Source organism: Microtus oregoni, unplaced genomic scaffold (assembly GCF_018167655.1).
Source record: "Microtus oregoni isolate MIOR12 unplaced genomic scaffold, Mior012 000025F_ref0000491, whole genome shotgun sequence".
Lineage (NCBI taxonomy): Eukaryota > Metazoa > Chordata > Mammalia > Rodentia > Cricetidae > Microtus > Microtus oregoni.
Genome location: NW_024543084.1, coordinates 26,446,817 through 26,590,995, shown reverse-complemented (window position 1 = coordinate 26,590,995; position 144,179 = coordinate 26,446,817). Strand labels below are relative to the sequence as shown.

Here is a 144,179-nt window from a genome sequence, read left to right as displayed (position 1 = left end):
AAGAATGCTGGCTGTGGACTCTGGGTGCCAAGAAGCTCTGCCCTCAGTGCAATACCATCACAGCACCAGGATCTACTTGTATGTAACATGAGGGCCTGCTTGTTGGGATTTCTGTCCTGCCCAGTACCCCACAGCTGGCAAGCCCCAAATAAAATCACACAGAAATCTCCATAAGTTATAAAACTGATTGGCCCATTAGCTCAGGTTTCTTGCCAACTCTTATAAGTTATATTAACCCATTATTCTTACATACGTTAGCCACATGGCTCAGTACCTTTCTCATAGGGGCAGCTTATATCTTGCCTCCTCGGTGGTCTGGGCAGAACTGCAGGAAGAGCTTCCTTCTTCCCAGAATACTCCTGTTCTCATCGTCCCACCTCTACTTCCTGTCTGGTTGACCCGCCTATACTTTCTGCCTGGCCAATCAGCGTTTATTCAAAATATAATTGACAGAATACAGACAATTCTCCCACACCACTTGTAAGTTAGCCATCCCTGCAGGCCTTGCCTGGAGCAACCCCACCTGCTCCAGCCTCTGTAACAATGAACCCCTTTCCCTTTGTACATAATTGCACACAGGTTCCCAGTGTACATACATGCACATATACACCCAAACACACATATAAGACTCTGGAGCCAAAGTGGAGCAGCCCTTCCTGCTTGCTCCTTCTGAACTTGGGGACAATGCCTCTTTTGTCTCTGTTTTTAGTGTGGGACAGGATGATAGGGATGGGGCGTAGCAGGACAAGCCTCTGAGATCTGTCTCCTAGACTGACTGACAGTCATGCAAACACCAGACAGAAGCACATATAATATAGTGTATGTTTACAATGTTGTATATAAATTGGACACTTTGCCCTACATGGAAAAAAAAGAGCCTAAAAAATTCCACACTAATCAGTTAACAGAACACATGAAATCTTTAGAACAAAAAGAAAAAATCTTACGAGGACTAGACAGCAGGAAATAATCAAATTGAGAGCTCAAATCAATAAAATAGAAACAAAGAAAACAATACAAAGAATAAATGAGACAAAGAGTTGGTTCTTTGAGAAAAATCAACAAAATAGACAAACTAAGCAGAAGGCAAAGAAAGAATATCCAAAGTAACAAAATCATAAATGAAAAGGGGGACATAACAACAGACGTGGAGGAAATTCAGAAAATTGTCAGGTCATACTTCGAAAACCTGTACTCCACAAAACTGGAAAACTTAAAGGAAATAGAAACAGTCATCAAAAGTCTTCTAACCAAAAAAAGCCCATGACCAGATGGTTTCTGTATGAATTCTACAGAATTCTAGAATTTTCAAAAAACTAATAGTCCTCAAACTGTTCCATACAATAGAAACAGAAGTAACATTGCCAAATTCTTTTTAGGAGACTACAATTGCCCTAATATCCAAACCATGCAAAAACATTATTAAGAAAGAGAGTTACAGACCAATCTCACTTATGAACATTGATACAAAAATGCTCAATAAAATACTGGCAAACTGAATCCAAGAACACATAAGAAATATCATTCCCTATGACCAAGTAGACTTCATCCCAGAGATCAATTCACCATGAAAAAAAAAACATGATCCTCTCATTAGATGCTGAAAAGACCTTTGACAAAATACAACATTCCTTCTTGGAGAGAGCAGGGATACAAGGAACATGCCTTAAATCTTTGAAGAAAGGAATTGAAGAAGACACCAGAAAGTAGAAAGATCTCCCATGCTTTGGGGAAGGTAGAATTAACATAGTAAAAATGGTAATCTTACCAAAAACAATCTACAGATTCAATGCAATGCCCAACAAATTCCCAGCAAAATTCTTCACAGACATCAAAAAAAGGTACTCAACTTCATATGGAAAAGCAAAAAACCCGGGATATCCAAAATGATCCTGTACAATAAAGGAACTTCTAGAGGCATCACAATCCCTGACTTCAAACTCTACTATGGAGCTACAGTACTGAAAACAGTCTGGTATTGGCATAAAAACAGACAGGAGGACCAATGGAACCAAATTGAAGGCCCAGATATGAATCCACATACTTTAGAACACCTGATTTTGACAAAAAAAGCAAAAAATCAAATGGAAAAAAGAAAACATATTTAACAAATGGTGCTGGCATAACTGCATATCACCATGTAGAAGAATGAAAATGGACCTATATCACCATGCACAAAACTCAAGTCCAAGTGGAGAGCTCAACATAAAGTTAACCTTATAGAAGAGAAAGTGAGAAATACACTTGAACACATTGGCACTGGAGACCACTTCCTAAATATAAACCCAGTAGCACAGACACTGAGAGAAACAATTAATAAATGGGACCTCCTGTAACTGAAAAGCTTCTGTAAAGCAAAAGACCAAACAACAGCCTACAGAATGGGAAAAGGTCTTAACTAATGCCACATCAGACAGAGGTCTAATCTCCAAAATATACAAAGAACTCAAGAAATTGGTAATCAAAAAAACAAATAATCCAATAAAAAAAATGGAGAGCTAAACAGAAAACTCTCAACAGATGAATCTACAATGGCTGAAAGACACTTAAGGAAATGTTCAACATCATTAGGTATCAGAGAAATGCAAATCAAAAGAACTCTGAAAAAAAAAAGAACTCTGAGATTGCATCTTATACCTGTAAGAGTGAACAAGATCAAAAACACTGATGACAGCTTATGCTGGAGAGAATGTCGAGGAAAGGGAAAACTCCTGCATTGCTGGTGGGAGTGAAAACTGGTACAGCCCCTTTTGATATCAGTATGGTGATTTCACAAAAAATTAGGAAACAACCTTCCTCAAGACACCACAATACCACTTTTGGGTATATACCCAAAGAATAATCAATCACTCCACAAGGACATGTGCTCAAGTATGTTCATAGCAACATTATTCATCATAGCCAGAACCTGGAAATGACTTAAATGCCCCTCAATCAAAGAGTAGATAAAGAAGATGCGGTACATGTATACAATGGAATACTACTCAGCAGTAAAAAACTAAGAGATCTTGAAATTTGCATGCAAATGTTTGGAAGTAGAAAAATCCATCCTGAGTGAGGTAACCCAGACACAGAAAGACAAACATAATATGTGTTCCCTCATAAGTGTCTTTTAGACATCAAGTAAATAAAATCCAGTCTACTATTCCCAATCCCAGAACCTAGACAACAAAGAGGATCCTAAGAGAGACACATGGGTCTAATCTACATGGAAAGTAGAAAAGGTCAAGATCTCCTGAGTAAATTGAGAGCATGGGGATCACAGGATAGGGTAAAAGCAGAGGGAGGAGGAAGGGAGAGGAGTGGAGAAAAATATAAAGCTCAATAAAAAAACAAAAAATGGGTAAATTAAGATATAAGAGTTAAGAAGTCAGAGCAAAAAAGGTCAAACAGTGCTGGAATTAATATAGTTTCTGTGTGATTATTTGGGTTTTGGTGACCAAGAAACCAAAAAGGAGGCTCTGTTTAAAATGAGAAAAGTGGTCAAGACCATGATGGGGATACCCACTGAAACAGCTACCTGAGCTAATGGGAGCTCATCAACTCTGGCATGACAGGGAGGGAAACAGCACAGGTCCAAACTAAGCCCTCTGAATGTGGGCGACAGTTGTATGGGTTGGGTCAGACTGTTGGGCCACTGGAATTAAGACCAGAATTTACCCTACTGCTTGTATTGGGGTTTGAAAACCCATTTTTGGATGGGATAGCTTGTTCAGTCTAGATATAGTGGGGAGGGCCTTGATCCTGCTTCAAAGCAATGTGCTAGACTTTGTAGACTTCAGGTGGAAAGGCTTACTTATGAGGAGTTGATGCAGGGATAGAAATAGGGGAGAGGTGGAGAGAGCAGGAGGAGGGGAGGGAGTGGGAAGTGGGACTTGTATTTAAATTGAAAGAAAGAAAGAAAGAAAGAAAGAAAGAAAGAAGGAAGGAAGGAAGAAAGAAAGAAAGAAAGAAAGAAAGAAAAGGTTAGGTTTAATTATCTCCAATAGTTGAATGGCAATGCCATGTCTTAGTAAGTGTGATAGGCTTTATGAGGAAGACTATTCCACCCCTATATGTTCTTATTTTCTTTGTTTCTCTTTGGTTTTGGAATTTGAAGTTCTGGGCATTGAACCTAGGGGTTTGTGCACATTCTGGCATGCATCCTTCCTATAATCTCTACCCTTGGAATGTTTTTCCTTTAGTATTTGTTAAGGACATTGGGGTCTGATAAAACATGGCTTAACACTACAAAGCACAATCTTTAGAAAATTTTGTGCATGATGAGGAGAGTTGAACAAATGGCATCATTCTGTATTCCAAAGTATTAGCTGCATCTCTACAGAGTCTAGAGAGACTCTGTGACAGTGGAAGGAGTTTGTTCTTTGAGCAACTGTCATCACAGAGGTTTTGGTACCTAACTTGCCATGGGCAACCACACTAGGTAGTGAATCCAAATAAATTTCTTCCCTTAAGAGGTAACATGAAAAGAGTTGGTATTATGGTAATACATGTAAGGTTCTTGTATCACGTTATGGTGAATTTTGTTATTCTTTGCATTTATAGTGATGAGGACTGGCTGAGAGCTCCCATATGAGTTACTTAAGCTTTACCACTGAGCCACAATCCTACTTGGTAGTGGTACAAATCCCCTTCCTTAGTCATGGGGGATGCTAAGAAGATCCAATAAGCTTCTCTTGGAACAAAGACAAAATTCAAATCAGCCACAAAATAGTATCTCTGTAACTTGTCGTTTGGGATATTGATTTAGATTAAGACGCCACCTTCTCTGTCTGATAGTATTCAGGTCATAGGTATTTGTACAACAATTTATTAAAAGTACTTCTTTTTGCTTTTGAAATATAAAGGGAATGGAAATTAAGAGTTCTTCATATATTTGTTGTATATAAAACAATATTCACATGAAGACTATCTAGAATTGGTGTCAAAGTATACGTGGCTAAAAAAAACTTTAGCCTTGGCATTTAATAGTCATATTTTCTACAGTTGTTTATAGCACCTTTTGTCTTTTGCTTTATTAGTGAAGAGAACTAAACGGAAGATTTCAATCGGGTAAGAGTGTATGGGTTTGAAAATACACTGAGTATCTGGAGAATATAAACTTTGGAAACTGACACTGTACTTTCCTCTTTATTTCTTCTTTAATCACAAGCCGAGTAATTACTTGTAGAGCACACAATTTTGAAATTACTGATTACACCCAGTTATAATATGAAAGACTGTTATGAATCCATGGCTAGAGAGATGGTTCAGTAGGTAAAGTGCTTGCCATGCATGAGTGATAATGGGAGTTTGGATGCCCAGAATTCACATGAGGCCTGATGGTCTTGTGTGCATCTGTCATTTTGGGAGCTTCCAGTGAGATGGGAAGGACACAGAGAATCCCCAGGAGTTTACTGAATAGTTAGTTGAGCATTTGCTTTCTAAACAAGAGACCCAGCTACACTTACACCCTGGCATGCATGTATGTACTTGAAATCACACACGCATGCAAGTGCACTGCATACATCATACACATTTATTTAAAATATTAGCTTTCAGGTCATTATCAGGTCAGTAATATGCCTGGGTCAAGTTATCTGCTGGCAAGGGTGTGAATTACAAGGCCGGGTTTAAGACCCTCCCAGGCTCTGCTGAAGTTTCCTTAAGAATGGGCTTATGGACATGATTCTGTACATAGGCAAACAGCTCTCGCCAAGAGTTCCACAACAGTGGTGAAAATCAAGGTAGGTGGAAGGTTGCAGAACAAATTGGTTCTTCCAGAGCTTACCAACTTCAAGCGCTGACCTTTGGAGCCGTGAGCTATAGTTCAGATGGAGTGGAGCTGAGGGGACAGTGTTGCTCCCCAGTGTTCTGTAAAGACTCAGCATCATACAGAAGTGTTTGCTGAGCATTAGAATGGCCATGCGACAGTTTCATCACAAACCTGTGAATCAAAACCAGCTTTAAAGCACTAAAAGATGGTGACTCTGAGAGGCCTGCCTCTTCAGTGCTTAGAGGTAGAGATCAGTTTCATGTTCTACCAAACTACCCATCGGGAGAGAACATGACACTCAATGAAATGCCTAAAATGTTTCATGGTTTTCTTGGGTTCCTTTGAGGGATTTGTTAATTTCTTCCAATTTTTGTTTGTCTTCTCTTCCATTTTTTAAGGGACTTTTTCACTTCCTCTTAAAAGGCCACCATCATTTTCATAAAGTTAAGTTTCAAGTCGTTTACTTCTGCTTCTTCCAGGTTAGACTGATCAAGTCTTCCTGTTGTGTGTCCACTGGGTTCTGGTGTTACCTTGTTGAATTTTACATTGTGGAGGAATTGTTGCATTGACACCTACCCATCTCTTCCTTCAAATGAGGCCAGCAGTGTCTTTGCTTCTTGGTCCAACACTTACTGTAGCTGTCTGAGTATTTGGGAGTTTTTCTTGGTCTGCTCTGTACTGTCAATGTCTGTCTCAGAAAGCCTCTGAGGTCTCTGCTCTCTTGGTCTTCTCTGCTGGTTTGCTCTCTTGATGTTCTCTCTTAATCCCCTAAGTGTTGTAGCATGCTTTTGATCTGCTCAGTATTATAGCAAGCTCTCAGCCCTTAGGCGGGGTGTGGTTAGTAGCTTGGGAGGTCCAGTGGATGCATTTGGGTTTGGGGGGAACCTAGCCACTGGAAACTCACTGCTGGCTGGCTAGAAAAGCTGAGGGAGTTGGGTAAGGGCCCCTGGGTTTTGTCCCACTGGGAAGGTAGAAAAGAGTAGGGCATCCAGCCTTGTGTCTGTTCTTTCACCTCTTAGGTCCCCTCAGTATGGAAGCAAGCTGAGTTTCAGAGTTCCATGGCCCCTAAAATGTTTCTTAATACTAAAGAGACCATAGTGCTCTAGGGCTATGGGAAGAAGAATGAGTTAGGAGCACTGAGTGCATTGAGCACATAAACCCAAAGCTTTCAGTTACTTCAGTCCTCAGAACAAAGTGTGTTCCTTCTTGTGTGTGTATGTGTATGTGTATGTGTATGTGTATGTGTATGTGTGTGTTTTGTGTGTTCATTAATTTCCGCCTTCATGTTCAGTTCTACCTACTAATTTGGCTTTGCTATGTTCCTGTTTCTCTATGGCTCTAATATGCATCATTAAGTTATTTGAGATGTTTCTTGTTGTTTTTAATATAGGTACTAATAGCTATTGATTGCTTTTTGAATATGATGCTAACTGTATACCAAGATCAAGCATTTTTGCATTGATCAATTTTAGAAAATTTTATAATTTTTTTCTTAAATCTTGTGTGTTGCGGGAGGTCCTCCCACTCCTCCAGCCTATCACCGCTGAGGTACCAGCCCACTGGGGCGTGGTTTCTCTCCCTTTAAAAAAGCGGCCACTTCCCTCTTCTCTCTCTCTTCACTTCCTGCTCCGCCTGCGACTAGACTCCTTTCCTGGTTGCGAAGAGGGCTGTTGCCTGGGACAGTGATCTGTAAGTTTTTTCCCCTTTAAATAAATACCACCCTAATAATCATAACCCCGAATTGGTGTGGCATTGTTTGTGACTTACGCCTTCATTTTGGCGCCCAACATTTGGTTTTAGAACCTCTCCTTTCCCCACTCGCAGCCGCGAGTTCGGCTTGGCGGCCCCAAGTTCGGCTTGGCGGCTGCGGGCTTGGCGGGTGCAAGTTCAGCTTGGCGGCCGCGGGCTTGGCGGGCTCTAGTTCGGCTTGGCGGGAGCCCTCCCCTTCCACAGCCGCCAGCGGCCTTGGACTCCCCACGTGGATTTAAACTCCACAGGCCCGCGTAGTCTCTGGCCGCGTGGTTTGCTCTTTTCTGAGTCATTTTTAAATCTCCCTTGCAAGTACAGCTCTTAAGTGGCACGAACCAGACCACGTGGTTGCTGAAAGCTGCAACCCCTCAGGGTGACTTGTTCCGTCTCAGGAATTGATTTAATTAGATTTATTTTGTTGAGAAACTTGCATTTTCCAGTTTTTAACATCTACTAAGGCACTGAAACAGGACCATGTTTTCACCGCGACTCTGCAACAGCGCCACCTGCTGGATAATAGGTAATATTGCAGTTTTTGTTTCTAACGCAAATTTTACTGCTTTGTTTTCACTAATACAATGGATTAGTAAATTTATATTTACTAATACAATGAATTACATCATACAAGGTTTATATGATTATGGGGATACCTTAATTTGCTTGTTACTAGCCTTCAGTTTTCTTTTCCATATTCTATCATTAAGGAAGAATATGGCACTCCTAAGAATGATAGAATCTTTACGAACTAATAATGAACAACTAATTGACAGGATTAAAATTATTGAAAATCAGAGGTTATCTGAACAAGTGGATACTATGACAGACAAAATTGATTCCATATCCAAGGGTATTAGAAAGTTACCTGAAAGGGTTCAGGCTGTTGAATTTGACGTTCAGACTTTATCACAAAGTTTTGATAAGGTAACAGACAGAATGTACCTCCAAGATGGGAATCTACATGATATACAAGAAAAGTTTAAGGAGGACATGTTATCTTTGAAGGAAAAAATTAAAGCTTTGGAATCACAGGTGCAGAATGGGGACCAAAAAATTGATACCTCAGTGAAATCACTGGAAATATATACAGGTCAGGAGATTCAGGATTTAAGAGAGACAATGATAAAAAGATTTGAAAAGATTGGGGAAATTATTGCAGCTGGTGAACAGAGTAAGGAGGCACAAGGACAGGATACAAGGCCTCCACCAGCTATTAGAACTGGCTTACCCAGGGTTCTAGCGACATACCCTATACTTAATTCTGAAAAAGCATCAACTTCTAAAGGCTCAAAGGGAGTCAGAGAAGCTAGATGGACGCCAATAGCAATGAATGATCTGAAAGAAATTAAGCAAGCTGTTGTTAATTTTGGCTTGCACAATGCATATGTAAAGGAAATGATAAGGACTTGGGCTTCTAATGCTAGAGCTACTCCCCATGATTTCCATCAGTTAGTGTCTGCAGTTTTAGATAATGGACCTTCCTTGATGTTCGGAATTTATTTCAGAGAAGAATCCAAACATATGGAACAGCAAGGAAGAGCAAAAGGTATTGAGGTTTCCCAAGATCAAATTCTTGGTGCAGGAGAATATGCTGATCCACAGGTCCAAGCTCTTTATGACGATGAAGTACTGTGTCTATGTCACCAAGCAGCTTTAAATGCTTGGAATAGGATACAAGATCCAGCAAAAAGGGTTGAATCATATACCAGAATTAGGCAGGGACAGAGAGAACCCTTTATTGACTTTTTGCAAAGATTAATTAAGGCTCTGGACATAGGGGTAACAGACCCAGAAGCTAGACGAATACTTCTTGAATCTCTAGCTTTTGAGAATGCAAACATAAAATGCAAAAAGATAATTGGGCCTTTAAAGTCTAGATCAGCACCTATGGATGAATGGATTCAGCATACGATGAATGTTGAGACATTTAGCTATAATGATGAATCTTGGGTAGGAGAAGCAATTTCCAAAGCAATGAGGAGACATCAAACTGCCAGGTGTTTTAATTGTGGTAAATTAGGACATTTGCAAAGGAATTGCAGGCAAAGAATTTCTAGGAATAATATCTCTTCTGGGAATGACAAAAATAGGAGACCTCAGCCTTCAGGTATATGTAGGAGATGCGGTAAAGGCAGGCATTGGTCCAACGAATGTAGGTCAACAACAGATAGACGGGGCAATCCGATATCATCGGGAAACTCCTTGGGGGGCCTCTCGCAGGCCCCCAAGCCAACAGTGGCCCAGTCATTCCCAGTCACAGTGGAGAACGTGCCTCACCAAGAAAATTAAAAGCTCCAATTTCTGCTGTAAAAAGTAATACTGGTCTAAATGAAGAATTACGTGTGGAGGATGAGTCAAAAAACCCAATAGGACAGAGTAAACGTATATTTTGGCAGACTTCTATTAATGATCAAAGACCAAAGCTAAGAGTCTGTATAAATGGCACTTTTATTGAAGGCTTATTAGACACAGGTGCGGATGTAAGTATCATTACCCCAGAATCTTGGCATCCGAATTGGCCTCTTCAAGAGGTAGATGTTCAGTTCCTAGGAATTGGAACCCTATCTCGTGTAAAACAAAGCACAAGATGGGTTGAATGCATAGGGCCCGAAGGGCAAATAGGAAGACTAAGGCCATATATAGCCAATATTGCCATAAATTTATGGGGCCGTGACCTGCTACAGCAATGGAATACCCAGATTAACATTCCTGTATTTCCAGGAACTCATAATTCTGGGAAGGATATGATGAGGTATTATGGAAAAAGGTCACCAGCCATTCAGGCTGTACAAGAACATACAGCAAATACCAAACCTTTAGAGGTACCAACAGCCCTACCTTTAAAATGGCTAACTGAGAAGCCAATATGGACCAAACAATGGCCTCTAGCTGAAGATAAACTACAGGCATTGGAACAGCTGGTGCAAGAGCAACTAGATGCTCACCATATTGAAGAATCAACCAGCCCTTGGAATTCTCCTGTGTTTGTTGTAAAAAAGAAATCTGGTAAATGGAGAATGGTGACAGATCTAAGAGCTGTCAACAAAGTAATTCAACCTATGGGCCCACTACAATCTGGAATTCCTTTGCCTTCTCTGTTACCAAAAGGATGGCCTCTTATAGTTATTGATTTGAAAGATTGTTTTTTCACTATACCATTACAAGAAAAGGATAGAGAAAAATTTGCCTTCACAGTGCCTACTTACAATAATTCTCAGCCTAATAGGAGATATCAATGGACTGTCCTCCCACAGGGTATGCTCAATAGTCCTACACTGTGCCAATATTTTGTAAGTAAGCCATTGGAAATAATTCGTAAACAATTCCCCAAGTCCATCATTTATCATTACATGGATGACATCTTATTATCTGATTCAAATAAAGATACTTTAGAAAGGATGTTTGAAGAAGTAAAGAAAGTCTTGCCTAGGTGGGGATTACAAATTGCCCCTGAAAAGATTCAAAGAGGAAATTCTATTAATTACCTAGGTTACAGAATAGGGTTAGAGAAAATTAAAACGCAAAAGGCACAAATTAGGAGAGACCGGTTAAAGACTCTTAATGACTTCCAAAGATTGTTAGGAGACATTTCCAGTCTACGACCAGCTGTTGGGATAACACCTGATCTAATAGTTCATTTAAACAAAACCTTAGATGGTGATAAAGATTTGAATAGTCCAAGAGAACTGACAGCTGAAGCAGAAAAGGAACTGACAATGATTGAGGAAAAATTACAGGAGGCACACGTGGATAGGGTGAACCCAAATCTTAGCTGCATCCTAGTCATATTGCCTTCCAGAATTTCTCCTACAGGGATTCTAATGCAGAGGGAAGATATTATTTTAGAGTGGATATTTATACCTAATAAACCAAGTAAAAAATTAAAAACTTATGTGGAAAAGGTCTCTGAATTAATTATAAAAGGTAAGCTGAGACTTCGTCAACTAGCAGGTATAGACCCAGCAGAAATTATAGTGCCTTTTACTACTGAAGAAATAAAAAAGTTATGGGAAGACAATGAACCGTGGCAAAGAGCTTGTGCTAACTTTTTGGGAGAAATTAATAGCAACTATCCCAAAAGTGATAGACTTAATCTCATAAAAAGAACTTCTTGGATTCTTCCTAGAATTGTACGTGATGCTCCAATAACTGGAGCCCGTACGTTCTATACTGATGCAAATAAATCAGGGAAAGCAGGTTACAAGTCAGATGAATTGAGTAAGGTGGAACAAAGCCCTTATAATTCTGTCCAGAAGGCAGAATTATATGCCATTCTTATGGTGCTAAGGGATTTTAAAGAACCTCTTAATATAGTTACAGATTCACAATATGCAGAAAGAGTTATCTTGCATATTGAAACCGCTGAATTTATACCAGATGACACAGAGTTGACTTCATTGTTTATCCAGGTACAAGACATAATCAGGAACAGGCTTTGTCCGATGTACATAACACACATCCGATCCCATACAGGTCTGCCTGGTCCTCTAGCCCAAGGCAATGCTGAGATTGATCAATTATTGATTGGAAGTGTGTTGCAGGCCTCGGAATTTCATAAGAAGCATCATGTCAATAGTAAAGGCCTAAAGAAAGAATTTTCCATTACTTGGCAACAAGCTAAGGACATTATAAAGAGATGCCCTACTTGTTCTTTCTATAATCAAACACCGTTGCCTGCAGGGAGTAACCCAAAGGGTACTAAGAGAAATGAAATCTGGCAGATGGATGTGTTCCACTTTATGGAATTTGGTAAATTAAAATATGTACACCACACCATAGACACGTATTCAGGTTTTCAATGGGCTACAGCCCTGAGCTCAGAAAAGGCTGATTCAGTAATCACACATTTATTGGAAGTTATGGCCATCATGGGTATACCTGCGCAAATAAAGACAGATAATGGTCCAGCATATGTATCTAAGAAAATGAAACGCTTTTTTGATTATTATAATATAAAACACATTACAGGTATACCAAATAATCCTACAGGTCAGGCAGTTATAGAAAGATCAAATCGTACTATAAAGGATATGCTGAACAAACAGAAAGGGACTGAAAATACCCCCAGAAATAGATTACATAATGCTTTATTAACCTTGAATTTTCTTAACGCTAATGAGAAAGGAACGACAGCAGCAGAAAGACATTGGATAATGGAAAAGTCTGCTGAACTAAATCAACCGATTTATTTCAAAGATGTGCTGACCTCTCAGTGGAAGCCAGGAGATGTGCTACGTTGGGGAAGGGGTTTTGCTCTTGTTTCCACAGGAGAAGAAAAATTGTGGATACCATCAAAATTAATAAAGTTTCGATTTGAAGAGGAGAAACCTCTTGGAAAGGAGAAATGACAACTCATCCACAATGATGATATTCATACAGGTGGTAAGAAAAACATAGAATGGGGGCAGGGTTCTGTTCTTATCTCCACAGGAAAACACTCATCTTTGAGAAATTCAAGGGACCCTGGATGTTTGGATACTGACAGATGGAAAAATACCTGCCCAATAGGAAATATGAAGACAACTGAATGGATTGTGTAAGTAATATTAAACCATATTTCTAAATTTTTATAAAGCTGGTTTTGAAGTTGGACTTTGGCTCAGTCCCTCTCCAATTCCAAGCCTGTTAGTAAGAGAAAAACCCAGAGTTTCTGGAGTTTCTGTCTCATGTCAAGAGCCATGATATGGGACAGAAAGAAATATGAGTTTAGAAAACATCTTTGCTTTTCTTCATATCTATCATACTTTTCATTGAATATATCTATCATGTCTTTCATTGAATATATATATATATGTTTATATATGTCTATATGATTAATGTTTAAGTTTTTCATAATGAACAATGAGTTTTTCCTGAAGTGACATTTGAAGTTTCCAGGAAGAAGATGGGGCCCCATAACAACAACTCCACCTGGTTGATATGACGTCATGATACTGATAGCGCTACTACAAGACCTGCTTTTGGTACCAGCTGCACAAGACAGTTCCAACTTGGTTAGCTAAAATGGTGCACATCTTATACAACATTTTGGCCAGACCTGCACAAAATACTCAGAGACTATTGGCAATTTTAAAAGACATTGATTTTGAAATTTAACCATCATTTCACTTTCACAGGATCCCCCAGAAAGAACGTCGCCCCCATGACAGCTGGAAGTAATTCTAGAGGACGACGTCCCCTTTCCTAGTAAAACTTGCCCTTGGGTTTAGGGACATCATTTAGGGGTTGATTATAATTAGTACACGATTGAGGGTTGGGGGAGGAATTTTATACGCTCAGGGATCATTTTAAAAAAAAAAAAAAAAAAAAAAAAAAAAAGAGGGATGATGGGATAATAGATTTGTAATTGTGAGTTACTGTTTTTAGACAAATACATTGGTATAGATTCTTGTATATTGATACAAAGTTAAATTATATTGACTATTGTACGCATGCATGTTTCTACCTCTGTTTAAAACATTTTTTTATGTATTGACATATATTGTATTGATATATATATATATATATTGTATATATTTACCATATTGCAGTGTACATTTCTACCTCTGATTAAGATACTTATATAATGATTGTGTATTGATATATATTTGCCTACTGCAATGTATATTTGTACATTGTTTATATTTGGAGGTCATTGTCCTCATTTGTTTCACAGTCGTTTATTGTCTTAGTCTTTAAGTTAGATAGATATTGAGAATTATATAGACTAATAGTCATCTAAGTTTGTCATTTATAATAGACTAATCAGGTTCTTTAGATATATAGAGATTATACTCAGTATAGATAGATAATCTTCAACTTCTTCAAAGAGCTGTAGAAAATGGCCTTTAATCTAACTCAGAGTTTTGTGGTAGTGAGACACAATTGCTCCTGGCAACACCACTCTATTCCCGAGAGAATGTTGAGCACCAAAGACACTCCACCTGGAGCCTTTCTTTTTGGCAGAACTGGCGTTTGGGCAAAGAAATGCCCATACCTCAACAACTGACAAAGATACAGAGCATGCATCAATGGATAAAACAGGACTGTCATATCCTGCCAAGACAGGGTAAGATAGTTTTGAAAAGTTGCTTGCCTTAGAAAATGGTATGTCAGTTATGTTAGGCCTTAGCCAAAGTTGGTTGCTTCAACGCTGCTAATGTGACTTTGGGTGATTGCCCAGGTAGCTAGTTGTCTCTGTAATTTGTTGCATGTTTTGGAAGTTGTTTTACTGAACTTCCTAATTACCCAGGTAACATTATTTCCCTTCTCAGATCTTCGATGGGGTTGAAGACTATATAAATGTAGTTACTTTCTCTCATGACTTGGCCAAGTTATTTATTATACAAGACCTAAGCTAGTTAGAATAGGATATTTGTACTTATTGTATATAATTTCATAGTAGGTTTAGAACTCTCTTATTTAAACAAAAGGGGGAGGTGTTGCGGGAGGTCCTCCCACTCCTCCAGCCTATCACCGCTGAGGTACCAGCCCACTGGGGCGTGGTTTCTCTCCCTTTAAAAAAGCGGCCACTTCCCTCTTCTCTCTCTCTTCACTTCCTGCTCCGCCTGCGACTAGACTCCTTTCCTGGTTGCGAAGAGGGCTGTTGCCTGGGACAGTGATCTGTAAGTTTTTTCCCCTTTAAATAAATACCACCCTAATAATCATAACCCCGAATTGGTGTGGCATTGTTTGTGACTTACGCCTTCACTTGTGATAGATAATTTATTTCTCAAAGACAGAGACATCTGAGTTAAATGACATACCATCAAATTGACCTAACTGACATCTATAGAACATCCTATCCAAATACTTCATAATATAAATTCTTCTTAGCAATGCCTGGAATATACACAAACTTATGGAGACTGAACAACACACTAGTATATGTGTTGTTTTAATCAGGATGTAAATTATTTCCCTGTCTTCTACATGAGAAAAGGTTATAAGGAAACCATTCACTAATCATAGTTAACCATTGAAGCACAAATTAATTTTTTTGTAAATGCCTAATGTAAGATATATTAGGAAATCAAAAAGAAAGAATTAAGAGCATTTGGTAAATGGTTTTCATGTGAATTTTAATTATTACTCTAAAAATATTCCACAGTGATTCTGTACCTGTGGAGCAGGCGAAACCTGTATCTCAAACATCTGCATCTGTACAGACCAGAAATGGTAAGACTAAGCCTTTTAAAGATTGTATATTTTCTGCATATGTGTATGCATCACCACATGTGGGCTTGGTGCCTGTGGAGGTCAGAAGATGGGGTTGGACGCTTGCAACTGGTGATTGTGAGCCACTGTGTGGTGGCTGCAAACTGGGCCTGGATTTTCTTTAAGACAAGCTGTGCTCTTAACTGCTGAGCCATCTCTCCAGTCCCAGGTAAAAGTTTGAAAATGACAAATGCTAAGTGGTTTTAGCACTAAATAAAAATAAAAATGTAAACAGTTCAAATAGGGAGTTAAGGAAACCCCATAAAAATTGCAGTTAAATTGATTCTTTGTCTTTTTGAATGCAGTAAGCCTGCATTTTTGAAGGCAGAATTACTTAAGAAAAATTTCAGATCTGAAAAGATACTATCTAAAAAAATGTTGGTGTTTTTCATTTTAGTGACTGTTATCTTGGTAAAAATAAGGAAAAAAAAACCCTATTACACAATATTGGTTTCTTATAGTCACACAGTAACAAGTTGACTTTTTATAAAAAACAGATATTTCTTTTAGCTTTTAATAATAAACATACTGTATTGTGTATGCATAACATTAATCAGATACCATCTCTAAAATACTATTTGTTACAACCCAAAGGTGCAATATTTAATCATTTTTATTTTTTATGCCTAATAAAATGATTTAATCATTTGAATGAAATATACAGGAATCGTTGGTGTCTTTTTTTGTGGAGAACAACAGTATGAGGAAAGAGTTAGTGAGATCATAATTTTTACATGTAGCCATATAAATTTATCCAAGTCAGATAATACTCTCACAAACACTGTTGCCCTGCTCCTTCTCTGCTTCTCTTTCACTAAGAGATGCACTTCAGGGTACATAACTATTGTGGGAGGGATCTTTCCCATTGTTCTGTTCATGAGAAGCAGTGAAAGCTAATCAAGATCATCCTTTATACTACATGTAAGACAGGGACCAGAGCTAGATCCAAAGAATTTATTTATCTTCCCCAGATGTGAACAGCCTAGCTGCCTTTTCCCAGACAGGTTTTGATTTAACTGAACAATTTTTCTTATTTTTTTATTGATTGATTTTAGTGAGCTATACATTTTTCTCTGCTCCTCTTCCTTTATCTCCCCTCCCCTTCAACCCTTTCCCATGGTCCCCATGCTCCCAATTTACTCAGGAGATCTTGTCTTTTTCTACTTCCTATGTAGATTAGATCCATGTATCCTGCTCTTTGGCTCCTCACTGTTGTCTAGGTTCTCTGGGATTGTGTTAACTGAATAAGTTTAACTCAGTATTTGGAGAAGCTTGTTTCTTTACAAATTGAAAACACTTACTGAGCCTTCTATGGACACAATTAGTGCAGAGCTAAGTCACAGCTACTACCACAGAAACATGATGTTTCTTTGATACAGTCAGGCTTTGACACGGATACTGGTAAGCATATCACTTTCTGTTGGTCTGAATGTGGTCAGCTAGGATCATGTCCACTGTGTATAGTAGTTTAATTTATGGATTTAGATTCAATAAATTGATGTTTTTTTCTTGTACTGAAAATATGCAAAAAGTATAAGAAAGTGCTAACTGTCTATTCATGAATATTCTCTGAGGAATACGCTATAGGAGGGCTTCACGCAATCCATATCAAGAAATCACCAGTCTTGTCATTTTACTGCAATAGTTTTCTATGCTTGGTGTAAAATATGTTTTTCTTTCTCTCTAAATGCTGACGTCCATAATCTTTGTGGGATCTGTGTATCAGGGTGATTGTGGCCTCATGAAATAAATTTGACAATGTTCCTTTTGTTTCTATTTTGTGGAATAATTTAAGGACCATTGGCGTTAATTCTTCTTTAAAGTCTGATGAAACTCCGCACTGAAACTGTCTGGCCTGGTTTTCTCTGGTTGGGAGACTTCTGATGGCTGCTACGATTTTATTAGGGGTTAGAGGTCTGTTTAAATTGTTTATCTGATCTTTATTTAACTTTGAGAAGTGGTACTTATCAACAAAACTATCTTTCCTTCTGATTTTTCCGATTTCTTGGCATACATGTTCCTAAAGTATGTCTCCTTATGATTATCTGGATTTCTTTGATATCTAGTGTTACGTCCTCCTTTTTGCTTCCCATTTTGTTCATCCAAATATTTTCTCTCCATTATTTAGTAAGTTTGGATAAGTTTGTGTCTGTCTAACTTGTGATTTTCTCAAAGAATAAATTCTTTGTTTCATTGTTCACTTTGTTTCTATTTCATTGATTCCAGGCCCCAGTTTATAATTTCTTGAAGTCTACTCCTCTTGGGTGTACTTCTTTTTGTTCTAGAGCTTTCAGGTGTGCTGTTCAGTTATGAGATTTCCCCAATTTTAGGCAGGCACGCATTCAGTGCTATGCACTTTCCTCTCAGCACCATTTTACTGTGTCCTATAAGTGTATGCTGCACATTCATTTCATTGTGTTCTACAAAGTTTTAATATCTTTCAATTACTTATGCTTTGACCAATTTTTATCATTCATTACAGAGTTGTTAAGTTTCCATGGTTTTTTAAGCCTTTTATTTTTTCCGTTATTGTTGATATCCAGGTTTAATCCATGGTAATGTGATAGGGTGATTTCAATTTGCTTCAACCTGTTGAGATTTGTTTTGTGTCCATGATTGTGATGAACTTTGGAGAAAGATGCATGAATGCTTATTAAAAAGTATATTCTTTTTTGTTTGGTGTAGTGTTCCATAAATATCACTTAGATCCATTGGTTTGTTGGGTCTGTTAGCTTCAATGTTTCTCTATTTACTTTTTTGTTTGGATGACCTGTCCATTGGTGATATTGAAGTATTTACTCACTCTCAGTGTTTGTGGGTTAATATGCAATTTAAGCTGTAGCAATGCTTCTTTTACAAAGTTGAAGGCCTCACATTTTGGGTGTAGAGATTAAGAATTGAAATGTCTTCTTGGTAGATTTTCCCTTTTATGAGTGTGTAGTGTCCATATCTATATTCTTTAATTTATTTTGGATTGAAGTCTATTTTGTTAGATATTAAAATGGTTACACTAGCTACCTTCTTAGGTTTATTTGATTTAAATACCTTTTTCCAACCTTTTATGCTGAGGCAACATCTATCCTTAATGTTGAAGTGCGTTTCCTGGATGCAACAGAACAATGGATCATGTCTTTGAATTCATTCTGTTAATCTGGTTTTTTTTATCATGCAATTGAGAACATTGATATTGGGAGATGGTGATTGCTGTCATTTTTTGGTGGTGGTGGTGATGTGTGTCTTTGAGTGTGAATGTGTATGTGTGGGTATGCTTTCCTTCTTTTGGTTTTGCTCTATGAGATTATTTATTCTCTGTGTTTTCATGGGTGTAGTTAACCTCTATAGTTTGGGGTTTTCCTCTTAGCACTTTATGTAGGACTGGATTTATAAATAGATATTGTCTTTATCATAAAAATCTTATTTTCTCCATCTAATGAAATTTTTGCTGATGATATTAGTCTGGGCTAGTATCTGTTGTCTCTTAAGGTACAGGGCATCTGTCCAGGCCTTCTGGATTTTAGAGACTCCTTTAAGAATTCAGGTTTCTACCCTTATGTCTTACTTGGCTTCTGCAGTTTGTAATGTTTGTTCTTTGTTCTGTATTTTTAGTGTTTTGATTATTATATGGCAATCTATATGGTATTCTGTATGCTTTTTGTACCTTTATAAGCCTATCCTTATTATTAGGAAATTTTCTTTTATAATTTTTGAACATATTTTCTGGGATTCTTCTCCTTCCTCTATTGCTACTGTTCTAAGGCTTAGTGTCCCATATTTCTCAGATGCATAGTTTAAATATATTAGGTTTAATATTGTCCGTGACTAATCTGTCCATTTCTTACATTGTGTCTTTAATGCCTGAGCTTCTCTCTTTTATCTCTAGTATTTTGTTGAAAGTTTCTATTTGAATTCCTAAAATTTTCATTATGTATTGTATCATTATGTTTATGTGTTGCTTCTATTTCCATTTTTAGGTCTTGAACAGTTCTATTTTTCCCTTCAACTATTTGGCTTTTTGTATTTCTTCCTCACTTTATTTAGGGGATTTATTCTTGTCTTCCAATTGTTTGTTTGTATTTTCATGGATTTTGTTTTCTTTAATTTTTAGGAAACAACTTTTTATTTAAGCAATCTTTTCTCATTTTACATAGCTATCCCAGTCCCCATTCCCTTTCCTCCTCCCACTCTCCCACGCCATCCTCCACTCTACCCCTATCCACTCCTGAGAGATGATAAAGCTTTCCATGGGGAATCAACAACATCTGACACATCAGTTTGAAGTAGGACTAAGGCCTTCCCCACTATATCTAGACTGAGCAAGACATCACTCTAAAAAGAATGGGCTCCAAATAGCCAATTCAAGCACTAGTAATAAATCCTTGTCCCACTGCCAGTGACCGCACAGATTGCCCAAGCCACACAACTGTCATCCACATTCAGAGGGCCTAGTTTGGTCTTGAGCAGATTCCCTGCTTTCAGTCCAGAGTCAGTGAGCTCCCACTAGCTCAGGTCATTTATTTCCTCTTTAAGAACCTCTATTGTCTTCACATGGCTTCTTGGAAGGTCGTTATCTTGTGCTTCAGTTATGCTGGAATAAGAAGTACCTGATATGGTAGGATAGCTGTGTTCTAGTGGGGATGTATTGTGCTGACTGTTATTGATTATGTTCTTATGCTAGCTAGTGTCTAGATATCTGGGTTTGGGATAATTATAAGTCTAGGTGCTGACTTCTGGGTTTGCCTTAGTTAAGTGGGTATTATGGAGGGTTTTGGTTTTGTTACTTCTCTAGATTTTGCTAAGGTGTGATAGTTGCACATTGCCTGTTTTACTGGCCTACTCAGCTACTGTGTTCACAGGAAATGGCTACAGGTGTTGGAGGCTGGGATGCAATGATGACTTGTTGGGAGGAAGGTTAGGAAGAGACAGTCAGTGAGTTCCATAAGAGACATGGGCAGGGAGGAAGTGAGGTTGTAGCTGGTGATGTATTGATGCTCTAGGCAACAGACTGAGGGACTGGGTCTAGAGGAACACACTCTCTGTGTGGCAGCCTACCTGGTTTTCAGGTAGATATGGTTTGTGTCTGAACAGGAGGTAGCTGCTAAAGTTGGAGGCTGGTGAACAATGAATGGGGGAGGGATGTTAGGAGTGGATGGTCTATGGGATCCACAGAAGATGTTGACAGTGGGGTGGGAGAGAGACTGGAGCTAGTTCTCTTATAGCACTGAGAATAAGACTGAACGATTTGGTCTGGGAGAACAGAGGGGGCAGAAAAGATCTGCAGGTGGCTTACCTGATCATTAAAAAATATATTTTTCATTTATGTTTAGAATTTGGCAACAATATTCATCAGAGGTTTTTATGCAGGTAAGAATATATAAATTAAAAATACAGTGAGATACCTTTGTATGGTGGATGGCACCAAAGGAGGAAACACACTGATGTCCACTGTCCTCCACGCACACACACGGGCAAACGCACACACACACACACACACACACACACAGAGAGAGAGAGAGAGAGAGAGAGAGAGAGAGAGAGAGAGAGAGAGAGAGAGAGAGGTGAAAGCAATTTGAATCCCTTAATGGGATCTCTATAGCAGGTATGTTTTTGGTACCTGATATTATTCATTACCCAGGTATAGACAATGTATAGGGCATGAAGTGCCCAGTCTTCAGCAGAGTTAGATATTGCAGAAGACCCAGAAGATACAGAACCTTCTGTCTTGTTTTAGGCAATGGATTTATTTCAGTTCAGGTAGCAAATTAAGGGAATTGTCAGTTCCAACTTTAAGACAGGCAATTTGTATAGGCAAAAATCAATACAATGGCAATTAGTTTCTCTCTCTCTTTCTCTCTGTGTCTCTCTGTGTCTCGCTGTGTGTGTGTGTGTGTGTGTGTGTGTGTGTGTGTGTGTGTGTGTGTGTGTTCGCGTGTGACATATGTCTGTGTGCAGGCTTGGAAGAAAAAGGAGGTTATAGGTCTCTTGTCCTATCATTCTCTATCTTATCCACTTGATACAAGGTCTCTCATGAATGTGGACCTAGGCTTGCAGCCAACAGGTCCCCATGATGCCCCTGTCTCTGCCACCCACAGTACTGGGGCTGCAAGTGCATGACCAGTTTTGTATGTGTGTGATGCAGATTCACAATCTGGTCACTGTGTGTGGGCAGCAAGCACTCTGATTTTCTGACCCATCTCCTAAGCTACTGACTTTTTCCTTTTAAACTGGAACTTGAGTGAGTCTTGGTTGAATGTTTGATAGACTGAGATAAGTTAAGTCCACAAAGACAACTGAAAGCTTTAAAACATAGGTTGACTTTAAATTACATAAATGCAGAAATGTCACTTAATTATGTAAGTAACAGATCTCTCTCCAGAGCTGTTCAAATGACCAAATCCTCCCGTTGTTGCATGTTTTTATCTCAAAGGTTCTCAGACAAGTCTGATCTTCCTTGGTTTATGACAAACGAGAGTGCTATTACGGTAAAATTTTGTGAAATTCATTTTCTTATGAATTGTGTTAAAATGCAGTAGTATCCCCCTATCCATGTTTCCTAGGGATACTGGTCAAAGGACACCATTCTGTAGGTCCGAAACTTCCTTTCACTAACTTTCAAGTAAGCAGGTAGTGGTGACCGATTAAGAGAATGGCCTCGAAACATATTGTGAGTTCTCCCACAATAGAAGGTGTTTGATGTTTGACCAAGGATTGTTGGCAGAAACAAGTGCACATTAGAGTGATTTTAAAGCATCACTCTGACAATCCACCTATATACTCTCGAGTGCTTCCAGGAAGTAATTTCAGCAAGCCAGGAACCTCCCAGTTGCCTTTACTTTTTGCATAAATGCAGTAGGTTTTATGTTCCTTGGATGTTCCTGTTCTCTGATCATATATGAGAGCATCTCCTCTATTTTTGTGTTTGGTCGGTATTTAGACAAACCAGAAGCTGTGGAAATTTAGACACATGCAAACTATTCATCTCAGTTTGCATTGTGTTCATGTCCAACTCCACTGAGGACGTGTTCACAACTCCTCATCTAGCTAAACAATGTGATTTCCCATCAGCTACCAGTCTTGGAACAGACAATTCGTACCATACAGCAACATTTTAAATTTTTATTTTTTGTTTTTCATTTAAAAATAGTATAAACTTACATTCTAAGATTTAAAATAGAAGGTTTTTATTGAAATACCTAACATTTATATTAAAACTTTTTCATAACCATGAGCTCCTAGAGGTGTATGTAACCTGGAGCGCTAGGGTTTATGTGAATCATAAGTTGCGTTTTAATAATTTTGACTGTGAACAATGGAGAAATGGGTTTCTCAGGCAGTTTCACAGTACTATGATATGGACGACACTGGTAATTAAATCAGTGCTTATTTTTAAAAGAAGAATGTGAATGGAAATTAATGTGCATTTTTACTTCCCAACCATGGAAGAGAAAGACTGATGAAAGTGGGACTATTAACATTAATAATCAATCATCTTACACAGGATTTAGATGTTTTAAAACATAATGAATTAACTTTAGCCCAACCACGGCAAGTCCAAGATTCTTATTTCATGATTGTCTCATATTTAGGCCAGCATAAATATTTTTACTTCTTAATGATGTCCTAGTAATTTGTGAATAGGTAAATGTATTTTCAAATATTTCATTGCTATAATTAGATGCAACTATTTATGTGTCAGTACCCAGTGAATACTAAAGAATGAAGTGGTTTTGAAGATATTCCCCTTACAACAAAAATAGTTAATTTCAGAACCAAAGCAAGAAAGTTAATCCTCTACCTTTCCATTGCAGCAAATACATCAAAGGGCAGAAATAGTAAACTACAGCCCCGAATGTGTCCAAGAGAAAACTTCATCTCCGTTTTCCCAGCTTTCTAACAAGGAAGAGAGAATGGTAAAGAAGAGATTTCAAAACTCTTTAAGAAGACATCATAAAGTTGATTGTCTTTGTAGCGAACCACTACAAAATAGCTCTGAAGGACAAATACCCATGAAGGTAATTTCCATGAATTCCAAAACTAATATACTTGCTTGTCAGGGGAAAAATGCATCTGCGTGCTTATGTCTGAAGATGGTTTCAGAAGAAAGGGGTCCAGCCTCAAACAGATCCTGAACCACCTTCACCCACTCACTCCCAGTAATACCTTCCAGTCACCTTCTAAGTTAGACTATGGAAAAAAAGGTCAGAAAGCGAACATACTTATAACTTAAGTCAGGAGAACTCATCAAAATATAGAGAGTAAATAATAAAGAATCCAGGATGAATTTACAATCAACATGAAAATAATCAACATGTTTGCATGCTTTAGCTTTATTTATTTTGTGTATATGAATGTTTTCTTGCATTCTGTATGTGCACCATGTGTGTGCTACCCATGGAGGGCATAGATGGCATTTGATGCCTGGAATCTGAATGACAATTGGTTGTTAGCTACTGTGTGGATGCTGTGAATTGAACCTAGTCTTCTGCAAGAGCAAAAACTATTCTAAACTGCTGATCCACCTCTCCAGCCTCCAGAACAAATATGTTTGATATGCAAATGAGTAGAGTATAAGCCAAGATATCGTAAGTAAGAATAAAGCCAGTCTTGAGATGTTTGCTAACTTCATGGGACCCAGGCATTATCAACCTGCCAGTTTTACTTACTGAAATCCAGAGAACTAGATAAGTAACAGTCCTTTTCTTTTTTAACACCCCACTCAAAATCAAAATCAAGACAAGAGACAGCTATTTTGCAGACCTCACTTATACGAAATACTCATTTCCACTGCCACTAGGTAATTGCCTTGAAGAGTCTAACATCAATATTAGGAGAGAAAAGGGTAAAATTAGATGGCATAATTACACCTAAGGAAACCATTATTCACTGCAACTCTAATATGGACAGAAATCACACCCAAATGCTCTTTCTTTTAAGCCCAATTCAATTTGGTTTCCAAATTGACATTAACTATTTTATGTGTGGTTGTCTGAATGAAAATAGCCCTGACAGACTCATAGGAAGGGGCACTATTAGGAGGTGCGTTGGAATAATTGTGATCTCGTTAGAGGAAGTGTGTCACTGGCAGCGGGTTTTGAGGTTTAAGAAGCTCTAGTCAGGACCAGTGTCTTTTTCTCCTCCTACTGCCTGCAAATCCAGATGTAGAAGTCTCAGCCCATTCTCCAGGAGCAAGTCTGACTGAGTGATCCTATGCTTCCTGCCAAGACAACAATGGACTAAACCTCTGAACCTCTTAAACAGCCCCAATTAAATATTTTCCTTTATAAAAGCTACCATGGCCATGGTGTCTCATCACAACAATAACACCCTAACCAAGAGAATCTGTGGCCAAATTCAGTAATATTGTTCAAGGGAGGACTTGTCAGGGAGATAGATCTCAAGTCCTATTGATAAGAAAGGAAACCAGAAACAGCATCTGAGCCAAGGATATCTCAGGTAAGATAGAATGGATAATCTATCTGTTGGCAGGCATGTTGTCCTCAGTCTCTGATAAATGAAGAAGGAAAGTTTAGAACAGATGTAGGTTGTTTGAAGACTCTACCATGAAGCTCGTGTGATGCCTCAGTGGGTCAGAGCACTTACTGCTCATGGAGAGAACCCATGTTCTGTTTCCAGCACCCATGTCAGGTGACTCATAACTGCCCGGAAATCCAGGTGCGGAGAATGCAACACCTCAGGCCTCCATCTAGACACATTTACTCATCTGTGCATACCATACACATCATTTTTAAATCAATCTTAAAAATGCAAGTGAATATTGAAGACATATTTTTGCTTAATTTTCACCTTTACAACCAAATTTGATATTTATTTCAAAATTCCAAATATTTAAATTAAGATTTTTTTTATTTTAAGCAAAAAGTTCTATAGCATAGCAACATTTGATGATCATGAACTAATATAATTTCTAGTAACTTCAAGGTAAATTTTATTTTCAGAAAAATCTTTAGTTTCAAGGTCAATATCTTTTCCTGAATAGACTTTCTGCAGTCATGTGTCCAATCTCCTGAAAAGATGAAGGTGTGTCAACTTTGAGACATGATAATTCATGATAGTTGAAGTTATAAGCAATTTGATCTGATGGCCAGTGGGTTAGAGTTGAGGAAGAGGAATTCCTTCCTGGTGCCTTACATCTATAGTTTTATGTTGTGAGAAACTCTTACTAAGTTCATAGAGCTACTTATACTTTGTACTTCTAATTGTCTTAATTGTTTTAAGTCAGTAATTGTCTTAATTGTTTTAAGTCATTTTTCAACATTTCAGATAGATTGGGGTAAAATCTCTTAACGCAAAGATTGCTTTGCTATGATAAAAAAATCATCTAAGTCATTTTTTTTCAAACTGAATGTCTACTTAGATGTGTTTGACGCAATTCCAGTAGGTTTTGTTTGTTGGCTTGTGTTTGGCTTCTATTCCAGACCAGTATGAATTATTCTGACTTCTGAGAACCACATGTGAATAACAAAGCATATGTAGGGATATTTAACTGTTCAACAGCAATTTGTTTCTATTTTGACTTTGATCATAACTTCATAATTTGGAAAGATTAAATCATTTCGAAGACAAGCGCTCCTAATTAAAAACAACAAGAATGAAGTGGTTTTGAAGATATTCCCCTTACAACAAAAATAGTTAATTTCAGAACCAAAGCAAGAAAGTTAATCCTCTACCTTTCCATTGCAGCAAATACATCAAAGGGCAGAAATAGTAAACTACAACCCCGAATGTGTCCATGAGAAAACTTCATCTCCGTTTTCCCAGCTTTCTAACAAGGAAGAGAGAATGGTAAAGAAGAGATTTCAAAACTTTTTAAGAAGACATCATAAAGTTGATTGTCTTTGTAGCGAACCACTACAAAATAGCTCTGAAGGACAAATACCCATGAAGGTAATTTCCATGAATTCCAAAACTAATATACTTGCTTGTCAGGGGAAAAATGCATCTGCGTGCTTATGTCTGAAGATGGTTTCAGAAGAAAGGGGTCCAGCCTCAAACAGATCCTGAACCACCTTCACCCACTCACTCCCAGTAATACCTTCCAGTCACCTTCTAAGTTAGACTATGGAAATAAAAGGTCAGAAAGCGAACATACTTATAACTTAAGTCAGGAGAACTCATCAAAATATAGAGAGTAAATAATAAAGAATCCAGGATGAATTTACAATCAACATGAAAATAATCAACATGTTTGCATGCTTTAGCTTTATTTATTTTGTGTATATGAATGTTTTCTTGCATTCTGTATGTGCACCATGTGTGTGCTACCCATGGAGGGCATAGATGGCATTTGATGCCTGGAATCTGAATGACAATTGGTTGTTAGCTACTGTGTGGATGCTGTGAATTGAACCTAGTCTTCTGCAAGAGCAAAAACTATTCTAAACTGCTGATCCACCTCTCCAGCCTCCAGAACAAATATGTTTGATATGCAAATGAGTAGAGTATAAGCCAAGATATCGTAAGTAAGAATAAAGCCAGTCTTGAGATGTTTGCTAACTTCATGGGACCCAGGCATTATCAACCTGCCAGTTTTACTTACTGAAATCCAGAGAACTAGATAAGTAACAGTCCTTTTCTTTTTTAACACCCCACTCAAAATCAAAATCAAGACAAGAGACAGCTATTTTGCAGACCTCACTTATACGAAATACTCATTTCCACTGCCACTAGGTAATTGCCTTGAAGAGTCTAACATCAATATTAGGAGAGAAAAGGGTAAAATTAGATGGCATAATTACACCTAAGGAAACCATTATTCACTGCAACTCTAATATGGACAGAAATCACACCCAAATGCTCTTTCTTTTAAGCCCAATTCAATTTGGTTTCCAAATTGACATTAACTATTTTATGTGTGGTTGTCTGAATGAAAATAGCCCTGACAGACTCATAGGAAGGGGCACTATTAGGAGGTGTGTTGGAATAATTGTGATCTCGTTAGAGGAAGTGTGTCACTGGCAGCGGGTTTTGAGGTTTAAGAAGCTCTAGTCAGGACCAGTGTCTTTTTCTCCTCCTACTGCCTGCAAATCCAGATGTAGAAGTCTCAGCCCATTCTCCAGGAGCAAGTCTGACTGAGTGATCCTATGCTTCCTGCCAAGACAACAATGGACTAAACCTCTGAACCTCTTAAACAGCCCCAATTAAATATTTTCCTTTATAAAAGCTACCATGGCCATGGTGTCTCATCACAACAATAACACCCTAACCAAGAGAATCTGTGGCCAAATTCAGTAATATTGTTCAAGGGAGGACTTGTCAGGGAGATAGATCTCAAGTCCTATTGATAAGAAAGGAAACCAGAAACAGCATCTGAGCCAAGGATATCTCAGGTAAGATAGAATGGATAATCTATCTGTTGGCAGGCATGTTGTCCTCAGTCTCTGATAAATGAAGAAGGAAAGTTTAGAACAGATGTAGGTTGTTTGAAGACTCTACCATGAAGCTCATGTGATGCCTCAGTGGGTCAGAGCACTTACTGCTCATGGAGAGAACCCATGTTCTGTTTCCAGCACCCATGTCAGGTGACTCATAACTGCCCGGAAATCCAGGTGCGGAGAATGCAACACCTCAGGCCTCCATCTAGACACATTTACTCATCTGTGCATACCATACACATCATTTTTAAATCAATCTTAAAAATGCAAGTGAATATTGAAGACATATTTTTGCTTAATTTTCACCTTTACAACCAAATTTGATATTTATCTCAAAATTCCAAATATTTAAATTAAGATTTTTTTATTTTAAGCAAAAAGTTCTATAGCATAGCAACATTTGATGATCATGAACTAATATAATTTCTAGTAACTTCAAGGTAAATTTTATTTTCAGAAAAATCTTTAGTTTCAAGGTCAATATCTTTTCCTGAATAGACTTTCTGCAGTCATGTGTCCAATCTCCTGAAAAGATGAAGGTGTGTCAACTTTGAGACATGATAATTCATGATAGTTGAAGTTATAAGCAATTTGATCTGATGGCCAGTGGGTTAGAGTTGAGGAAGAGGAGTTCCTTCCTGGTGCCTTACATCTGTAGTTTTATGTTGTGAGAAACTCTTACTAAGTTCATAGAGCTACTTATACTTTGTACTTCTAATTGTCTTAATTGTTTTAAGTAAGTAATTGTCTTAATTGTTTTAAGTCATTTTTCAACATTTCAGATAGATTGGGGTAAAATCTCTTAACGCAAAGATTGCTTTGCTATGATAAAAAAATCATCTAAGTCATTTTTTTTCAAACTGAATGTCTACTTAGATGTGTTTGACGCAATTCCAGTAGGTTTTGTTTGTTGGCTTGTGTTTGGCTTCTATTCCAGACCAGTATGAATTATTCTGACTTCTGAGAACCACATGTGAATAACAAAGCATATGTAGGGATATTTAACTGTTCAACAGCAATTTGTTTCTATTTTGACTTTGATCATAACTTCATAATTTGGAAAGATTAAATCATTTCGAAGACAAGCGCTCCTAACTAAAAACAACAACCGAATGTTTGTCAATGAAATAAAAAAAACTAATCATCCACCTTCTCCTCTGCAGAATGTATCTCCAGCAACAAAAGTACATAATATAGAATCTGTACCTTCAGGACTTCCTCCTGAGGAAAAGAGTGACCACGTGCTGATGGGGAAAAAATCTACACAGCGTGTCAGCCCCATCAAAAAAGTAACAAAAACAAGGACAGATGGTGGGCTTTCTGAGAAAAACAAAGTTAACGTTGTCCTTGTGGAAGAGCCACTGCCTAGTACCTCCAAAGGAAAAACACACTACACGGTAATCCCCACTACTTTGAAAAGTGCTGATCTATGTAAATAAACATAAATATTTAGAAAACAGTTTGCGATCATGCCCGTGTAGCAAGACAACACTATTAACTTGTTTCTTGGGGCTTGTGACTTCCCAAGCTATGGGTTTGGGGCCTGGTTTACAGTACCAGGCATGAATTCCCACCTATGAAACAGGCCTCAGACCCAATTGAAAACTGGTTGATTACATGCACCCTTCACCTTTGGGCCACATTCACACCAACGTGTAGTTTTAGTGTCTTGGTTGAACAGCATGTGGCTTTAGTTGCCTGACCTTAGAACCAGCTTCACTGTTCTCTTCTCTGATTTTGCATCTTGGGCAGCAGCTGCTGGTTTAATTACTATGGCTCTGAGTGTAACTTGAAATCACATATGGTGACATCCCCAGGATTGGTCTTCGTACTTGGGATTAGTTTGGCTTTGCAAAGTCTTGTGTGCTTCTATGGGGATGTTAAAATTCTCTCTTCCATTTCTGAGAAGAATGCAACTGCAATTCCAATGGGAATTGCATTGAATCTCTAGATTGCTTCTGGTTAAAAAAACCAAAAACAAACAAACAAACAAAAAAAACTACTTCTCACAATATTGAATTTTCCCAATCCATGTCCATAAGAGGTGTGTGCAAATTCTGGTATGTTCCTTGATTTTTTCCTTAGTTGTATTACACTTTAATAAACATTTGACATATTTTCCTAGATAAGTTTTTGAAACTATTTTGAATGGGAATGTTCCCGTGAACTCTTTCTCAGCACGCTTGTCATTGTACATAAAATGCTACCCCTTTTCTATTTCATTATTTATTGTATTAGTATCCTCTTTATATTACTGTAGTTTATCTTTTCTCCATCTTTTCTGCGATTTTAATATTGAGTACTGCTGGCTTCACAGAATTTGGAAGGGCTTCTGCTGGACCTGGTTTTTGTTGTTTTAATAACTTAAGGACTGATGGTAAATCTTTGAGAGTGTGGTGGGACTCTGGGCCTGGACTTTTTATGGTCAGAACAATTTTTATTAGACTTTCAAATTTTCTCATAAGTTATGTGTTTGTTTAGGTTGTTGATCTCATTTTGAATTAAGTTTTTGGTAGTTTGTATGAAGCTGGAAATTGGTTCATTTCATTGAGGTTTTTCGACTTAATAGAGGACAGACTTTAAAAAATAATTTTGAGCACCTAATTTCATCGTTATTTTTATGTGTATTGGTCTTTGCTTGTATGTGTGTCTGTGCATCATGACCATACAGTACCCATGGAGGCCAGAAGAGGACACTGAATCCCCTAGGAGTGAAGTCACAGTCTACTGCTGTGAGCCAGCATGCAGGTACTAGATACTGAACCCCAGATCTGCTGGAAGAGCATCCAGTACTCTAACCTTCTGAGCCATCTCACCCTCTCCAGAGCAAAAGCTTTGAAAGCATTCTTCTGTTATGTTTTGATTTTTTTTGGTGTGTATTGTAACATTCACTTCTTTCCTTCTTTTAGTTTGTTGGGTATAGGTCTGTGGATTTATCTTCTAAAAGAACCAGCTCTTAGATTCATTGCTTCTTCTTATCATTTTATTTATGTTTCATTACTCTCTGGGCAAGTGGGCTTCCTTCTTAGGTTGTGTCTGATGTCAGATTCTAGCCTGCCTTAGATAGGGCCAATGGCAGAGCTGTGAGGCCAGAGCTAGGCCAGGGAAAGATGGTGCATGAGCTGCTTGACAGGACCTTCACCAGGCAAAGCCAATGAGAGCCATGGTTTGGAGCTATGCCTATGGTTTGGATATGGCAGATGAGGGAGGTGAGAGTAAAGGAGGACTCATGAGCTAAAGTCAGAGCCGGAGGTTTTAGTGTTAGTCTTTGGATGCTGAGATGGCAACTGCGGGCATGGGCATGGCTATTTCCACTTCTTAAAGCTAGGCCAGTAATTGTGAGCAGCTAAACATTTATGCGGACATGTAATTAGTAAATGATTATTAGTGCGTATTTTTCTGTATCAATATCTGGTGACTACTAAGAGAAAAAGGAGTTGTTTTACGATGAGCACCCTAAATAAAAAAAATGAGTATATAATGAAGCAAATGTGTATTCTACCTTTCCTATCCGCAGAAAATAACTCAGCGTGAAGAAGAAACTAACCACGACAGTGAATACACTTCTGCCTTTTCCCGGCCTCACATTGACAACACAGAAGAAGAAAAATGGGCCCGGATAGTTTCAGCACAGTATTCATTTCTAAACCAGTACCTCAGAGAAAGGCTAAAGGAGAAGATGAGAGAAGGTACTTTAAGCTCTGAATCGGATTCTTCTGATGAAGAACCAGTACATAGTACCTCTGGAGGAAGAACACACTCAGCGGTAAGGAGTTCCTGCTAATTTAAAACATTCAGTATTTCATTATGAGGGGAAAGATGAATGTAGAAGGTCTCTCTGTGGTGCTGCAGAGATGTCAAGACGAAAGAACGCAGCTTTAAACGCGTCCTTGCACCTCCTGTTCTCTTAGTTCCAGGAATGTGCTTGTTAGACATCTCCCCAACTTCCCATGCAAGTAATTCATGCCATGAAAATAGCAAACCTTTAGACTATCACGGTTTAAACACAAAAGAGAATTCTGATTCACTGATACAAAAATAAATGGTAATGTCCACAAGGCAAGGAGGGTGGGAACTGGGAGTCATTACAGTTGCAATAATATTTGATGTAAGTAAACCAAAGCAAAAGAAATTGGAAACCTGATATTAGACATAGACCTAAATGTACTAAATCCAAAGTCCAATCATTTATGCACTTCCAAAGAACTTTTTATTTAATTGCAATAAAAGACACCTTATCTCAGTAAAGATACATGCATGAGAATAATTGAAATCCCATTTATTTCTCTAACTTGTTTTTACTTTAAATGTTTCAGAAATTAGTCTAGGTTTCATTTCTGTTTTAGGTCATTGAGAATTTCACAGAACGCGTTTGGATCACATTCACCCCACAGCTCCTCACAGATCACATCCCCTTCCCTACTCACCTAATTCTGTGTCTTCCGGTTTTTCTCGAAATTCCATCGAGTCAGATTTGTGTTGCCACCTACCGGAACGTGGTCCACCTACCAGGGACTACAAAGACCCTCACAGAAAACCACTTCTCCCTCTCCTTGCAGCAGTGATTGCCAGTAGCTCCTCAGCAGGGGCGGGACTTCAGGCCGGCCTCACCTCTTCATGCTGGGCCTTTCTCTGACTTGTGATCACACAGGCCTTGCACACGCTGCTGTAGAGTTATTCGTTCAACTGCCCTGTTTGCCCAAAAAACACTGCTTTCTTGTCATCCACCTTATATGGCTCTGAAAGTCTTTCTGGCACCTCTTCTGCAATGATGCCTGAGCAGGTGTGAGACAGGTGTTTCATTTAGGGCTGAACATTCTGCGGAGAACAGCTGTAGGTCTCTGTCAATCACCGTCTACTGCAAAAGGAAGCTTCTCTGATGAGGGTTAATAGGGGCAGTTATCTATGGGCTTAATAACATAGATAGGAGCCAGTTTAACACTGACCTCTATGTGTATTCCAAATGAATATGCACACCTACATTTTCAAACCTTATATCTACAAATGAAAGAAAACTTACAATATTGTCTTTTGGGTCTGGGTTACCTCACTTGAAATGACTGTCACAACCTTCAACCATTTACCTGTGGATTTTATGACCCAATTTTCTTATCAACTGGATAAAATTCCATTGTGTAAATACACCACATTTTTATTCTCTATTCATCAGTTGGTGAACATCCAGGTTGTTTTCATTTTTCTGACAAGTGGGAATAAGACAGCAGTGAACATGGATGAGAAAGTATCACTGTAGAAGGAACTAGCAGACTCATTGGGTAGATGCCTAAGGACTGGAATAGCAGGATCATGTGGTTGATTTATTTGTAGGTTCACAAGGAACATCTGACTAATTTCCATCGTTGGCTACACCATTTCGCACTCTCACCAGGAGTGAACACCTATTCCTCTTTCCCAACATCCAAGTCAGCAATTTTTGTCATTTTAGGAACCTTATCCATTCTGACTGGGATAAGATGAAATCTCAAAGTAGTTTTAATTTGTATTGTTCTGCTGGCTAAGGATGCTAAACATTTAAAAAATTTTATTGGACTTTTGGCTTTCCCCTTTGGAAGCTATTTCTTTAGTTCCATGCTTCACTTTTTTACAAATTGGTTTGCTTCTTTCCTTGGTGCTTATGTATTTATTTGTTAGTTTTTTTTCCTTTTTCACTATTTTTATTGATTCTTATTGAGCTCTACATTTTTCTCTGGTCACTGCCCTGCCTCTCCTCTTCACCTTTAACCCTTTCCTAAGGTCCCCATGATCCCAATTTACTCAGGAGATCTTGTCTTTTTCTACTTCCCATGTAGATTAGATCTATGTAAGTCCTTCTTAGTGTCCTCATTGTTGTCTAAGTTCTCTGGTATTGTGGGTTGCAGGCTGATTTTCTTTGCTTTATGTTTAAAAACCACCTATGAGTGAGTACATGTGATAATTGTCTTTCTGTGTCTGGGTTACCTCACTTAAAATAATGTTTTCTAGCTCCATCCATTTTCCTGCAAAATTCAAGATGTTATTTTTTTTCTGCTGTGTAGTACTCCATTGTGTAAATGTACCACATTTTCCTTATTCATTCTTTGGTTGAGGGCCATTTAGGTTATTTAAATGTTCTGGCTATGACAAACAAAGCTGATATAAACATATTTGAGCACATATCCTTGTGGCACAATTGAGCATCCTTTGGATATATAGTAATATATATATATATATATATATATATATATATATATATATAGTTCTTGAGGAAGGTTGTTTGCTAATTTTCTTAGAAATCGTCACACTAACATCCAAAGGGGTTGTCCCAGCTTGCATTCCCACCAGCGATGCAGGAGTGTTCCCTTTTCCCTACAACCTCTCCAGCAGAAGTTGTCATCAGTGTTGTTGATCTTGGCCATTCTTACAGATGTAACATGGAATCTCAGAGTTGTTTTGATTTGCGTTTCTCTGATGACTGAGGATATTGAACATTTCCTTTAGTGTCTTTTAGCCATTTTAGATTCATTTGTTGAGAGTTCTCTGTTTAGGTCTGTACTTCATTTTTTTTTTGAATTATGTGTTCTTCTGACGACCAATTTCTTAAGTTCTTTCTATATTTCAGAGATCATGCTTCTGCCTGATGTGAGGTTAGTGAAGATTTTTCCCATCTGTAGGCTGTAGTTTTGTCTTGTTGACCTTGTCCTTTGCTTTGCAGATTTTTAGTTTCAGGAGGTCCCATTTATCAATTGTTTCTCTCAGTGTCTGTGCTGCTGGGGTTATATTTAGGAACTCCTGTAACAATGTGTTCAAGTGTACTTCCCACTTTCTCTTCTATAAGGTTCAGTGTGACTGGCTTTATGTTGAGGTCTTTGATCCATTTGGACTTGAGTTTTGTGGATGGTGATAAATACAGGTCTATTTTCATTTCCTACATATTGATATCCAGTTTTGGCAGCACCATTTGTTATATATGCTTTATTTTTCCCATGAGATACTTTTTGATTCTTTGTCAAAAACAGATATTCGAAGGAGTGTGGATCTTCTATTCAGTTCCATTAGTCCACCTGTCCACCAATACCAGACTGTTTTCAGTACTGTAGCTCTGTAGTAGAGTTTGAAGTCAGAGATTGTTATGCCTCCAGAAGTTCTTTTGTTGTACAGGATTGTTTTGGCTATCCTGGGTTTTTTGCTTTTCCATATGAAGTTGAGTACTCCTCTTTCGAGGTTTGTGAAGAATTTTGCTGGGATTTTGATGGGCATTGCATTGATTCTGTAGAGTACTTTTAGTAAAATTGGTATTTTTACTATATTAATTCTTCCCACCCAAGAGCATGGGAGGTCTTTCTACTTTCTGGTGTCTTCTCCAATTTCTTTCTTCAAAGATTTCAAATTCTTGTCATACAAGTCCTCCACTTGTTTGGTTAGAGTTACTCTGAATATTACATGCTATTTGTGGCTACTGTGAAGGGTGTTGTTTCTCTGACTTCTTTCCCAGCTCTTTTATCATCTGTGTACAGGAGGGCTACTGTTTTTTTTTTAAAAATTAATCTTGTATCCTGCTATGTTACAGAATGTGTTTATGAGTTGTAGAAATCCTTGGTAGATTTTTGAGATCACCTATGTAAACTATCATATCATCAGCAAACAGTGAGAGTTTGACTTCTTCTTTTCCGATTTGTATCCCCTTGATTTCCTTTACGTGTCTTACTGCTCTAGCTAGGACCTTAAGAACTATATTGACTAGATATGGAGAGAGTGGACAACCTTGTCTTGTTCCTGATTTCAGTGGAATCGCTGGGAGTTTCTCTCCATTTAGTTTGATGTTGGCTGTTGGCTTTCTGTATATTGCCTTTATTATGTTTAGGTATGTTCCTTGTATCCCTGCTCTCTCCAAGACCTTTATCATGAAGGAATGTTGCATTTTGTCAAAAGCTTCTGTGGCATCAAATGAGATGATCATGTGGCTTTTATTTATTCAGATTGTTTATATGGAGGATTATGTTGACAGATTTTAATATGTTAACCATCCCTGCATCTCTGGGATGAAGCCGACTTGATCAAGGTGGATGATGGTTCTGATGTGTTCTTGGATTTGATTTGCCAGTATTTTGTTTAGTATTTTTGTATCAATGTTCATGCGTGAGATTGGTCTATAATTCTCTTTCTTGTAATGTCTTTCTGTGGTTTGGGTATCAGGGTAATTGTAGCCTCATAAAAAGAGTTCAGCAGTGTTCCTTCTGTTTCTATTTGTGGAATAATTTGAGGAGTATTAGTAGTAGTTCTTCTTTGAAAGTCTTGTAGAATTCTGAGCTGAAACCATCTGATCCTGGGCTTTTTTTGGTTGGGAGATTTTTGATGACTGTTTCTATTTCTTCAGTAGTTATAGGTCTCTTTAATTTGCTTATCTGGTCTTTATTTAATTTTGGTAAGTGATATTTATCCAGAAAGTTTTCCATTTCCCGTAAGTTTTCCAATTTTGTGGAGTGCAGGTTTTAGAAATATGACCTGATGATACTCTGTATTTCCTAAGTGTCTTTTGCTAACTATCCCTTTTCATTTCTGATTTTGTTAATTTGGATATTCTCTCTCTAACTTTTGGTTAGTTTGGATAAAGGTTTGTCTATTTTGTTGATTTTCTCAAAGAACTAACTCTTTGTCTCATTGATTCTTTGTATTGCTTTCTTTATTTTTATTTTGTTGATTTCAGCTCTCAATTTGATCATTTCCTGCCATCTAGTTCTCTTAGGTGAGTTTGTTTCTTTTTGTTCTAAAGTTTTCAAATGTTCTCTTAGTGTAGGATTTTTTTCAGCTTCTTTACGTAGGCATTTATTGCTATGAACTTTTCTCTTAACACTGCTTTATTTTGTCCTATAAATTTGGGTATGTTGTGTGGTCATTTTCATTGAATTTTAGGAAGTCTTTTATTTCTCCTTTTATTTCTCCCTTGATCCATTGATGATTCAGGCGAGCATTGTTTAATTTCCATATGTTTGTGGGTTTTCTGGAATTAGTATTGCTGTTGACTTCTAGTATTAAACCATGGAGATCTGATAAGGTACATCGGGTTATTCCATTGTTTTGTATTTGTTGAGATTTGTTTTGTTGCCAAGTATGTAGTCAATTTTTGAGACGGTTCCATGAGGTGCTGAGAAGAAGGTATATTCTTTTGTGTTTGGATGGAATATTCTATACATGTCTGTTCAGTCCATTTGAATCCTAACATAAAAAATAAGTTAGTTCTCTTATTTCTCTGTTCATTTTTTGTCTGACTGACATGTCCAGTGGTGAGAGGAGAGTGTTGAAGTCTCCCACTATTAGTGTGTGGGGTTTAATGTATGATTTAAGCTTTAGAAGTGTTTCATTTACATATGATGGTGTCTTTATATTTGGGGCATAGATGTTCAATATTGAGACTGCCTCTTAATCAATTTTTCCTGTTAGTAATATGAAATGACCTTCTATGTCTCTTTAGATTGATTTTAGCTTGAAGTTTATTTTGTTAGATATTAGCATAGTTACACCCACTTGTTTCTTAGGTCCATTTGATTTGTATATTTTTCCCAACCCTTTACTCTGAGACAATGTCTGTCTTTGTGGTTGAGATGTTTTTCTATATGCAGAAGCAGGATGGATTTTGTTTTCATATTTAAACTGTTAGCCTGTGCCTTTTTATAGGTGAGTTGAGTTATTTACATTGGGGGATATTAATGACCAGTGATTGCTATCTCCTGTTAATTTAGTTTTCATTGTTGATGTTGTTAATTTGTGTGTTTTTCCCTCCTTTCCTTGGGATTTGCAGCTCTTAAACCATCAATTGTCTTTGTTTTTGTTGGTATGGCCAACTTCCGGGGGTTAGAGTTTTCCTCCTAGTATTTTGTGTAGGGCAAGGTTTGTAGATAGTTACTGGTGAAATCTAGTTTTGTCATGGAATATCTTGTTTAGTCTTTCTATTGTGATTGAAAGTTTTTCTGGGTATTGTAGTCTGGGCTGGCATCTATGGTCTCTTAATGTCTGCATAATGATTGACTACAACCTTCTGGCTTTCATTGTCTCCAATGAGAAGTCAGGTGTAATTCTGATAAGTCTGCCTTTATATGTTACTTGGCCTTTTTACTTTGCATCGCTTAATATTCTTTCTTTAATCTGTATGTTTTATGTTTTGATTATTATGTGGCGAGAGGGCTTTTTTTTATCTAGTCTATTTGTTGTTCTGTAAGCTTCTTGGATCTTCATAGGTATATCTTTCTTTAGGTTGGGAAATTTTCTTCTATAATTTTGTTAAATATATTTTCTGTGCTTTTGAATTGAACTTATTCTCCCTCTTCTATACCTATTATTCTTAGATTTGACCTTTTCATGGTGCCCCATATTTCCTGGATATTTTGCATATTTCCTAGATATTTTGTGTTAAGCTTTTGTGAAATTTAATGCTTTCTTTAACTGATCAGTCTATTTCCTCTATTGTATTTTCAGTACTTGAGATTCTCTCTTCTATCTCTTGTATTCTGCTGTTCATGCTTGCAATTGTGGTTCCTGATCGTTTTCTCATGACTTCTGTTTTTATAATTTCCTTGGCTTGTGTTTAATTTATTGCCTCAATTTCAGTCTTCAAGTCCTGAATAATTTCTTTCATATGTTTTATTTCTTTTTCTTGATTTTCTTTAAGGGATTTGCTTATGTCTTCCATTTTTTTTGTTTGTCTTTTCCTCCATTTCTTTAAGGGAATTTCTTATTTCCTCTTTAAGAGTTTCAAACATTCTCTTGAAGTTCTTTTTAGGTCAATTTCTTCTGCTTCATCTATATTAGGTTGTTCAGGTCTCGCTGTTGTAGAGTTTTTAGGTTTTACTGGTGTTGTGTTGCTCTTTGTGGTGTTGCATGTGTTCTTACCTTTTCTACTCATCTTTTCCTCTAATAGGTGTGGTTGGGGCTATCTGAGATTTTGTTGATTAATCTTCTAGAGGCCAGTGAATCCAAAACTCAGATGTTTTTTTCTTGTGGTACAGTCAATGCCACAGTTCTAATTACCCCATTGGTTACTCTGTGTTCCTGGAGATAGCTCAGCACTACTGTACTTTGCCCTGTTCCCTTGGAGTTTACTGTCTCAGGACTACTTTGGCCTAGGTTACTGGCTTTGACCTGTTTCTGTAAATCCTGGTCTATATCACTTCCTGCAGAAGTCCAGCAAAGGTCTCTGGTTCCAGTCTACTGACTCAGAGTTCCCAGGCTTGGGTGTGCCTGGCTCTGGCTTATTCCCTCACAGGTCTCAAACTCATACTTGGACCCACAAAGATTCTAGGCTCCTGCCTATTCCCTCTGATGTCCCAGACTAATGCCTGGACCCACAGAGGTCCTGGCTCAGGCCTACTCCTTCTGAGGTCCCAGACTCATGCCTGGCTCCACAGAGTAGTTTCCTGCCTACTCCCTCAGAGTTCTCAGATGCACACCCAGACTGGCAGAGGTCCTGGCTCAGGCCTAGTTCCTGGGAGGTCCTAGACTCATTTTCAGACCCACAGGGGTCCTGGCTTAGGTCAACTCCCTTGAAAGTCCAAGATTCATGTCTGGATCCTCAGCAGTCTCTGTCTCTGGCTCACTCGCTCAGCAGTTATGCTCCTGTACCTGTTCTAGTGGAGTTCACTGTCTCTGGACCAGGTTGCTAGCTCAATCCTACCTAGCCTGCCACTGTCCCAAGACTGGGTGTGCTCCTGGCTTCTGCTCCCACAAAGCTTGCTTCCTCAGGCCCACTCCATCCTAGGTAGCCAGTTCAGTCCTACTCCTGTGGAGCTTGTTTTCTCAATCCTGCTCAGGCCCCAAAGTGGAGTTCCTTGTCTCAGGCCTACTTTGGCCTAGGTTACTGACTTTGACCTGTTTCTGTAAATCCTGGTCTGGATCCACTCCTGCGGTGGTCCCTGAGTTGGAGTTGGTCCTGCAAAGGTCTCTGGTTCCAGTCTACAGCCTTGGAGTTCCCAGGCCCGGGTGAGCCCTGAACTGCAGAGGACCTGGCTCAGGCTTACTCCCTTAAAGGTCCTAGACTTCTGTTAGTTCTTTTTATATTCTCGACAGCAGTCTTCTGGTAAATGTTCTGTAGGTTGCCTCTTTTTTTTTTTTTTTTACCAATTATGGTTTCTTTTGCTATACAGAAACTTTTCTGTTTCATGTGTTCCCATTTCTCAGTCATTGGTCTTAATGCTTGTACTATCAGGGTCTTGTTCAAAAAATCCTTTCCAGTGCCCATAAATGCAAGTATATTCCCTATTCTTTTTTTTCTACCAAATTCAGGATACCAGATGTTCTACTTAATTTTTTATGTTTATTTTTTATGTTTATTTTTGTGTTACATTCCTGGCTATTCTGTAGCTCCCTTTGTAGACTAGGCTGTCTCAGACTCAATGAGATCCTCCTGCCTCAACCTCCCAAGTGCTGGAATTAAAGGAGTGTACCACTACTTCCTGGACCAGAACTTATATTAAGGTCCTTCTTAAGTATAGGTTTGAGTTTTGTTCACAGTGAAATGATAGAATCAGGTTTTATTCTTCTACATGTAACTTCCTTATTTGACCAGTACCATTTGTTGAAGATACTGTCTTTATAAAGTGTGTTGTTGTTCTCTTTGTCAAAAATCAGGTAGCTGTGTAAGTGTAGGTTATGTATACACACACACACACAAACACATACACACACATTTTTAGTTATCTTCAGTGTATCTTGCAAATATACCTTCTGGAGATCATATGTGTTTTGCAATTAAAGCTATCATTCTCTCATGTCATGATTGAGTTGTGTCTTACAAGTTATTTGGGTGCCTCAGAGTTCACAGAAGAACGTGAAGACATTGCCCTTTACTGCTCCCTAATGCTTGTCTGCCTAATATTGTGCTCCGTTATCATTTTTCTTCATGATAGTAAATAGTGTCTGGTAAATATCACTGAAACACTGGATGTTTCATAGGCTCTCACCGAAGACAAATTATTTCAGCTGTTAATGATAGCTGAATAATTTGTGGGTAGCTGAGCATAGATACAGATACCTTTTACTGTTAATTACCAATTGCTTTCTGCTTTCTCTGTGTCAATAACTATTATCTTGAAAAGTTATAGTCATTTTAAAACACAAGCACCCTAAATAAAGAAAAACCCTAAACTAAGAAAAAGCAAATCAGATTTATCTTCCATCTTCTCATCAGCAGAACCTGTTCCAAAAACCAGAATTAAGGAATGAATATGAGAGAGAATACCCCCGATCAGAACATCCCTTTGCAAAAATGACTGACGTAGAGCAGTGGGCCCATATGAGTGCAGTTCAATACGCCTACATTGGCAAACTCCTCAGGAAAGATTTTAAGAAGAAAATGAAGAAAATGTTCGAAAATCCTGAAAGTACCATCTGTTCTAACAAAGTGCCAATTCCTGATAAGCCTAAAGTGAGAACACACTTAAAGGTAATTCTGTTCCCTCTGATCTGAAAAATTGCATAGTTGAGTGTGTAAGAAACAAAACATCTGAATTGACCATCTCTGCAGTAGGGTAGAGGTTTTCCAAACAATAGCAAAACCCAAATCATGAAAATAACTTGCATTTTGTCCATGGTCCCAGTCCCAGGAATATACTATCCTGTCATTATTTAACATTTAAGAAAAAAATAAAGTAGACTCTGTAAATCACAAACTAAAAATCAAACATGCTTTTAACACCATATAAAAATTCATGCAATAATACTGAAAGTAAATCATAGTAAAAATAAAGGCCCAGGAGTCATTACAGTTGACATGAAAAGAACCAACATGGTGTCTCTGCAAGTGATAATAGAAAAAGCACATTGTAAGGAATCAGTGATTAGCCAGTAGATACTTGATAAAGTCTAGTAAACAAAAAGCACCCAGGCTTCCATGGTCATGTGACTGACATGAAAATGGCACCATAGTTTTTTTTTACTGTTGACTTGCCTACTTGAATAGTTGAATACTTTGGCTTGTTTCTCCCTTGCCTTTATATTAAATATTTCAGAGTTTGTAGAAGCTTGCATCTTAAAAGTATAAGTTTATTGATTTTTATAAACATTTACCTTCTTCAATCCATATGTATTCATCTTTACAAACAAGTACCTTTCACTATGTGTATATTGACTCAGTTGTGCCTCAGATTTCAAGTACCAAACTGAAGACGTTGACTTTTACTACTTCCTGATTCTTACCTGCCCATCACTCTGTTCTGTTAGCTGTTTTCTCCATCCAAGTAAATAGCACTATGACACTGAAGAGTAACTTTATTTGGGAAAGTTTCTCCATCAAATTCCCTGTAGGCAAGTGTGTGGGACATTTTCTTGCTTAATGATTGGTTTGTGAGGGCCCAGTTCAGGATGGACAGTGATACCTCTGGACATACAGACCTGGGTTGTATCTGAAAACAGACTGAGAAAGTCATGAGGACCTACCCAGTAAGCAGCTAATGTTCCATGGCTCCTCCTTGAGTTCCTACTTTGAGTTTTTGTCCTGACATCTCTCAGTGGATTGTGGCCTGGGATATCGGAGTGAAATAATTCATTTCCTCCCATGTTGCTTTTGATCATGATTTTTATCACAGCAACAGAAAGAAAACCGAGAACTCCAATGAGCCATGACCCCAGTCTCATCTTGCAGCTTTTTTTTTTTTTGGGAAAAACTAGATATTAAAAATGAAAATATTTCACACACATATTTTTTTATACACACTGTTCAAAATCCAGTACCAAAAGAGGCATGTGGCCCCAAGGGGATATATGTAGTTATTTATATACCCTGAATTAGCCATCAAAATTCCAGATTTCTTCAACAAGCTGGATTAGAACTGAATCCAGTGTGTTTTGAGCCATGTCATTGAATTGATCCATGCAAAAGGTTTCCCTTATATCTGAGTCACACCTGTTCATTGGATTGTTAAAGATCCAATTTTTGATTTATTCTTAATTAATATTTTTTTCAAATAAAAATATAAATACATTTTTATTTCATTTCCCCCAACTCCTCCCATACACTCCCCTTGCTCTTAAACTTATGACTTTTTTCTTTATAATGTTAAACACACACACACACACACACACACAGATACACACTCCTAAATGTATGAGTACACCCTTTTCAACCAGTATAATATTACATGTATTATATGATCTCAGGATGGACCTCCAGTATTAGATAATTCCTTGTGGGAGACATGTCTCTGGGGAAGACCATCTCTCCATCCCTCAGTAGTCCCCTTTGTCCATAGTTTTTTATATATAGGTGAGGCTCCATGACTTAGTGTGTCTATTGGTGTCATCTTTGTTCAGGTCATGTTTAGGTGGCCATGTTGATAAGACTAGATGATTGTAGCTACTTTGGTCTTCCTAGGAGACACAATCTCAAGCAAATGTCATCTGCTCTCTCTCTAAAAGTAACTAAATGAAATGTGCACGTGACCTGGTCAATTTATCACTCTACATGCAATTCATATCAGCCATATCTGAATTTTCCTTCATAAAGCATTGTATGTTTGTTCAACTCTAATATTTTGATAATATTTATCTAGAAATATTTTGTAAGGCATAAAATCTTTACACATAAACTATTTTTTTAAATGGCTGAAGAGATAGCTCAGAATGTAAATCCCTTACTATTCTATCAAGAGGACTTGAATTTAGTTCTCAGAACTCATACAGTAACATACAACCACCTGCATTTACAATTCCAAGGGATCTAATTCCTGATACAGGTCTCTAAGAGATCAGCACACACATGATGCACGTTCAAATTATTGGGCACACAAGTACATAAACAAATTAAACTAAACATACACTCTCAGAATCTAGTAATTTTTCATGAAATCTTAAACTGTCTTTACATTTGAGGTAAACTTTATCCTGAAAAATTTACTTTGTCTCACTTGTATAATGTCCCCTAATGATGAATGTATGATAAGTTTAGGCCTCCTGATTATGTGATTGTCATTATGAACAATGTGTCTGTAGTAACCAGCACGTTAGGATAAGTTAAAAAGAGGTCATTCTCCAGGATGCCATTGTAGTGCTATTACCATTCACACTCATGCCAAGTTTATAGATTTGGTTCTGCCCCAGTTTCTAATTGTCTCTAGTGCCTGTACTGAGAGATAAAATCAACACTTAGCCAGGGATCCCTGCAGAAAGAGACCTAAGGAAACACACACTCCTTATACACATATACATGTGCAGTCATAAGAATTGTTAAATGGAGTTATTTTATAACAGGGCAACAATGACCCAACTAGACATCAAAGGTGAAAAATACAAAGTTTATTGTTCAAGAGTAGATTTGTAATGTTAAAAATCATTCAATTTACTATTTTAGGCAAATTTAATATACAATAAAATATATTATTTTAAGTTAATACTGAGTAAGTTTGTTGGATCATGGTTATACTTCTACTCCAGGCTAAGGTAAATCATTTTCAATGTCTGACTATAGCCTAGTGATTTGAATAGCCAAACATATGAAAAAACAAAAGTGTTAAAAATGAGCTCTCTACTTTCCCAATCTGTTCCCTATACCTGCAAGGACAAAGCTACTTTGAAAAAGCATCCCCAAACACCAACAACAACAACAACAATAATAACAACCGTAAATTTGTGAAGAAAGCCAAGCAAACTAATCTCCTTTTTCTCATCAGCAGAAAATGACTGATAGAGAAGATGCACAAGTGCATTCAAGACTTCCTCCCGTCAAGAGGAAGGAGCACATAAAGGAGCAAGCTGATTGTTGTTGCACACGATGGAAGGAATTCTTCAGAAATGATATAAGAGAAATACTGAGGGAGGAATTGGCTGTAGAGCGTGCAAAGATGAGAAAACTTTGCAGAAAGGATGTGAGGGAGGAATTGGCTGAAGAGCATGCAAAGATGTGGAAACTTTTCAGAAAGGAGGTAGAGGAAATTATGGGTCTACTCAGGAATGAATTAAGCCAAATATGTATGGAGCAGGTGACTCTGCTGAAGGAGCAGGCAAAGGAGATACAACAGGAGCCCCAGAATCTGCAGTACTTAAGGCTGAAGGACCTCTTCAGAAGGGACCTAAAAGAGATGTTTTATGAAGAGATTAAAAAGTCCAAAATGATCATTGGTCCTAAAGAAGAGCCACTATTTGGCCCCTCTAAAGGAACTACAGATTTCCAGGTAGGTCCCCTCACTGGGAAGGACTGTGCTTGATTGACAGGGGAAAGATGCATCTGCATGCCTGATTCTGCAGTGCTGCAGACAGTTCCCTATCTGGAATCCACCCTTGTTAATGTCCCGGCCCCTCATGTTCTCAATCCCAAGAATCCAGTGGCAGGTAATCCTCTGTGGTTCCAGTGTGAATGAGTATAAACTCTAACAATCAGGAAGTAAACGTTCTATTAATACAAATGAGCACAATTCTTGAAATAGTAAATAAATAAAGAAAAATATCAAACCAGAGAGTAGTTACTGTTGACAGGAAAAAAACAGACCTGTTAGATAATATGCCATGGTAAGAGTATAAACAAAAGTACAATTAGAAATTATGTAATAAATGCATGCTGATGTCTAAGAAGAGAAAGGACATTGTTTTATATATTTCAAAGATATAAAACACATGACTCAAGTAAAACAACCCTGTATGTCAACAGGTATAGACAGACTATAGAGTTGCATTAGAGCTATTTCTTCTCTCTTATTTCAGCCTTCTGTGTGTATTTGCATCCATAATTATAGGTTTATCATACATTCCAAATTCTTAAATTATTTGCCTTTTCCATGTTAGGCCACCTCCTCTTCTAATGCACTGATAGAGTGCTCTGTAGTAAACCCTCTGGGTGTCTTAATTTTAGGCAATGTCATTTCTTTCATTCTCTGAAACTTGTCTGCTGTTGTTTTGCTCTGTCATGTGCTATTTTCTCCGATCCATTCGATAGTGCAGAAACAGTGAAGTTGGGAGTGTCAGAGACCAGCTTCAACAAAAATGCCATTTACCAGGGTAGGATTATAGGGATCAGAAAAATAGAGAATGATGACATGAGTAAAAATAATAAAACTGAAAACATAGGATAGTACTGGGAGTTCAAGTCAATACTCAAATCACCCACACTTAATTTCCATTTGCTTAAATACCCAACCCAAAGGGGAAGAATAAGATGGAAAAGTGTATTAACATGATACAAGGAAATGAACATACTAGTTGAAGGTTGTGGGCTATGGTCTTAGTTAAACATTCTGTTGCTAGGACAAGTCAAATAATACTCACACCCTAGAACAAAACATTCTGTAGCCAAACCACTCCTTGAGTGGAATCCATTATTTTTTCCGTAAGGGAGTAGGAAGCTAGTAGTACCCTTAGACTTTTGTTTGGGATAGAAACATATCTATTTCCCTATTCCTGAAATATAAGGTCTGTTTATTAGTCATACCTGTTGACAATAACCTTGGGAAAGCATAACTCTCAGATCTAAATCCAGGTGGGATCCTTGTTTGAGATAGAAACAGACAATAACCTTAAAGGAACAGATTTAAGTTCCAACTCTCTGACCTTTGTTCAAGGTAGAAATAAGCTCACATTTTTTGGGCCTCCCCAATTCCTCCCTTTTTAATAACTTTTATAGAGCATGAACTTCTGCTACAGGACAGATGGTTGTGTCTGCCTTAGGTGAATGTTTCCCATTTTCCAGACTTACATATCTTGGGTACATGCATTCCAATTATGCATGTCTATGTCTTAGGCACCTGGAGGTGGGGAAGTATCATAGTCTTCTCTTACTGCTGACCTCTGTAAGCACAGGATTAAGTGAGAGTGTGCCTCTGAGCTCTGTGTCCCTGAGCCAAGTTTCTGTCAAGAGAGGTCATTCATCAATTAGAAAATGGCAAGCAAGCAGATAATACTTTATGCTACACATACTTCTATGGCTACTATATCTCCTAATTAAAGGAATGGAGAATCACCAGGATTGGGAATGCCCTTTTCAACTGGTCTATGATTTTTCTTAAAAGTTTTTAGCTCTACCAAAATTTAAATCGGTCTTATCAAACATGTCAAATCCCAAAACTTATTAGGAATGTCTAAACTTTTTCTAAGCATTAACATCTTATAGTGAGCTCAAGCAGTTAAAACATTAACAGGTCAGTACCATAATTCTAGTGTGGAAATTAACAATCAACATAAGTTGTCAAATCACAATTCTCTTGCATCTATTCTAACCTTTCTGTGATGAATGAAACTCTATTTGCAATGCTGCCTTTAAGTACTTGTCCCAGTCTTTGAGCAACAGTAAAAACCCTTAGGCTACCCTCCGCAGCTCTGAAGAGGGACTTCAGTCACTCCTTTGTCTCCATAATGAGTCTGATTCCCCAGAGGGGAAAATTGAGGTCTCAGTTCTCAGGTCCTTTATTTCAACAGCAGATTGAACATCCCATGCTGGCAACCCAAATTCTGTGTCCCAAAGTATAAGCCTGTGTTCATGGAACGACTCTGAGGTAAACAGGACTCAGTAGTTCTGGAAGTTTGTAAAGCAAGTCATCAAAAGGCTGGGAATCACCGTCACCACGATCTTCCTTCCCTTAACCTGCAGCATGGTGGTATGAGGAAGTCAGGATCACAGGTTCAGGAACCTCTTTCCACTTCTCCTGTGGCATCATCAGTGGCTGAAATGTCATCAGGGCTGGCCTACTTCTACTGTATATGCATACATCTCATCAAGCTTTATTTTCTTCCCTTGAAAAAAATCACAGACATATCCTTGACCCCAAATTAATACAGGGTTGGGTCATTTTCATAATCCAGTGCAAGGGTCTCTCCACCTTGCTTTAGCAAAGATGACCTTTGTGCCATCATGCCAAAATTTATCCACAGCAAACCGCTTCAACAAGTTTAGAGTAAAAAGCTGTATGGTTTAAGACATTTTGTGGTGACTGAGTGTATAATTCCTCCTTATTTATTTTTTTGAGGTTATTTTGTAAGGGTATGCTAATTTCATGCCTTCTCAGAGACATCATTTGTTTAGCAGCTATCGTTAGTTGCCTGAGAAAACTAGACTTACTATTCCCCCTTAAGAATTTTCCTGATGGATATATTTTTTCTGTTAATTTATTTATTAAAGATTTTTGTCAGTGATCCTGATGGATATTTTAAATAAGGTCTCAACCACTGGATTTTTTTTTTAAGTTTGTAAGCTATCAGAAAGATAAATCCAAGTTTCAAGTCTGCCTACCCAAAAGGTTTTAACTTCCTCCTTTACGTTTTCACAGACTTGATTGGGCCTGGAGCTGCAGTTTCCTGAGACTCCTTTTTTGCAGCTTGGCTGTGAGGCCAGGAGCAGGGATCTAGGCTCGCAGCTGAAGCTTGGCTGCTTAGTAGGGTGCAAGCCATGTTCTCCATAGTTTGGCCATGTCCTGCTGGGGGCTTGGGACCAGAAGGCTGGTCCCTCATTGTCTGCTGTGACAGGGCAGGATATAGGTTATGTTTAGTGATCCTGAAACAGTCTGACTGACTGGCAAATTAAGCTCAGGTTCTCAAGTGCCTGCCATTGTATTGGTTCTGAGATTGCCACATGAGACCAAAAGTTTAGGTGGGCATAGCTATGCTGTTTCCATTATCTCTGCCTTTATATTTAAATCTTGTAATTAGAAAATTAGGAGAATTTCTGAATTCTCTCCTCTGTTAAAAAGTCATAGATCCCCATATTGAACTCGAGTTGGAAGAGGCAAGTCCAGTCTCAAAATGAAGGTAAAACTGCTGCCCAGTCGCCCCGGCCTGACTCCTGCCATTGCCACCGCTGCTGGCGGGGGCCGGGGAGGGGGCATGATCCAAAGGAACCTTACAGTTGAGGAAACTGTTTATTGGTGGTCTGAGCTTTGAAACCACAGATGATAGCTTAAGAGAACATTTTGAGAAATGGGGCACACTTACAGACTGTGTGGTAATGAGAGATGCCCAAACAAAACGTTCCGGGGGCTTTGGTTTTGTGACCTACTCTTGTGTTGAAGAGGTGGATGCTGCAATGTGTGCTCGGCCACACAAAGTTGATGGGCGTGTGGTGGAACCAAAGAGAGCTGTTTTTAGAGAGGATTCTGTAAAGCCTGGTGCCCATTTAACAGTGAAGAAAATCTTTGTTGGTGGTAGGAAAAAGGACACAGAAGAGTATAACCTGAAAGACTACTTTGGAAAGTATGGCAAGATTGAAACCATAGAAGTTATGGAAGACAGGCAGAGTGGGAAAAAGAGAGGATTTGCTTTTGTGACTTTTGATGACCATGACACAGTTGATAAAATTGTTGTTCAGAAATACCACACTATTAATGGGCATAGTTGTGAAGTGAAAAAGGCCCTTTTGAAACAAGAGATGCAGTCTGCTGGATCACAGAGAGGCCCTGGAGGTGGATCCGGCAATTTTATGGGTCGTGGAGGGAACTTTGGAGGTGGTGGAGGTAATTTTGGTCGTGGTGGAAACTTTGGTGGAAGAGGAGGCTGCGGTGGTGGAGGTGGTGGCAGCAGAGGTAGTTATGGAGGTGGTGATGGTGGATATAATGGATTTGGAGGTGATGGTGGCAACTATGGTGGTGGTCCTGGTCACAGCAGTAGAGGAGGCTATGGTGGTGGTGGACCAGGCTATGGAAACCAAGGTGGTGGATATGATGGTGGTGCAGGAGGAGGAATGACAGTTACAATGAAGGAGGAAGTTTTGGTGGAGGTAACTATGGTGGTGGGAACTATAATGACTTTGGAAATTATAGTGGACAACAGCAATCAAATTATGGACCCATGAGAGGGGGCAGTTTTTGTGGAAGAAGCTCAGGCAGTCTCTATGGTGGTGGCTATGGATCAGGTGGTGGAAGTGGTGGATATGGTAGCAGACAGTTTTCAAAACTAACAGAAAAGGGCTACAGTTCTAAGCAGGAGAGAGAGCGAGGAGTTGTCAGGAAAGCTGAAGGTTACTTTGAGACAGTCGTCCTAAATGCATTAGAGGAACTGTAAAAATCTCCAGCCATCCCTTAAAGTACCAGTTGGGAACTAAGCTATATGATTTTAATCTTTCTCTGCAGACAGAGAGAACAGGTTCCTGAATCAACCCCAATGCTTAGAAAGAGGACCATTCACCAGAATGGAACCTTTGAAATTAGGGTTTTATTCTATCATTGATTTCCCTGTCACAAGAGGACAGTAGACTGCATTAGAACTTGTTGTAGCACGGCTAGACCATGTATGTGCACAACACGTTCACAATGTATAGTTTGAAATAAAAAATCTTCATTGTTCTTGTTGTTTGCTCTCCTTTGGACAGAGGGTTCTATTTGCTTGACCTTCCTTCCTAGCTTTTTAAAAATGTTTCACGCTGATACTAGACTACTTTTGAAGAATATACTTGATATTTCTTACATAGCCATTTCTGTTGTTGGTTGGTTTCTGCCTCTGTACAATAGATGTTTTTAACTTTATTCATTAATTATTGTCCCCAAAGCTTTATTAGCATCTGCTTCTCCTTTTCCCTAGAAACAGCTGAATTCATATAATTGTGTGTCTCTTGCTCTTGACACACTAAATATCTCAGCTCCTACTGTCTGTGATCTCAAGTCAAATCTAATATCTACAATTAGAAATCATATATGACTTTACCCCTTAAAACACAAGTTATAGACCTTGAGAAAGTAAAAAGTGTTCAATACTTAACAGGTAAAACTCTTCACATATGCCTATTTTTGAGAAAAAAATCCTGTAAGCATGCTAAAATTTAAAAAAATCAGTTACAGTTATTAAAATGAAGTAAAAATACTATCTAATACTTTAAGAATCATTTCCTTGGGGCTAGAGAGATGGTTCAGCAGTTAAGAGCATTGTCAGCTCTTCCAAAGGTCCAGAGTTCAATTCCCAGCAACCACATGGTGGCTCACAACCATCTTTAATGAGGTCTTGTGCCCTTTTCTGGCCTGCAGGCATACACGCAGACAGAATATTGTATACATGATAAATAAATAAATATTTTTAAAAAGAATCATTTTCTTCCATTTACATGTATAGTTTAAGATAGAAAATCATTAATTTGAAATATATTAATTATTAATTTGAGGAAGAGAATTATTGTTTATTAAACACTCTTGGGTATAGCAAGTTCTTTGAGGAAATACGCATGCAAGGTCAAACCTTTAGTTGTGAGACTTGTTTTTACATGCTACATCTTATCTAATTCGTGTTTGTGGATATGTGACACATCATGACATAAGTATTCCAATCAACACTGACAAAAATCATGGGCTTATGATTTATAGTCAGTTCTAGGAGAAAGTGATTTGTTTTCAGTTCCTAGTGATAACCTAATGATTTGAGACAAAATGGTCATATGTGAGGAAGTTTAACTGTTAAGTATTGAACAATTTTTACTTTCTCGGGGTCTATAACTTGTGACTTGTAAAGATAATTTGAAAAATAAGCACCTAGAGATAAGAAAAATTCTTCTAGGAAACCAAACAAATGAACCCTCCACCTTCCCTCCTGCAGAGAACTGCTCCGGAATGCAAAAAAAAGAAAAATTATAAAGGAGCCCATGACAGTGCCCCTTCACATTCAGGAAAGCCCTTGGTGGAAACAGATGAGGAAAGTGTGGATGGCCAGAATGAGTCCCACTCTATGCCTCTAAAGGATCTCATCAAAGAAGATTTAAAAGAAAGTTGGTGTGAAATTCTTGAAAAATATAAATACGATACATGTATGAAGAAAGAACTACCTCATATCTTTAAAAGAAGAAAACAGCTAAGGGTAATCACCTTGAATTTTATTTTACTTTTTTTATTGATTGTTATTAAGCTCTACATTTTTCTATGCTCCCCTCTTTAAGGGTTTCTATCATATTCATAGAGTTATATTTAATGTCGCTTTCTTCTGCCTTTTCTGAGTTAGGATGTTCAGGTCTTCCTATCATGTGACCACTGTGATCTGGTGTTACCATGTTGTGTTTTAGGCTGTTGAATGTATTCTTGTATTGGAGCCTACCCCTTTCTCCTTCCAGTTGGTGCAGGCAGTTTGCTTGCCTCTTGCTCCAGTCCTTACAGTTGGTGTCTGTGTCTCAGGGATCCTTTCTTGACTGATCATTGCAGTTGCTCTCTGTATCTTAGGGAGCTGCTCTTGGTTGGCTCCATGTAGTTGCTTTCTGTATCTCAGGATGCCGCTGAGTTCTCTGGGAATGGGTGAGTTTGGGAATGGCGTGGAACTTGTAGAGTACAGTGTCTGATCAATGGTGGGGTGTTGGACCAGCATGCCTGCAGGTGGCTTACCTGCTGGCCTCCTAGGGAAGCTGAGGTAGGTGGAAGAGGGGTTCGGGGTTTAGCCCCGGGTTCTAGGACCTACAGACTGGCTGTCCAGCAGGGAGCTGGTCATTCACCTCTTGGTCTGCTCTGTGCAGCTGTATTCGGTGCCTCAAAGATCCTCTGAGTTCACAGGAGATAGATGGGTTTGGGGGTCCAGTGGGACATTTAGATGGCAGGGTCTGTCTGATTGATGGGGGATTTGGAGCAGCCTACCTGCAGGAAACTTTCCTGTTGGCCTGCTAGTGAAGTTGTGGCAGATGGGGGAGCATCCTGGGCTTTTGCCCTATGGCCTAGGGCCTCCGGACTGGGCTGTCCAGCCGGGGAGCAGTTCACTAAACTTTTGGTACGTTTTGTGTCTCAGGGATCCTCTGAGGTCACAGGGGATAGCTAGTGATGCAGTAAGTAGCAAAACATGTATGAATATATTTAACTTTTTCTTCATCCAAACACTGTAATATGTAATGTCAGAGTCATTTTGAAAACAATCCACCTCCTCTTATTCAGAAAATATCTACAGAACAAAAACTAAAGAAGAAATATGACAGCAAGTTCCTATACTCAGAGCAACCTGTTACCAAGACAGTGAAAAAAGTAGAACATGAACACGATGCATTGCAGTATGTACATCTTATGGAAGTCATTAAAAAAGATTTAAAAGTGGGAACTCATAAAGTTCTTGGAAAATATAAAACTAATGTTTGCCCCAAGGAAGAAGCTCTACCCCCTGTCTCTAAGAAAAAAACAAGAACAAAGGTAAATCTAATTTTAACAATCAGGTAAATCTAATTTAAAAAATCAGTATATTTTGTTTAAGGACAAACACACATCTGCAAGCCCATGTCTGCAGTGCTACAGAATGTTTAGACAATAGGACCCAACTTTGTACATGTCCCTCACGTCAAATGACATGCCTCCTCCAACAAGGCCACTCCTCTGAATACTTTACCAAAAGTATCCCAACAACCATGGAGCAGGCTTTCAAAAATCTGACCCTGTAGGACCCATTCCCATCAGACCACAGTTGTTCCTTTCCACACGTCAGGTCAGTATTATCATGAAAGTTCTATGCAATGTGTTCACTGGAACTAGACCACGAAAGACTGCACTCTATGCAGATAGACCTCACAGGTTTATATATAACCCTGCAACATATGTAGTCTATAGTGTGTCTATTTGTTTTGCTTTTAGTTTAATTGGTGTTTTATCCTTTATTATTTTTACTAAAGTTTGTCTGTTGCCAATTATGGAATTTCACACAAAAGGCTTGCATCCACTGTCAAGGCTTAATATTTTTAGATAGAATGAGGTAGTATGTTTTACATGAGAAGTACTTTGTCAGGGTTAAAACCATGTCATTCACTTTTGAAAGAATTAACAAATATGTTAACAAAATCCAAATGAAATATGTTCATTTAAATCAACACTGACTGGGTTAGGTTGGTTGGATCAAGTTTCTCTCCCAGTCTAAGCTAAGCTTTAAGTTATTTGCATTTACTACTGATAGTCAGTGATTTTTGAGTAGCTAAATACATAAAGAAATTTCTGTTAAGTATTATGTAGTTTCTTATTTTTTATGTGCCCGTATCTTGTAAAATGTAAAGAAAGAAACATTTTTGAAAGCAAGTGCAGCACAACACAGAGCCCATGAGTGTGAATCAGAGGAACCTCCATTGTCTCAGCCGTGGAAAACAACTCAGAAACGAGAAGTGGAGAAGAACTCCAATGTTGAGTGTGCTTCTCTGCCATCAGGGCCTTCTGTGACAGCAGATGAGGTGACACTAGGTGAGCAGAGTGCACAACAGTGTAAGCACCCTAAAAAGTACATCAGAAAAGACTTAAAGGAGACGCTTTGTGAACAGTTTGGAAACTCTGAATTTATTATCATCCTAAGGAGAGCAGTGTTCATGCAGGTGATTCCGACCATGTTGGAAAACACAGTATTTTACTGTGAGATAGGAGATGCTCTGTATGGCTGTCTTTTCAAGATTGTGGATTGTTCCAACAAAAAGAACCTAGCCTTGAAAATGTTCTTGCATCTTTCTTATATTCTTCATCACAGAAACCCACTGGCCAGTCATCTTCTGAGATCCAAGTGAAAAGGACTGGACTGTGAGAGCAACAGCCCAGGAAGTAAACACGCTTTAGATTAGAAAGACAATTTTAAACTAATATGGAATTTTTATGGTGATACGGAAAGAAAATGATAAAGGTTTTCAATATAATGACTATGGAGAAGTTAACTATGATGATGGAGAAGCACATGAAAGGAACCAATATCTTTGATAAACAAATGATTAGAATATAAACTCCAATATCACTAGTTGCAAAAGAATATTAGATATGCCAGTATTTCTAAGCCAAAGGGCTATAGTTTCCATTCTTCAAAGAAACAATTCATGTGTCTGAAATAAAACAGATATCACTTTTCTGCTGCTAAACACACTGAAAACCAGCTAACACAATTGCGGTATAAAGTCACAGACCTGAGGTAGAAAATATCAGTCCTCCACCATATGCTAACAAATTACCAAACAGAAGTCTGCATAAAGAAATATGGGAGCCTAGGCAGTTTGAATGCTCACCTTTTGAGACCTGGATAGAGGTGGGCAGTCCTTGGGCTTCCCACAGGTCAGGGAACCCTGATTGCTCTTCGAGCAGATGAGGGAGGGGGACTTGATCGGGGGGAGGGGGAGGGAAATGGGAAGCGGTTGTGGGGACGAGGCAGAAATCCTTAATAAATAAATAAATTTAAAAAAGAAAAAAATAAATAAAAGTAAAAAAAAAACAAAAAAAAAACAAAAAAAAAAAGAAATACAGTCAAACAAGTTTTACAATGACAGACATGTTACTGGATGATCCTTGGCTTTGGAGAAAAAGAAAGTTTACATGCCAAGGAGGGGCTGTTGATCATGGTTTTCTCTTTATAATTTTCATTCTGAACTGTTAATAAACAAACCCAAATACATATATGGGCCAGTAACACAGCTCAGAGAATTAGAACACTTGCCTTGAAAACCTAATGACCCGAGGTCCATCCCAGGAAGCAATATAAGTTGAAAGTGTCTGACATATATAATTCCAGCACCTCCAAATCCAGCTGGAGGCTGAGAGCATAGAACAGCTCTGAAACTCACAAGCCAGTCACACTGGAATACACTGAGCAGTAAAACAGAGAGAGACCCTGCTTCATCCAGGGAAGGGGGAGCCAACGCCTGAAAGTTGTTCTCTGCTCTTCACACACACAGCAGAATAGCACACACAAGCACACACACACACACACACACACACACACACACACATGCATGCCCACCCCCAGTGACACATGTCTTCCAACACATTCACACCTCCTAATCTTTTCAAAATAGTTCCACCCAATGAGACCAAGCATTCAAATGTTTGAATGTATTGGGTTTTGTTTCATTCAAATCACCATAGTGGTGCTGGAAAAGGCCACTGCTCATACATGCAACAGGTCTTGATTAAGGAGTGAGAGGAGGGTAGGTGTCTCCAGAATCCATGCTTGCAGCTCAGCAACTCCCCACTGCCATGAGTAGAGGCATGCCTTGTTCATGCACCTTTGTTCGTGCATGTTCAGGTCACCTTCACTGGTTTTTCCCAAGGTCACAATGAACAACTGGCAACGGCCCTGGGGAAAAGACTATTGCAGTGCAGAAGTGAGAGGTTCCTTTCATTGCTGAAGCTCCTCATTGTCATATCCCTTTAATCGGCTGGGATCTAAAATCCAGGTCACAATATTTGGAGAGGACACATTTTGTCCTCTTCTTTTTATGTCTTCCTGTTATACAGAAGATGGTGATTTTGGGTAGTAAAGAGCAGAGGAAGAAAGGCAAAAGGTTGAGCAGGTTCCCTTTTGGGGTTTCTAAAAACCCGGAGCCTTTTACTCAAAGAGAGGAAGTAGGGGTTACAGGAGATCAGTGGGTATAATGTTAAAATTAGACTGAGCAATAAAGATTTGGGGACTGAATTCAAAACTGCAACATTAACTGACAAGTGTTAAAATGAATAAAATTGTAAACAATTTAATGAGAAGTAACTTCTCAATATTTCTTTAAAGGTTGAAGAAAAGAAGTCAGAGCATCTCTATAGACCCCACTTTAGCTCGTTTGAGCATAGAATTGCTGCACTGAGGGCTACTGCACACATTGAACCAGCTTCTGCTGCCTGTGCTGGTTATTCAGGTAACGGGTGGCATGGACAAGACTTTCATGGCTGAACTGACGCTCCCACTTGATACTGACACAGATCTGGTTTCTGCCCTTCTCATTGTTGTTGACTGATAACATGGTGAGACACTAAATTCTACATGGGTGGTCTGCAGAATATTACCAAGAAACTTCCAGTAGAAAGAATGATCCAGGATACATCAGCCCACAAACAGTGGTTTAAAATATATTAATTTTGTCTTAGAAAACTAATTCTCTTTGGTGCTAATATTTATGATTAATAAATTTCATGCTTCGCATAGGGCTACATAGACTTTACCAGGTACCAGAAAACAACTTATTCTTTAATTCCCATATATATTTAAAAAATACCACATGAAATACCAAAGTCAGTTCAGTCCACCAAAACTGACCAAGTCATATTAGTTGGCTCTTGGTTGCCTCCTATTCTAAAATGAGAACTGTTTTCTCTCTCAGTGATAACTTTGTGTTTCTGAGTGGCTAAGCATATACACAGATACATAATTGTTAAATACTAGTCAGTGTCTGCCTTTTCTGTGGCCATACACTGACTTTTGAGGATAACATCATCTTAGAAACAGTCACTCCAAAATAAGCAGCATATGAGGGGGAAAAAAACAACAAAAGGAACTTTCACTTCACACACCTACTTAGACACGATGATTTGATGATCCCATATAAGATGCTACCAATGATGAGACTGATGATGCTGCCCATCACCATCCTGATGATGCCACCAACATTCCTGATGACACTGCTAATAATTCTTCCTTTTCTTTATAGGTGATGCTGCAGTTGATCAACAGTACCTTGAAGCAATCAAGTTAATATCTATGGTGAAATTGAAATGAAATTTATGCCCTGGCAATGCTGACATGCATGGGCAGCCCAGATATGGCAGTTCTGTTGAACTTGTCCATATTGAGTTTCATGATCTAAGATGATGAGGATGGCTTCTTACCAGATCTCTCCCTCAATATCTGTATTAGAAAGAACTGAAAAACATATAGAAATTTTAAAGGGAAATATATTTCCCAAGAGGACACCATCTTTATTGAACTCTGCACACAAATTGTTAATGGTTTTCAATTAAAATATACTTTGCAAAAATTTTAAACTGTTTCTTCACATTAGATAAACTGACACTGTGACTACTCCATGCAGCTCAAGGCATCCGGAAGAGCTCAGAGCAGAAAAAGTAGTAGACTGAATATGACCAGTAGATTGGAACTGGCTGTGAGAGAAGCAGAGGAGAGAGGGGGAGAGAGAGAAAGAGAAAGAGAGAGAGAGAAAGAGAGAGAGAGAGAGAGAGAGAGAGAGAGAGAGAGAGAACAGGGTTATAAGGGGAATGAGAAGTCTGTGAACTGGAAGTAGTTTAGGGTAGGATAGAAAGTGAGAATGGCTTTTACATTCTGAATTGTGTAGCAGGTCCCTGTGATACTAAAGGACCCTGGAGGCCAGTGTGAGCTGTGGTGTGCTAATGGGGAGCACAGGGAGCCATTTGTCCTTCCAGCTGGTCATAAGTGAAAGTGACCCACATTGGAGCACCGGACTGAGCTCCCAAGGTCCAAATGAGGAGCAGAAGGAGGGAGAACATGAGCAAAGAAGTCAGGACTGCAAGCTGTGACAGTGGGGCTGATCTAATGGGAGCTCACCAAGGCCAGGGGGACTGGGACTGATGGAGCATTTGATCAAACCGGACTCTCTGAACATGGCGGACAATGAGGGCTGACTGAGAAGCCAAGGACAATGGCACTGGGTTTTGATTCTACGGCATGTACTGGCTTTGTGGGAGCCTAGTCTGTTTGGATGTTCACCTTCCTAGACCTGGATGTAGTGGGGCGGACTTTGTACTTCCCACAGGGCAGGGAACCCTGACTGCTCTTTGGACTGGAGAGGGTAGAGGTGGGGGAGTGGGGGGAGGGGGGAGGGAAATGGGTGGAGGGGAGAAGGTGGAAATTTTTAATAAAAAAGGAAAATAAAATATTATCCTGTTTGAAGCAAAAAAAGTAATATGTGGATAAATTGGGTGTTGATGGCCCACACTTTTAATCCCAACACTTGGCAAGCAGAAGCAGACAGATCTTAGGGAGTTTGAAGTTAGCCTTGTCTACAGAGCAAGTTACTGAATAGCCAGGACTGTTAACCAGATAAACCATGTCTCAAAAAAAAAACAAAAAAACAAAAAAGAAAAAAAAGAATGAATGAGAGAGGGGGGGGAGGGAGAGAGAGAGAAGTGTATAAGAAAGTATGGGAAATTTAAAGTCAGAATAATAAACCAATAAATCAATCTGCTTAAATACAGGGCTGTAAAAATGACACAAAATTATCTGCACAAAGCTGAGTGATGGTGACACATGTCTTTAATCCCAGGACTCAGTAGGCAGAGGCAGGTGGATCTCTATGAGTTCGAGTTGGGTCTACAGAGCTAGTGACAGTACATCCAGGGTTACACAGTGAAACCTTGTCATGAAAAAAAAATTATCTGCACAAAATCTAATGGCATGGTAACCATCCAAGGTACATTTGTCATGGCATATCATTCAATTTTTCACACACAAAGAATAATTATTAACTTAATGTCATTCAAGATTACATAGCCTCAAATTGAAAATTAGATATTAAAGACTGAAAATGAGTATGGAAAGGAAGGTAAGACATGGAACAATAAAGTGATTTATGAATGAAACTTAACTGTGGACTTAAAAAGGTCTCACAAGAATCAATTTGTCAACAGAATTAATTAGGTCATACCCTCAAGGAATGTGATCTAATATTCAAGTAAGTAACATCAATGATGTAGTTGCTTGACCATTTTTTTTTCATTTTTTGAGAATGAGAATTTTTAGATAAAGGAATGAGCACTTTCATTCTCTGGTAACTGTCTGCTTCAAAATCCGTGGAGACTATACAAACTTTTAACTACATATATGGCATAAACTAAGGAGAATCCTTGTAGACTTTCACAATGTCAAAACTCTCATTCATAAGGTGATCCCCATTAGTTAGCTGGTAAACTACTATAATGTTCCAAAAATCGCATGTTCTCCAATTAGCAAATTGGATGGGGTTTACTTCAGCATCAGTACTTTTGAGGAAATATAACTTAGTATATATTATTCAGTGTGTCTGGTTTGAAAGTTTCCAGGCATATATCTACTCTTTTTGTTTAAGATTTACTGTTTTTGTTTTATGTACATGGTGTTTTACCTGTGTGTGCTCTGTGTCAGAGGTCAGAAGAAAGGGCAGATTCCTCAAGATTATCCTTAAGCTGCTAGAAACTAAATTAAGGCCGTCTGCAAGAAAAGCAAGGGCTCTTGACCGCTAAATCTTCTCTCTAGCCTCTAAAGGCATATCTTTAATTATCCCCTCTGTCCTCCTTTTAGACTCATAGCCAAAAATATTAATTAGTTATGTCATTAGCATTTGCCATTGAGATCAGTAGGAATCTCACATTTTTGCTCAATGCATCCCTGGAAATTGACTTTGATAAAAACTTATTTAGCATGTAAAGGCCCAGAGTTTAATCCCTAACTCAGGAAAAAAACTAAATTATTATGGAATAATTTGGGTTGCAAAATGTAATAAAATTGTTCTAATTACATAGGTGGAAACACAAGATTTGGAATAGCACTCACTGGTGCCATGTGGTCAACACTGACAGATTTGGGACATTTATCCAGGTCTTCTAATATATCCACAGGAGAAGTTGTGTGGGATGGGAGAATTGAAAACACGTTTTCATTAATGTCATGTAGAAGTTAGCTCAATTTGGAAAATAACCAGGCTAGCCAAAAGATAAGACAATTATATTTTTATTTATTATAAGGGGAAAACTCACAAAACAGGAATGAGATGTCCAAGCTCAGCTGTGAGGGAACTACAGAGAAAGAGCACCTGGGCCATGTGCCCATTTTTCAGCAGGTCCCAGTAAGCCATACCCTAACTTGGTCCCACCTCTTGAAGATAATTGGTTAACAAAGCTTCCCCATCACCACCCACTTTTGTCTAAACAAGAGTGATCCAAACCCAAAGCAAAACTATAAACAATAGGCACAGATATCAAGTATAAAATTAGAACCAACATAAACAATATTAAGCAAGGAACACAGCACAAATGTTTTGATAAACATTCTATTCCAAAAAATCTAAGTCTTGATAAGCTTGGCTAACTCATAAGATGAAGGTAACTACGACTATCTAATCTTCAACATCATCAAAGGCCTAAGAAGGGAGATAATATTACTTGTTAAGCAGTATATGATGGAGACAATTTGCTACCTGAGCAGTCACCCAAAGTCTCATTTGCAATGTTGAAGCAACCATTTTTGGCTAAGGCCTGGTGTAACTGACAGACCATTTTCAGAGGCAGGTAATTTTTCAGAATTTTCTTACCATGTCTTGGCAAGGTTTAGCAGTCCTTTTCCTTGAGTCCTGCTTATTCAGTCTGGATAGCATAAACTTTGTCAGTGGTTGAGGCATGGACAGTTCCTTGCCCAAAGGCCAATTGTGCCAAGAAAAAAAAAAACTCTGAGTGGAGTGTCTTCGGTGCTCAATATTCTCTTGGGAATAGATTGGTGCTGTCAGGAGAAATCATGTCTTATGTCAGCAGAAGCCTTAGTTAATTAAATGCCATGTTCTACACATCCTTGACATAGTTGAAGATTACCTAACTAGGCAGAATATAATCTCTATGTCTCTAAAGAACCTAATTAATCTGACTATATGTATAACAAACATGAACAACTATTAAACTATAATATTTAATACCTGTATAAATTAAACACTAAAAGTTTGTGTATGAATATTAAATAATCTGTAAACAAATGTGCAATAAATTAGGACAATGACCTCAAAATGTAAATAATGTGTGAGTATCTTGATCAGAGGTAAGAATAATAGATAATGCAATATAAAATATATCCTGAAAGTTGTATCAATATACAAAGTGTTCTAAACAGAGGTAGAAACATGCATGTATACAACTTTACAGAATAACTTTGCATAGGTGTACAAATATTGTAAACAGAAATAACAAATATAATTTGAACTAGTTTCAATATACAAAAAACTATACCAATATAAGTTATTCATAAATAATATCTCACAAGTATTCACTCTATTACCCACTATTATTATCCCTTTTTTTATATCTCTGAACCTACATAGTTTCTATCCCAACCCTCTACCTGATACAAGTAATAATCAACAACCCCTAAACGGTGTTCCCAACCCTGAGTATAAACATTTTTGGGAAAGAGGATGTCATCCTCTAGAATTGCTTCCCACTGTCATGGGGTGATGTTCTCTTTATGGGATCCTGCAAAAGTAAAGTAATGGCTACTTTCCAGATCAATGTCTAGTATAGTTGCTAACAATTTCTGAGCAGTCAATAGGGTTTTTTTCCCCAAAGTTCTTATTTGGAGTTCTGGCCAAAACATCATGAGTAGTTGTACCATTTCAGCAGCTGGTACCCAAAAACTGGTCTTGTAGCAATGCTATCAGCATCATGATGTCACCTCAACCAGGTGGAGTTGTTGCTGTGGGGCCGCATTTTCCTTCTGGAAACATCAAAGATTATTTCAGGAAAAGTATCTGTAGGAAACTCTATTGTTCATCATGGAAAACTTAAACATTATTCATATAGACATACATTCAATGAAGAATACAATATAGACAAAATAGACATGGAGAAAGTAAAATTTTTCCTAACGTCTTCCTTCTGTTTGATACCAGATGGCCCCTGATATGAGACAGAAACTCTGAATGTTCCTTTTAACAATGTGTTTGTTTAGAAAAGTACAGAGCCATTGTCTGTAACAGGAGCAAACAGGCTGCTTATTGTCCCAGCCACCCCGCTAGCTTACACCCGAAATAATCACACAAAAACTGTATTTATTTAAACACTGCCTGGCCCATTAGTTCTAGCCTCTTGTTGGCTAACTCTCACATCTTGATTCAACCCATGTCTAATAATCTGTATGTCACCACAAGGTCATGGCTTACCGGGAAAGATTCAAAATGTCTGAATCTGGCAGTTCCATGGTGTTTCTCTCTCTGCCCTCCTTTCTTCCTCCCAGAATTCAGTTCTGTCTTCTCTGCCTACCTAAGAGCTGCCCTATCAAAAGGTCAAGGCGGTTTCTTTATTCAACCAATGAAAGCAACACATAGACAGAAGAACCTCATATACCAATTGTTCAACTCCAAAGCCAGCTTGCTCGCTCTCTCTCTCTCCCTCTCCATATACATATGTGTGTGTGTATACATATATATGTATATATAAATGTATATGTTTTGATCACCTGTCATCATAAGTCATATTCCTTATTGTTGTTGATCCTTAATGGATAGTTATTTTTCCTTCTGTCAGCATCCAAACAACCAGGCTCTCTTGAATTTTTGAAGATGTGAATATTCTTATAAATACAAGACTAGAACCCTGCCCCAACCCTATACAGTTTCCTTCCCAGCTGTATGGTTGCCACATCGTAGATGAGCTGCCATTTCTCTTTCTCAAGAGGTTTCTCTTTTTCAAAGCAAATCTTTAATGATTTTGATGGTATCCATAGTTTTCCTTCTCCTGTGGAAACAAGAGCAAAACCCATTCACCAACATGCACATCTCCTAGTTTCCATTGTGAGGTCAACACATCCTTGAAATACACTGGATATTCAATTCAGAAGGTTTTTTCCATTATCCAATGTCTCCCTGTTGCTGTTGTTTCTTTCTCATTAGCATTATGAAAATTCAAGGTCAAAGTATTATGTAATCTATTTCTGGGGTTATTTTTCATCCCTTTTTTTAGTTTAGCATATCCTTTATAGTTCAATTTGACCTTTCTATAACTGCCTGACCTGTAGGATTATTTGCTATACTGTAATATGCTTTATATTATAATAAACAGAAAACCATTTAATTTTCTTAGATATATATGCTGGACCATTGCCTGTAGAAGGAGCTGCAGGCAGGCCTGCTTTTCGTTCCACCCAGCTCCCACATGGTTAGCTTCACACCCGAAATAACAACACACAAATTGTATTCTTTTAGACACTGCCTGGCCCATTATATCTAGCCTCTTATTGGCTAGTTCTCACATCTTGATTAACCCATTTCTAATAATCTGTATAGCACCACGAGGTGGTGGCTTACCAGGAAAGATTCAGCATGTCTGACCTGGTGGCTGGCTCCATAGTGTCTGACCTCACTTCCCTTCTTCCCAGCATTCTATTCTGTCTACTCCACCCACCTATGTTCTGAACCATCAGGCCAAGCAGTTTCTTTATTAATTAACCAATGAAAGCAACAGATAGACATATGACTTTCACACATCAACTGCCTGTCTTTATTTGTGCAGGAATGCCCATGATGGCCATAACTTCTGGCAACTGCTTCCATTTCTCTAATCTTCCAGGTTTTTACCCCATATCTGTGTCCTGATCTTTATTTATTAAGATTAATTAGATTAATGTTTCACTCTCCCCGTCTTTTAGGAGGAGGTGTTAAATTTTCTCAAAGGCATTTTCTACATTTAATGAAATGATTGTGTGGTCTTTGTCTTTCAGTCTGTTTTGTTGTAGATTAAGTTTGCTGAACCATCATTTCATCTCTGGGATGTATCAAACCACCTTGCTCATGGTGGATAATGTTTTTGATGTGTTCTTGGATTTGGTTTGCAATTATTCTATTGAAAGTTTTTATGCTCATGGGAGATAATGGTCTATTGTTTTCTTTTTATTGGGTCTTTTGTGGATTTGGTACCATAGCAGTAGTGACTTAATAAAAAATTCAAGAAATGTTACTCTGTTTCTACAATTTGAGGATTATTGGTGTTCTTTTAAGGTATGATATAATTCTGACTTAAATCAATCTGGCCCTAGGCTTTTCAAATTAAGTTTTTCATTACTGATTTTACCTCTGTAGGGGCTTGGAAGCTATTTAAATTGTTTTTATCTCATCTAGATTTAACATTAGTAAACAATACAAACATCAAAAATTTATACTTCCTAGGTTTACCAGCTTTCTGGAATACAGATTTTTAAATAATATCCTTGTGATTCTCTGAATTCCCACTGTTGTCTGCTGTAAAAACTTCTTTTTCATTTTTAATTCTATTAATTTGGATTTTCCCTCAATGTCTCTTGGTTAATTTGGGTAAGGTGATGGACCAGTCTGACTCCATATTAAGATTAGCAGCCATCTTGTTATAAGATATCTTAGTTAAAGTTTCTATTGCTGTGAAAAGGCACCATAACCACAGCAACTCTTTAAGGGAAACATTTAATTGGAGTTGGCTTACATTTCAGAGGTTTGGTCCATTATCATCACAGCCAGAAGTATGGAAGCCTGCAGGCAGACATGGTGCTGGAGAGGTAACTGAGAGCTCCACAAAATGAATGCTTGCCAAATATAATAGGTAACCATGATTTTGGAAAAAAATAAACATGTATTTGTTCTTAAGGCATTGACTAAGAAATAAGTCTGCTGCCTACAAGGACTTAGTTCCTCCTAGAGTGACCCTCATTCTTTATCCTCCCACAAAAATCAGAATACTGACAATAAATAATAATATACTCCATAACATACTAAATAGAGTATGGCCACTTAACTATAAAAATACATTTATTAAATGGCCTGGTTCTAAACCATGATAGTATTGGAGATAGTTAAAGTTTCACTTATGTATATATCTTCTTTTCCTCAGTTTCCCCATTTTGTGTGCAGTGTTTCTTGCAGTCCTGACTTCAGGATATCTTCTCAAGTGGGAAAGGCTGTCTGTTGTTTTGATTGCATTCCATGCCCAGGCAGTGAAACAGGTAAGCATATGTCTCAGTGATAAATTCTTCATGTTGATTCTATACTCCAGCCCACAAGTAGGATCTTCAAGGAGCAGTAAAATCTCTTATCTGAATCATCTGATTTGTGTGATCAGTAATTATATCTCTTGAAAGAGGTTACCGAAATTGTTAATCTCTATTTTTTTTACCCATTTGACAATCAAGGTGCACAGTATTTTCTCACAGAGACCTAAACAGTACTGTGTGTTTTCTTATTCTCATGGGATTTTACACACAGCTACTGTCTTAGTTACTTTTCTGTCACTGTGTTAAGGCAACATGACCAAGACAACTTACGAAATAATTCATTTGATTTTGGGCTCACAGTTCCAGAGGGTTAGAGTCCATAACTATTATAGTCTGGAGCATGGCAGGAAGCAAGCAGGCATTGCGCTAGAGCAGTAGCTGTTATCTTACATCTTTATCCACGAGCCCAAGGCAGAGAGCTAACCGGGAATGGCACGGACTTTTAAAACCCCAAAGCCCATTTCTGGTGACATGTCTCCTTCTTTAAAAAGGCCACACTTCCTAATCCTTCCCAAACAGTTCCACCAACTGGTAACCAAACATCCAAATTCATAAACCTACAGGGGCCCTTCTCACTCAAACCATTCGAATCATTAGGTCTTTTCCCTGGTAAAATGGCAACATACCTTGATTATGCTGTTTTCTCAAGAAATTATTGACCATTGAGTTCATTAACCTACATGGCATTTGCATATACATGTAGTGAAATTGATATGTGCCGTATCTGCTTAACATGTTAACCCCTTCCGCTGAGACAAGCAGAGCCCCCCCCCCCTTTTTAGCCTGCTGTCTCTCTTCCCGTCCCTCTTCTGAGAGGTGGGATGGCTGAGGACATGTGGGGACCCTGATCTCAGACCACTTTCCAGCATCCTGTGCCTGCTCCATCACTACAAATGACCAAATAGCAATAAGTCTCATATTGTAAATTGTAGACAGAAGATAGATGGGCACAGAACAACATCCATCTGCAATTCGCTTCATCAACTGCCAAGTGCTGACCATTGGGAAAAACTGCCTCTCATCTAAACTGAAGAATCACTGGAATCAACAGCCTAGCTGCTCAGGTCAAAGTCTAAGAGACACCGAACAGTTCCATACCATAAACCCTGGACAGGAGCAAAGTGACCAGCTACCCTCCAGGATGTGAACAGCATCTAGCTTTCTCAAGTCTGCCCCCCAGATGACACCCACAAATAAGCAGGAAGCAGTCTTAAGAATCTGCCATCTGAATTCTCTTAACCTGCCATGCCTAACCCCTGTCTTTTTAGCATAAGAGAAAGATGGAGATGTTATTATTTCACTGACTTTCCCTGTCACCTGGGTACCCTGTCCCTTTAAGAGAGAAGCTTCACCCACTCCCAACCCCTCCCTTCCGCTCAGGCAAGTGGACCCCCCCCCCATTTCCAGACTGCTGTCTCTCTTCCCATCCCTCTTCTGAGAGGTACCTACTGCCCCTCTCCCTTCTCCCACCTTCTCCCCTTTCCTCTTCCCCTCCATAACACACTAAATAAACTCTACCCAAAAAGAAAAATTAACATGTTAAAACATAAACCCCAAAGTGAGACTATTAAGATATGGGGCTTTTTAGTACTGATAGTGTGATGATCTCTCCAAATTCAGTAATAGAATTATTGCCTATATAATTCCTTCAGTCTCTTAGGAAGGGCGTTTTTGTCACTTTATACCATGTGAGGACATAGACATATGTACTGTCCATGAAGTAGGTAGACAGAATTCAGAAGCTTAAGAATCATCTAAAGCTGTGTGGTTCTGGTGCGGGAAAATTGTCTGTATTCTGTCAATCATGTTTTAAATAAACGCTGATTGGCCAGGCAGGAAGTAGAAATGATGTAATGAGAACAGGAGAATTCTGGGAAGGAGGAAGTTGATTCCTCCCACTCCTGCCCAGACCACAGAAGCAGCAGAATGTAATCTGCCCCACTGAAAAAAGGTACTGAGCCACATGGCTAACATAGATCAGAAAAATGGGTTAATCAAGATGTGAGAGTTAGCCAGTGAGAGGCTAGAGCTAATGGGCCAATCAGCTTATAATTTATGGAGACCTATGTGTGATTTTCTTTGGGGCTAAACAGTTGCGGGGTACCAGGCAGGACAAAACCCCAACAACAAACAAGCCAGCGTTCATGTTACATGGTTCAACTGGACAGTTTACAGAACTGCGAATAGTATTTTTTTTACTTTTATTATTTAGTCAATGTTACTTTATTACAGCATCCTTTATATTCTAAGAGACAACATATGTTTGCCTTCTTCCAAAATACTAAAAGGTTCATCAATATGTAAATGCATTGTTTCCTCCACAATAAGATGATTGGCTTTATAAATTGTTAATAATCGTGTCAACCAATCCAAATTATAACAAAACAGAGTGATCTATAACAACAAAGTGAGATATTTTTCACTTTCTCCAAAATATTTACTTGAAATGTACTGTGAATAAGAGAAATGCTAAAACGGTATTGGTGCTCATTTTCCTCTCTGCATCAGATACGGATCGATGCACACAGTGTCCAGATAATCGGCATGCCAACTAGGAGCAAAAGAACTGTCTCCATAAAAGAGTGACATTTCTGGCTTATGGGGACCCTGTTCTCTGTACTAAAGGCTCTTGTTCTTGTGGTGTTTAAGGAGCACTAAGACACTCCTACTGTGAAAGGACTCTCAGCTGTGTTCTGTTAATCTCCCTATTATTTACTTTCTCTATTTCCTGATCTACATTGAACATCCCGGCATGGTCACCTGTATCCTTAGGGTACTGTTTCTGAAGTCCTGTTTACTGTGGTTCTTTTCACTGTGTTGGCCAAAACTATTACTGTAGGTGTGATTTCCCATCTCTTACACAGGAAGGAAGATGAGGGACATGCTTATGTCAAGAGCTCTGAAATGTATCGCTTCCTTCTGTGTGCTGATCCAACTTAGCACCTGTGGGATATTGTTAGGAACACCTCCTCCTTTTTTGACACAAATGTACATCCTCAACATGGCCACATCTTTATTCTGTGCAACAATGGCTTAGTCACTGCCTTCTGCAGAATTCTCAGATACTGGGGCTCTCTGGCCCTAGGAAGTTTCTTCACTGTGGCTTTTTTTTTTTTTTTTGCCAGAAACCTGTCTGACACCTTCAGTGAAACCCAGTCCCTGACCTTCATCATGCTGGTGTTCTGTAGTGTCTGGGTGACCTTCCTCCCTGTCTACCACATTACCAAGGGGAAGGTCACAGTGACTGTGGAGGATTCTCCATAATGCTGTCTAGTGCAGGGCTGCTAGTGTGCATATTTTTCCCAAATGCCACATTCTTTTGCTAACATAGGTAAAAATTGTCTTCAAAAGTTCAAAGTTTAAACACATTCATGAATTCTAATGGTCATTTTAAAAGTTAATTCATATGTGACCTTGCTACTGAAGTTGAAAACATCACTGGACTATTATTTTTAAAAAGGTCATAATTTACTATTCATTTCTGTTGGGCAAAAATTATCTCAGGGCCTGTACCTCGAGGCCTGTAGGATGGAGAAAAGCCTGGCTTGAGTTTGAAGAATAGTCTCAAAGCTACTGAGTGGGGATGAGGCAGCAAAATCTAGATAGATGCCCCTCCAGCCAGAGGGAGGGCTTGGCTGTCTCTCATTGGCTGGAGGTACCCACATCACAGGATGTCCTGTGGCTGCAGATCTGATTGTCCTGAGTTGTGGGGCTACTGAACAGGCAGATAACACATTCACCTTTCCCTGGGGAATAAGGCTAAGGAGGCCTGGCACATTTCCATGGAGAGATCACTCTCAGGTCTTCTCTGATGGTATTTGTGTGGTTGTCTAAAGGCTGTTATCAATCTGATTGTCTGTGTTCACTCCAATTCTTCTGTTGTCTGTCAGTAGACTCATAAAGGATTAATATGGGCTAGTTAGATAATAGAAAGGGGGTTGATAAACAGGTAGGATGGAAACTATTTCACAGTAGTGGGTAATTTAGCAAGGCCCTCAAGTTAGGAGCACCTTTGAAGGGACCATCTAGTTACCAGAGTCTATAAATCCTACTGAACGAGCACAGCATACAAGAAAAAAATGATATCAGTTAAATTGTGCAGGTCATGGAGCAGCTATGAAATTCATGAAGAAATGGGGACATGGTTGGAAAACTGACAGCTGGGAGAAAATGATTGTTAAAGTAATCTCATTTGATACATTTGCATTTTAGTATACTAGAGACCAAAACCTGGTGAGGACAAATAATGCAGCTCTACCACTACTTGGCTTATGCCAAAAGGACTCTATATCCTGGTCTACAGACACTTGCTCAGCCATGTTCATTGCTGCCCTATTCATAATAGGTAGGAAGCAGAAACAACCAAATGCCTTTCAATTGCTGAGTAGATAATGAAAAGGTGATACATAAAGCACAACGGAAATTCTGCTCAGCCATAAAGAAAACAACAACGTGAAATCTGCAGTAAAATAATTGGAAGTAGAAAACAAACTGAGTGAGAACCCAGGGATGAAAAGGCCACATCTTTTATTTTATGCCAATAGGTGTTTTATCTGCATGTACATCTGAACACCAAATGTCTGCCTGGTGTCACAGAGGCCAGAAGAGGGTGTTAGAGCCCCTGGAATTGAAGTTTATACACTCTGTGGGTCCTGGGAAATGAGCCTGAGTCCTCTGGAAGACAGGTCAGTTTTTGTAATCTTTAAGCCATCTTTCCAGTGTTGGAGTTTTTTTTTTTTTTTGGTTTTTTTTGGTTTTTTTTGGATTTTTAGAGACAGGGTTTCTCCGTAGCTTTTGGTTCCTGTCCTGGAACTAGCTCTTGTAGACTATTAAACCTCAGTCTTGCTTCATTTTAACTCAGTCTAAATTCTTTTCTACAGCAAAGTGTGTGTGTGTGTGTGTGTGTGTGTGTGTGAGCAAAGTGTGTGTGTGTGTGTGTGTGTGTGTGTGTGTGTTTCTGGCTTCACCTGAATGGAGCAAAGTGTGTGTGTGTGTGTGTGTGTGTGTGTGTGTGTGTGTGTGTGTGTGTGTGTTTCTGGCTTCACCTGAATGGAGATCTCTGAAAAGGCCCCTCGAGCAGGTGGTAAACAGCTCCCGCTTCCCCCGAAAATCCATTGGTTCACTTAAGTAAAGGGTGGTCTCTGTAGGACACTAAGTCCAGGACTTCCTGTGCCCATTCACGACTTCATCTCCAGGAAGCAGGACGGTCCACTGAGTACTAGCAGACGCCCATCTTCCTTTTTCCTTGCGTCATGAGAGTCGCAGGATTGCAGGTCGCTGCCCCTGAGTTAGCAGGGACCGCTCTGCCTCTGGAGCTGTGGGATGGCCAACCTTGGCAGCGGGGGCCGCGGCCGGGGGCTGCCCGGCGAGCTGTCGGAGCAGGCGCAGCGGCGGCCGGGGCGGAAGTCCCTCACCCGCCATCTTCCTTTCTAGTGACGCCCTCGGTGCGGATCTGCCCTGACACAGAGGGAGTCAGGGTGGCTCGACCTCCGCAGCCATGTAACCCCCTTCCCGCAGGAACGGTTTTGATGCCGAGGCTCGCACGGGTGCCGACTTGGTGTCCCATGTCCCGAGTGCCGGCGAGCCGGGCGGAAGTCCCTCTCCCGCCGTCGCGGGGCCGTCCCGTCAGCTGAGGGAGCCGGGGCGCCCGAGCCTCAGCGGCGGTGCGGGGCGAGCCGCTGTGTGGCCGCTGGAGGCCAGAGCGCAGGCATGGTGAGCGCCGAGTGGCAGGCGGGCAGGACTACGGGAGCTCCCGGGGTGACGGGCCCCCGGCTCTGGGGGAGGGGACCCGCGGGTGCCCCGCGTCCTGAGAAGCCCTGCGGGTCCTAGAAGCAGCGTCTGAAATCCACGAGTTTGCTCTCCCCCTCCCTCTCAATCCAAGTGCTTGGGCCTCAGCATCCCTAAATGTCTCGGTATTTACTGCTCGGCAGACTCGTTCATACACGTAGCTGGGACCGGAGTGGAAGAGGGAAATCGAGGCCCTCCATGACGCGGTGAACGTTTTTGCCTTAGAACTGCTTGTGGACATTATTTAAAGTAGGATGAAGTAGGTGGGACATGACTTTTATTTCAAGCGAGTATTGGCAATAGCGGAGAAGCCTCAGGTATAATCTGTGCAAGCATCTCGGGGGTTGAGCAGAAAAGGCGTTTTGGTTTTTAGGGACGGACAACATTTTTTTAAGACGACGGGACTGTAGCAACTTCAGCTCTGAAATCGTTTCCCCTGAGGTCAGACTCTCCTTAGAATAAGTTAAGGGTCCCGGTTCTAGCTCACGATGAGGGTGAATAAGAAAGTGACGAGATTGGGAAAAACGAGAGAAATTTGGAAACATTACATTACAGAAGTATTTTGTAATTACCGATGAGGTTGTTTTGAAACAAAAGTGGGTCTCTGGGTAGTTTGTATCCTGCTGAATAATAGGTTAAAAAATGGATAGATGTTTTAAGTGTCATTATCTAAGAACAGGAGATAATGGTCCTGAAGAAAAGAGAAGGCACTGTGAGAGGAATGGCCTGTAGTCGGTGCTGTTTCCCGGAAAAGGAATGGGAGGAAGGAAAATAACGTATGTGGAGATCCCCAAATGTCTTAGCCACTCAGAGTTTCTCTACTCAGTGTCTGGAGTGATGAGACCACAAAAGCTCAAGGGGATCCTGAGCATAAAATGAAAGCTCTAGCGTGTTCGATGCCTGTGGGCAGGTAGGGCACAGACATCTTTGTGGTACACGCGGACAGCAGGTAAAACTTGGACCACTCATGTCAGTTGTGATCAGATGTATCATGAGCAGTGCCTGTGTGGTGAGATGGTTCCCCTGTGAACTGTAAGTGAAACAGGCTTCCTGCTTCCTAACCAGGAAGTTTATAGCATTTGAAGCTGTAAGCTCCCTTAGCGGGACTCTTGTGGTATGTTTTGTTGTTTTGTTTTTAATGTGTCCCATAGGTTTTGTGTTTCCACTTTGGTTTAGTTCCAGGAATTTTGACTTCTTTCTTGATTTCCTCTTTAGCCTATTCACCCTTCAATAATGAGTTATTTAGTCTCTGAGTTTGGGTACACATTAAAGATTTTCTTACTCTTGATTTTAAGTTTTATTGCGTCGTGGTCTGGTAGGATACATGAGGTTATTTCAGTCGTTCAGAATTTGTTGAGATTTGTTTTGTGCCCCAGGATATAGTCTATTTTGGGGAAGTTCCCATGGGCTGCTGAGTGGAATATATATTCATTGATAGTTGGGCAGAATATTCTATAGATATCTGTTACATTCATTTGGTGTATAACTCTAACTCCTGATTCTGATGTTTCTATTTCTTGTCCAGATAACCTGTCTATTGGAGACCGTGGGACATTAGCCACCTAATAGTATTGGATTAGTGTTAATCTGTCTTTAATTCCAATAGTATGCTTTTTTTGATATATTTACTATATATGTATGAGTATCTTGCCAACATGTATGCACCACATGTTTGTCTGATGCCTGTGGAGGTCAGAAGAAGGCATTCCTTGAAACCATAGGTCCCCTGCGACTAGAGTTACGGGTGATTGTGAGCCACCATGCAGGTTCTGGAACCAGCCTCTGGTCTGCTTTTTATAAAATTAGGAGCATCAGAGCCTTCACATATGCTCAGGATTGTAATGTCATTTTGACTCATTGTTCCCTGTTAATCAACTATGTGTGCTCTTTAGAAGCCTGCATCTTTCCTCGCCAAACTGTAGTTTTCTCTTACCTAACTCCTACAAAGAGGATCGTCTCCCTCCACAAGTCAGGGTGCTTTGGGTTGGGGAATTCTGCTTCTCCTGCTTTGTTTTTCTCCATACTCTCTTAAGCCCACCAAGTTTGCATTTTCTGGGCTATCACCTACAACCACTCACTTTCATCTGTTGCCTGTTTTCATCCTGTACAAAATCAAACTGGGGCTAACTTTCCCTGCCCTCCTATCTTAAAGCCTAACCCAATATCCATAGGTTTAAATGTCTCCATCCATTTATTACAGTCTAAAACTCAAAACTGGACTGTGATCTCAAAATATTGAAGTTGTTTTTTTCCTATTTCAATGAATAGCTTGATACCTGCTTATAAAAAGGGGAAATGCAATGCATGTTTCCAAACGTCAGTTTTTCTTTTATTCTATATTAAAGAGATTGTGGTTAATACCATTGTTGTTAAATGCCTGCTATGTGATAAACCAAATTTTTGTTTTCATTTGAGCCAGCTAAATACTGTTAGTTTTTCCGTGATCCGTGTGTGTGTGTGTGTGTGTGTGTGTGTGTGCGCATGCAGGTGCACTCTTGCACATACAGTTGTGTTTAGAAATCAGATGACAGTCTTTGTTGTTCACTACTGTATATGCCAGCTTAGCTGGCCCACCAGCTTCCAGGGATTCTCCTATCTCTACATACCATCTTGCCATAGGAGTTCTTAGAACTTTGACACTGAACTATAAGGTTCTTTCCTTTGATTTTATTATAACTATGCCTTGATTCTTCCTGTTTCCAGTAAGAAAATATTTAACTTAGTTTTGATTTCACAGGATTCCACGGTGAAATTATAAATATGCCTTACCATGTCTGGCTTTACTTGAGTTCTGGGAGTTCAAACTCAGGCTTATTTACACAGCAAGTGCTTTATATATTGAGCCATCGCCTAGACCTTCCCACTATCTATTCTTTTTATTATTGTTGTTATTTTTTATAATATATCCCTATCAGTTTCCCTTCCCTCCACTCCTTCAAGCCTCTCCCCACATCTTCTCTCCCCCAGATCCCTTTTCTCCTCCATTTCCCTTCAGGAAAAAGCAGGCCTTTCAGAGATATCAGCCAACACAACATAGCAAGATGAAATAAAACTAGGCACAAACTTTCATATCAAGGCTGTTTGAGGCAACCCAGGAGGAGAAAAGGAGTCCCCAAAACAAGCTCCCACTGTTATGAGTCCCACAAAAACACCAAGCTAACAACCATAACATTTATGCAGAATACCTAGTGCAGACCCATGCAAGCTCATGTGATTGCCACTGTGAGCCCTCAGATCTGCTTAGTTGATTCTGTGGGTCATGTTCTCCTGGTGTCTTCACCCCTCTGGCTCCTGAAGTCTTTCCTTCCCCACCCAATTTCCGCCTAATGTTTGACTGTAGGTCTCTGCATCTGTTCCCATCAGCTGGAGAGAAAGCCTCATGACAATTGGGCTAGGAACCAATGATCTATTCTTAACCAGTTTGTTAATGTTACCTTGAATAATGGGGTATGTTAATTATCTTTGCATTACTATACAATGTATCTAAGAAAAGCAATTGAAGGTTTTTGTAATGATTAGTCTTCTTGTTGATATAATTTGGAATCACCTAGGAAACACACCCTGGGTATGTCCATGAAAGTGTTTGCAGAAAGGTAACTGAGGAGGGAATACCCACTCTGAATCTAGGTAGTACCTATCTTACTTTCTTTTTGTGTTGTTATGATAAGTGACAAATGCAATTTAAGACAGGAAAGGTTTAATTCACAGTTCAAAACATAATTCATCCTGATAGGGAAGCAAAGGGAACAGGAACTTGAAGCATCTGAAGTCAGAAGAAGAAAGTAATGAATGCATGCTAGTGTTCAGCTACCCTTCTCCATTTTATACAGTCAAGAATCCCATGGCCAGGGGATAACCTCACCCACAGTTAAAATGGATTATCTCACATCACTTAGCATAGTCAAGATAAATCTCTTCAGGTGTATCCAGATGCCCATCTGCCTGGTTATTCATCACCAACCATTACACATAACCATGGTCTGAGATGCCAGACAAATAAAAGAGGGAAAAGGAATAATTCAAGTGTAAACCAACATTCCCTGCTCTATTTCCTGTTCTTCCCTGATGTGGAGTCCATGCTGCATGATCCTGTCCCCAGTGTCCGCCCCCAACCCCACGATAGATGCTCTCAAGACATGATTCAAAATAAATCTTTGATGAATTACTATTTAGTCACATGATGAGAAAAGTAACTTATACTTTTTAACAGGCTTATTTTATGGCAGGGTTCAGATAATTCATTCTTGTCACAGCTTTAGATCTACAATGAGGCAGAACATTTATGGCAACTAGTATTGGATGAGGTCACTCACTCTCATAATCTATTCTTAAAATATATGATTTTAAAGCAGCTGCTTGTTAACTCATGTCTGCACTAGTAGTAGTATTGGGGAATGATAAAGGCCTGGTCACCAGTAGAAAGTGTAATCTCCAGCAACATACTTGGTATTTTGTGATTGTTGTGCTTTACCAAGAATTCAAAGCTGATGTGAGAATTCTTGTGTCGGAGAGTACAGTTATGAATGTAAAAATAAGAATGTGATGGTCAGGATATGTATTGAACATTTAGAGAACACTCACAGATTTTCAATGTTGTGTGTCTCATCTTTTCTTCTGGAAATGTCTTGGCTACTTTAGGGCTCTGTGACCTTTGAAGATGTGGCTGTAAACTTCACTGTGGAGGAGTGGGCTTTACTAGATCCTTCCCAAAAGAAGCTGCACAGAGATGTGATGGAGGAAACCTTCAGGAACCTGGCTGCCATAGGTATAAATGAGGTCATACTCATTCTTTACTTAGTCAATCAGATTATAAGTCTTGCTCAAAAATGTTGCTCCATGATTTGGAATATGGAAAGGGCAAATTTGGTGGCTATATCAGTCATGGTCATGGTATACATAGAATCTAGTATTTTTTCCATTATAAGTAAGTAAATCAGATTTCCCTGGGTCTGTATTCTAGGAAAAACACAAGAAGACCAGCACATAGACAATGACCACAGATATTCCAGAAGAAATCAAAGGTAATTTTGCCAGCTCATGATAACATGTCTCATAATCTGGAAATGGCCAGTAGTTTTTAAAATCATCAGCTTCTTTGGCTAGTTCTCCTGATTGCTTTAAGGTGATGTAATCTAAAGCATTTATCTCCAAAAGTACATATAGGATTAGAAGTATTTACAGTATTGCCGTGATGATGCAAGTAAGAGGTACTTTCTAATTGTTTTGTACATACAAACTTTTGTCCAAACAACAAAGTTAATAAAAAATAGTGTTTGTACCTTCCTTGAGACTTTGAATATGGAGTATATAAAAAAATATAAAAAAATTTTATGCTTACTCTGGGAATGAACAATCTTCATGATATATATGAAAAAAATTAGATAAAGAATGGTTTTTACTTAAGCATTTTGCATAAAGAATAATCAAGTACATTTACCTGTGATATAGAAGCAAATATGATCATTCATGCCCTCATTCCCAGCTATTAGGAGTCTGAAGGAGTGCCGAATTTGAAGGTAGCCCATGCATCATAGCAAGAAATTGACCTTAAAACTAAATAAGACCTAGACTTTCATTGTTTCCAAAATAATTAGCCTATGAGAGGTATTAAGAAGTCCCATATGATTGGGCTAGGAAAATGACTCATCAGGTAAAGGTATTCACTACCAAGCCTGATGACCCAAGTGCAATCACTGACACCTATATAGTAGAAGAAGAGAATCAACTCTTACAAGCTGTCCTCTGACTTTCTTATGCACACCATAGCATGTGCACATACAAATAGTAAATAAATGTTAACACAAAAAGAAACCCTATATAAATACAGTGTCTTGATATTACCTGTCTCTACATTCTGTAGAATCTTCAGTCATATTCAGAAATTCTCAGGAATTCTGCTGATAGGGAATTTATAACTTTATTGGTATACTTTCCTTTTTTTTTTAACAGAAATGAAGATGTAGAAAGACTGTTGGAACATAACAAAGATAGTGAATGTGAAGATATCTTCAGACAGATTCCCAACACCATTGTGAACAGGAAAATTTCTCATAGAACAATAATTTGTGAAAGTCATGTGTATGAAGACAACATGCTCATTGGTCATTCATCTCTTAATGTGTCTATGCCTCTTCAGACTACACACAAACCTCATCAATATGAGCTATGTGGAGAGAGACTCTTTAAGATTGGGGAATGTGAGAAAGCCTTCATTTATCCAGAATGCTTTCTGAAGGGTGACGACACTGACACTGAACAGAGCTCCTATGAATTTAACCAGTGTGAGAAAATCTTCAAAAGTAATGGCTGCATTCAAATACGTGTGAATAATGAAACTAGAGAAGAAATATGTATGGATAAGCAGCATTATAATGCCTTTACTTATCCTGATTTTCTTCAGTATGTTGAAAAGATCCACACTGGAAAGAAACCCTATGTATGTAAACAATGTGGGAAAACCTTTTCTTTTTTGAGTAACATTAGAAGACATGAACGAACTCACACTGGAGAGAAGCCATACAAATGTAATATATGTGATAAAACCTTCACTTGTTTAACTAACTTTCAAGAACATGAAAGAACTCACACTGGAGAGAAACCCTATTTATGTACACAATGTGGGAAATCCTTTTCTTTTCTGAGTAACATTCGAAGACATGAACGTACTCATACTGGAGAGAAACCATACAGATGCAATCTATGTGGTAAGGCTTTCAGTTACTTGACTAACTTTCAAGACCATGAAAGAACTCACACTGGAGAAAAACCTTATGTGTGTACACAATGTGGGAAGGCTTTTACTTACTACTATTCTTTTCAGACACATAAACGATGTCACACTGGAGAGAAACCCTATGTCTGTAAGCAGTGTGGGAAAGCCTTCAGTTATTACAATTCTATTCAGACACATAAACGATGTCACACTGGAGAAAAGCCCTATGTATGCAAGCTGTGTGGGAAAGCCTTTACCACTCTCAGTTCTCTTCGATATCACGAGAGGATTCACAGTGGTGAGAAGCCCCATGTATGTTTGCAATGTGGAAAAGGTTTCAATTCTTCCAGTACCCTTCGAATACACGAAAGGACTCACACTGGAGAGAAACCCTATAAATGTAAGCAGTGTGGGAAAGTCTTTAGTGTTGACAGTTCCCTTCGATACCATGAGAGGATTCATAGTGGGGAGAAACCCTATGTATGTAAGCAGTGTGGAAAAGCCTTCACTCGGCACACCTCCCTTCGATGCCATGAAAGGATTCACTGTGGGGAAAAACCCTATGTATGTAAGCAGTGTGGAAAAGGTTTTATTTCTTCCAGTAACTTCCGAAAACATGAATCAACTCATTCTGGGGAGAAACTCTGTGTATGTAAACAATGTGGTAAAGCCTTTACCGATCATAGTTCACTTCGAAGGCATGAAAGAATTCACAGTGGGGAAAAACCCTATGTATGTAAGCATTGTGGAAAAGGTTTCTCTTCTTTGAGTGGTTGTCAAAGACATGAACAAATTCACACTGGTGAGAAACCCTATGTCTGTAAGAATTGTGGGAAAGCCTTCACTAATCCCAGTGCCCTTCGAAATCATGAAAGGATTCACAGTGGTGAAAAGCCCTATGTATGTGAGCAGTGTGGGAAGGGTTTTATTTCTTTTAGTAAGTTTAGAATACATGAACGAATTCATACTGGAGAGAAACCATATAAGTGTAAACTATGTGTGAAAGCCTTTACTGGTCATAGTTCCCTTCGACGTCATGAAAGGATTCATAGTGGAGAGAAACCTTTTGTGTGTAAACAGTGTGGGAAATCCTTTTATACTTTAAGTGATTGTCAAAGACATGAACAAATTCACACTGGCGAGAAACCTTACATTTGCAAGCAATGTGGGAAAGCCTTTACTCGTTCCAGCTCCCTTAAAATACATGAGAAGACTCACACTAGAAGGAAATCCTAAGTGTAGAACATGGGAAATTATTCTTAACATGGCAATGCATAGGGCAGAGAACAAGTGTCATGTTGTCTGAAGAAATGCCTTTAGTCATGTTGGCTGTATTCACAGACATGCTACTACATACTATAGTGAGAAATCATAAATGGATGTGCAGATGTCTTCAGTTGGTGGACCTCTGAAAATTTACCCAGTATCCAAACTTGTATAACAAAGTTATCAGCTATGAAACAGTTTTCAGGATTTTGTGAAAGTTCCTTATGTAATAGAATTAATTTTTTTAAGATTCTTATGAATAAGTTTGAGAAAGAATATTGTATTAATTGGTCAATAATTGATAAAATAAGTCTCTGGAATGTTTACTTCTATTTTTTATTCTGTAAATAATTTTTCAGATGACTTCATCTCTAACGTTTCTTTAAGCAGTGAGTCAGGAATTTAAAAGGTAGTCTCTTTTTAGCCAAGTCATGTATATTTTCATATTGGATCCATACGTAACACAATGTGTTTCTAAGTTGTTTTAGAGTAATGTTAATGAACTGTTGAAATGAAGTGTATTTGTAGAACTTCTCTATTGAGATCATGTAGCAGCTTCTTTGATGTTTTTTGTCTTGTTTTATTTTGTTAGGGTTTTAGGGTTTTTTGTTTTTATTTTTTGGAACAAGGTTTCTCTGTGTAGCCCTAACTGTCTTAGAACTCTTTAGACCAGGCTAGCATCTAACTCAGAGATCTACCTGCCTCTGCCTCCCCAATGTTGGTATTAAAGGCATGCACCACCATGCCTGGCTCTTGATATTTCTACTGTATCTTTTCTATTCTTATTTTGGCTCACAGTCCATTATGGCAGAGAAGTCATTAAGTAGAAGAGTGTCTGTCATTGTGCACACAGAAGTGAAGAGTGTGCCTTATTAGGGATCAGTTGAAGATACAAGAAGGACACACATTCTCAGTGACCTGCTTCTGCCAGCTATGCCATACCTCGTCCTTTTCACCACTCCCAGTTACTCTTTTGACTAGGGGAAAGCTCTGGTACTCGAGTCGTTTCTGGAAATGACACAGCATAGTTGTGCTATTTTACTGTAACATCTCAGTGCAGCCCAGTTGTTTACTTCTCAGGTAATTTAACTTTGTGTTTTATATTTTCATATGTGTTTTCTTGAAAACTTTGCACATTAGAGTTCTCAACCCTCATTTGGTTGCTGAGTATGCGTTTCCTGTCATTTTCAAGCATTCTTTACATACCATCACATAACTAGAAATATACAAAACCATGCTGGGCTTATCTAAGCATTTATGTATATATTCACATTAAAAATTAAACTGCTACAAATGCTGTCATAGTTTATGAGAAAAATGGGTTGTGAACCTTGGAATGTTTACCAAGTGGGAAGAACTGTTAAGGACCATGAGTGATGACGGGTAACAGGCAATCTGGAAAGCCATTGTCATAAAGTCACAAAGGCGTCCTCATCATCACATTTCCATACTCAGTAGCTCCTCAGCCCTGTGTCAAGGGGTGAAACGTGGATGTCAACACTGAGGCACTCATTACATGCTACTACACTCTCGTAAAAGTAAACCTGCTGTCCTGGTCTGTCACCTGGGTACCCTGTCCCTTTAAGAGACAAGCCTGGCCCACTCCCAATCTCCCTCCTCCTCCAGCTCTCCTCTCTCTGTCTGCCCTTCTGGAGAGGCAGCTTCGGCCTCTCTCCCTTCCCTTTGTTTCTCTTTCTTCTCTTCCGTTCCCCCTTCTCCCCCTTCCTCCATAACTACTTACTCATACTGTTCCCAACACCCCAGCTCTCTCTGCATGGCATATCTGTTTGTCTCCCGCCTGCCATGGCCTCAGGTCACCCAGCCTTGGGTCACCCACAGTGCAGCCTTGTGAGAGTGACTGCTATTGTTTTATATGTATATGTATATTGTTTTTTATGTATATAGCACAGGATTTATGCCATACTAATTGTTTTATTTCCTATGCTATGTGAGTTTATGTTTCCATTTGGGATTATGGAACCTAAGGTCTCTAATTCTTTCTTAGTACTGTCAGGTTTATGTTTCCTGTGATTAGGGGACTTGAAACATACAATGTATGTCATTCTGCTACTGTATACAATATACAATGACTGGTGCTGATTTATTTTAATAGCATGCAGGATTCAGAAAATTTCTCATTACCTCTCACTAGTACCCAATTATCATTTAAAAAGAAAACAGCTGAAAAGAGCAACATGAAAGAGAACTGACTAGAACATCTGGAAGTCCCAATTTCTCAGAACCTCAATTTATTCACAAATTCCTAAGGAAAATCCAATAACCCCCATGTCTCAAATAGAATTGTGTTCATTGCCTTGTCTTATTTGCAGAATAACTTGGAATAGAGGGCAGAGAGCTGAATCCAGAGAGTCCAAGTTGGGGGCCCACACTAAGCATGAAAGGGAGAGCAATGGTGTTCCTTTTAGAGGTTTTTGGGCAGCTGTTCTCCCCTGCACATGGCCTCCAGCTGCTCAGAACAGTCAGAAATGCTACAGAGCCCCACAAAACAGGAGATCCACATTTGAGTTTGATGTCTTCTCTGAGCTGGTCACCCTGGCTTCAGGCCACTATTTTCTGAAGCACCTTTAGGTTGTGCAATGGGTGGAGTCACGCTTTACCTTCAGTAGATTAGTGGGGTCTGTGGGCTGGGTGTATAGCTCAACAATAGTGTCCCTAATTAGCATGGTCAGGAACCTGCATTCAATCTTAGGAAATGATGTTTATAGAGGTCCTTAGGCATTTGGAGTTTATGAATTTGATAGCCTGCTTAGGGAAAAACCAGGAAGTGTGGTGAGGTGAAGTATTTCTCAGGAAGGACAAAAATTTCCACATTGGAAAGCAGGAACAGTGTGCCGTTGCAAGGTCCCAAGCCCCCCAAAATGGCAGTGCCACTGAGAGTGTCCTAAAGGACAGTCTGGGTTCAGCTCAAGCTTACACTCGTAAAATTTTTCTTCATTTCTTGAATGACCTCTGAGAGCTTATTGTAGTTTACTGGCTTGAGGGCAGCCTTACACAGACCTGCCAGAAGCCAAGTCCAAAATCGGTCCCTCGTTAAAATTCTACCTGGGGTGTTATAATCCCAGTGTGGTTCCTGCTCGGGGACCACCTCTGTCCTCGGAGCATGTGTTGCATGTGTTTGGTGAACTTAGTCTGCATGTAGTCTGGCCTGCTCCCAAACTCACCTGCACTATTCAGGAAGTAGGTTATTAGGATCATATAGATATCATGAAAGGTGAGATTATAAGACTGGGTAATATATTGGAATTGCTTTATGAAAGAGGTAGAATTAGACATATAGGACCCCAGTTTTTGTTCTATATGGGAGAGCGCTGAGAGGGAGAAAGGAACATGTATCATAATCAATTGATCTACGCCAGACACCTCTTGCAATGAGAAAACTGCAACTGACTTAGCTTGGTCACGGTTGGGTTCCATAGCAGCACATGAGCGTGTGAGAGGAGGGGTAAAGGTGGGTGCCAGAGCAGGGTGGCTGCTGCAGCCAGGCACCTGAGAGGAGGAGTGATCCAGCATGGCTGACGGAGCAGTTAGTGGGAAGAGAGCTGAAGAGCAAGCAGAGGGGGGTGGTGAGGCAGGGGGAAGTAAAGAAGCAGAAGTATCTGTCTATTGAGGTCAGGAAGGTGTGGTTCCTTAGCAGGGACCAGAGCAGTAGTTGAAAGAATAGAGGTAGGAGCTGGAGGGATGGCTATAGGAGCTAAAGGAACAGGAGAAGGGGCTGAATCTGGAAAAATCCCACACTAATGAATTAACAGAACATTTGAAAACTTTAGAACAAAAAGAAGCAAACTCACCTAAGAGAACTAGATGGCAGGAAATAAATTGAGAGCCGAAATCAACAAAATAGAAACAAAGAAAAACAATACAAAGAATCAATGAGACAAAGAGTTTGTTCTTCAATAAAATCAACAAAATAGACAAACCTTTATCCAACCTAACCAAAAGGCAGAGAGAGAATATCCAAATTAACAAAATCAGAAATGTAAAGGGGGACATAACAACAGACATGGAGGAAATACAGAGGATCATCAGGTTATATTTTGAAAACCTGTACTCAACCTTCATCAGGCGATGAAAGGAGACAGAGACAGAGTCCCACATTGGAGCACTGGACTGAAACCCCAAGGTCCAAATCAGGAGCAGAGGAGAAAGAGCACGAGCAAGGAACTCAGGACCGCGAAGGGTGCACCCACACACTGAGAGAATGGGGATGTTCTATCGGGAACTCACCAAGGCCAGCAGGCCCGGGTCTGAAAAAGCATGGGATAAAACCGGACTCGCTGAACATAGCAGACAATGAGGACTGCTGAGAAGTCAAGAATAATGGCACTGGGTTTTGATCCTACTACACATACTGGCTTTGTGGGAGCCTAAGCTGTTTGGATGTTCACCTTACTAGACCTGGAAGGAGGTGAGTGGTCCTTGGACTCCCCACAGGGCAGGGAACCCTGACTGCTCTTCGGGCTGATGAGGGAGGGGGAGTTGATTGGGGGATGGGGAGGGAAATGGGAGGTGGTGGCGGGGAAGAGACAGAAATCTTTAATAAATAAATAAATAAATAAATAAAACCTGTACTCCACAAAATTGGAAAACTTAAAGGAAATTAACAACTTTCTGGATAAATATCACTTAACAAAATTAAATCAAGACCAGATAAGCAAATTAAAAAGACCTATAACTGCTGAAGATCTAGAAACAGTCATAAAAAGTCTCCCAACCATAAAAAGCCCAGGACCAAATGGTTTTGGCTTAAAATTCTACAAGACTTTTAAAGAAGAACTAATACCAATACCCCTCAAATTATTCCACACAATAGAAACAGAGAACATTGCCAAACTCTTTTTATGAGGCTACAATTATCCTGATTCCCAAACCACAGAAAGACATTACTAAGAAAGAGAATTACAGATCAATCTCATTCAGGAACATGGATGCAAAAATACTCAACAAAGTACTAGCAAATAGAATCCAAGAACACATCAGAACCATCATCCACCATGACCAAGTTGGCTTCATCCCACAGATGCAGGGATGGTTCAACATATGAAAATCTGTCATGTAATCCACCATATAAACAAGCTAAAAATAAAAACCACATGATCATCTCATTAGATGCCAAAAAAAGCATTTGACAAAATACTACATCCCTTCATGATAAAGGTCTTAGAGCAGGGATACAAGGAACATACCTAAACATAATTAGGCAATATACAGCAAGCCAACAGCCAACATCACACTAAATGGAGAGAAACTCCCACTGATTCCACTGAAATCAGGAATAAGACAAGGTTGTCCACTCTCTCCATATCTAGTCAATATAGTTCTTGAGGTTCTAGCTAGACCAATAAGACACCAAAGGGAGATCAAGGGGATAAAAATTAGAAAAGAAGTCAAACTCTCACTGTTTGCTGATGCTATGATAGTTTACATAAGTGATCCCAAAAATTCTACCAAGGAACTTCTACAACTCATAAACACTTTCAGCAATGTAGCAGGATACAAGACTAACTCAAAAAAATCAGTAGCCCTCCTGTACACAGATGATAAAAGGACTGGGGAAGAAATTAGAGAATCAACACTCTTCACAACAGACACAAATAGCATAAAATATCTTGGAGTAACTCTAATCAAACAAGTGGATGACTTGTATGTCAAGAACTTTAAATCTTTAAAAAAGAAATTGAGGAAGACACCAGGAAGTGGAAAGATCTCCCATGCTCTAGGTAGGCAGAATTAACATAGTAAAAATGACAATCTTACCAAAAGCAATATACAGATTCAATGCAATGCCCATCAAAATGCCAGCAAAATTAATCACAGACCTCGAAAGAACAGTACTCAACATCATATGGAAAAGCAAAAAACCCAGGATAGCCAAAACAATCCTGTACAATAAAAGAATATCTGGAGGCATCCCGGACTTTAAACACTACTACAGAGCTACAGTACTGAAAACAACCTAGTATTGGCATAAGAACAAACAGGAGGACCAATGGAACTGAATAGAAGACCCGGATATCAATCCACAGATCTTCGAACACCTGATCTTTGATAAAGAAGCAAAAAATATCAAATGGAAAAAAGAAAGCATATATAACAAATGGTGCTGGTAAAATTGGATATCAACATGTAGAAGAATGGAAATAGACCCATATCTATCACTATGCACAAAACTCAAGTCCAAATGAATCAAAGACCTCAACATAAAGCCAGCCACACTGAACGTTATAGAAGAGAAAGTGGGAAGTACACTTGAATACATTGGCACAGGGAACCACTTCCTAAATATAACCCCAGAAGCACAGACACTAAGAGAAACTATTAATAAATGGGACCTCCTGAAACTGAAAATCTTCTATAAAGCAAAAGACACGGTCAACAAGACAAAATGATAGCCTACAGAATGGGGAAAGATCTTCACTAACCCCACATCAGACAGAGGTCTGATCTCCAAAATATACAGAGAACTCAAGAAATTGGACACCAAAAGAACATAATCCAATTTTAAAAAATGGAGTATAGACCTAAACAGAGGACTCTCAAGAGAGGAATCTAAAATGGCTGAAAGACACTTAAGGCAATGTTCAACATCCTTAGTTATCAGAGAAATGCAAGTCAAAACAATTCGAGATTCCATCTTACACCTGTAAGAATTTCCAAGATCAAAAACACTGATGACAACTTATACTGGAGATGTTGTGGGGAAAATGAAACACTTCTGCATTGCTGATGGGAATACAAGCTGGTACAACCACTTTAAATATCAGTGTGGTGATTTCTCAGAAAATTAGGAAACAACTTTCCTCAAGACCCAGTAATACCACTTCTGGGTATATATCCAAAGGATGCTCAATTGTTCCACAAGGACATGTGCTCAACTATGTTCAGAGCAGCTTTGTTTGTCATAGCCAGAACCTGGAAACAACCTAAATGCCCTTCGACTGAAGAATGGATAAGGAAAATGTTTACACAATGGAGTACTACACAGTAGAAAAAATAACATCTTGAATTTTGCAGGGAAATGGATGGAGCTAGAAAACATCATTTTAAGTGAGGTAACCCAGACATAGAAAGACAATTATCACATGTACTCACTCATAGGTTGTTTGTAAACATAAAGCAAAGAAAGCCAACCTACAAACCACAATCCCAGAGAACTTAGACAACAATGTGGACACTAAGAGAGACTTATATAGATATAATCTACATGGGAAATAGAAAGTATAAAAAGACAAGCTCTCCTGAGTAAATTGGGAGCAAGGGAACCTTGGGGGAGGAGTGAAGGAGGGAGGGAAAAGGCAGGGAGGGGAGCAGAGAAAAATGTAGAGCTCAATAAATATCAATAAAATATAAAATGAAAGAAAGAATAAAACAATGAAACACTGAAATGCTAGGATAGTAAAATAAAATAAGATTTTTCTCAGTTTTTACTTGGAACAATAAAAAAGAATCTATCTAAAATTTTAAATTAAAAAACAAAAATAAAAATAGAACCTTTTCAAAATGGCTCCTGGCTGTAACATTCAGGACTTGCTGAAAGATAAAGTGTATATTTTCTCAAGATCTAGCTTTTGTATCATGGTGGTTTTAATGAGAATGACCCCACAGTCTTATATCCTTGAATACTTTGTCCCCAGTTGGTAGAACTGCATGGGAAGGATTAGGAGTTATAGCCTTGTTAGAGGGCATATGTCACCAGGGTGTGCTTTAAGGTTTTAAAAAACCCACACCATTCTCAGCGTGTTCTCTCTCTCTCTCTGTCTCTCTCTGTCTCTCTCTCTCTCTCTCTCTCTCTCTCTCTCTCTCTCTCTCTCTCTGTGTGTGTGTGTGTGTGTGTGTGTGTGTGTGTGTCTGCTTGTCTGTCTTCCTTCTCTCCCTTCTTCCTATCTATGGATAAGGATGCAAGCTCCCAGCTGCCATTCTAGCACCATGCCTGCATGTGAGCTGCATACTCCCCACCATGATAGTCATGCACTACCCTCTAAAACTATAATTTCAATAAACTGTTTCTTCTATAAACTGTCTTGGCCATGGTATCCTAGCACAGCAATAGAAAAGTAACAAAGACATGTGTAGACACAAGGTCACCTGTATAGCTTCTTGATACTGCTTTCCATACTGACCAATGGTTCTTTTAGCTTTACCCCTTGGAGGAAAATATCCTCTTCCACTAACCAAAGTACCAGATGTCAGGAGCTAGGGCATGCCATTTCTTTTGCTTTGTTTCTCTACCTACTCTCTTATATTTTTGGTTGTGAGCCTAGCCTTTAACAGCTGAGCCATCTCTCCAGCCCTCTACCTACACTCATATGTCAAAAGATGCTTGACTATAATTTATCAAAAAACACCCAAGCTTCATTTTTTATAATTTCATATATTAATTTAATTATTTTTCATGGAAATGGGAAATCCATGTATATTTCCACTTATTGCTTGTCCCTGAATAGGGTATTGTTATACAATGCTTGTTAATTGATATTTGTTTATATGTGGGTTTATTTTTTTTTTTTACAATATTCTGTCTGTGTGTATGTCTGCAGCCCAGAAGAGGGCACCAGACCTCATTACAGGTGGTTGTGAGCCACCATGTGGGTTTATTAAAGACCTTTCCCATGTTCTGTTTGCTAGCCTCAATAGAATGGAGCAGTGACTTTTATTTTGATTGGGTCTCATAGCCCAGCTTGCCTTGGAACTTCCTACAAGATGATGCCAGCATTAATCCTTCTGCCTCTACTTCCCAAGTGCTGGAATTACAGCTTGTAACTCCAGGCATAACTAATAATAGACTTTCAATTGCGTGTGTATATTAGAAAAGCTATCAACTTGTTCCAAAAAGTTTAAACATTATTAGACATCTTTTTTTTTTTTTGAAATAGGGTTTCTCTGTAACTTTGGAGCCTGTCCAGGAACTAGTTCTTATTGACCAGGCTGTCCTCAAACTCACAGGGATTCATCTGCCTCTGTTTCCCAAGTGCTGGGATTAAAGGCATTTGCCACCACCGCCTGGCTGCATTAATTTTTAATCATTGTGTGTTCATAAACCTTTCACTGTTTCTGAATTTTTTTCTTCTCTCACATTCAGTTATGCAACTCCTTTTGGACTGAATTAAGAAGTTTTGATCTATCTTTATCATTTGAAGCTAATCTCCGTAGTGTATCTGGTCAGGTATGTCCAGCCCCTTCGGGTGGTACAGAAACTTGCTAACATTCAGATGCAATTAAATCAACAGCAATGAAATGAACACCATATTATTAGCATAAACTTGAACACCATCTCTCTTCACAGGTTGGTGGGGTCCAGTGGCATACCAGGCTGTAGGCCACAGAAAATGTGGGTCTCTGTTCTCAAGCTTTTCTAACAAAGTCTCAGGACACCTGCTGAAAACTCTCCTGTACACGCTAAGTCTTGGGACTTTCTAATAGTAGTTGTATCATCAGGCCTAACATAGGAAGCAGTTGAAGTGACCCAGCAGCACATTTGTTGATCTCATACATCCAGGGTTGCCCAGCTCCAGTCTAGCTTCAGAATTGCACTGTGAAAAGAGTTAAGCATAAATGGAGGGTGAAAGTGTGATGACCACTACTTATATTTGGGGAAACCAGCATTGTATGAACGTGTTCCTGGTCAAATGCACATATCAAGTGCTTGAATCTCCCCATCCTTCCTGGAAATGTGTGGCGTGTTTTAGGAGTCTGTAACCTTTGAGGTTATAGCTGTGAACTTCACCCTCAATGAATGGGCTTTGCTGTATTCCTCCCAAAAGAAGCTCCACAAATATCTGATGCAAGAAATCATCAGAAACCTGAGTGGTCTGGGGGAGAGTGAGGGATTCCTCTGTCTAATCAATGAGAGGACAAGCATTTCAGCTGCACAATGCAAGTCCATGATCTGAAAAGTGAAAGGACAAATGCTGTGAATGCATCATGCTCTGTCCTGTGCTGCCAGTAAACTAAAGTGCAATTCCTCTAATGCTGTACTTATTCAAAGAGATTTTCCTGGTCTGCATTTTAAGAAAAAGGCAAGACACAAAAATCTTAGAGATGATTATCAAAATTCAATGAGGAATCTATCACATTTAAGACTGCAAGCAAACAATGTGAGTATCAGGGAACTTCAGAGAAATTATATAAATGTAAGGAGTGTGAAAGATCCTTCATTTCTCCCCAGTGCTTCGTGAAGCATGTGAATAACTCAAAATGGAGAGAAACTGTAAGAATGTCAGCAATGTGGGAAAGTCTTCAGTAGATACAGTTGCTATAATTTCAGCCAAACCAACATGGCTGACACTTCTGGGTTCTAGGGCCATGCATTGCAGAAAAGTCCATTGCAGAAGTGTCTAATGGCCCCAGGGATCTTAAAGGACCCTGCCTGACCCACGTGCAGCATGGTTGCACCACCTACATCGGACACAACTGCATGAACACTTGCACGAATGCATGAGCTCCGTCAGCTGTATATGATGTCACCAAATCATCCCTCTGTATCATGTGCTAGGCAGCCCTTTTAAATGCTGGATGCACCATCTTAATGCTCTCTCTCCGCACACCGATCTTACCAGGCCTGTACATGTCCCCCTTCTAGTAAACTCCTAAGCAGGTTTGTTGTGTGTTCTGTGTTTTCTTTTCACTCACAGGTAACATCAACAATTATGTTCAAAGTCATACAAAAATTCACAATGGAGAGAAATCACATGTATGCAAGCAGTGTGGGAAATGCTTTTTTACTTTTGCAGATATTCAGAGACATACAATCGATCATGCGCCATGGAAATAAACAGTTTGTGTGTAAGATACATGGTAAAGGTTTTCACTATTCCAGTTCATTTGTGATCCATGAAGGAATTCACACTAGGAGGAAGTTTTATGCATGTAAGCAATTTGATAAAGCTTTTACTTATCCTAGTAGCTTTTATCGCCATGAAAAGATACATAATGGAATGAATCCCTAAAACATAGACAATGTGGGAAAACCTTCACTTAGTTCTGTATCCTTCCACATCATGAAAGGGATCACAGTGGAGAGAAACCATATGAATGTAAACAAGTTACACAAGTGTTTTTCAAAATTGTTTTAAGTCATGAACAAATTCACACTGGATTGGATAAAAGAATGATGCATGTACAACATATGGGAAACTTTTCACTGATTGCAGCCCTCTTCGTTGTCATGAAAGGGTTCACAGTGGGGAGAAATCCCATATATGTAAGTTATGTGGGAAAACCTTCAGTTGTAGTGATTCCCTTAGATACCATGAAAGGATTCAGAGTTGAGAGAGACCCTATGTATGTAAGTTATGTGAAAAAGCTTAACTTACATACATGTAAGTTCCTTACAAACACATGAACGAATCCATACTGGGGTTAAGTCCTATGAATACAAGCTTTGTTTAAAAAAAAAGCCCTCACCTATCATAATTCCCAGTGGAGATAAACCCTGTATCTGTAAGTTGTGTGGGAAATCTTTCATGAATCACAATTATCTTCAATATAATGCTAAACTTCACAATGGAGAGAAACCTCATTTTTTAAACTATGTGGAAAAGCTTTTGTGTGGTCAAGTTCTTTACAAACACATGAATAAATTCATACTGACATTAATGTCTGTGAGTGCAAGCTATGTGGGCAAATCTTTACTTATCATGGTTCTCTTCATTAGCATTTGAAGGTTCATAGTGCAGAAAACCCCTATATATTGCAACAGGAGGAACTGTTTGTGAAAACCTAGATATATTTGATTGTAGTAGGAGAAGCAGGCTGTGTCCTGCCACCTGGCTAACTTAATCCCCAAAATAACCACACAGAAATTGTATTAATTAAATTACTGCTTGGCCCATTAGTTCTAGCCTCTTAATGGCTAACTCTCACATCTTGATTCAACCCATTTCTAATAATCTGTGTAACACCATGAGGTCGTGGCTTACTGGTGGTCCTTGGACTTCCCACAGGGCAGGGAACCCTGATTGCTCTTTGGGCTGACGAGGGAGGGGGACTTGACTGGGGGAGGGGGAGGGAAATGGGAGGCGGTGGCAGGAAAGAGACAGAAATCATAAATACATACATACATACATACATACATACATACATACATACAAACAAACTGGTAATTTAATTTCCAAAGTGGGAGAGGTGCAGAGTGTAGAAAAGCAGCAGGTGGCTGTTGGGCAAAGTCAGAGGCAAATTCTGCACAGATGCAGTTACATCCAAGGTCAGCTGGTTTCCACCAAGACAAGACTGGGCTGCGAACGACTGCAGCTGGAACACGGGATTTGGTTCCAGCTTGTCGGGTTGGCATCCCTTATTCTGTCACAAAGGCTCAGTGTACGAATGAAGAGCACCAGTGGGACTTTCCTCATCCGCCCTAGTACTGTCCTAGTAGCTCAGGGAGTCCCGGACTGTTCAACCGCACGGTGTGACACTGACCCCGGAGTAATCATGAGGGCAGCTGAAGCGGCCAGTATGAGCTGTCCTACCGGGATCCCCGTGAGCGAAACGGAAGACCGTCACTCGCCATCTTTTTTTCTGGTGCCGCCATAGTTGCGGCCCTGTCCTGTTAGTTTATGGAGTTTCAAGCTGTTAAGCTTTATTTTTTCTTTCATGACCTCCAAACCAAGAAACAGAGTCAGGTCGTAGTTGTCCAGCGATTTGGATTTAAAAAGTGGCGAACCGATGCAACTTGCTTGATTAGGAGCGCCGGAGAAGGGGGCGGAAGTTCCTCGTCCGCCATCTTTCTTCCTGGCACCACCCTCGCCGCGCCGTCCGGTCCGCTGAGCGCGTCCCGGGTCGCTGGACCTCAGATGCTGGACGAGCGCTGCAGCCGGGAGCCGCGTGAGGCCGCAGGAGGCCCGGAGCGCAGCCATGGTGAGCGCCCGGGTGCGGGGCTGGCGGCCGCTCAGGTCGCGGGGACCGCGGCGGAGCCTCTGCAGCTGCGCGCGGGCTCCCCGAGGACGCGGTGGCCGGGTTCGGGCCGCGGCGGGGTGACGCGCGCCCGCTTTGTTTCCCTGCCTTTCCGGTTCATGGGAAGCCGTTTCTAAAATCCACGATTTTGTCCCCATCCGATGACTGTCAGTTGCGATCCTTCAGTTCCCAGGTCCTCCCCACACTGCCAAATTTACCTGACCGGGCGACCCCCGGTCTTCTGAGAAACACGGAATGGAGACGTGTGGCCGTCTGTGATGCGCTGGGACTATTTCTGAGTTCTCTGCGCTTCCTTTGGACCTTGCGTATTTATGCAGTATTCTGTAGGGTTCTGTTCCGTTCTCTTTCGTTTGTTCTCTCACCTGCAATGTGTTTTGAAGTCAGGTAATAGGAAACATGGAGCCTTGGGGATTGTTTCTGAACCCGGGTTTGGTGGCGCATGCCTTTAATCGCAGCACTCGGAATGCAGAGGCGAGCGATTTGTCTTGGACATTTTAGTTTGTCTATTCATGACTTCCTGACAATGTGTCTCTGGGAGATAGTTCATTATCCACTAGGAGAAAATGTTGCCTGTTGATTTTGTACCCTCCTGCCTTCCTAAATAGTTTATAGTCTCAAAGGGCCTTTTTGGTGTTTTGTTGTCAGTGGTGGTTGGTTGGTTGGTTGGTTGGTTGGTTGGTTTCTTGAGACAGGGTTTCTCTGGTCCTGGAACTAGCTCTTGTATACCAGGCTTTAGACCAGACTGGCCTCGAACTCACAGAGATCTGTCTGCCTCTGCCTCCCGAGTGCTTTTTATAAAAAGACATTTATTTTTTTGAGTGCTCTATCTGCATGTATGACTTTTATGCCAGGAGAGGGCATCAGATCCCACTATAGATAGCTGTGAACCACCATGTGGTTACTGGAAATTGAACTCCAGACCTCTGGAAGAACAGCCAGTACTCTTAACCAGGGCCTGGTGTAATCTTTTGATCTGTTCGTAGTTTTGCTAGATATGTTGCTTTTTACACAGAGAATATAACTGTGTACCCCAGGACTCTAAATCCTCTATCTTAGCCTCCCATGTACTGTGATTCCTGGTGTATACTATAGTACCTGGTTATGGTTTTCTGTGTATTCAAACAGGAATAGTTTGACTTCCTTTCTGATTCATATACTGTTATTTCTTTTTTTGCATAATTGCTCTGGCTAATTTAGTACTATGTTCAAGAAGAGTCATGAGTAGTAACCTAGTAATTTTTTCTGATCGTTGAGAAAATGCTTTGTGTTTTTTTCCCTTAGCATGTTGTTACTAGTCATGTGTTTGTCATGAAAACCTTTATTATCTTAATGTATGCTTCCCGTTTCTACTAGATTCTGAGCTTTGAGCATGATGTGGAATAGAACATTATCAAAGGCTCTCTTGCTTCTAATGTCTATTAGCTTTTTAATTCTTGATTTTGTATGTCAATCTACTTCTGCAAATTTAAAGGAAACTTTACACATCGAAAGATACTTGACTATGATTTGTCAAAACACTTGACTGTCATCATTCCCATTTCAGTGTATAATTTGATTCTTCACGGGAAAGGGAAATGTGTGCATGTTTCCAAGTCAGTATTAATTTGTCCTGGAATGTATTAAGCAAGTTGATTTCTGCCATTAATGTGTGTACTGGCTCATTTTATGTCAGCTTAATACCAGCTACAGTCATATTGGAAGTGGGACCCTCAACTGAGAAAATACCTCCATCATGTTGGCCTGTGGGCAAGCCTGTGCTACATTTTCTTGATTGATACAGGAGGACCCATATTACTGTGTTTGGTGCCACTCTTGGGCTAGTGTGGTCCTGTATACTACATAGAACCAGGTTGAGCAAGCCATGAGGAGCAAGCTAGTAAGCACTGATACTCCGTGGCCTCTGCTTCAGTTCCTGCCCTGCCCTGACTTTCCTTCCTGAAGCACTGTTATTGGTACATGTAAACTGAAAGAAATCTTTTCCTCCCCAAGATGCTTTTGGTAATGGTGCTTATCACAGCTACATAAAACCTAAGACACTGATGATACTGACATGATTGTTGATTGATTTTCTGCTTATATGTGGATCACTTTTAGTCTCTTTTAAAAAAAAAAAGATTTATTTATTTATTGTGTATACAGTGTTCTGTAAGTATGTATGAATGCTACAGGCCAGAAGAGGGCACCAGATCTCATTACAGATGGTTATGAGCTACCATGTGGTTCAGGGAATTGAACTTAGGACCTACTCTGGAAGAGCAGCCAGTGCTCTTGACCTCTGAGCCATCTCTTCAGCCCCTCTTCTTCTTTTTAATACAATATTTTTGAGAATTTCTTATATGCATACAATGTATTTTTATCATATTTACTTTTCGCTTCTCCTAACTCCAGATTCATCCCCAGTCCCTACCTCTTCCCAATTTCCTGTCCTGCTTAGTCTCTCTTTCAACATTACATTATATTTGGTAAAGATTTCTTATCATCTACTTGTATTATCATATATTCATTCTACAAAACAATTAGCTTTATTTCCTAGAATAGTTTCACAACTACAGGTCTTACAAGTCCCCAGCACATGGTGTGTGCATCATGTATAAATTTTTAGGTGAGAACTAGGGATCAAAATTAGGTCTTTATGCTAATCTGTCTTCTTGGCCCTGGGTTTCTTAATATTTTTTCCAGATTAAACATTTTGAAAGTTGACAGTTTTCATCTGATACAATGTAAGAAAGCATTTCACGGTATATTTGGGTTGGGGGGCGGTATTATTTTTGTTAGTTTGGTTAGTTACTTTGAGTGTGTGTGTGTGTGTGTGTGTGTGTGTGTGTGTGTGTGTGTGGATTTGCTAATGCTTTATCACCTAATATGTGATGTGTTTTGGAAAATATTCCATCTGATGCTGAGAAGAATGTGTGTTCTGCAGTTGTTAATGGACTGTTCTGTAAATGCTGTTAAGGGCATTTGATCTATGGTGCAGTTTAACGCTGAAGTTCCTTGGTTGATTTTTCTTCTGGGGGACCTATTTGTGATATCAGGGTATTGACACCACAAGCTGTTATTTTGTCTAAACCCTTTTGCCCAGTGCTGTTTGTCTGTAAGATACTCAGTTCATATATATTTACATGGGACATTCCTTATGGAATTCCTCTTTACTTATATATAGGGATCTTCTGATAAAAGAAATTCTGGGTTAGTAGTCAACTGGATAAAGATGTGTTGAGAAATAATTATATTTTCTAAATATATCTGTCAGTAAGCCTCTTCTAACAATGCCATTCCCCTCGTTTCTATTTCTCTTTGCCTTTTTGAGGAAAAACTAAAGTCTTTTCACATTATCATAGTAGATTATCCTTCATAGGGCTTTCAAACTATTTGATTGCCAATAAGATGTCAAGTACAAGACTTCTCAAGTTTTGTCGTGCAAACAAAGATGTGCAGCTTCTTAAGGAAGAAGTTGAGAGATGAAGTGTTTGTTCTGTATTATCCGTCAGACCAGCTCCTTGGGAACTAATCCTCCAGAGCATATTTTCATTCTGATCAAGTAGGATCCTTCTGATAAGCATGTCAGAAGCTTGTGGACATTTAGAGGGACAGTGGGAGCTAAACAAGTAGCATATTGCTCTCTTAAACTAGAACAGTGAGCCCCTTTCCACAGGTAGGCTAGTGAGGTCCATCTGAAATGCCAGTACCCAGACCCCAGGGAAAGTTGAAAATGTATCTTTTTTATATGTATGCTTACAGATGTTTAAACAAGTACACACAGGCATGTGTATACTTATGCATGCGGAGGTTAGAGAACAGCCTTGGGTCACTCCTTGGAAATGACCTTTTGAGAAAGGACCTTCTTTTGCCTGAAGCTTACCAAGTGTACGAGACTGCCTGGCCAGTGTGCACCAGGGAGCCACCTGTATTCATCTGTAATCTCCAGTGCTGTGTTCCATCATGTCCAGCAATTTTATGTGTACTTGTGGGGGTTCAAACTCAGGCCCTCATGCTTGAGAGTCAAGCAGTGTTCCAAGCCCTGTTCTAAAAATAATCTCCATATAGCTGGTGTTAACTCTATTATAGATACGACTAGTGGGATATTTTTTTTAAGACAGAGCCTCACTATGTAAGGCTGACCTCAAGGAGACCTGCCTGCCTTTGCCTTCCAAGTGCTGGGAATAAGGCATGTACTGCTATGCCTGGCCTAGTAGAATTTTTTTTTTATGAGAGGTGTAAAAAACCATTAAACAGACTTTCTGGATGACCAAACAGCATACCAGGCATCTGCTTTTCCTTCATAATATAGTTTCAGCGTAGCATTGGAATGATATTGTTAGAGTGTGGGCATTGACCAGAACACTGATGTTTACCTGGGTTTAACAGTTAAACAGTACACCATTCTGTAAACACTGTGCACATGAGCAGAGTGCTCCAGTATGTCTCACCCCTCCTCATTTTTCAGGGGTCTGTATCCTTCGAGGATGTGGCTGTGAACTTCACCTCAGAGGAGTGGGCTTTACTGAATTCTTCCCAAAAGAAGCTGCACAGAGATGTGATGCAGGAAACCTTCAGGAACCTGGCTGCCGTAGGTAAGGTGGAAATCATTGCCTCGTTTAGTCCACGAGAATCAGATCAGTGTTTGCTGATCAGTGCAGCTTCATGATTCGTACAGAAACAGAAATTTTGATGAATAAACCAGTCATGGTCATGTTGTATCGGGAGCCTAATTAAAATCTAATACTTTCCTATAGTGCTGGATTAACTCAAAGTGATTTTTCTGGGTCTCCATTCCAGCAAAAAAGCAGGAAGATCAGACCCTTGAAGAGGATTATGAAAATTTAAGGAAAATTCTTCCCACTGAAGTTCAGACTGGATACAGTCTATGTGAGAATCAAGAGTATGCCAAGAAACCAGGCACTTACAAGGACTGTGGGAAAGTCTATAGTCCTCCGGAGTGCTTTCTGGAACATCTAAAGACTCACACAGAAGAGGAAAGTTACGAATGTAAGCAAACTGAGGATGGTTTTGGTGGACACCGTGATGTTCATGACCCTGAAGGAATGCATGCCAAAGAAAAACTTTGTGTTTTAAAGCAGACTGGGAAAGATTTTTTGACTCTTGCTGGTATCCAACAGCATGTAACACATGATGGACATGGGCCATATATATGTAAAGTATGTGGTAAAGCCTTTCACTCTTCTGGTTCTTTCTTGACACACGAAAGAACACATACTGGAGTCCAGCTTTATACATGTAAGCAGTGTGGTAAGACCTTCACTTATTCCAGTGGCCTTCGCCGCCATGAAAGGACCCATAGTGGAGAGAAACCCTATAAATGCAAGCAATTTCTGAAAGTCTTTCCTTCTTTGAGTAAGGTTGAGGGTCATGAACAGACTCATAATGGAGTAGAATACATATGTAATCAATGTGGGGTAGCCTTCAGTGATCACAGTTCCCTTCAATGTCATGAAAAGATTCACAATTTGGAGAAACCCTATGTATACAAGCAATGTGGAAAAGCATTTACTTGTTCTAGTGCCTTGCGAAGACATGAACGAATTCATACTGGGGTGAAACCCTATGAATGTAAGGTATGTGGGAAAGCCTTCATTGATTGCAGTTCTCTTCAATGTCATGAAAGGATTCATAGTGGAGAGAAACCTTATGTGTGTAAGCTGTGTGGAAAAGCGTTCAGTCGCCAAGGTTCTCTTAAATGCCATGAAAGGATTCATAGTGGAGAGAAGCCCTATGCATGCAAGCAATGTGGGAAAAACTTCATGCATCACAATGCTCTTAGATACCACGAACAGATTCACAGTGGAGAGAAATCCTATGGGTGCAAGCAATGTGGGAAAGCCTTTGTGTTGAGCAGCGCATTGAAAAAACATGAACGAATTCACAGCGGATTGAAACCTTGTTTGTGCAGGGTGTGTGGAAAAGCCTTCACGTTTCATAGTTCCCTTCATTGCCATGAAAGGACTCACACCGGAGAGAAACCCTATGTATGTAAACAGTGTGGGAAAGCCTTTATGTATCACAGTTCTCTCCGTTGCCATGAAAATATTCACAATGCAGAGAAACGCTATGTGTGTAAGCTGTGTGGGACAGCCTTCACTTTTCACAGTTCACTTCAGCGCCATGAGAGAATACACAGGGGAGAGAAACCCTATGTATGTAAGTTCTGTGGGAAAGCCTTCACTGATCACAGTTCCCTTCGATGCCATGAGAGAATTCACACTGGAGAGAAACCCTATGTGTGTAAACAGTGTGGAAAATCCTACAGTACTCATGGTTCTCTTCGATACCATAAAAGGATGCACTGTGTGTAAACTACATTGGAAGACATTCTCCTCTTTGAATAAGTTTCAATTAACTAAAAAAACAAATATATGGTTATAAGCAATGTGAATAAGCCTTAACATGTTCTGGTTCGCTTCAAAAAACATGGGTGGAGACACATTGGAGAGTATCACTAAATATATAATAAAGGGAGCTCCTTTATTGCCAGCTTTTTCTAGCAAGCATGATGGCTTAACGAATTTAACCTGTATTAATGTAAAGATGTGGGATTATCTCCACTTGCCTCTGTTCAGTTCTCAAAAAACAAAACCACTAAGGGGATGGGGAGATGGCTCTGTCTATATCATTCCAGCCACAGAAGTGTGGGTCCTGAGTTTAAATCCTCACTACCCATATAAAAGCCAGACATGGTGGCACATGCCTATAATCCCAGTGCAAGGGAGGCAGAAACAAAAATCCCTGAGTTTACTGGTTAGTTAGTCTCAAATCTGTTCAGGTTCAGTGAGAGATCTTTCAAAAAGTAAAGTGGAGAATGATTAAGGAAGACTTCCAACATTAACATCAACCTCTAGCCTCTCCTTGCAAGTATAATGTGAGCCACACACATGAACACTCATCCTCACATGAATGCACACCACACACACACAAAGAACACAGTGATGAGAAGAAATCTATAAGTCTTCACTTGGCCAGCACATACACAATCAAAACCTTGTAAGTAGAATCGTCATTTGTAGCATGTGTCAGAGGCTGATGTAGAAGGATTCTATTAACAGAACTAATGTGAAGAGCCTAGCATAAAATAATGGATGGACTGCTTTAGAAATTGCACACTTCAAAGGAAATGTTGCAATGTTGATAAATGTGTGTCGATGGCACATTCTTAGGTAGATCTAAATTATGTGGCTATAATTTTATTCTTGAAAGTAAATGTTTAAGTGAAGTTATTGCTAGGATTTACCCAGGTCCATGTATTTAATCTGTAATTTCAGTATTGGTAATTCACTTAATAACTTTTTCTCCTTTTAATTTAAAATGTGGAAATGTCCTTTTAATATGTGAGCAGTTTTAATTTTTTTTAGTTTTAAAATAATTTTGTCCAATGAACCTGTAAAAAACATTTAATTTGGGCTGGGAAAATGGCTCAATTGATGAGCATCAAGACCTAGGTCAGATCCCTGGTACTCATGTAACAAGCCGGATATGGCCAAACATACCTGTCTCCCTAGTACTGAAAGTAGGGAGTAATGCAGGAAGGACTTGCTAATCAACCAGTCTAGGTGAGAAACGAGCTCCAAGATTAGTGCAAGACCATGTCTCAAGCAATAGGCAGAGATTGGTAGGAGAGAATAGTTGGTGTCCTCTTCCATACATACAAGTTTGGTACTCACAAATATGAAAAGTTATTAATACTTGGGATTTTCCTACGAGGCTTTTGTCATAGGTCATGTATATAAATTCAGAACAAATGACTTTAAAGTGGATTTAGCTATTTTTCACTTTTAATATTTTCTCCAAATAAGATTTCTGTACATATTTTATATTTTGACTGTTTTCAACAGTGTATACATTGATATGTGTTATCTTTTTCATATATGGACAGTATATCTGCAAAATAATCATAAAAGAGACCAATTTCACAATTTTTCAATTTTTTTCCTTTCATGTTAGAATCATTATTGTCAAAATATGGTGAAATTTTCTTGTATAGTAAAATCCTACTAATGCTCTTTTCCTACATAAATTTTTCATATTTATGTCATAGCTTTTTATCATATTTTCCCCTCACTTCTCTTAACAGAAGATGCCTCCCACTGGCTGAAGTGTGCTCTGGCCAGAGATTACCGGGACCACAGCTTTAGTCACATGGAATGTAATGGATTCCAGAATAAGTCTATCTACACACCATATCTGACTTGTTCATCAGAAAGTCATGTTCTTTTTTATTTTAAGTTTAGTATTTTGTGCACGTGCAGTGTATGTAAGAATTGTGAGTGTGGTGGGAGCATAGGTGCATAGGTGTATGCGGGTGTTTGTGCGTGTGCACCTTTGGAGACCAGAGGAGGATATTGTCCTTCTGTATTACTCTTTGTGTGTGTGCACCTTTGGAGACCAGAGGAGGATATTGTCCTCTGTATTACTCTTTGTGAATGTGGTTTGAACATTGGTGTATGCGGGTGTTTGTGCCTGTGCACCTTTGGAGACCAGAGGAGGATATAGTCCTTCTGTATTACTCTTTGTGTGTGTGCACCTTTGGAGACCAGAGGAGGATATTGTCCTTCTGTATTACTCTTTGCCTTCCTCCCTTGAGACCAAGTTGCTCCCTGAACGACGAGCTAGGCTAATAGTCATCCCCTGGTTCTGTTTCTCTAGAGAACCCTGGCTAAAGCACTAAGAAAGCAGTATGTTAGGTAAATTGCCAGAGTAGAAACCTAGGAAGGGGCATGAACAGTCCAGTATTGCGGTAAAGCTCTCACTGCACACAAGTTACACCTTTTACAGTAATTTTCAGACATCTCTTTGACAACTTTCTAAAGTAGGAACATAGAAATGAGCATAGGTCATGTCGATGAATGTAAGAACATACTATTTGCCAATGGAAGTGAGACATTTTTGTGAGACAAGGGAATTGGTGAACCAGGGTTGAAACTGACTCAGTTATAAAGAAAGGTAGGTATTAGCAGGTGACATCATACTAAAATACATGTCAGTCTCCATGGAAACTTGCCGTGTAAAGAAGCTCTCACTGTTCGCCTAATGTGTCAGCCTGTGTCCTTGGTTCTGGCACACATAAACACAGGAGCTGGTGATAATCTTGTTCCGTGTTTTAGCAAGTATGATAGCAGCTAGTCCACCTCTAATACTACAGTCGTTCACGCTGTTCCTGAGTGTAAACATGGTACTGTTTATGTATGGAAATCATCTTCCCTGGGGAAATGGCACAGTGAGAGGGAGTGCTCGCTGTACGTCTGTCTAGTGGTGCAAGCCAACTTGCTCTATAGACCTCATGTCTCCAGCTTCCAAGGCTGTGATTACAACCAGGCCACAGAGGTCTCCATAAGTTATGAACTGATTGGCCCACTAGCTCGGGCTTCGTATTAGCTCTCATAACATATATTAACCCATTATCCTTATCTATGTTAGCCACATGGCTCGGTACCTTTTTCAGCAGGGTAGATCACATCTTGCTTCTTCTGTGGTCTGGGCAGGACTGGGAAGAATGGGCTTCCTTCTTCCCAGAATTCTCCTGTTCTCATTGTGCACCTCTACTTCCTGTCTGGTTGTCCAGCCTATACTTCCTGCTTGGCTACCAACCAATCAGCATTTATTTAAAACATAATTGACAGATATAAAATTGTTCCACCGCACCACCTATCCAGCATTTCCTGGGTCTCAGGGGACCTAAACTGGCAAGCAATTAACTGCTGAGCCATCTGCCCAGACAAACATTTGGATTCTTTAGTATGCTAGGGGCCGGGCGGTGGTGGCGCACGCCTTTAATCTCAGCACTCGGGAGGCAGAGGCAGGCGGATCTCTGGGAGTTCAAGACCAGCCTGGTCTACAAGAGCTAGTTCCAGGACAGGCACCAAAGCTACAGAGAAACCCTGTCTCGAAAAACAAAAAAAAAAAAAAAAATAGTATGCTAGGGGTGCTTTCGGGAATGACTGTATTCTTGGAGTTTCCAGCAGAAAAATGTCCATCCATATGGTCCAGACATCAGATCCCACACACCTGGAAACAGTGATACCCTTGCATTTACTCTGGTCGCAAGCACTAAAGCAGAGACACATCTAACATGTAGTGCCTTTGATACAACCTGGTCCAAAAGGCAGCACTGCAAATGATAGCACAAGCATTCCTACAAGTCAAGGAAGAATTCCCAATGTCTTCAGTATTAAATACAGAAGGGGAGCAGCAGACACAGAAGGGAGGTATCACATATTTACCTCCAGGAATGTGTTCTATCAGGATAAAGGGCCTCAAGCAAGGATTGGGCCTTTGTTTGGAGAGAGCATTAGAAAGGAATAGTATATCATGTTCGGGGTGGGAGGAGTCTTCAGAAAAAAAAAACATGAATAAAGGAAACTATGGCTTCTCTATCCTGTTGGGATAGCAGTAAACCCTACACCATGTTTTTCCATTTGAGTTAGCCTACTGGCAAGGAATATGGAAGGGCCAGGTAATGGGTAGAGCCATAAATTAAAGGCTGTGAAAACCACAGCACAGAGCAACTTCTTAACACTGTCACAGAGGGAGCGCTGCTTGGGAGTTGCCACACCAGCTCCAGTGTTGTCTGTGTGACATGATTTATGTCATTAGGCCGGACGGGAGCGACCTGTCCCTCGGGGCGAGGCTTCCTGGCAGAGTACTCAACCCTGGCCTCATATCAGGCTATGGGTCTGTATAGTCTCTTTTATGACTATGTTTTTTCTCATGTATTAATCGAGCAATATCTCTTGGGAGATGGCTGATAGACAGGGAGGGACTTGATGTCCCAGAGGAACATGACGACAATAGAAAGATAGAAATGGAGCCAACAGTATCGAGTCAGGAAATTAATGACCTACTTACGAATTTAAGTAATAGCCAATCATGGAACATTTCCACAAAAGATCCACCCATAATCAGGGCCTTGTGAAGGTAGTCTGGAGGCAAAATGAAACTTTTGGAAACATTCTCAATGGATTGCAACAGGAGGAACTGTTTGAAAAACCTAGATATACTTGATTGTAGTAGGAGAAGCAGGCTGCATCCCGCCTGCTGGCTAGCTTAACCCCCGAAATAACCACACAGAAATTGTATTAATTAAATTATTGCCTAGCCCATTAGTTCTAGCCTCTTATTGGCTAACTCTCACATCTTGATTCAACCCATTTCTAATAATCTGTATATCACCATGAGGTCGTGGATTACCGGGAAAGTTTCAGCATGTCTGACCAGGTAGCTCCATGGTGGCTCTCTCTTCCTGCCTTCTTTCTCCCAGAATTCAGTTCTGTCTCCCTGCCTACATAAGTTCTGCCCTATCAAAAGCTAAGGCAGTTTCTTTTTTTTTTTTTCAATTTTAAGCTTTTTGTTTATTAAAAAAAGAAAAACTAAGACAAATTTTTTTTTCAATTTTAAGCTTTTTGTTTATTAAAAAAAGAAAAACTAAGACAAAGGCAGTTTCTTTATTTAACCAATGAAAGCAACACAAATGCAGAAGAACCTCCTACACTACTTGATAGTGAAACCATAAAAGTCCAGGCACTTATTGGGAATGAACACTCAGATAGAAAGAGTCCATTGGTAATTCCCGCTACTATGATGTATGGTAGAAAGCATTATTTAATTCAAGGAAGGTAGTAGGCTCCTCCAAAAAAAAATGAAACAACTCTGGTTGGTTTTTTTGTTGTTGTTGTTTGTTGTTTGTTTTTTGTTTTTTTTTTTGGTTTTTTTTTTTTGAAGCAGCATTTCTCTGTGTTGCCCTGGCCCAGGCTGGCCTTGAACTCAAGAAATCCATTTGCCTTTGCCTCCTAGTACTGAGATTAAAGGTGTGAGCCACCACCGCCCGACAAATTACACTTTTTAAAAGAAAAAAGAAAGAAAGGGATTTGAGCAGCCAGGCATGGCATTTGCACACTGGTCCACCAGCATGGGGATCTGGAGGCCTGCCCCCATCACATGGCCTTCCAGTACCTTCATAAATTTTATTTTGCTGCATGCTTTGATGTTGTAAAACACTGAATTGTGTTGCTTTAAACCTTTCCCCCCTGGTCTCCAGTGTTTTGGCAGAAACTCTGCCGACCTTCAAGGCATCAACCCAACTCTGGATCTGAGCAACAAGGCTGTGTGGATTGGAGGGGGCATCACGCCCCCTAGCGGCCACAGTGAGAAGCACAGAACAGAGCACAGATGCTTCAACCATAACTGCTTCCGCTTCCCTCCCTTCTCTTGCTTCCCTCCGTCCCTCCCTCCCTCCTTCTTTCCTTCTTCCCTTCTCTCTCCTTCCTCCATCTTCTCTCCTCTCTCTTCTCCCAGCTCCTTCTCCCCTTTTCATGCGTAGAGGATGAACCCAGGACCCATCACAAGCCAGGCAAGCACTTTTCTCCTAAACCACACACACAGCTACAACTCCTTCCGCATTCCTTGAGATTTTGTGGAGTCGCGGCTCAAGGCAGATGGTCAATGTGTACATCTCACTATGTAACCCTGGTTGGCTTGGCAGGACTATTCTCCTGCCTTAGCCTCCTTGGTCGTGGGACTGGGTTGCTTGATTATACCTTTGGGTTTTATCCTGTAGCTTGGGTCTAGATATGCATGTCAGAATGGCTGAGGACTCTCCATACTCCTGCCTCCTGCCTCTTTGGGGCTTGGATAGATGGTGAGGACCATCACTTCGAGTCTCAATGTCCAGAGTTAATGTTTTCTTTTTCTGTCTTGTTGGGACCATCTAGTTGCTATGTGCCTTAGTTTGCTTTCTTTTTAAAAAGATTTATTTATTTAGTGTGTATAGTGTTCTGCCTGCATGTCAGAAGAGAGCACCAGATCTCATTATAGATGGTTGTGAGCCACTATGTAGTTGCTGGAAATTGAACTCAGGATTTCTAGAAGAATAGCCAGTACTCTTAACCTCTGAGCCATCTCTCTAGCCTCCTCCCCCACTTTTTAAAATGATTTATTTATTTTTATGTGCACTGATGTTTTGTCTGTGTGACGGTGTAGATCTCCTGGAGGTGGAGTTACAGGCAGATGTGAGCTGCCATGAGGATGCTGGGAGTTAGTTTGCTTTCTACCATGACAAAGGCTGGGCAGTGGAGATGCACAACTTTAATCCCAGCACTCGGGAGGCAGAGGCAGGTCGATCTCTGTGAGTTTGAGGCCAGCCTGGTCTACAGAGCTAGTTCCAGGACAGCTAGGGCTGTTACACAGAGAAACACTTCCTTTAACACCCCTCCCCAAAGGAAAAAAAAAACCACCGTGACAAAAAGGATCTTGGTGAGGAAAGGATTTGTTTGGTTACACATCCTGAATCACAGACCATTGAAGGAAGCCAAGGCAGGAACTCACTCAAGCAGGGCAGGAACCTGGAGGCAGGAGCTGAAGCAGAGACCATGAAGGGTGCTGCTTACTGCTTTGTTCCCCATGGCTTGCTCAGTCTGCTTTCTTATAGAACTCAGGACCACCAGGCCAGGACTGACATTGTCCCTGCACATCAATCAAGAAAATGTGCCTCAGGCTTGCCCACAAGCTCACCCAGAGGCATTTTCTCAGCTGTGGTTCCCTCTTCTCAGATAACTCTAGCTAGGGTCAAGCTGAACAAAGTGACCAGGACAATGTGTGTCTTGTGGATGCTCATCTTTCAGGACACTGAGGACATAAGAACAAATATAGGGCTGGTGAGGGGACATGCTGAGCAGAGGCTTGCCATCTTGATTTTGGTCCCTGGGATCAACATGGCAGAACACCTGACTGCCAAACGTTGTTCTCTGACCACACACACACCAGCTAAATACATTACTAGTAATATACAAGTAATTTAGCACAAACCTATTTAGTTTGACTGTTAAGATTTGCTAATGTGTACAAGCACTCCACCACTGATGGTCAAGACACTTTGGCATTTTCTAGGCATGGTGATTCAGACATGTTATTCCAGTTTTCTGGGAGGCTGAGGCAGAAGAATCACAAAACAGAGTAAATTCAAGGATAGGCCTTGTCCCAAAAGAAAAAGAAAAAAGTGAACTGGGGATGTAGCTCAGGGGTAGAGCCCCTGCCTAGAACCCCCAGTGAGTTACTGGGCGTGGCTCACAAATCAAGCCACTGTCTAAGCCACTAATAGCAGCACAGACACTTTCCACCTGGAATCCTGAGTTGCACAAGATTACTTAAGCCTTGGGTCTCCTGTCACTAATAACAGAAGCTTAAAAATGGCAGCATCATTGGGTAGTGGTGGCACATGTCTTTATCCCAGCACTCAGGAAGGAGAGGCCAGCCTGGTCTACAGAGTGATTTCCAGGACACCTAGAGCTACACAGAAATCCAACATGAAAAACAAACAAAGAAACAAATGTCAGCATCAATTAGTGACAGAGCTGATAGCCCTTGATGAGTTCTCATTCCCCCAATCAGCTCTATCACTATCAAAACAGCGGAATAATTTGTATGTGGCCTAGCTAGCGAGGGTCACCCTGAGCGACTGTCTTCTACTTAGGTAAAATCTGACTTAAGCAAAATTACTGCCAAGGTCAGCAGAGGCTGGAAGTTTCAGAGTCTTGTTGGCTGTTCTTTATGGATTTTAGAAGTTGGATCCTGGAATCCTGGCCTGTGATGACTTTTTTCCTTCTTCTTCTCCTTTTTTCCTTCTCCTTCTCCTCTTTCTCCTCCTCCTTCTCCTTCTTCTCCTTCTCCTTTTTTCCTTCTCATCCTCCTTCTTTGAGACAGGATCTCACTGTGTAGCCCTCGCTGGCCTGGAACTTACTAAGTAGACAAAGCTGGCCTCAAACTCACAGGTACACACCTGCTTCTCTCTCTGGAAATTGCTGGGATCAAAGGCATGTGCACCATGCCCTGTGACTTTCCTAGAGAGAAATGAAGAGAGAAAGGTTTGTTCACTCTTAGTAGACACTGATCACAGACCAAAGAAATCACTCTACCCAATCTAGTTTAGGGCACCAGTGTATTTATTGCGGCCACAGAGAGAGTATGGGTGACTCATGGGAGCTCCCAAAGTTCACCCCAGGATGATGATCAACTCACAAAAGCTGCACCACTTGCAGACAGCTCCATCTCATAGTCCCCACCCTAGAAGTTCTTACTGCTTTATAACCTTGAGGAGAGGCCTTGCCAATCATGTAAATCTGAAGAGTTTCCTGAGACTTGTAAGTTTTGGTTATTTCCTTCATATATGATATGAACCTTCGTCCTTCCTCTAGGAGTTTGGAGGAAATCACCAGACAACAAGCCCTGCCCGACTGTAGAACTGTTAGTCATGGGTGAGGCAGGTTGACTATTAGAGCTGCCCCTGTTCACTTTCTGTGGCTATAACACAGTGCTGTAGATTGATAAGTTATAAGGAAAAGAGGTTTATTTTGCTCTGTGGTTCTGTGAATACAAGATTGAAGGGCCACATCTGTTAATGGTTCTCTTTCGGAACAGTCCAGGTTTGCTTTAAACTCAATATGTACCAGAGAGTAACCTTGGATGGTTTTTTAATTTATTTATTTATTTGTTTGTTTTTGTTTGTTTGGTTGGTTTTTTGAAACATGGTTTCTCTGTAGCTTTGGAGCCTGTCCTGGAACTAGACCTAGTAGACCAGGCTGGCCTCGAGCTCACAGAGATCTGCCTGCCTCTGCCTGGGATTAAAGGCGTGCGCCACCACTGCCCAGTGGCTTTTTAATTTGTATTTACCATTATTTTTCTTGTGTGGCATGTATGTGTGTATGTATCTTTGCATATATGTATGTGTGTGTGCACATGTGGAGGCCTGGGGTTGATGTTAGGATTCCTCTTCCACTCCTCTACCTTATTCTAGATCACCGATGTGTTTAGTCTGTCTAGCCAGCTTGCTCTGGGGAATCTCATCTCTGCCTTTGGAGGCTGAATTAGAGGTGGGCTATCACAACCACCCAGCATTTGTGTGGGCTCTGTGGATCTGAACTCACATCATTCTGCTTATGTGCCAAGTACTTCAGGGCTGCAGCTATTTCTTCAGGCTGACTGTGAAATCTCAGTCCTCCTGCCTCTAACTCTCCAGTGCTGGGGTGACAGGTGTTTTGATGGAGGAGGGTCATCTGTCTATCTGTTGCTTTCATTGGTTAATTAATAAAGAAACTGCTTGACCTGATAGATCAGAACATAGGTGGGTGGAGTAGACAGAACAAAATGCTGGGAAGAAGGGAAGTGAGGCAGATGCTATAGCTCTCCTCTCCAAGATGGACACATGTTAAGATCCTTCCAGGTAAGCCACCACCTCGTGGTGCTACACTGATTAATAGAAATGGGTTAATCAAGATGTGAGAATTAGCCAATAAGAGGCTACAGATAACAGGCCAGGCAGTATTTAAAAGAATACAGTTTCCGTGTAATTATTTCCAGTAAAGCTAGCCATGTGGGAGCCGGGCCACAGCCCGCTGCTCCCTTTCACTACAGAGTGGCGCCCAATGTGGTAACAAACTCCATGTAAAACCTGAGAGAGCTTAACACAGCTTTTTGTTATTTGCTAGGGCGTGCTGTAGAAAAATTTCCCTGACTCAGTAGCCATAACAGGAAAAAAGCTGCGGTTTTAAAACGCAGCTTCCTGGGCTGTGCCACCAGCGAGGACTCTGGCTTTCAAGCATTTCAATGGCTTTTATGGGACTGGATGTTTGTGTTCCCGCTCAGGATCGGGAAGAAAGAACTCTGAGACCATGTCAATGGCTCAGCGCTCCCCGCCTGCACCTGGGCAGACGGCAGAATCAGGCTTAGACAGGTGGGAGAGCATGGCAGATATTTGCCACCATACAGAGAGATGTTTCCAGGCTGCGCAGTGCTCTGCCTGTCAGATTTGGCTGCAACTTGGATAAAAAGAGTTTCTGTGCCACATACTCAGTCTCAGAGTTAAAGTGCTGAGTGAGGCTCCTACCTGGTGGCCCCAGAGCTAGCAAAAAAAATAGTACATCCTCCACTTTGAAATTGGAGAGAGGTAGAGCCAACATCCAGAGCAGCCTGCCGCTCCTCACAACAGTGTTTCACCATGCACAGTCTAATACACCTGCCCTCCTACTTAAATAATTTACAAAACATTTATTATATGTGTATGTGCCATATATGTGTGTGGTGGCCAAGGAGGCAGGAGGAGAATTAGATCTCCTGGAGCTGGAGTTACAGACAGCTGTGAGCTGTGTGACGTGGGTACTGGGAACCCAACACAGGTCCTCTACAGCAACAGCAGGTGCTCTAAACAGTCGACTCACCTGCCTTCCTCGTAATGCATTATTATCATCGTTATTACTATTATTATTATTTTGTTTTTTGAGACAGGATTTCTCAGAGTAGCCCTGGTTGTTCTGGAACTCACTCTGTAGACCAGGCTGGCCTTGAACTTACAGAGATCCACCTGCCTTTGTTTTCTGAGTGCTGAAATTAAAGGTATGTGCCCCCACTGCCTGGCTAAATGTATTTTTTGAGGCAGCTTCTTGCTATGTGTCCTGCCTTGGCGCCCCTGTACGAGTGCAGGGATGACAGGCATGCACCCGAGCTGGGGTACAACTGCCTTGGCGCCCCTGTACGAGTGCAGGGATGAGAGGCATGCACCCCGAGCTGGGGTTCAACTGCCTTGGCGCCCCTGTACAGGAGTGCAGGGATGACAGGCATGCACCTGAGCTGGAGTGTAACTTCTAGCTTTCACACAGAAGGCAGAAGTGCACCCTGGAGGAGGCAGCTGGCCAGTTGCAGTAAACCACGCATGTATCCAGCCTTACAGAAGGACTCCTGGGAAAACCAGCATCCCAGAACGTCACTGCTTCACCCTGAAGTCTGCCCTGCCCATGGCCTTGACGAAGGCCATTCGGACTTCTCTGTTCCTCAGGCTGTAGATGAGGGGGTTGAGGGTGGGTGTGAGGAGGCTGTAGAACAGGGATACTATGTTGTCCTGTTGTGGGCTGTGGTAGCTGCCCGGGACCATGTACATGAACACGGCTGCCCCGTAAAAGAGACCCACTACAGCCATGTGTGACGAGCATGTGGTGAAAGCCTTGTGTCTAGCTTCGGATGAGCGCATGCGCAGCACAGCCCCCAGAACATGGCCGTAGGAGGTAAAGATGAGAGACAGGGGCAACAGTAAGATCAGTACCCCAGAGACGGATAGTGCCAACTCATAGGCGGATGTGTCTGCGCATGACAACTTGAGGAGAGCTAGCAGCTCACAGAAGAAGTGGTCCACCGTGTGTGAGGCACAGTAGGGGAACCTCAGGGTGATGGAGGTTAAGATGGAGGCCACAAGTGCACCTGAGAACCAGGATGCGCCCACCATCACCAGACACACCTGGCCTCGCATGAGCACCTGGTAATGCAGGGGGTGGCACACAGCCACGTAGCGGTCATAAGACATGAAGGAAAGAAGGACACACTCAGAGACACCCATGAGCATGAGGAAGAACATCTGGGTGGCACATCCCCCGAAGGTTATGACGTTTTTTTCTTGCAGGAAGTCAGCCACCATCTTGGGGATGGTGACCAGTGGGAAGCCAATATCCAGAAGTGAGAGCTGGCTGAGCAGGAAGTACATGGGTGTGTGGAGTCTGGAGTCTGTGGCCATCAGGAAAATCAGTATGGTGTTGCCTAGCAGTCCTGTGGTGAGCATGGTGGCCACGAGGAAGAAGAGGATGAGATGAGGTCCTGTGTGACTGAAGAGCCCCACGAGGGTAAAATCTGAGGTTGTCGACACATTTGATGCCCCCATCCTCCCAGAGTGCATCACTGTCTAGGGAAGTGCAGGTGATTTGGTAAAGGGTCCCAGTGGGATAATTTTACATCATACTGCAACTGTTGGTGGTGGCTCTCCACCTCCCCACCGGAGTCTCACTAGGAAGGGGATGAAAATTTATGAATAAATCCAGGCTCAGCTCAAATGAGAGGGTGGGGGTGTGGCTCAGGGTGGAGCCCCTGCCTAGACTCCCCAGTGAGGGCCTGGCTAGGAGTGTGGCTCAGGGGTGGAGCCCTGCCTAGACTCCCCAGTTATGGGCTGGCATGTGGCTCAAGACTAGAGCCTCTGTCTAGAAGCCACCTGTGATCAGAACACAGAGAATTAATTCCACCCTGGTATCCGAGAGATACCATCACGGTATCTCTCAAGCAAGCGCAATCTAACAATATTTACAACTGAAGTCCGTCACTAAGTTAAAGTGCACACGACAGCCGCAGTGGGAGATCAGAGGACACAGCTCACCAGACGCCCTGGGGCTGAATCAGATGTGGGATTTTGAAGAGGTCAAGATTCAAAGTAGGGAGACCTTGCCCAAGATGATGTAGGTAGATCAAGACATGTCTGGAACCGTGAAGAAAGACTCATTTCCATACCGTTGTCAGAGAGAAGATCTGAAAATCAATAACAGTCAGAAATGGAATATTTGGGATGGTTCAAGAGAGAAGGAGAGTCTGCAGGTTGGACTAAGTGTTCCCAGTGATAGAGGAGATACAATATCAGCCTGCTTATTAAGTTTCTGTTGTGTGTATGTGTATGCGTGTATGTGTGTGTGCATGTGTGTATGTACATGTGTGTATATTGTGTGTGTGTAGGCTAGATGTCAATGTTGGGTGTTGCTTCTCAGGGGCTGTGTTGTCCTTCTTGGTTTTCGAGATTTGGTCTTTCCCCAGCTTGGGTAGCTGGTCAGCAAGTCAGGGAACCAGCCTGGTTTTGTCTCCCCAGAGCTGGAATTATAACCTTCTGCCACAATGTCTGGTTTTTTTCCTTCTCTCTCTCCCTCTCCTCCTCCCCGGTTATGCATACATGCACACATGGTAGCCAAAGAGTAACTTGGAGGAGTCAGTTCTCTCTCTTACGATGTGTGTCTCAGGGACTGAATTCAGTCCTCATGTTTGTATATCAAACATTTTATAACAGAGTCCTCTCCCAGCCCACAGTTAGCTCAGGGCAGATGCGTTATGTTTAGTGTATAAATGCATGGCCACACATCCACCAGCCTCCCTTCCCCTTGATCTCAGAGCACCTGGCAGTGGTGTTTATACTTCTCACCTCCAGCACTGAACACGTCTGTGTTGAAGATGCACCTGTTACAGTTGGTGGGGACACACTCAGAAAGACAGGCATGCTGGCCTTTGGTGCACAGGACAGACACCTGCTTTGCCATGTGTCCACAGGAGGTGAGACCCATGGATGTAAGGGTCTCCCTGCAGACCACGTGACACCCACGTCACCATGCCTTTACCCTGGATCCCTCCAGCCTCTCTGTCTTGTTTTCCTCTAACGCAGCTCTGCTAAGCTTCATCAGAGACCTCTGGCTTAGGGCTGGAGAGATGGCTCAGTGAAGGGCATGTGCTGCTCTTCCAGAAGACCCGAGTTTGGTTCTTAGAACCCACACCTGGTGTCTCGCAATCCCTTGTATCTCCAGCATCAGGAGATCAGACACCTCTGGTCTCTGAGAGCACACACACATGCACATCATATAAAATGAATAAATTGACTATAATAATAATAACTTTTGGCAAAGGCCTAGTGAGATGAGTCAGAGGGTGGAGATGCTTGGTGACAAGTTTGAGTTCAAGCCCTGAGAAACAACATGGTGGCGGGAGAGAACCGGCTCCTGCAAGCTGTCTTTGGACTTCACACCCTTGTCAAGGTGGGTATTTCCCACCAAAGCCTCTGGTCGCATTTTCCTTTGCTTAACTGCTGTCCTCTCTCCACTTCTGTCTCTTTTTTCTTGGTTTATTTGAACTTTCAACTTCAAATCATTGAATGCATTGGCTTCTTACCATTGCCTTTTGGTTACCCTTTCCCAAGCCGTTCTGCCATGCAGCTATTTCTTCCCAATTGAAACATTCCCTCTGGAGACTCCCAAGCCCAGGAAGTGCTGCCAAGATTGACGAGGCTCCAAGGTTTCAGAAGCAGTGAAAGGTTAGCCCTTGCTTTGGGTGGGTAGGCATGACACACACAATGGGGCAGGACAGACTATTAAAGTGACAGGACATGACAGCAATGACAGCTCCAGAGAGGAGCCACCCACTGTGGGTTAGGCTTCCAGAAATGCTGCTGCCTGAGTCCTCTATACTTATGTTTGATCCCTCAAGAATCCAATCCTTTCCTTTCCTTCCTTCCTTCCTTTCTTCCTTTCTTCCTCTCTCCCCCTTTTCCCCCTCTCTTTCTTTTCATATTTTTTTGAGACAGGGTTTCTCTGTGTGGCCCTCTCTGTCCTGAAACTTGCTCTGTGCACTTGGCCGGCCTTGAACACACAGAGATCCACCTGCCTCTGCCTTCCAAGTGCTAAGATAGAAGGTGTGTGCCATCATAACATGGCTCAACTTAGATTTTTTTATTCATTTTCTTTTTAGAAGTATTTGTTTTGAAGTGATTACTCTCAGTAATCAACTGTCGTGGGACAATGGTCTTGTACCCTCTAAAGATTGGTCACTTGTATTGGTTTAATAAAATACTGATTGGTCAGCAACAAGGCAGGAAGTATAGGTGGGGCTACCAGAAGAGGAAAATTCTGGGAAGAGGAAATGTTCAGTCTGCAGTTGTCACCCAAACACAGAGAAAGCAACATGACACTGTGTCACTAATAAAAGTACCAAGCCACGTGGCTAACACAGACAAGAATTGTGGGTTAATGTAAGATGTAAGAGTTAGTTAATAAGAAAGCCTGAGCTAATAGAATTGTGGGCTAATGTAAGATGTAAGAGTTAGTTAATAAGAAAGCCTGAGCTAATAGAATTGTGGGTTAATGTAAGATCTAAGAGTTAGTTAATAAGAAAGCCTGAGCTAATAGGCCAACCAGTTTATGTTAAAGTAGGCCTCTGTGTGTTTCTTTGGGACAGAATGGCTGCAGGACTGGGTAGGACAGAAACCTCTGTCAACAATCAACCACTTGTCTCTCATGGTAAATGACTGGATGGAAAGAAAAGGCTTAAAGTTTATGTAAATTGTAAGGGTCTAAGTAATTTAAGGGCTGGAGAGGTGGCTCAGATGTTAAGAGCATTGGCTGCTCTTCCAGACATCCTGGGTTCAATTCCCAGCAAACACATCCCAGCTCACAGATCTGGTGCCCTCCTCTGGCCTGCAAGCATACATGCAGGCAGAACACTATACCTAATAAATAAATACATCTTTAAAAAAAAAGAAAGAAAGTAATTTAAGTTATCTAAATGTATGGTGTAAAGACATAAGAAAGTGGTTTAAGGTATCTAAAGGTATGGTATAAAGGCATAAGAATGTGATTAAGGTATATAAAAATTAGAAATGTTTCAGATTTCTTCCCCTCTGTGCTATTGTTATACTAAGACTTGAAATCATTCAGTCTCTTGGTAACAGTTATTTACTCTTACAATGTCTTAGCCACTGAAGGAGGCCTGGAAACCTGGGGTGGGGGCAGGAGAGATAATTCTCTGGTCTAGAGTGCTTGCTGTTCTTGTCAGAGACTGGAGTTAGGTTCCCAGCACCCACATGGTGGCTTCAAACTGCCTGCAACTCCAGTTACAGGGGACCCAGTGCCTTCTTCTGGCCTCTTGGGGCACTGCACATGTGTGCCCATACCCACATACAGATACACCAACATACACATGAAAAATAAATCTAAAACATAAAAGAAACCTGGGGGTGAAAAGACAGAGATGATCTGGAAGGCCCAGAGCCCCTTTGGGGAGATAAGAACAAGAAAACAATAAATAAATAAATAAATAAATAAATAAATAAATAAATAAATCGGAATCCACTGTCTTCTTCCATAAACCCAATAAAGGAGATTCATCAATTTGGAAAGTACTTATACAGCAGAGGGAATGAAACAGACCTGCAGTGGGAATAAGTGGCCCATGGCATGGGAAGTCTTTGCCAGCATTTGCCTGACATATATGAGGAACTCCAAACCATCAAACAAGGAAACACAGCAACCAGTGCACACCGGGGCGAGGGGTGAACAGTTAGTTCTCAGAAGAAGACAAGAGATCAGGACATTCGTGAGAATGGTATTCAGCCTCTTGGAAAATGCATATCGAAAAGTCCATTGAGAAGTGGGTGTGGAGGCACAGCAAGATGGGCGCCCTGTGGAAGGTTCCTCTGAGATGAGAACTTCCTGGCCCCTAGGGGAACCCTTAGGCAAGCACAGGAAGTAAACAACTCAAAGGCTGGAAACCCTTAGTCAAGCACAGGAAGTAAACAACTCAAAGGCTGGAAACCCTTAGTCAAGCACAGGAAGTAAACAACTCAAAGGCTGGGAAACCCTTAGTCAAGCACAGGAAGTAAACAACTCAAAGGCTGGGAAATCGTTAGTCAAGCACAGGAAGTAAACAACTCAAAGGCTGGAAACCCTTAGTCAAGCACAGGAAGTAAACAACTCAAAGGCTTCAGGAAGTCCTCCAAAACAACAAAGTTGACTAGACCCCCTCATTCCTCAAGTGGGCATAAGGTATTAGACCTGCTGAGGGACAGAGACCAGCTGAGCTCATGGAAGAGGTTCTGCCCATCTGAGGCACCTAGAAGGACTCTCTCCAACCTGTCAGGCTGCCTGCAGGCTGCGCAGTGCACTCCAGGCCCCTGGCTTTGTGAGCTGTCACACATGCTGGGGTGGGCTTTGGTGATGCAGCTGTCTGTGAGTCATTTCTGCTCCTGTAGGGAACCTCAATAAAACTTGTGGTCCAACAAGTTGAACTTTGGTGGTATCTGCAATTTGTCCTGTTGTCAGTTTCCTATCAGGAGTAACAGGAAACTATTTGTTCATGTCCCCAGTAATAATGTCACACAGTGCTTGTCACCTCAGCACTCAGGAGATGGAAGCAGGAGGATCAGGAGTTCAAATCCAGTCTCAGACATGTGAGACCTTGACTCCAAACTGAAATCAAAAAAGTAACATGGAGGGCCGGGCGGTGGTGGCGCACGCCTTTAATCCCAGCACTCGGGAGGCAGAGGCAGGCGGATCTCTGTGAGTTCGAGACCAGCCTGGTCTACAGAGCTAGTTCCAGGACAGGCACCAAAACCACAGAGAAACCCTGTCTCGAAAAAAAAACCAAAAAAAAAAAAAAAGTAACATGGAGACTCACCCTAGAGAGAGTGGCTCTAACCAAAGAAACAACAGATGCTGATGACAAGGAGAAGACCCTTACCCACTATGGGGTCCAAACCAGCGCAGCCACCATAGCAATCAGTCTGGGGGTCTTGAACTAGAGCTAGAACTCCTGTGTGAGCCAGCTGTGCCCTCAGGATTTATCCAATAAAATCAAGGGTAGCAGGGCCTGTCTGTCATTGTGTGCAGCTATCTCTGGAACTTCCTCACATAACAATAAGTAAAGTCATCTTAGAATCTCGGAGCTCTGGTAGTGGTGGAATATCCAAAGAAAACAAAATCAGTGTGTGGAAGACCTATCTGAACTCCCAAAATCACTGTGTCACAGGCGAAGGAACTAAGGAGGGAAAAAACTAAGTGTCCACAGACACATGAAGAAGAAAAGGAAATTGCATGCATAGGATGTACATTTGTAATGAAATATTATTCAGTCACAGAAAGGACACCCTTGCCATTTGGAATGGTGTGGATGGACCTTGAGAATGTGTTGTTAAGTGATATAACATAGGCACAAAAAGGCAATTAATGCCACTGTAATGATCTGTCCTGTTCCTTTAAGAGACAAACACTGTCTACTCCCTCCACTGGTCACCGCTGAGGCAGATGGATCTTCCTTCTGCTCCCAGTTTGAGCTCTTCCTTTCCATCTCTCTCCCAAAGAGGTAGCTGCTGCCATGGCTCCTCTCCCCCCCCACTCTGATTCTGTGTCTGTCTATTTGTCTGTCTCTCTTTCTCTGCCACTCTCTGCTCTTCCTCCTTCTCTTCTTCTTCCCTTTCCTTTCAATAACACACTAAATAAATATCCAACCTCACTCTATATGGCGTGCCTACAGAGTGAATTTGATTTGGGGGAGTCAGGGTCCTTCAGATTTTTTTGTCTCCTTTCTTTTCTGTTCTTTTCTTTTTGACCACTCATAAGTCATCCCCGCAGTGAGAGACTGCTCAGAGCGGCACCTAGATTCTTTGGCTTCCAAGTTGCCCAGATCGGAGCCAGTCAGGCTTTAACATTGCCTCTGTAGAGAGAAGACACTCTTCTACAGACTCTGCAGTGTTCACCACCATTTCACACCCTGTCTATAGAGAATACTCTTCTATGGAACATGTGGTATTTTTCATGAGTTTTCACATTTTCAGCTATGGTATAAACCCTCAAACTATGCTCCACCAGTGTCCCACCAGCTCCACTTTTCCCAAACTGTTCCTGCCACGGCTACTGACAAGATTGGTCGGATTCACAAGGCAGCTGTTTTCAATTCCAGCCTTTGCTCCCTGTGGCAACTTGTGACATGGTGGCTCAGCAACAGGGCAGACCACACCTCTAGGTCTCTCTTCCATACAACATGTGACCGCTGCCTCTTTGACTGAAGTCAGGTGACCTTACCACCATCTTAACTGAGGTCAGGTGACTTTACCATCTTAACTGAGAGCCTGATCAGGTGATCAAGTTCAGCCATCTTTACTGAGGTATTCCATGTCTGGTTCCCTGGTGTTGACTCTGTTACTTGTGTGTTTTGTGCAACAGCATGCCTTTGGTAGGGCCCACCAAGAGCATCCACTTCACCCAATTCCTGTTCACTCTCTGTGTGTATACACACATGTAACTTCAATGTACCTATGTTTACTGTTAAATGTTATAATTGTCTGTTCATTGTATCTCATTCCAGACTACAAAGCAAGCAGTAAGTCTCATGTTTTAAATTGGTATATACTTTCAAGTCTTTTACAAAAAATACTGTATATGTAATTCAACCCTGATTTAAAATATATTAAGCTGTTCTCTACTATTGTCAGTTCTGCCACTTACCTTTTATGGCAAGCAGTTTTTACTTCTTTCTGTCTTTTTACAACTGTAAATATCACCTGTTAAGTTGAGAGCCAATACAGTCAAGCTCAGACCCAGCTCTCCAGACAGATTCTATAACTTTTCTATACCCAGTAAACAATCCTTAACTGCTCAGCTATCTGGGGAATATGTCATTTAAATATTTAAATATTAAAAAACTTTCCATAACAAAAAGAGACAGGTTGGCTCCTAGCAGCAGCACTCTACTTCCTCCAAAGAAGACAGAAGACAAATGGGCACAGAACAATGTCCATCAACAATTTACTTCAACTGCCAAGTGCTGACCACTGGGATAAACTGTTTTTCATCTAAACTGAAGATTTCCAGACACTGGAAAGAATCGCTGGAATCGACAGCCTAGCTGCTCAGGTCAAGATAGGCTTTTTTTTTCCCTATAGATTTCTTAGCCCACAGGATTTTCTGGAGCCTGGCAGGCCATGTGCTAAACAGCAAAAGGCAAATATGACCCTCAGCAACCATGGAGGACCCCAAAGAGTAGCTCTGGGTGACAACCAAGTAAGTTCTCTGTTGTTTTAAATCAATAACTCAAGTAAAATTCTATCCTTCTCAAAGATCTCTGATGCAGTTTGACTGCTGAGAAGTTTTGTTGTTTAAAAGGACAGCCTCACCAAACAGTTTTCATGTACAAGTTATCAAATCTCTCTCACGCTGCCTTCCATAGTTTTAAAGATACTTTTCATTATGAAAAAACATCTCTCACATTCATTCCGATATAAGTATGCTACTGTCTGTTTTCACAATCCCAAAGAATTCTTGTGAGTTCCAGGGAGTTGAATTGAAGGATCCACCTTAAACAGGTCAGATACACCCCTCTGAATTCCCTGTTCCTAATTTTTCCCCCTAAACTTAACTTTGTCCTCTCTTCTGCCAATACCTTAAACAGATGTATGAGACACCAGATATTTCCATACCATACCACAAACACTAGACAGGGGCAAAGAGACAAGATATGCCAGGATGTGACCAGCTCCCAGTTTTCTCACGTTCCCCCCCAAGACGATGCCCACAAACAAGCAGGAAGTAGTCTTGAGAATCTACCACCCCAATTCCTTTAACCTGTTGTGCCTAACCTCTTGCCTTTTTATTATAAAAATGTAATGGTCTATCCTGTCCCTTTAAGAGACGAGCCACGCCTACTCCCTCTCCCCACCTGCTGAGGCAGGCACATCTTCCTTCTGCATCCAGTCTGAGCCCTTTTTTTCCATCTCTCTCCCAAAGAGGTAGCTGCTGCTATTGCTCATGTCCTCTCCCACTCTCTCTCTGCTTCTCTCTCTCTGTCTCTCTCTGTTTCTCTCTGCCTCTCTCTGTTCTTTACCATTATCCCATTCTCCCCTTTCCCTTCCATAATCCACTAAATAAATATCCAGCCTCACTCTGCATGGTGTGCCTATCCATCTCTGTCTATCACCCACCACACGTCTCCCTGCCTGGGACTTGCTGCTCTCAATCTCTTACCCACCATGTGTAGTAATAAGAGTGGCGGGGGGCTGCGTCCCGGGCACCCAGCCGCCCCCACAGCTAGCTTTACCCAAAATAATTACACGGACACTGTATTCTTTTAAACACTGCTGGCCCTTTAGCTCTACCCTTACAGGCTAATTCTCACATCCCGATCAACCCATCTCTAATAAACTGTAGCACCGGTCTTACCGGGAAGATTCTAGCCTATGTCCATCCTGGGTCGGAGCTTCATAGCATGCGTCTGCCTGGGAGCGGGGCATGGCATCTCTCTGAGGCGTCTGCTCCCGAGAGGAGACCTGTGGAGTCTGAGCTCACTTCCTCTTCCTCCCAGCGTTCTGTACTGTTTACTCCTCCCACCTATCTTCTAACCAATAAAATGGGCCAAGGCAGTTCCTTTATTAGCCAATGACCTTCCTCCATCAACCATGTGGCTCCCTACCTGAGATTCACTGCTCCTCATGGCCCTCACTGCGGGATTTTATTTAAACCATTACAGCCACTATCACTTATATGTGGAATCTGGAGCAGCTGAATAAACAGAAAATTGGGTTGAATGTAGTAGATCATGCATATAACCTCAGTTCTCAGGAAGCTGAGGCAGGAGTCATGAGTTTGAGGCTCGCCTGGGCTACAGTGTGAGACTGTGTCTCAGAGAACAGCAGCTGACAGCAACCAACCAACTATTAACAACAGGAGGACAAACCAAACCAAGCAATCAACCAGTCATAAGAACAACAAAACCTCAGTTCAACCTACCAACCAATCAACTGATTAACCAAACTACTGACCAACCAACTAACAGATCAACCAACTACCAACCAGTCGACCACAACACTAAAGACTCTATGGAGATGGAAAGGTGGCTCATAGTTAGAGCGCTGGCTGCTCTTGCAGAGGTCCTGGTTTATTCCCAGCACCCACAGGACACTCACAACCATCTGTAACCTCAGTCCCGGGAGATCCAGTGCTCTCTTCTGGCCTCTGAGGGCACCAGGCACAACCATGACACACAGATAGAAATGCAGGCAAAACACTCATACACATAAAATGATGAAATGAAATAAAGTCAACAAATCCTACAAACAAAAACCAAACCCACAAAACACCCCCAAACTAACCAACTGGCTGACTTTCCTACTGTCCAACCAACCAAGTAACCAGCAATGAGAACAGAGCAGTAAATGGAACAGAGGTTACCAGGGGCCTGAATAGGCAGATGCTGGCTAGCTGATTCTCTCAGCCACTCTGGGCTCTGGTGCACAGCCTAGAAGGAGAACAATGTGTTAATTAAACTGCTTTAATGACCATGACTATATGTAAATCAGAAAGATGAATGTCTTAATATATACAACCTTATCTGTCAATTAACTATTAAAAGGATCAAATAAGCTAAAACCTGGGATTATTATTAAAACTTGAGCTTCCATAGTGGTGTCTGTCTTATAAAATCTCTGGACAAAGTACAATATTGAGGAAGGATGGAGAGGAAGGGGCAGTTACTGGGATGTGAAGAGGGAAGGTGTCTGACTGAGAAGTCTGGCTGGAAGCCTTGACACAGTTATCAGCTGCTTCTTTGCCTGCAGGAAACCTCAGTTTTCCAGGAATCTCACCAGGAACTCCATCTACAGTTAAAATACATCCTCACTTCCTTGTACACTCCAAGGTGGCCTGGAGCCATCTCCCTTATCAAGATGGTGGTGATAGTGGGGGAGAAGTTTCCTAGCAACCCTCTGAGTTGTAGTTTTGGGCACCGCAAAACTGGATTACACAGTCAACGCTGGGAGCTTAACTGAGATTCCTATGAATCCTTCCTCACACTCGGGTGTGACGCTCATTTCTGTTCTGGGAGGTTCCCTCTTTTTTCTTAATTTTCATGCTTAAGAATAACGGCAGAAATATCTCTTAGTGTACTGTGTATAGTGATATTTTATTTATGTTTTAATAAATAAAGCTTGCCTAAAGATCAGAAGGTCAAAGCTAAGCCATTAGAGGCCAGGCAGTGGTGGTACACACCTTTAATCCCAGGATTTGAGAGAGAGGCAGATGGATCTCTGTGAGCACTCCCTTATCCCAGTCCGCTGCCCATTGCAAGTTCCCACATGGTCAATTCTGCAGTCCATCCTGCATGCACTGCCAGTGTCCATCACAAGCACCTAAGCCCACCCATCCTCTTCAACTGTCAATCACAAGTCTCAGCCTACAGCATCCACTTCAGCTGTCAATCACGGTACTCAAGACTGCTGCTTTGGCCAGGCGGTGGTGGCGCACGCCTTTAATCCCAGCACTCGGGAGGCAGAAGCAGGCGGATCTCTGTGAGTTCGAGGCCAGCCTGGTCTACAAGAGCTAGTTCCAGGACAGGCTCCAAAACCACAGAGAAACCCTGTCTCGAAAAACAAAAACAAAAAAAAAAAAAGACTGCTGCTTTGTGGACAGCCACCAGACCCAGTGTCTTCCCCGTGCTCTGGCCGGGCTTCACGGTTCCCACAACCCTGTGGTTCTGTCTGTCTGCACTGGGAGGTACAGAGCTCCTGGTCTCACCATACACGGTACTCACAAAGTGGGTCAAAGGTCCTTACAGCCAGTTCTGGGCCAGGAATGTGGGGGAAGGCGAGGTTTCTAAGCCCCAATGGGAAAAGAAGTTCTACTTTCCATGGTGTATATGCTTTGAGGAGAAAACTGTGGACCAGAGACTAGGAATAAATCAACACATGGTGTCACAGGAGACGTTGGAAGGCCAGTGAGTGATGTGGGAAGACAGTAAGGAGGTTCTGCCTATCCCTGTGAGCTCAGCTGAGAGAAGGCCCTGGGCTTAGCTGGTGCTAGCCCATCTCTCTTGGGATTTGAGCAGGTTATGTACCCCCTAGGATTCAGTTCACCCCAAGTTAGATGACAGGGAAAAGTCCTTTCCTCACCGACACTGAGGATCCAATAACTGCCCTCCCTATGTCTCGCTGTGCCTCCCGGTTAACCTTGACTCATTCCTCAGTCTCCCAGGATGCTGGGGTTACAGGTATGACCCACCATACTTGCTTACACTCTTGAATCAAGTTCTGAAGTATTATTTATATCGTAAAAGAAATGTAAACATTCAAATAGTTGGTAGGATGCAGCTCAGTAGATGAGGGCTTGCTTACCATGCTGGAAGCCTGGGATCCCATCCCCAGACCATAAAAAGACCAAGGACTTACTCTACAGCAAGTAACTGCTATAAGGATGCATTGGTTTGGGTTGGGGTGTTTCTGAACCTGGCACCACTGACATTTTAAGGTGGATGCGGGCTGGCAAGATGGCTCAGTGGGTGAAGGTGCTTGCCACCAAGTATGAAGACCTGAGTTTGATCCTTGGAACTAACTCGAGCCCAGTTCCCCTGGTCTGCTTTTGCTCTCCTGCTTCAATCACACTGTTTCTAGCCTCCCTGTTTAATGTTTCTTCCTGTGGGGAGATTGTTCATGAAGTAAAGGGCCTCGCCTCCAAGCTTGAGGGTCTAAGTTAGATCCTCAGAACCGACTCCCACAGTTGTCCTCTGACCTCCATGTATGCTGTGACTTTAAATAAGACCTGATACATAAAAATCCTTCCTGTTGCAGGACAGACACTGTCTCCCCATCCATGTCCCTGCTCCCAGCTCCCTTCCCTAGAGGACTCACCGGGAGCTGTCCTGGGTACTCCCAGCTGATGGATACATGGTCACAGACTCAGTCTTGAGAAAGGAGTGTACAGGTGGGCTCTGGTTTACCTCTGAGAGTTTAGACTTGAGAACAGGAGTTGAATTCAGGACTGCTGGCTTCCAGATGTTGGGTCCCTGCCTGTGAAGAACAGTTGGGGATGTCTCAATGACTTCCTGTTGTCTCCTGGATGTTTGGGTGGCCCCACTGCTAATCTAGGAAAGTGCACCCCACCAGGGTCTGAAATCTCTTGCAGGTTGCTTTTGAATAGGATTTAATTTGTTTTTACTGTCATGTGTGTTTGTGTATGTGTGTGTGTATGTATATATGTGTGTGTACTACCTTTTAAGGCCAGAAGAGGGCGTTGGATTTCCTGGACCACCCTGATGTGGGTGTTGGGAACTGAACTCTTAACTTCTGATCCATCTCTCCAGATCTTGTGATGTCATCTTTGTGTGTCAAAGGTTGCCTTAGAAAATTAGTGCTTCTCCCCAGCAAGCCCACCCCTGTGATAGGCTGGTGGGATGGCCTGGGATGGTGCTTTCTTTTTATAACTTCCTTGTTATTGCATACATTTGAAGCATGTGTGTAGGTCAGAGCACACCTTTCTGGGGTTAGTTCTTACCTTCTAGCCTTACATGGGTTCTGAAGATCCAACTCAGGTTGTTGGTTTTGTTGGGTAAACACTTTTACTCACTCAACGCCTCTCACCACATCCCCAGGTTCCTCAGAAGAGTCCCTGCCTCAGGCCCAGGTCCAGCGTCTCTTCCAGTGAGCTACACCCACAGCACTCTTTGGACTCACCACCACTCCCCCGTGTCTCTGTCTCTTTCTCCCCTTCCCCTCTCTCTCACATAAATGACGGCAGAAGAAGGTGTGCCAAAGTCCACAGGTGTGGGTCAGACTATGATTTGCTGGGACCAGCTCTCTCCTTCCAACACAGGAGCCCTGGGGACCAACCACAGCCACAGGCCTGCACAGCGAGCCCTGTGACCCTGGAGCCTTCTTGATGCCCCTTCCCTTTTTTCCCTACTGTTTGAAACAGGATCTCAAAACTTTTCCAGGCTAGTTGAAGGGCTTTCTGAGTGTCAGGCATTATTTAAACTAGCAATCCTCCTGCTTCAGTCCCTGAGGAGCTGGGATGGCAGTGCTGTGTCACCGGGCCTGGCGGTCACAGGTTTCATGGACTGACTTTAGAGATCTTTCCTTCCACATCTCTGCTGTGTGTTTAAGATCTGATGCTGAGGACGAGAGATGGAGAGGGGCCAGGCTTGGCTGGCTCTGTGCCAGTAAAACCTTCATACATCCTCATCCCTGACAGCACCATTCATGGGAACCTTGCCTACTTCTCTTTTCTGAGACTCTCCTGTGATCCAGGCTGGCCCTGAATGCACCACTGTGTAGCTAAGCTTGATGTTTGGACCTGGTCTTCCTGCCTCCATCACCCAAATGCTGGGACAAGCATCTATCCTTCTGATTTATATGGTGCTGGGGATGAACCTAGCGCTTGTGCATGCTAGGCAAGCACTTTGCCCACTGAGCTACCAGCGCTCTGGATACTAAGGTCCAAGTAAAGTTCTCTGAAACTACAGCTTTAAGTTCTTTGAAATTAGGGGGAGAATGAAGGTTCTACCCATTCTGTGTCCTTAATTAAAGCCAACCATAAAATGTGTTTTAAATGTTATTCTGGTGGGGCTGGAGAGACGGCTCAGAAGTTGAGAGCTTGTGTCAGTCTTGCAGAGGACCCGAGTTTAGTTCCTGGCACCCACAGTGGGCAGCATACAGACAGCTCTAGAGGATCCCATGCCTCTGTCCTCTGAGGACACCTGAGCTCACATGCACAGCCCTCCCACCACACACACATAATGAAAAACAAAATAAAAATTACTGGGAGCATAAAGCAGTCTGCAGAGGCAACAATGGTTGCCTCGCCTTTGCCCCAGGGTACTTTGGGTCTGACTCCACAGCAGCTGTCCAGAGTTCATCTTCCCAACTCCTCGGTTTCAGTGGAAGCTCAGGGGTGGACTTATAAAAGGCATCTGGCTCACAGAGTGCAATTAAAGAAACTGAACAAGGGCCATAGCGATGGCTCCGTGGGGAAGGGCTTACTGCTCAGTCTGACGGCCTGAGTTCAGTCCCTGGGACCCCAAGGAGAGAACTGACTCTTGTGCAAGTTGTCCTTGACCTCCATGTGGGCACCGTGGCATGTGCTTCCACACACGCGCAGACACACACGTCTGAAGCAGAAACAAATCAAATGAGACTCACTGAGTGTTCGCATGCTCTGGTGGGAGCTGGGGATGAAGTCAATGCATCTTCTTACCCTCGCAAATGCCTGCATACCCTCAAACCTGGCCCAATCATGAAATGAAATATGGACATCAACAGGTCCTTTCTAGTCTCACAGAGATACCCAGGAGTCCCAAAGTTCCTGTCCAGCTCCCTCAATGCCCAGGTCCATACACACCTGCCCACACTTTTTCTAGAATGTCTTCCTGACAGAACCTTTTCAGAGAACAGTCCTCTGCCGATATCACTTGCTTTGCTCTGAGGTGCCATTAAAAGTGCTCTCTGAAGACAGAGACCCTGGGGATGCAATTGCATCAGGACTCTTCTTTTTATCTCTTGGGTTTTTTGTTTAGATGGAAAATTAATAGCTCTGGGATGTGTAGCCCTTGAGACTGGAATTTTTCCCGAGAGAAATTGGAAAATATTTTCAACTTTCCACTCTTGGAATCAGCTCAGTGATTGACTCAAAGCCAATTGTAGCTGAGAACTTAAAACTCTTTCCCATTTTCTTGTGGGAACAAGGGCTAGGAGAGCTGGTTCTTCTCTTTTCCTTCATTTCAGTATGGATACACACACACACATCTAACTCCTAGGGGCTGGGCTAGGCTCAGAGGTAGGACACTTGCCTAGCGCATCCCACGCTCTGGGTCTCACTCTTCAGCCACACATGCTCAAAGTTTAAAAATTCTGTTGACATTTACTGATTTGTGTGTGCAGGGGTGGTGTGCGTGTATCACATCGTGTTTGGAAGTCGGAAGACCACCTCTGGGAGGCATTCCTTCCTTCTACCACGTGTTTTAGGGATTGAGCTTGAGTTGCTGGCTTGGCAGCAAGAATGTTTACACTTGGAGCCATTTGTTGACCTGTAGACAAATGTACACTAAAGGTATAATAAGGAGGAGTGAGCATATAAGATAATTTCCATTTACAACAGGAAATAAAAAATGATTACAGATCTATGAACTATACTGAACCTGCTACTAAAAACACCTCTACAAAATAAGAATCCCACAATCATATGGGCTCCTTGTTGAATTAATTTATGGGAAAAGTGAGAAAAGTGAGACATGCTTAAGATTATCTTTAGTTTTCTATAGTGCTCTCTCTCTCTCTCTCTCTCTGTGTGTGTGTGTGTGTGTGTGTGTGTGTGTGTGTGTGTGTGCAGTACCCATGGAGTTCAGAAGAAGGTGCTGGATCCCTTGGAACTGGCATTATAGGTGATTGTGAGCTGCTATGTGGGTCCTAGGGACTAAACTGGAGTTGTCTGCAAGAGCAGCCAGTGCTCTTAACCACTGAGCCATATCTCTGTCCCCTTGGTTTAGTTTTGATAACATTTTTGTCACTATATATTAATTACATGTAATAATGTGTTTTATGAGTGTAGCAGATGGAACAGGCCACCAAGAGAAGCATTGGCAGCGCAGCGGGAGGTCCAGGTCAGACTGCTGGGAGAAGCATCAGCAGTGCCTTCCAGAAATTACTTGACCACTGGAGCCTCAGCCTCATCTCTGCCTGCACCTAGAGGAGTGACCATCTTAGCCTAGGGCCAGCAGGCACCTGGAGGAGTGATCACCAAATGCTCTACCCTGCCTATACATGAAGGAACCCTCAATTCAGCCACAGTCTCCAACTTCACCCATTAGCAAAAAAGGGACTCCCCTGACACACAGGCTCTACTTTCAGTTGGAGGAAGAGTTGGGTAGACAACAGGGTAAGAAAACACTCAACAATATAAAGAGCAATACAGCACCACCAGAAACTAGTGGTTCTATAATAGCAAGACCTGAACATCCCAATGTACATGAAGCAAAAGAAAATGACCTTAAAAATAACTTTATGAAGATGATTGAGTGTAACATGAGGGCCGGCTTGTTGGCATTTTTGTCCCGCCAAGTACCCCACAGCCAGCAAGTCCCAAAGAAAATCACACAGAGATCGCCATAAGTTATAAAACTGATTGGCTCATTAGCTCAGGCTACATAGTAGCTCTTGTAGCTTATATTAACCCATTGTTCTTATCTATGCTAGCCATATGGTTTGGTACCGTTCTCAGCAGGACAGCTCACATCTTGCTTCTAGGTGGTCTGGGCTGGAATGGGAGTAATGGGCTTCATCCTTTCCAGCATTCTCCTGTTCTCATGGTCCACCTCTATTTCCTGCCTGGTTGACCCACCTAAACTTCCTGCCTTGCCAATCAGAGTTTTATTAACATACATGACTGACAAAATACAGACAATTCTCCCGCACCAATTGAGGCCCTTAAAGAGGAAATGAACAATTCTCTAAAAGAAGTGGAGGAAAAAACAAACAAAAAATTAGAAGAAATCAACAAATCCCTTAAAGAAAACCAAGAAAAGGCAATCAAACAGGTGAAAGAAATGGTTTAAGACTTGAAAACTGAAATAGAGGCAATAAAGAAAACATAAACCAAGGGAAACCTGGAAATGGAAAATCTAGGTAAACAATCAGGAACTACAGATGCAAGCATAAACAACAGACTACAAGAGAGAACTGCAATAATCTCAGGAGTTAAAGATATGATAGAAGAAATAGATTCATTAGTCAAAGAAAATGTTTAATCCAATGAATTCTTAACACAAAATATCCAGGAAATCTCGGACACCATGAAAAGACCAAACCTTAGAATAATACAAATTGAAGAAGAAGAAGAACTCCAGCTCAAAAGCACAGAAAATATATGCAACACAATCACGGAAGAAAATTTTCTCAACCTAAGGAAGGACATGCCTATAAAAATACAAAAAGCTTACAGAACACCAAATAGACTGAATCAAAAAAAAAGTTCCCTCACCACATAATAATCAAAACACTAAACATACAGAATAAAGAAAGAATATTAAGAGCTGCAAAGGAAAAAGGCCAAGTAACATATAAAGGCAGACCTATCAGAATTAAACCTGACTTCTCAATAAAAACATTGAAAGCCAGAAGGTACTGGTCAGGCATTATGCAGACACTAAGAGACCACAGAATCGAGTCTGGATTACTATGTCCAAAAAAACTCTCAATCAACATTGATGGAGAAAACAAGATATTACATGAGAAAACCAGATTTAATCAATGCCTAGCCACAAATCCGACCCTACAGAAAGTACTAGGAGGAAAACTCCAACCCAAGGATGTTAGCTGTACCCATGAAAGCACAGGCAATAGACAATTCCACACCAGCAAATCCCAAAGAAGGGAAACACACAAACACTAAGACCAACAACAACAAAACCAAAAATAACCGGAACTAGCAAACACTGGTCATGAATATATATCTTAACATCAATGGATTCAATTTACCTATAAAAAGACACAGGCTAGGGCTGGAGAGATGGCTCAGTGGTTAGGAGCATTGCCTGCTCTTCCAAAGGTCCTGCGTTCAATTCCCAGCAACCACATGATGGCTCACAACCATCTGTAATGAGGTCTGATGCCCTCTTCTGGCCTTCAGGCATACAAGCAGACAGAATATTGTATACATAATAAATAAATATTTAAAAAAAGACACAGGCTAACAGATTTGATACAAAAACAGAATCTGTTCTTCTGCTGTATACAAGAAGCATACCTCAACTTCAAAGACAGACATTACCTCAGAGTAAAAATTGGGAAAAGATTTTCCGATCAGATGGATCTAAGAAACAAGCAGGTGTAGCTATCCTAATATCTTAAAATAGACTTCAAACTAAAGTCAATCAAAATAGATGAAGAAGGATATTTCATATTAGTAACAGGAAAATTTGTCAAGATGAAGTCTCAATTATGATCTTCTATGCCCCAAATACACAAGTACCATCATTTGTAAAAGAAGCATCACTAAAGCTTAAATTTCACATCAAGGTCCACACACTAAGAGTGGGAGACTTTGAAACCCCACTATTACCAATGGACAGGTCTGCCAGACAGAAACCTAATAGTGAAATAAGAGAACTAAGAGATGGTATGACTCAAATGAAATTGACAGACAGCTATAGAATATTCCACCCAAACACAAAAGAATATACCTTCTTCTCAGCAGCTCATGGATCCTTCTCTAAAATCAACCATATACTCAGTAACAAAGCAAATCTCAACAGATACAAAAAAAAATTGGATTGGCTCCCTGTGTCTTATTGGATCATCATGACTTAAAGTTAGAATTCACCAACAACACTAATTGCAGAAAGCCTACAACCTTGTGGAAATTGAACTATGCTCAAGGGAATCACCACTGAGTCAAGGAGGAAATAAAGAAAAAAATTAAAGACTTCCTAAAATTCAATGAAAATGAGTGCATAACATACCCAAACTTATGGGGCACAATGAAAGCAGTGCTAAGAGAACAGTTCATAGCACTAAATGCCTACATAAAGAAGCTGGAAAAATCCCACACTAGTGAATTAACAGAACACCTGAAAGCTCTAAAACAAAAAGAAACAAACTCACTCAGGAGGACTAGATGACAGGAAATAATCAAATTGATAGCTAAAATCAATAAAATAGAAACAAAGCAAACAATACAAAAAAATCAATGAGAGAATAGTTGATTCTTCAAGAAAATCAACAAGATAGACAAACCTTTATCCAAACTAACCAAAGGCAGAGAAAGAATATCCAAATTAACAAAATCAGAAATGAAAGAGGAGACATAACAACAAACATGGAGACATGGAGGAAATCCAGAGAATCATCATGTCATGTTAAAAATCTGTATCCACAACATTGGAAAACTTAAAGGAAATGGACAATTTTATGAATAGGTATAGTGTACCAAAATTAAATCACACTAAGGGTAACAATGAATAAATGAGATCTCCTGAAACTGAGAAGCTTCTGTAAAGCAAAGGACACAGTCAACAAGACAAAACAGCAGCCTACAGAATGGGAAAAGATCTTCATCAACCCCACATTGGGCAGAAGGCTGATCTAAAAAAAAATGAAGAATCAAAAACCTAGACATCAAAAGAACAAATAATCCAATTAAAAACTGGGGTACAGACTTAAGCAGAAAACTCTCAACAGAGGACTCAAATGGCCGAATGACACTCAAGGAATTGCTCAATATCCTTAGTCATCAGAGAAATGCAAATCAAAGCAACTCTGAGGTACCATCTTACACCTGTCAGAATGACCAAGATCAAAAACACTGATGACAGCTTATGCTGGAGAGGATGTGGAGTAAGGGGAGCACTCATCCATTGCTGGTGGAGAGCAAACTTGCACAGTTGCTTTGGAAATCAGAATGGTGATTTCTCAGAATATTAGGAATCAATCTGCCTCAAGATTCAGCAATACCACTAATGGACATATAACCAAAGGATGCTCAATCGTACCACAAGAACATTTGCTGAATTATTTGTCATAGCCAGAACCCGGAAACAGCCTAGATGCCACTCAACCGAAGAATGGATAAGGAAAATGTGGTACATTTACACAATGGAGTACTACTCCGCAGTAAAAAATAATGATGTCTTGAAATTTGCAGGCAAACGGATGGAACTAGGGGAAAAAAAACCATATTGAATGAGGTAACCCAGACTCAGAAAGAAAAATATAATATGTACTCACTCATCAGTGGATTTTGGACATAAAGCAAAGGATAATCAGCCTACAGTCCACAACCCCACAGAACCTAGACAACAAAGAGGACCCTAAGAAAGACACACATGGATCTGCCTAGAAAGCAGAAAAAGACAAAATCTGAGTAAATTGGGAGCATGGAGAGCATTGAGGAGGGTTGACAGGGAGAAGGGAGGAAAGGAAGGGGAATTGGAATAAATGTATTGCTCAATAAAAACAATTTTAAAAATAACGTGTTTCGTTAAGACACTCTTGTACATATATGTAATGTGTTTGATTATATTTACATCCTTGACCTTCGCTTCTATCATGTGAGCTTCAGGGTTCAAACTCAGGCTGTCAAGCTTTGTGGTAAGCAAACTTATCAGCTGAGCAATCTCGCTGGCCTGTCACCCTCTCTTGTACCCTCCCATCTCCAAAGATCTCCTTCCTTCCTTCCTCTTTCAGCCAGCACCACTTTCTACTGTCACATCCCTTTTTGACTTTTGAAAAATCAGTGAGTCATTTAGAGTTGCTTACAGGAACACAGGCATGCAGCCCACTTCTACAGGAAGTGTCCCACACACACACACTGAAGCTACTAACTGCCAACAGTTTCTTAGATGAGGGTAAAAGCTCATGCTTTTTGAGGGAAGTGAATGGAAGCACACACAAATGGAGGCCTAGGTCATGTTATGGATAGGGGACAATACTGCATGGATGCAGAGAAGCCACAGAGTGCTGGAAAAAAAACAATTATATGTATGTGTGTGTGAGAGAGCACACATGCCGTACCGCACATGTGGAGGTCAGAGGGCAACTGTGGCAGTTGATCCCAGGTTGTCAGGTTAGGTGGCAAGTGCCTGTACCACTGGGCCATCCTGTCAGCCCTAAACACTGGCTTTATAATTTCTGTGAAAAAAGGATCAAAGAGCCCAGCGGGGTGGCTCCTTTGAGTGCTTGGCATTTATGCCAAGATGCTGGGGCTTTCTGTATGGGTCTGGCCCTCAACTGTCCTGTGGGCTGCTGGGCCTTGGACTTTACTGCAGGGTGGGAATGCAGCCTTTCGGGCCTTAACCTGGGGCCGTGCAGCAATGCAGTGTGGTTTCTGTGTGGCTCCTTCCCCTTCCCCCACCACCGGAGGGGAAGTTGCTGCATGCCACTTATCTCCGCTCTGAGGGGAAGTGTGCAGAAGGTGGGTCGGTGTGTTTCAGGTGGTCCACCTGCTGCCCCGCACTCCTCCATACCACTCCGGCTCTGCTCTGGGGTCACCTCTTGTGGATGTCCTTCTGGTCATTGCACCCCGAACAGTCCTTCATTCTCCTGGTCTCTGCTAATCCTTCCCAAGCCTCCATCTGACTTTGTCCTCTTTCCTGTTGGTATCCCTCATCAGACATGCACATCATGATGATGGGGACCTTGTATGTCTTATGTGTCCTGAGTCCAAGCCGCAGGCCAGGGATACTGTAGATGCTCAGTGGCCCACTAAAGTGGGTGTAACCTCACCTCTCCATCTTAAGGAAGACAGAGGCTCATGGGAGGCAAGCTACTTGTTTGAGTTTGCACAGTCAGCTTGGACTCAGTTCCAGTGAGTTTGGAAGTTATCTCCTTCTGACCGCTAAGGAAGAGAGGTGGGGTTCTAGTCAGCAGGTAGCATCTTTGAGAGTCTAAAAAGACCTCAGGATCCAGGCATGGTGGGACGCATGACTATAATCGGCACTCAGGAGTCTGAGGTAGCAAGATTGTGTGTGTGCATGCACGTGTGTGTGCATTTGTATGGGTATATAGGTGCATATGCACATGTCCTTGCCTGTGTATGGAAGTTAGGGGACACCTCAGGCATCACCTGTCAGGATCTCTCACTGGCCTGGAATTCTTCAGACAGGCTACGCTGGCCTCAAGGGTTCATCTGCCTTTATGCCTCAGTGTTAGGGCTACAGGCACATGCAGCCATGTCTGGACTTGTTTTTTAATTAAAATTCTATTTATTTACTCATTTATTTGTGGTGTGAACATGTGGAGGTCAGAAGACAACTTGGAGTTGATTCTCACCCCCCTAGGTCACAGGCTTGAAGCAGGCCATCGGGTGTGGGGCAAGTGACTTTCTGTATTCAGCCATCTCCCTGGCCCATGTCCAGCTTTTTCCAGAGGTGCTGGGGACTCAAACTCAGGTAGTGCCTCATGCTCGCTGAGTAAGCACTCTTACCCACCGAGCCATCTCTCCCTCCATCTGTCTGCGGTTGATGGAGCTGCTGGAAGGGGCCCTGAGTCACTGGTCCCTTAGGCCACTGTGGCCTGGAATCTGCAGCTGCGGTTCATGGAGGCTGCCTGAAGAGGCCCTGAATCACTGGTCCCTTTGGCAACTGGGCCCTGGGATCTGCAGCTGCGGTTGATGGATGCTGCCTGAAGGGGCCCTGAGTCAGAGTCACAGTAGTTCAAGGCTTCCATGTGGAGCCAGGCCTGGCTTCCAGTCCTGGTTCCTGAAACCTTCATGATCTTGCACATTGGTGACCTCAGCACCTGTCAAAGACACAAGGACACGCTTGTGCTGCTGCCCCACCTCACACCTGTCCTGGGAGACTTCCTTTGTCTCTGTTGAAAAGTCGCCTCCTGGGCTGGAGAGACGGCTCAGGGGTGAAGAGCGCTGACAGCCTTTGCAGAGGACCCGCGTAAGCAAGCTCACAACTGCCTGCAGCTCGGGCAGCTCACAACTCCAGCTGTGGGGCTCTGACCTCTGGACTCCTGCACTCACGTACAAACCCAGTCACAGACATTCGTGGACACAGTAACTACAAACAAAACCTTATAAAAAGCCGTGACTGGGCTTACAGATGTGCGCTGTGCTGTGGCTTTCTGTGTGGGTTCTGGGGATCTCAACTCCTTACAACCGCCAGGCAGCTGAATTCCTGACTGATCTGTCTCCCCAAGCAGACTTATTTATTTATTTATTTGATTGTATTTCTTCTTGTTGTTGCTTTTAATATATTTTATTTATTTATTTTTGTTTACAGAGTCTCTCTAGGTAGCTCACTATGTAAATCAGGCTAGCACTGAACTCATAAGATCTGTCTGCCTCTGCCTCCAGAGTGTTGGGATTAAATTCATGAGCTGTGGTGGTTTAAATAAGAATTGCCCCCATAGGTGCATATATTTGAATGCTTAGTCACCAGGAAGTGTCACTATTTAAAAGGATTATAATGGTTTGGAGTTGTGGCCATGTTGGAGGAAATACGTCCAGGTTTCAAAATCCAGACCCAGTATCTCCCTTCCTCCCTCTCTGTCTCTCTCTCTTTCTCTCTCTTTCTCTCTCTCTCTCTCTCTCTCTCTCTCTCTCTCTCTCTCCCCGTCTCTTTCTCTCCCTGCTCCCTGTAGGATTTGAAGCTCTCAGAGCCATGTCTGCTGTCATGCTCTCCACCGTGATGATCATGGACTAACCTCTGAAACTGTCAGCAAGCCCCATTTAAATTTTTTCTTTTAAACGAGCTGTCTCGGTCGTGGTGTTTCTTCACAGCAATGGAATCACCATGCTAGGCAAGACTTTATCTTAAATTGTGTGTTTGCGTCTCTGTTGTAGGCCTGTGCTTGTGAGCGTGAGTGCCCAAGGAGGCCGTAGGAAAGCTAAGATTACAGTACAGGTTTTCACTGTGGCCCACGTTGACCTTGAGCTACCTGCTTGGATGACGGGCACATGGCACTGTGACTCTGTTGCTGGCCACAACCACCCGCCATCTGGCTGACTGGGATGGAGGTGGCACTGGGGTGCAGACGGAGATATCTCCCTTACCTTCTTTCTCAGCAGGGCCAGCACTATAAATGTCCCTCCATTGACAGGACACTGTTCTCAGTGGGGTGAAACAGCACTGGAGGGGGAAAGTTATGAGCTTTAGGTTCTGACAAGCCTGAGATTTTATTTTCTGAGCTGTGCAACTTGGGTTAGACACTTGCCCTCTCTGAGCTTCAGCTTGCTTTTTTTGTTGACTCTCAGGACTTAGTCCAGACTGCTCAGAGTGTGGAGGGAAACAGGCCTTGTGAGGATGCTGGGCACCTGAAGAAGGCAGAGAGTTCGTGTAGACTAGCCAGGGCACAGGAGACAAAATGAGGGCCCACGGCACAGTGGGAGGACTTTCCTCACACTCTTACACGGAGCAGAGTCCCATATTGTTGGCCAGCCTGTGTCCTCACCCTCTCCTTGGGGCTCCATCTCCACCCATCTGCCCACTGCTTCCTCTAAAGCTCCCACGTGAGAGGTATGAAATCCTGGGGACCCAGGACTTATCTGTGTGACCCTGAGTGTGGGGTACTGATTGGTTCCCCCTCTGCTCCAGGCTGGCTCCGCCCCCATGTGGTAGCTACCTGGCTCAGCCCAGACTCCTCTAGCCAGTCCTGGTCAGGAGCCAGAGACAGTGAGAGAAGGACCTGGGGAACACAGTGCTCCTCAGAGAAGGTACCAGGCTAGGATGGGTGGACTGAGGGGCCCTGGCCTGGGGTGGAAGGGGCTGGCTGTCCTAGGCTGGGTCAGCACAGGAGTCAGCATCAGGTGTTGATTTCTGGCCACCCGTGTATGACTAGGACTCAAATAAATATCTTCCTCCTGCATACTCTTCTCTTCCTTCATTTCTTCCTTCTCCATCTCCTTCTCCTTCTCTTCTCCCTCTTCTCCTTGCCTTTCCCCTGCACTGCCCTGGGTCTCCCTACCTCCCTAGGCCTTATCTCCAACCCTTTCCCGTGCCTCAGGATCTCACCTTGTGTTCATTTGCCCTGCAGGATGCCACAGCTGAACCTGTCCTGGCAGGGCCTGGGGCCTGCAGTAGCCTCCCTGTGGCTGTTCCTACCCCTGGCTGGGGCCTCTTGCCTCCTGGCTTACATCCTGGTCCAGGGTTACACTGCCTATGAAACCTCTCAACGCCTTCGCTGTTTCCCTCAGCCTCCCAAACGAAACTGGCTCTTAGGTCACCTGGGCCTGGTGAGTGCAGCAGTGAGGTGGGCCTGGGCTTTCAGGGTAGAAGGACTTGTGAGGAGGTTGGAATGGGCTCAGGGAGCTGTGAGCAGAGAAGAGTTGGGATCTAGGACAGCAGAATGACATCATTCCAAGGAAAAGGTTCTGAGCCTTTTCCATCCTGCATCCATCTCTAGTTGTCTTCCCCATGGATGGCCACGCTGCAGGGCTCCCAGCATGCCCTCCACAGACTGAGGACCCTGGTGTTCTCAGGTTCTCTGTGCTGGGCTTAAAGCCTCCCGAGGGGAGATCAGGACCAGTCCCCTGCCTCTGTCATATCTTTTCAGCACATCTCTGGCTTCCCACTGGTCACAAAAATGAACTGCAATCCCACGCAGGCACACCCAGGACTTGCGGGGGAGGGGGTGCTGGGAGAGCTCTGAGGTCTGATTTCCTGCCCCCTTCAGTGTCTTTCTCTTATGTCTGGCTTCTCTACTGAGATGTACCAATGAGCCCTGTTGCTCAATCTAGATATGAGCTTGTCACTGGCTTCCCCTTTCAGACTCCTTCCCAGAACCCATCCTCCACACCACACCTTCAGTGTTGACTTAGATCTGCTTTTCCCTCTGTGTGATTTGGTGACATTTGCTTTCCTTGTAAATGGCATGGTGCCAGGGGTGCAGAAGTTCAGCTAGACCACAGGCTACTCTGCCAGACCCGGGTATCAGGAGATGACGGGTGAGAGCTGCTACCCTGGTGGAGACCTAGGGGTCACCTCGACTCTCTGGGGTCTGCCAAGGTTACAACTTCCCCAATGCAGTCCTTCCTAGTGGAGGATCCATGGGCTACATGGGTGCCACACTGGCTTTTCCTGGGTGGATGTGGACAAGTGTGTATTCACCCCAACAGGGCATCCAAGTGGCAAGTCCGCTAGCGTCCAGCTTGGTGAGAACAATGGGTTTGTTAGGTGTTTTGACAGAGAATAGGGGAAGGCTTACTTATAGGATCATGGCTGATCCCCAAACAACTTATAAGGTCCTCCCCCCCATCCTGAGTGACAGCTTCATGGAAGCTGGACCACAGAGTCCCGACTTCAAAATCCTCCTTTTCCTGTATACTCTAGCATATCCGAAGATACCATCTCTCCAGACTCCAGCATATCCCAAGATATCACCTACTGCTGGGGGAGAGTCCTAGCTGGAGTTCCGGAAGAGGGTCTCCTGACCCCCTCTCTGGACTCTAAAAATTCTATCACCATTACCAAGGCTACTACTCTAGTGTTCTGCTGAGGTTGCCATGACTACCAGGAAACATTGGAAACGACATCCTGTTAGGCACAGATGAAAAAGTGCCATATAAAAATGGGCCCCCTAGACTATGGGGGGATATGTGATACCTTGGGGACAAGTCCTGAGACCGCACTGTCTCCCCATGTCAGTTTCTTCTTGTGGTTGCCTCCGATGCTGGGACTGCATGAGAAAATCCACCTTCCAAAGCCAGGGTGGACATGGTGCTGGCAAGAGACTTGGGGGAAGCATGAACTAACTGCTGCTTAGCCAGGACAAGCTTTGACAGCTTGTGCATTTCCACCGTCCAGACTCTTGATGCCTGTCTACCTTGTGGTCTCATGAGCCCCTCCCCAGCTTCCCAGAGGGAATGTTTCAATTTAGAGGAAACTGTCATATTTTAGGCATAGTTTAGAGGAAACTGTCATGCTACGTATACCAACCCTGCCCATGTTGAACGCCCAGAGCCCATCCGGTGACATTGGTTTGAAGTTTCTGGAAACTCCAGGAGGCAGGGTAGAGTTGGAAGACATAGACAACCAGGGATGGGCTCTTGGGGTGTGTTGTCCTCTGTCCTTTCTTATCTCTCTTTGGTTCGTCCATGTGAGGTAAAGAAGTCCCCTACCATAGCTGCTATTGCTGCGATGTGAAACATCAAGTTGGTGGGTTAGGCAGTCATGGACCGGATGCTCTGAAGCCTGGAGTAGAGCGAGTCTTCCTCTTTCACTCACAGGTTCATAGACACAACTAACACAGAGTCCTAGGGGTTCTGGAGGAGTCTGATGAGAATTCAGACAATAATGGCTGCACTTAGAGGTAATGGCTGTGCCCGTGAGGTAATAGCTGTGCTCGTGAGGTAATAGCTGTGCTCGTGAGGTAATGGCTGTGCCCGTGAGGTAATAGCTGTGCCCGTGAGGTAATAGCTGTGCCCGTGAGGTAATGGCCGTGCTCGTGAGGTAATGGCCGTGCCCGTGACGTAATGGCTGTGCCCTTGAGGTAATAGCTGTGCTCGTGAGGTAATGGCTGTGCCCGTGAGGTAATAGCTGTGCCCGTGAGGTAATGACCGTGCCCGTGAGGTAATGGCTGTGCTCAGGAGGTAATGGCTGTGCCCGTGAGGTAATGGCTGTGCTCATGAGTCTTCTTTTTAATGTTTTCTTTATTATTTATTATCTATACAGTAATCTGCCTGCATGTACACCTGCAGACCAGAAGAGGGCGCCAGACCTCATTACAGATGGTTGTGAGCCACCATGTGGTTGCTGGGAATTGAACTCAGGACCTTTGGAAGAACAGTCAGTGATCTTATCCTCTGAGCCTTCTCTCCAGCCAACTCATGAATCTTTAAATGGGAAAAAAACACTGAGCTTGTAGTTGGAGTAGAGGCTACCTGTTCTATGGAATTTTCCTCCAAATTGCAACATTTCTTCCTAACTGAAACATTTTCTCCAGAAAGGAAAGGGGGCAAAAGCACCTCAGGAGGAATAGAAGTTAAGGAAATTCTTGGGGATCTTAACCCAACAATTTAAAAAGGGGTAAACATTTGCTGAAGAGAGACTTACCAGACAAACTGCACACAGAAAGATATTCTGACTATGGAGTTGCCTGTGAGCTGCATAGAGAGCTCCAGTGAGCTTTATTTTTCAGAAACTTTCTGGGGTGGTGTGCAGTCTACAGCCAGCGACCCCATGGCTTTTCCAAGTGGGGCTCCCCATCAGAGAGTCACTCATCCGGTAGGTCAGCCTGTTGAACACTAGTTGTCACCTACTGTATACTCTGATGGCCTCCAGCAACCCCAGTACTGGGGAGGTGCAGCAGCTGGGTCCCCAGAGCTCTTTGTCTCACCAGTGAGCCTCAGGTCAGTGAGAGATTCTGTCTCAAGAAAACAAAGTTGGGCTGGTAAGATGACTCATCAGGTAAAGGTGCTGGCTGCCAAGCCTGGTGATTTGAGTTCAATTCCTGGGACCCCACATGGTGGAAGGAGAGAACCAACTCCTGCAAGTTGTCTTCTGACCTCCACAATATATACCATAGCACATGACCCTATAGTGATGAGGCAACCAGGCCTGCTTTTCATCCCGTCCAGCTTCCACACGGCTAGCTTAGCCCGGGAAATAACACAGAAACTGTATTCATTTAAACACTGCCTTGCCCATTAGTTCTAGCCTCTTATTGGCTAGCTCTCACATCTTGATTAACCCATTTCTATTAATCTGTGCTTACCACGATGTCGTGGCTTATTGGGGAGGTTCTAACCTACGTCCATCTCGGGCTGGAGCTTCATGGGGTCTTCCCGACTCTACTTTCTTCCTCCCAGAATTCTTTTCTGTCTTCCCCACATACCTATGTTCTTACCTATCAGGTCAAGCAGTTTTCTTTATTAATTAACCAATTAAAGCAACAGATAAATAGAAGACCCTCCTACATCATGACCCCACCAACGAACAGAATGTGATAAAAAATATTTGTAAAAAAATTTCAAATTGTGTGGTACCTGAGGTTGACCTCTGGCCTCCATACTCTCACGCACATGATCATGTGCACATGTGCACACACACAAACATGTATACATAGATAAAATACAGTGTTTAGGATCTGAAGTGAGGATATGTCTTCTCTCCCAGGACTGAGGATGGGGCTGGGGGCACCTGGGCAGGGCTCAGCCGTGTGAATAAAGTCCTGGATGGAATCCCTGGGACTCCCAGTGCCTCCCCACCCTATGTGTTCTCTCTGGCAACCCAGAGAAGCAAACACTGGGCGAGTCCTTTTCTTCTACAGATCAAGGCCTCGGAAGAAGGGCTCCTGTACATCCAGAGCCTGGTGCGAACCTTCAAGGATGTATGCTGCTGGTGGGTGGGGCCGTGGCAACCTGTCGTCCGCATATTCCACCCTGCCTTCATCAAGCCTGTGCTCTTGGCTTCAGGTAGAATCATGCTGGTCCCAGCTTGCACACCCGTGAGTCTCAGGTGACCTCAGTGCAGCCAGGAAGGACTGCAGTAGGAATGTCTCTGCTGCAGCTTCCTTCAAACCCACCCGACTCACCTGTGGGCATTTCGATGGCCTCCATCTTTCTAGTGTGTGTTGTTATCGGGCTGCGCCTGGTTCTCACCTGGGTTTATATGACAATAGTTTCTCTGGGGTCACAGACAATTGGGACATGTTGGCTTCTCACTGGCACTTGTCTAAGGTGCTGGTAGCAACAGTCTTTTTTTTTTTTCCTGGAGTGTCTGAAGTCTGGGACCAGGAGTTTTCGGGGCCATGACTGAGACATTTTGAGAAAAATCTGAGTAATACTGAGGCCTGTTTAGGTCACATCAGAGAAGTTAATTTTATTATTTTTGCTTGTATTTAGTGTGTGCATATGTGTGTGTACCACAGAGCAAGTGTGGCAGTCAGGGGACACCTGTGGGAGTCATTTCTCTTCTTCCACTATGTGGCTCTCAGGAATTGAACTCAGGTCATCAGGCTTGGTGGCAGGCACCTTTACTTGCTGAGCATCTCACTGCTCCCAAAATGAACTTTTACCCTCTAGAACTATATTTTCCTAAACACTATATTTTATTTATTTTATTTTCATTATGTAGCTCTGACTAGCTTGGAACTTATGCAGACCAGGCTAGCCTGGAGCTCACAGAGATCCACCAGCTTTTCTCTCCATAACCCTGGGGTTGAAGGCATGCTCCCCCATGCCTGGCCCAGAAATGGGGAGTGCTGAGGTGTGCTTGTCACAGTTAGAGCAGGTCATGTGTGTGTCAGTCATGTTAGCCTATGTGTGTCTCTGTCACGTGGCTGTGTCGGGAGATAGCAGCACGTGCTGGAGCGGACAGGAGCACTGGGTCTCTGCAAAGGTCTGCAGAATGGGATGCTGTGTTTAGCAGGCGTGCTACAGTCTGTGTGTCACAGCAGGCTGAGTCCCCTCTGTCTGCTGCGGCTGCACATCTGGCCTCTCTTCTCTCCCTCCCTCCCTGCCCCAATCCTACCATGTGCACTTGGAGGGGAGGGTGCGGCTCCCAGGCTAAGGGCCCCATCCCTTCCCTGCCCTCCCTCCTGCCATGGCTCCTGATGGTTGGTGCCTGTTCCCATCAGCTTCAGTTGCTCCCAAGGACGCCGTCTTCTACAGCTTCCTGAAGCCCTGGCTGGGTGAGTACATGAGGAGCTGGGAACACCCCTGGGGGCCGGGGGAAAGTGCTGTCCTTGCCCACTGCCACTCTGCTCCATTAGGAGATGGTCTCTTGATGAGCACTGGTGACAAGTGGAGCCGCCACCGTCGCATGCTGACACCTGCCTTCCATTTCAACATCCTGAAACCCTACGTAAAGATTTTCAAGGACAGCACCAACATCATGCACGTGAGTTCCTGGAGCCCAGGCCCGTAGCTGAACCCCCAGGGAGGAAGAGCTATAGACAGACCTGGTCTCCGGTCCTTGCCTCAGATGGAGGCTGTGATAAAAGACCCGACTTAAGGGAGGAGATCTCTTTGCCTCACACTCCACAGTTTGCGGAGTCACGGTGGCAGAAGCGTGAGGCAACTGGTCCCATTGCGTAGTCAGGAAGCAGAGAGGGATGAAAGTGGGCGCTCAGATCACTTTCTCCTTTTGTACAGCCAAGGAGCCCAGCTGGGGCCACCCACTTTTAAGATGGACCATCAAGTTTAGTTTACCTGTGTGTACATGCATGTACACCTGTGTGCATGTGCATCTGTGTGTGCATGTATACCTGTGTGCATATGCATGCATTTGTGTGTATATGCATGTACACCTGTGTGCATGTATACCTGTGTGTGCGTGTATACCTGTGTGCATATGCATGCATTTGTGTGTATATGCATGTACACCTGTGTGCATGTGCGTGTACACCTGTGTGTGCATGTATACCTGTGTGTGCGTGTACTCTTGTGTGTGTACATGTATACTATGTGTATGCACGTACATCTGTGTGTATGCATGTATACCTGTTTGTGTGAGCATATACCTGTGTGTATACACCTGTGTTTGCATGTACACCTGTGTGCATGTGCATCTGTGTGTGCATGTATACCTATGTGCATATGCATGCATTTGTGTATATATGCATGTACACCTGTGTGTGCGTGTACTCTTGTGTGTGTGCATGTATACTATGTGTATGCACATACATCTGTGTGTATGCATGTACACCTGTTTGTGTGAGCATACACCTGTGTGTATACACCTCTGTTTGCATGTACACCTGTGTGTGTGCACATGTATACCTGTGTGCATGCATGCAGTGGCGATCAGAGATCGACTTTGGGTATCATTCCTTAGTTGCCATCCATCTTGCTTTTTTGACATAGGGTCTCTTGTTGCCTGGAATTCACCAATTAGGCTAAACTGGCTAGCCATTGAGCCCTAGGAACCCTCCAGTCTCCACCTCTCTGGGAATAGGATTACAGATACATACCACCATGACCACTGTTTTTTTCACATGGGTTCTGAGAATTGAGCTCAGAACCTCATGCTAGGATGGCAAGCACCTTTCTGACTGAGCCACCTCATCAGAACCCAGAGATATGTTTTAAATAAATCTATAACACTGAGGATCCAGAAAGCTAACACTGGCTGAACACCTCGCGTGCCAAACAAGGTCACACATGCCAATTCTGTAATAGCCGCTGTCTGTTTTTACTTTCACAACCTTGTAAAGTAGACAGTGCTGCTGCCCAATAAGGGTGACCCTGGAGGTCTGACCTATCCGGGAGCTTGTTCAAGTCCACCCAGGCAAAGAAGTGAGCTAGACATGGTGGAGTATGAGTTCCGTCTTGTTTTGGCACACAGCAAATCAGATTAAATCAGATGCTGTTTCAAGAGGTTCCTTTTTGTTGGCTGGGTTGGGAAGAGGTTCAAAGTCCCAAGGTCCAGCCCATTTCTGTTGCCTTCTCTGACCAGGCCAAGTGGCAGTGCCTAGCCTCCAAGGGAAGTGCCCGTCTGGACATGTTTGAACATATCAGCCTCATGACCCTGGACAGTCTGCAGAAGTGTGTCTTCAGCTTCAACAGCAATTGCCAGGAGTGAGTCCCTGGCCTGGCTTGGGGCCGTGACCCATAGACACAAGGGAGGGAGGACTGGAAGGGAAAGAGTGAGCAATGCATGGTATGGGGATGCAGGGCCTGCACCCAGCAGTGAGGACGCATCTTGGAGATGAGGGTGTCTGGGGAGGTGGTGGCCCAGTTCTAAGGACCCGGAAAAGTTGACCAAGTGATGTGAACTTCATTATGATATTTCAAGAAAACCATTGAGGGTGTTTAAGTTTGCAGTAGTCAGATTGCTCCCACTGTAACAAAATATCTGGGACAATTTCCATCAAGAGAAGAAGGATTGTTTGCGGCCAGGGTTTCAGAGGCTTCAGTCAGTTGGCTCCTGTGATGAGGCAGTAGCTCAAAGTCGGAGCATGGAGAAGAAAGAGGAGGCTTTTCAAAGTAAAGAGAGAGATGGTGGAGGGGCTCATCGGTCCCCACCTGGGGTTACAGTTCCTGGGGTATTGAAGGCTTGCTGTGTGACATGATTCTTGAGGAGATGTAAACAAATTATCTACTCATCCCAGGTAGGGAACCTGTGACAGATCAAAGGATACCTCAAAAGTCCAACTTGGTGAACCAATGAGTTCCATAGGGGTCACTTACAGAAACAGAAATGACTCACAGACAGCTGCATTACCAAAGCACACACACCAGTAGGGCTGACAGCTCACAAAGCTGGAAGCTCAGAGCTCTCTGCAGCCCTACAGGTCAGAAGGTCTCCTCTCTCCAGCAGTCCTTACTAATGTAATGTTGGAGAAGGATGGGCCTTGTGAACCTGGTGAGTTTCAGGAATTACCTGAGACTAGGTGTTTACTTCCTGAGTCTTAAAGAATCTTGCTCCAGCAGGGAATGTTTCAACTCAGAGGAGAGTATAGTATAATAAGGCAGTTAATGGAAACAGAGAGATACTTTCTTCAGTGGTGTAACCACTGGTAAGTGGTGCACACTCCTGCAAA

General features: G+C 41.5%; 4 protein-coding genes and 2 pseudogenes across 9 annotated transcripts in view; 5 read left to right on the top strand and 1 right to left on the bottom strand.

Moving 5' to 3' along the window:
• Positions 1 to 86, top strand: part of LOC121462544 — a 9,568-nt pseudogene extending 9,482 nt beyond the window's left edge.
• Positions 87 to 41,320: 41,234 nt separating this feature from the next.
• On the top strand, positions 41,321 to 50,025 carry LOC121462543 (annotated as a pseudogene).
• Positions 50,026 to 70,676: 20,651 nt separating this feature from the next.
• LOC121463140 (zinc finger protein 709-like) lies at positions 70,677 to 81,256 on the top strand. 5 transcript variants are annotated; one of them, XM_041675245.1, is made up of 5 exons: positions 70,677 to 71,127; positions 72,728 to 72,807; positions 75,841 to 75,967; positions 76,163 to 76,223; positions 77,152 to 81,256. In XM_041675245.1, the coding sequence occupies exons 3-5, from the start codon at positions 75,934 to 75,936 to the stop codon at positions 79,148 to 79,150; spliced, it is 2,094 nt and encodes a 697-aa protein (XP_041531179.1). In that variant the 5' UTR covers positions 70,677 to 71,127; positions 72,728 to 72,807; positions 75,841 to 75,933; the 3' UTR covers positions 79,151 to 81,256. The 5 variants fall into 5 exon arrangements, with proteins under 5 accessions (XP_041531179.1, XP_041531181.1, XP_041531178.1 ...); XM_041675247.1 differs by having other exon boundaries at positions 75,841 to 75,978; XM_041675244.1 differs by lacking the exon at positions 72,728 to 72,807.
• A 10,564-nt stretch (positions 81,257 to 91,820) lies between these two features.
• On the top strand, positions 91,821 to 100,137 carry LOC121462482 (zinc finger protein 709-like). 2 transcript variants are annotated; one of them, XM_041674068.1, is made up of 4 exons: positions 92,456 to 92,494; positions 94,790 to 94,830; positions 96,555 to 96,681; positions 96,887 to 100,137. In XM_041674068.1, exons 3-4 carry the CDS (start codon positions 96,648 to 96,650, stop codon positions 98,419 to 98,421), a joined length of 1,569 nt encoding a protein of 522 aa, XP_041530002.1. In that variant the 5' UTR covers positions 92,456 to 92,494; positions 94,790 to 94,830; positions 96,555 to 96,647; the 3' UTR covers positions 98,422 to 100,137. The 2 variants fall into 2 exon arrangements, with proteins under 2 accessions (XP_041529999.1, XP_041530002.1); XM_041674065.1 differs by lacking the exons at positions 92,456 to 92,494; positions 94,790 to 94,830 and adding an exon at positions 91,821 to 92,053.
• A 9,728-nt stretch (positions 100,138 to 109,865) lies between these two features.
• Positions 109,866 to 110,810, bottom strand: LOC121462512 (olfactory receptor 2Z1-like). Its single transcript, XM_041674116.1, has one exon. The coding sequence runs from the start codon at positions 110,808 to 110,810 to the stop codon at positions 109,866 to 109,868; it is 945 nt and encodes a 314-aa protein (XP_041530050.1).
• Positions 110,811 to 135,732: 24,922 nt separating this feature from the next.
• The window catches only part of LOC121462890 (cytochrome P450 4F3), a 16,117-nt gene continuing 7,670 nt past the window's right edge, over positions 135,733 to 144,179 (top strand). Inside the window, exons 1-5 of the mRNA XM_041674868.1 lie at positions 135,733 to 135,930; positions 139,965 to 140,109; positions 141,273 to 141,326; positions 141,408 to 141,535; positions 143,093 to 143,214. Coding sequence (XP_041530802.1) covers positions 135,733 to 135,930; positions 139,965 to 140,109; positions 141,273 to 141,326; positions 141,408 to 141,535; positions 143,093 to 143,214 — 647 coding nt within the window. The remainder of the gene's footprint in view (positions 135,931 to 139,964; positions 140,110 to 141,272; positions 141,327 to 141,407; positions 141,536 to 143,092; positions 143,215 to 144,179) is intronic.

Bases quoted from the DNA above. Each gene is read 5' to 3' on its own strand.
- LOC121463140 (XM_041675244.1), top strand. The intron at 75,968-76,162 runs GTATAAATGAGG...TCTGTATTCTAG, and splicing joins CAGGAACCTGGCTGCCATAG to GAAAAACACAAGAAGACCAG. The intron at 76,224-77,151 runs GTAATTTTGCCA...TTTTTTTAACAG, and splicing joins TATTCCAGAAGAAATCAAAG to AAATGAAGATGTAGAAAGAC.
- LOC121462482 (XM_041674065.1), top strand. The intron at 96,682-96,886 runs GTAAGGTGGAAA...TCTCCATTCCAG, and splicing joins CAGGAACCTGGCTGCCGTAG to CAAAAAAGCAGGAAGATCAG.
- LOC121462512 (XM_041674116.1), bottom strand. From the start codon at position 110,810: ATGGGGGCATCAAATGTGTCGACAACCTCAGATTTTACCCTCGTGGGG.